Consider the following 144,179-nt stretch of genomic DNA (forward strand, 5'->3'; position numbering starts at 1 on the left):
TTTGCACTTGGAGTCCAGGGAACCATTTTTGTGTGTGCATTAGGTAATTCATAGTATTATTTTCATGGTGTACTGCCAACACAATATTTCTGTTCAGTGCTTTCTGTGAATCTGATGCACATTATTGAATTTTGGCAAATATATCATATTTCGTGGGGCATCTTACATCGACTTTATCTATTTGTGTGCATTCTTTCATTCACTTTATGCATCTTGATAGTTATTGTTTTTTTCAAATTAACATCAATCCTTGCTAAAGAATAAACAATCAATGAAAACAGTAATATTGCGCATCACAGATAACGAATTCCACAGGAATGATCAGTGCAGCACAAGTCCTAGCAAATATCTTGTTTCATTGTGTGGACTACAAATCCGGTTGTGGTTTCCGTCCACTGGTGCCTCGGCATTGCTATGCACTGCATAACTCAGATTTTGGAAAGGCCAATGCACACTACTCACTTGGTCTGTCCCTTAGGATTGGTAATGATTGTTCAGCCTTTGCATGTATGCATTTGTTTAGAATATGTATACAGTACACGACTAATTAAAAAGCAGTCTAGGGCTGTACATGAAGAGAAGGGAAAGTAAGGTAGGGCAGAGGAAGGGGGTGCAGTAGGGAACAGGGTTCCTCATAAATTGCATGTCCTCTTCAGTCACTTTAGTGTTATTTTTATACAGCAGGTCGCAGGAGAGAACGACCAACATCGAGTGTGTGCTTATGTTGTTCCATAGCATAGGTCACATCAAGATAATGGGCCTCAGTACTAGTTTGATCTTGTGGTAAAAAAGTGGTGGTATTTCCATTGCCGCCATTCTATTTAATGGTAACAGAATTGCCCTAGTTTTAACTGCACTGCTGAATTCCAAAATTGAAAGAAAAGTGGAGGATTTACCTCCTGCAAAAAGCTGGAGGGAATTCCTCCACCTTACCTCCAAAAACAGCAGAATTACTGCTTGTGGTAATTGTGCCAAAAATGGGGATTTACACCGCCCTACCACTTCTTGGAATCCCACAGTAAATCGCTGGGAGCTAGAGGCAGGAACAGTAACTGGGTTTGGCAATATTTCAGTGGTTAATCTGCCAAAATACTGGCAAACTTGTAATTAAGCTGAATGTGTTTTTCCTGGTTTTCGTCCTCCTGCACTTCATGGATTCCAAGTTGTACATGCCCAGGCGTGTCCTGTTCCATTGCTCTCCTGGGATGATGAACCTCTTGGGCAGGTTGGTCTTTGGTCATCTTTGCTGCAATGCACAGTAGGTCCCTTCCTGAGAGTGTAGTGGTCTCAAGGGCTACGTGGAGACAAGCTAGAAAAAGGTTTTCCCTCAAGTTTGGAAGCATTGGATTAGGATCACATGTCTGCACCTGATATGTCACATGGTCAAAGCCGAAGTCCCAGGCAGTGGTGTTTTCAAATGGCTAGTTCCCATCAAGAGGACATACCCATTTCAACTCATGCACTTGCCTCCAATTCATTATTTTGTAAAGGGATATGTTTATTGCAACCTCGGTTCACATTCTGCTGTGGAGGTACTGTGTGTTTCCCTCTGCAACCGAAAAGCATTTTCAACTTACATAGAGCCGTCAAGCCAAGTTAGTGGGCATGGAGAAATATGCCCACAAGGCATTGTTTTCTTAAATTAATTCTTGCAAACCAATTACTTCCAGGTCAGAAGGTGAAGAAAAGGACAAGCATGGCATGCACTGCAGGCAGCAGGCTACACGTTATACCATTTCCACTTCCTGTTTTTCTCTCGTGACTTGCCCTGGGAATGAAGCTTCCCTTCATCCATGTCACCGGAAAAATCTGTTTTGATTTTCTTTGGGAGCATGAACACAAATGGGATGCAAATGGGGTTATGTGTATTTTGTTTTCCACTATATTTACTTTAATAGTAATACACTTCTGCAAATTAGATTAATACATGTTTATTTTCAGCCAGATATATTTTATCTGGTGATAAACTTAGTAAAGGGAGTTGCCTCTCTGTCTAGACAGCTGTACTTCACGTACACACATGGGTCAAATGATGTTTTGGTGAGAAGTTTAACCTGCTAAATGAATGGTAGAGGCAGAACACTTCGCTATTGTAGTTGCCACAAACATATGATGTAACTTTGCAACTTTCCATAGTTGCCAGCTTGGGAACTTTGCACAAATATTCCATTGGGAGAAAAGCGTTGCACCCCCCTACTTTGTATCCCTTTGGGTTTGCACTGTGTTGTATAGAAATCACCCGCTAACATTCAAGCTTCTGAAAATCTGCATTCATCCATTTTCTGCCTCCCTGGTGTATACCAGATGCAGGGCTTTTCACCAGTTATGTTTATACTGGATTCACCAATCCCCCATATGCAGCTCGAAGACTCCACCACTGCTGAGTAGATACATACAGAACCCTCTAGGACGCTCGACCCAGTCAGTGAAATCGCTACTCATCTTCTGTATGTGTTTGCATCCCACCTTTAGGGACTGATAGGCTTTGTTAGGTCCTTCTGGCTCACTATCTCCTTTTAATGAGCACACAAGAAGTAACCACCAAGCTTTCCACTCTCTGCCCTGATGCCCCCAACCACTCAATTGTGTGGACACGCTAGTGAATAATTTAGTACTTCAGCAGGAACTTGAACAGCCAGATGCCTTCCTTTGCCTCCTATTACCCCAGCCCATTTTATTTAACCCAGTAGCCCTTCCCTTTTAAACCCCTGTTAACAGTAATTATCCTCTTTTGCTCCAGTGCCTGTTATTTATGGACTCTTTCTGACCCAATGTTTTCAGTTTATTCCATACGTTCTTCTGTATTTGTGTTTGCGGATATTGTCCAGCACCAAGGGAACCAACCAGTTGTCAGATAAAATATAATACTATAACTACCTGCCTTTGGAAAGGAGGCCAGTTTATTTTCAGGAAGGACAATTATAGCTGTTTCTGGGAAAATGGAGAGCAATCCAGGCTGTAAACTGGAACAGCTAAACATGGTTCAAGCTCCATTCATAATAACCAGTGCACACTCATACTCTGTCCTTTCCCAGTACCCGGGCCTCCTTTCCAAGTCTTTTCCTCTACTTTTCTGGTGTCTGTCAAGTGTCACAGTCTGAAAGAGATGTATTTTCCACATGGCCCTTCCCTGGCGTCCTTCTTCATCCGTGTGCTCTCCATGTCTGTTAAACTCCTCATAGACATGTGACCTTGTTCATAGATATTTGTCCTTCTATAGAAACAAAATATATATTCTTACTACAATATGCTGTATATTTTGTTTTGTACATCTTGGAGCATTCTCAAAATGGACTTCCCATTATCCTAAAATTGTCAAGATTCTCAGACTTAAAGAGTTGCCTGATTCACTTCTGGTTCTTCACATGATCTGATGACCCTTGGCACAAACCAGTCCTTTCCTGTGAGGCAGCTCTAATGGCACCTGTGCCACTTAGTACTCCACTGACCCCAATGCCATTGTCTATGACCCCTTCTGGGTGTCTGTCTCCCCTCCACTCCATCGTGCTGAAGGCCCTCTTTTCCTCGATATCTCAAACTATGCAACATTCATGTAAAGGGCCTCTCATATATAAATTCTGCTCCAGCTTGCAGTTACATTCGAATGCTTTAATTGAACACATATTTTGGAGGTTCACAGCAGGAAAACGCTCATTCTTTCAACAAATGTCAAAATGTCCGACCATTGTCTCAGGATACTCACTGCAATTAATTGCAGCCAATGCCACCACCTACTGCAGTGGGATGGATGCTTCTGTTGTGCCTGACTGCCAGAGCTGCAGCTTCCAAGGTTTCATGCATGCTGAAACATGCAGCAACATGTCGTGGTCTACGGAGCCAAGAAGCAGAAATGATAGAGACGCTTGAGAAGATTGTGCCAAGAAGACACAGTGCTCTACAATCCACTGATGAGTCTCATTCTCTTGCACTTCACTACCCTTTGTCCCCTTGTGTACTGAATCCTATTTCTCGCTGACATAGCCTCTGGATTACCCTTGGGTTAGTATTTCCTTGATTGTTCTCACATTCGGCCTGCTACATGGATTGATTTGGACTAGACGTCTGTTCTTATTGCTGTGCCATGCTATAGACGCTGCCCTGAAGACTTAGTGACTCTCTTTCCCTGTAATTGACATTCTGTCACTATAGTCTGCCCTCGTGCAATCCGGGATTTCACTGCATGTTTGGGTAATTTTTGCAGCCTTTTGCTGCCTGGCATGTGCTGGTGTTTGGTCCTTGAACGTGGCTTCCTAATTTGACTGGGCAGACCCTTAATCTGCTCTCATTCCAGGTAGGCAGCCATTCTCCTCTGCTTCCTTCTGTGATGTTCACTCCCTCTAGACTGAACCTACGATTCTCCCTCTATACCACTCCCACCCTCACTCTCCCCTATCTTGTTAGTCTGGGGTGATCTGCTGACCATGCTCTGTAGGGAACACACAGAAGCACTCTATTCCCTGCCACAAGTGGCATGTTGACATGTGGTGTCTCTTCCACCAACGAAACATGGTGTGAGAATCATAGCACTGGAGATTCTAAACAATGTGCATATGTATTTCCAAAATATATCATATATAAACAGATAAATGCAATCCCTGTTTACCATGTCATGTTGTCCCTAATTTCTTTTTTTGTAAATACTTTAGCCCAAGCAAGTATTTTTTGAGCAGTTTCCCAGAATGATTAGTTACTTTTTACAATTCAATGCTGAATGTGTCATTACTGTTTATTTTCTTGTGTCCATCACTGTTGACTTTCTTTCATGATGTAGGATGATAGCCTGATTCTCTTTTGCTTTGAAGTGGAAGGCGAAGATGACTACACGTGTGTATAGGCGCGTTATACATGCCATATCATATCATATCATATCATATCATATCATATCATATCATATCATATCATTACCTCTGACAGGCGAGGACCTTTCTGGATGCTAAATAAACAATTATATTAAATCCAGTTATAAGCTTCTTTGTGTTTTTTTATCGTGTCTAAACGCTGATGTACTGGCATTTTAATGTGTGCTTCTGTTAATTGTTAACCCAACTGTATTGAATTCATTCGCTGATGAGAAAAACACGCTTTGTGATCAAAGTCAAACGCTTTGACGCACTAACCTGTAGCATCCTTCGCTTGCAGAAACTGCAGCTAACCACAGCTCTGCCAGTGTCCCTCAATACTGACCCGCAGAACTCTTCGGGCACTTTTCAGAATATCTTTGGGATGTATTGAACGCAAAGACATGTGAACCTTCTTCGGTATGAAATGGCGACAGACGACGTTTTTTTATACTGCGGTCCAAGATGTAGCGGCTTATTCGCTGGTATGCGTTACAGGATTTCAAAACCTGGCGAAAACAGCCTCACATGGGAGCGCTTCCCCACCATAAGGAGACTTGAAAAAAAAATAATAATAAGAGGCCATTCTATTTACGCCACCCGTTGGAGTTTACACCCATTTAGCGTGGAACATTAATTTACCTCTACATACACGTTGTATCCAAAAAAAGACACTGTAAGCATATGCACAAGGGTGCCACAGACGTTTTCTACATTCTGAACAATGTTCTAGTCCTGATGAAGGCTGCTTCAGGGACGTCATTTGGGGGTCGCCAGGGGTCGCAACTGCGACCTCTGTGGTGTCCCTTGCGACCTCTGTGGTGTCCCTTGCGACCTCTACTAAAAAAAAAAAATACATTTTTTTTTTTTTTTTTTTTAATTTTTTTTTTTTAAGTTATGCAAGCTCCTGGGCTGTGGCTCTTTACTTCTGGGGTGGCTGGCTTTCTTGTTCAGGCCCCTTAAAAAAAAAGACTTGAGGCACTTGTTCTTATTTTTCTTCTAACACTTTCAGCACTGACCCTAAATAAGAAAGAATAGGAATACCAAATAATGTGTCTTTCTGGAATTCTATACAGTAATTGCTGGCCTCATTAAATGTTTATTTCAGGCACACTTCAGGGGGTGAGTCACTGATTTAGTCTGTTCTTAAACGCCTCACTAAGCCTAAGCCGTTCATCCTTCTGAGGTCGATAAATGAGTACCAACACAGGTTGGGTGATATTGGGTGTATATTTTTTCTATATAAAGCGCTTAATGATGTGTTATTATATAGCACTTACGCTTATCATTTGGTCATGGACGTCTGCTTGCATACACAGTTATTTGGTAATACGGGCCAATAAACACTGAACTTAATGATACATATGGCGATCCATTCTTGTATGAATGTACATCATATAGTGATATCATAACTATATTTTTCATAGTGTACAATGCTATGTGATGCCACTTCCTGTTTTGTCAACGGGTGAAATGTCGTGTTCCATCGCTACCCGCTATATCACTTTGGGGCGGGGTCTAATGACATCACTTCCTGTGATGTCATCAGAGGGTCAAGGGTCGGGTGATGTCACTTCCGCTACCCCTGGCATTTTGGTGAAATGACGTCCCTGGGCTGCTTCATACATGAGAGGACACCTGGGATGTGTGTACCTCGAATATCTAACCTAAGAATTCACCCCAACCGGAAATGAAAGTGCTAAAGGAGTTCAACCTAGTGATCGAAGATTCTCCCTTTGCCTTAAAAATATCTGATATAAATACAATGGTGGTGATTTATTGATTTTGTTGGTTTCCTCTAGGTTTCTACAATTAGACTAGTATGTGATCCATGTTATTTATACATTGGTACTAACCGTGATGCACAAGAGTCCTTGATGACATTGTAGTACTTTGCACTGTATGAGTACAGTGGGATTGTAACTTTTTTAACACAATTGTTTATGTTTTTTGTTGATCAAAAATAAGGAAATGTACATATGGGAAATGCAGGTTGTATTGCATAGTTTTGTATGAATGATGAATATAATTTTATATATTTTCTCTAGAAGTTAGAGTGTGAGGCAGTTGAACTTTGGATATATAATGGTCTCCATCACTATATCATGCATCAGAGTGATATGTCGGAACACATTTGAGGGTGGAGTTGCTACTTTTGTCTGAGACTATATTGTCTCTCCCCAGCATTATAACGGGCCCCTCAAAAACAGGGGTGACCCATTTTGAGATATATGGAATATCTTTGGGTACATAGTCTGTCAAATGGTAAGAATAAAATTAAAGAATTGCACAGCAGGAAGTGGTAGGGACGTGCTTGGGAAAATAGTGTGCTCGTCTCATGCGATTGGGTATTTCCTACAGCACTACATGCAGCACCTGCCTGATGCAAGTCACACTTTGAATTCGATCAGGCACCTACAGTATATTCTTGACTTCAACTTAATTTAGTGTAGGCATTGGCATATCAAAAATTGAAACATGCTGGAAATATATGTACATTATATATTACAGACACCAGGGGCCTCATTACGGCCATGGCACTCCCGTAATGAGGGTGCCGGTACGGGACGGCGTCTTAGCGGGTCCCGCGAGGGGACCAGGGAGATAATAATGGGGCCGTTGTTAACGGGCCCGTTATTAGCTCCCTCCCCATTCCCATTGAGCCTTATGGGGGCTCAACTGGGAATGGGGATGGATGTTTCCAATGAGAACCTACCAGGTCCTCCATGGTTGGAATAGCCCGGTAAGTCTTCATTGGAGGAACCCGGCACTGTAACCCGGTACGGAGGCAGCCATGCCCTTATTTAGGGCATGGCTACCTCCATACTCGTAATGAGACCCCAGGACTATTTAATAGTAAAGGAATGCCATGGATGTATTGTGTTGTATGCTGTTCGCTGTTTGTACCATAGTTTGAAGTTTACATTATATTAAGAAATCAAGCAAAGGTACATTTCAGGATGACCTATGCAAACGTACCTCAGCAATATCATGATATGCATATTTTCCTGGATACTATACTTGTCTCCAATTAAAAAACAAAATGCTGTGCGCGTCATGTGTGCAGCACACGGAGTTATTGCTTTCATTAATATATCAAATTAGATTAATGCTGCAGCTCATTCCTCACACGAGTCTCATATTTTGAACCAGTAATCAATGTAATGACAATATGTGTTAATTAACTATGTTAATCACAAGCTGTTTTCTATATAATCACTGATGCACCTGGGTACGCTTTTACCTACATTTACCTAATGGAGTCACATAATTGGCAAAATTAATATCACAGTTTTGGTGGTTGCAGTGTTTAGTGGGGGCCGGGGGCTATTTGGGCTTCATGACATTTGAAATTTTGAGTTTGCAATAGTGTAATGTAAATCCATGCTACGGGTTATTGTAATCTGTCACACAATATTAATACGAACATTACATCCCATTAAAATGATCAGAAAAGCACCTAAAAAATAAAATTGAAATATATGAATTCTTTTTGACACTGGTTTATTTTTTTTTTATAATGTGTTTATGGCCTTTCGCCACGTTCTTTACATAGGAAATAGGTTCTAGGGCACTGGGTGCATCTTCCCTGCCGAAACAAGGGGCACAACTGCCCTAGTTGATTATTAGCTTATTAGCAATTTATATTATGGCTGTAAAAAAATGGTGCCATGAAGTTGGACAAAGAAAGATCATGTGATTAACTTTATGGATAGTTAAATATCATCACAGCGCCAATTTCTTTCATTCCACAGGAGTTTTGTATATAATAATAATAATAATAATAATATTAATAACAATAATAATAATAATAATAATACTAATAAATACCTAACTTCAGTGTAACTGTTAGTTGGCCTACTCAAGCCCTACTCAAGCCCTACAATATGTCACACGAACATGTGAGTAATAATGGGGAGTTAGTTTAAACAAATCTCAAATCTGTTCAACCCATTAAAAGTTTACAGGGTTTTCCTGAGGTTCCTGTTAAGAGCTTCAACCTCGCATCTATATAATTACTGGCGAGAATAAACTTGAGATCCTTGATGGATGGAATATGAAGAGAGAGGAGCAGCACAGGCTTGTTAGAGAATAGGTGTGTCCGATATGTACATCAAATAATAGGAGCTAGTTAGAATTAGGTAATTCGTTTGGGGTAAAGGAGCATCACATTTATGGGTATGTGGCTGGGGATGCACATTTGGGTGAAGGAGCAGTACAACCCATATGCATTCTCTAAGAGAAGGTCAAAGAACTGAGAATCTGACGCATATTTACTAGGCATGGGAGAATGTCATAGCACTGACAATCCCATTTAATAAGCATAGGGGAAGGCCAAATCAATGAATAACCCATATGCATTCAGTAGGCAAAGGAGAGGGCCATATTACGTAAAACCCAACGTGCATTCACTGGGCAGAAGAGAAGGTCATAACAATGAGAAAGCCAACTACATTCATGTGATGGATCAGCACGAGGGAGTGTTGTGGGCACTTTAATTCTGACAATAGTGTTGAACTGCGTTGAAAAAGTAAACATTGACTTTTCCCGTCATCGTACATTTGTTTTTCTCTACCAACCTGCGGAGCAACTCTCCTAGTCCGTATAGCATGATCGCAAATTAGAGGTTCTGCTTTAATGTACTATGCTCAATTAACCGGAGGAGCCGCTCTGAGTCCTAGAACAGCACTCCTAAACGGGAGTTTGTGACTCAATTTATTTGGCTTACCCAACCAGTAAGGTCATTTTCCAAGTCCTGGTTCCATGCTCACAAGCTGCCCCCTCTGCCTTATTTTATTTTGCTCTGCCACCCAGTGGAGTCACTCATGCTATTCTAATGCTCTCCTCATACACAATTTTCCACTTACACAGTCATGTATAAGAGTGTACAGTGGTGCAGAAGCATGTGGTTCTCTGTGGCATCAACCACTAACTCATCAGCAAGTTTACACTGACTGAAAGAGGTCCCACAATGCATGATGGGTCTGCATTCCTCTTTGCTCTGTCTCACCTGTTCTGACCACATGACACCACATCCTGGTCTCTACCATCACAACTAGTAGAATGCTCTGCAACCAGTGGTAAATTGGCCCTGCTGGTCAATGGTGCACTTTTTCAGGCTGTGCTGTGCCAGACATGGGGAGGCGGGGAGACAGTTGGACTTTCCCAGATGAAGGGGGAGATGGGAGTCACTTGATAGAACATGGTTGGGGACAAGCTGGAGTGTCATGTTACAATCCGTTGCAGCCACTGTTACAGCTACCAGAGGCTGCAGAATTTGCTGCATCTGTGGATCATGGTGTGTGCTCCTTCAACCCATCGTTGCACCACAGACTACTGTGCTTTCACATCAAAGGGGAATCCAAGGCATTCTTACTTGGGTTAACCTGATTAACCGACTTCTGGCAGAGAGTGCATGTTATACTGCCTGGCTCCTGCCTGGCATAAACACCTTCAAGCAAGCTGGAAAAAGTCCCACACTGATGACCAGATGGGCAGTGATATTATGGGTGGGGATGTTTTCTAACCTGAATTCAAGGTCTTGAGGAAAGCCTGTGCCTGACATGCATGCCCTGTATGGACAGGCAATGCTGCAGTGGCCCAGCCTCTTCTTCCTGAGCCAACTGCTGGGGGACTATCTCTGATTCCAACACCTGGTGCTCGTCAGTCTCCTGCAACACCACCACCTCCTCTCCCCTCTGCCTTTCATCCTCTCCCACCATTATGGCTATGCCTCATTGCTGCTCACGGAATACCTATTCTTCCCCACTAATTCCTAATTCAAGGCACTAAAACAACTTCTGCAGGCACTACTCAAACGACTATGATGCTACCACAACTTCCTTGATATTGATAGCCACATCCTCCTAGTCCTCATGCTAAATCTCCTCTGTCTTATACTGTATCGCTTCATGATTCATCTCCCCATCCTCAACCTCCATCTATCAAAGATATAAAATATAGTAAGGTAGACAAACAGATGAATATGACATTCATAGCCACTGGCCCTCCCTCAACCCTATATCGCACAGGTGAGAAACGTTACCCACTAAGACAACCGTAATGCCCATATCCCAGACGGGTACAGCAAAATAGAAATACAGTGATCTAAACTAAAGATGGCGAAAATAAGCAACCTTACAGTGAGACCAGACATATGCATGCATTTGATACGAAGCAAATTTGCACTCACCATGATGAAGTAACAGTAGGTCAAATATGCACTTAGACACACAGAATATCGATTGCATCCATTTAGACATACATGGAGAACACTAACATAAACAACATATATAAGTTGAATGCAATAGAATTGATATCACTATATAGTTTACTAATAAAGAAACGCGACAGTAAAGAGCAGTCATCTTTTCCAAAATTGAAGCTGCAACACACATTTGAGTAAATGAAAGTCCTCAAGGTTTAACAAGAACCCAACATGCTGAATCCCTTGAAATACATATTTCTGCAGAGCCAGACAAATAGCTATGCAAACCAAGCCAACATTACTGAGATATAGGGAGGGTCTGAATGGCTCAGAGAGAACACAAGATAATAATTCCCTTGGCACATGTCATATATTCTTAGATTAATTAAAAGAACAAACAGTCTTTGAAGGCCAGGAGCACAATAATTCTAAGCTAAAAGACTTCATAGGAAATGGATCAAGCAAGTCTCTAATGGTAGTGGAAACTATGACATTCAAATTAAAATTAGGTTGAATCCCCAAAAATGAAGGGTGAATTAATTCCAATCGTGAGCTCATGACACCTGACTCAACTTGAAGAACAATGCCCACTCATAAGCAATAGACACAGACAGGGCACCTACCTCACTAATTGTGCATATTCTCAGACACATGGCGCCATGCAAGGTCAAAGGTCAACTACAGAGGAATTACTCTGGCTCATGACCTAGGACTAAGGCATGGTATATTTTTAATTGAAAGGAAGACTACTCCCCTACTCCCATTTGGCTAATGTTTTGACAACCTGTTGTCCAGTTGTCCAGGGTTGGTCAGTAGAATGCCAACCAATCAGGACCCTTAGTGTTAGGCCCCCAGTACATGTTGTGCCAACCAATTATTTACTTTAGAGATTACGGGGTTAATTCCTAGAATTTAGCACACAAGTGGCGCACGCGGCTGGCGCACAGTGTGCACGTGCGATTGTCTGCACCAGCCGCGTTCATTAAAATCCATTTCCGCGCATAGCGTATTCATGGATTTCAGCTACCAAAAGCAGCTGTGGCGCAGTGTGGCGCAGCGACCCTGTAGCAGCACCAGTAACGCCCCTCGCACAAGGAAAAGTCATCAAAATCCCCAATCCAGCGCAAAGGGCTGCGCTAACACTGGACCAGTATACAGGGCCGCCACACAGCACACGGCAAGCGGGGAACGTGTATTACTGGGGTTCGCAGGAATCTTCACACGCAATCTGAGCAGGGAACGTGTATTTCAGCAGTGCGCGTGAAGTTTCACACGCGATCGGAGCAGGATACGTGTATTTCGGGGGTGCACGGGAAGTTTCACACACAATAGGCCCTGTGCGAGTGGGGTACGTGTATTACTGGGGTTCACGGGAAGTTTCACACGCAATCGCTGCAGGGTACGTGTATTTCGGGGGTGCGGGTGAAGTTTCACATGCGATCGGAGCATGGTACGTGTATTTCGGGGGTGCGTGGGAAGTTTCACACATGATAGGCCCTGTGCGAGTGGGGTATGTGTATTACTGGGATTCGCAGAAAGTTTCACACGCGATCGGAGCAGGGTACGTGTATTTCGGGGGTGCGCATGAAGTTTCATAATCAATCGGAGCAGGGTATGTGTATTTCGGGGGTGCGCTGGAAGTTTCACACGCGATAGGCCCTGTGAGAGTGGGGTACGTGTATTTCGGGGTGCGTAGGAAGTTTCACACCCGATCGGAGCAGTGTATGTGTATTTCGGGGGTGCGCGGGAAGTTTTACACATGATTGGCCCTGTGCGAGTGGGGTACGTGTATTACTGGGGTTCGTGGGAATTATCACACGCGTAAGAGCCCTGTGCGAGTGGGGTACATGTATTACTGGGGTTCGTGGGAATTTTCACACGCGAAAGCGCCCGGTGAGAGTAGGGTACGTGTATAACTGAGGTTCACGGGAATTATCACATGCGAAAGGGCCCTGTGCGAGTGGGGTACATGTATTACTGGTGTTCGCAGGAAGTTTCACACGCGATTGGCCCTGTGCGAGTGGGGTACGTGTATTACTGGGGTTCGCGTGAACTTTCACACGCGATTCCGCTGTCAGAGCGGGTTTGTGTATCCAGTGGGTGCACGGGGGGTCCCACACGTGAATTGGCAGTGTGGGTCCTCCCAGGTGTGCCCTCCACCCCATCCACGGCCCTGCAGGCAACCCACAACACAGGGGACTACTCTGCACCCGTGGCCATGCCCCCAGCCAGCACACATGTCACCTTCCACTAGTGATCACCAACTCATGTCCCCCAGCACACCCACCCCCCAGCAGTCAGGGGCACCTGCCAGCAGGCCCCCACTCATGTCCCACTCATGTCCCCCTGCACCCCCACCACCCAGCAGTCAGGGGCACCTGCCAGCAGTCCCCCACTCATGTCACCCTGCACCCCTGGCCCCCAGCAGTCAGGGGCACCTGCCAGCAGGCCCCCACTCATGTCCCCCAGCAGCCGCACCCCCCAGCAGTCAGGGGCACCTGCCAGTAGGCCCCCACTCATGTCCCCCTGCAACCCCACCCCCCAGCAGTCAGGGGCACCTGCCAGCAGGCCCCCACTCATGTCCCACTCATGTCCCCCTGCACCCCCACCCACCAGCAGTCAGGGGCACCTGCCAGCAGGCCCCCACACATGTCCCCCTGCACCCCCACGCCCCAGCAGTCAGGGGCACCTGCCAGCAGTCCCCCACTCATGTCCCCCCTACACAAAATAAAGAAGCACAATCATGGCCCACTTCTACACCAAAAAACCACATCACACCACCCCATTCTTGAGACGCAATGATTTCCCAATCCACCCCACACTGACATGCCTATCCCAAGACACAAACCAAAAGTCAACAATGCACATCAACACCATGTCCATCACACAGATACAGTGGTTGGCATTGATTGTGTAAACCCACATTTTCACATGCATCAACCCAATGAGCAAATCCCAAACATGGAAATAAAATATGAAAATGTATTATGTACAAAAAGAAATAAATGAAATGAAATCACACAACAATACCAAACATGAAATGAAAAGCATGTGCAATAGATGAGTGAATGAAAATTATAACCAATCCAAAAAAATTTGAAAGGAAAACAGTCCAAACTCTCCCTCCACCAATGCAAATCCAAAGGAAATGTAAAAAAAGAAAATCCATTGCTTCATGTTCATAATGAAAAAAAAATCAAATTAATCCGTGATCAAACTATTCACAATCCATTGTCCAAATGAAAATTCCATGATTCCATGTGCAAAATCAAAAAAACATATCAAATCAATCCATTGTCCAACTATGTAAAGGGTCCATGAGCCCAACCAAACAAATGAAACCTACCTAAGAAACTACCTAAAAATAGAACTATATACAAATGTGTGTGGCATTGTCCATTGACCACAAATAAAAGGAAAATGAAAAGGAAACCTAACTCTAAAAACTATTTACAATGGCAGCGGGCTAGTCCGACGGCTCACTTCCCGATTTCCTGGGCCAGGGCATCATCGAACTCCTGCTCTTCCATGGCCCCGAGGGTTCGCAGGGACGATGACATGTGGACCTCCAGGTCCCTGCGAATTGCCTCGAGGCACTTGGCCCACCTCAGAGCCCTATGCATGGAGTTCTCCGCCCTGACCATTGTGAGCCGTGCCTCTTCTGCCCGCTGCCGCTCCGCATCTATAGCATGGCCTAACCGCTGCCACACGGGAGACACTTCCAGTCCTGGATCCTCCTGCCCTCTGGCCGATGCCTGCCCCTCCGATGTTGAAGGCCCCGAGCCATCATGGCATCCTCCTCCGGCTGGGATGCAGTTGTTGAGGTGCCCACCCCTACTGGACGTCCGACTCCCGACTGTGGCAGGGATGTGTCCTCCACCAGCCTGGCCGCAGGGTCAGAGGCAGCTCCACAGGGTATCCAGATGATACATGGGTGGGAAGATGGCATGGAGGACGACTGGCGCATAGGGGGTTCAGGTGAGGAGGTGGTCGCAAGAAGGTCCAGCACACAGATTTATCCAGCGCTGGTGACCCATCCCAGCAGGTCAACGCGGTCAAAGAGGCACCCGAGATGACGTGCAGTCTCTTCACAAAAAGACTGCACGTCAACTCGCATGCCCCGTTGACGCAACGCTATCCCGGCCAGGACAGGCTCAACACGGTCCCGGATAACAACGTCTGCAGGGAGAGGAAGGCCAGTTGTTGTGAGCTCATCCCCTCCCTGAAAACGGGTCTGGACGTAGGCATCCCTGCTGGTGCCAGATGATGCAGTGACAGGATCAGGGACAGGATTGCATACAGGCACCTTCGCGCCAGCCTGTGCTGCCTCCTGTCCCTGGTCCTGCACTGCACCGCTAGCACCAGTGGAATCCCCACCTCCAGACCCCGTATGTGTCCCTTCCACGGCCTCCTCCTCCACCAAACCCCCCAACAACCTGGATGACTCCATGCCATCTTCCTCCGTCGGACCCTGTGGGGTCTCAGCTGCCCCTTCTGCTGCCGAGGAGTCCACCTCCGACCTCCGCCTCTTGGACCTACCCTCGAAAGCTGTGGCCTGGGATGTGGCACCAGACTCCTCACTCCCCGACGAGATGACAATCTGGGAGGGGAGCCGGGCCTTGCGTCTCCGGCTGGTGGTGCGATCCCTGCCGCTGTGCTCCACAGCACCCTCTCCGCCCTCTTCATCAGTCGATGCTGCAGACAGGGAGAGATAAAACAAAGGCATCAGGGCACAGTACATTGGACTGATACACACATGACAGTTGTACATGAGTGGCATTGTCAAACTTCAGACATGGCATAACACTCCCCGACACACATGTCATATTAACTCACACACATGAGCATTTCCACAGCAATATTGCACCAGGCAGCACCATCCATACACATACAACAGCATGTACAGCCAAAGGTGAGCCTGACATCACATCAAACACTGGGAGTGCACTAGACATGCACACACGCCACCTCACTTACATGCATGTGTACATCTCCTCCAACTGTTGCAGTGATAGGATCGCCATACATGTCACATCTGACATTCAGCCTTCTACATATCAGTGTCACATGCATCCATGTTGCATCACAGTTGCACACTTGTCAAATACACATACATGCACATGTACACAGTGCAGATACATGCATTATGAACCACCATCCATGCCACAACCATGCCAATGTACATACACAGAAATTCAAACATGTGTGCTCCCACAGCTGCATTTGCCCAGCATGCTTACCAACACATACACCATTAATGTGTCTCACACCTGAGAGGACTCACATGTGGCAGCCTCACGCCCATGTTCATACACATCCCTACATGGCCCTACAAAACACATGTGCAACCTGCACACTACTGGCACACCACGACACGCACAGCATCCAATCACCATGTATGTACACTTACCGCTCGACTCCAGATGGGTCTGCCTCTCAAGGATCTGGACGTAGAGCGCTGGGCATATGCGTTCCAGGACCCTCATTTGGTGGTCCGACAGCCGGCCTGGCGCCCCTTGGCATCCACTGCCTTCGAGGGGCGCCAGGCCTTGTTGAGGGTTCTGGACCTGAAGTGCTCCCAGCGCTTCTTGACATGATGTAAGTCGCGGACTGCCACCCCCTCCACGTTGATGGCAGTCACGATGTCCATCCAGATCCTGGTCCGTCCTTCATAGTCAGCGCACAAACTTCCAAAGAGGGCATCATACTGCCCCAGGACTTGCTCAACCAGGACACCAACTTCCCTGGCACTGAAGTTGGTGGCCATCTGCCTCTCTGGCTGGGGGTTGTCAGTGGTGCCAGATGGTGTTGTGCCCGACATGGCAACCCCAGAGGCAGGAGTGGGTGGGCAACTGGGTCCTGGGGCTGGGCTGTGGAGCGATGGAATCCCACTCGGGAGTCTTCGGTTCCAGCAGGGGTGGTCACAGCAACTGCACCCCTGGCTGACGTGCAGGCAGCAAATGGCAGGGTGGGTGGGTAGCAGGCAGTCAGGCAGCACCAGATGGCAGGTGGGAGAGTGTCGGCGCTCTGGGGGGCAGTAATTCGGCCTTCTGGGCAGGAGCGTGGTCTTCCGTGTGTTGTTGCGTGGGCAGCTTGATACGGAGTGATTTGGCACGTGAAAGAATTGCACGTCAGCGTGTAATTGGAGGAAAGGCCCTTAGCGCGTAAGCACGTCAGCACATGTACGCGTTTTCCTTGGACCAAAGGCCCTTAGCGCGTAAGCGCTTCTCTGACGTTACGCGCTCGGGCGTTTCCCTCGTTACGTGGGCATAGTGGCTCAGCGTATGTGAAAATACTGCACGTCCGCATGTGAATGCGTGTAATCCGAGAAAAGGGCCTACGCGCGTAAGTGATGTGACGCGCGCAGGCGTTTCCCACAGCACGGGTTAAAGGTGAGAGGGGCCAGCAGTTCGCTGTACGTGCCTTTCGTGGAGACCGACGTGTGTAGCTGCTTCATGTTGTTTCGCGTGCCATCACATCTTCACAGCGATTGAGGACGTATCTCTTCTTTTGGCGGGGGAATTGGCTATGCGTGCTTTTCATTATCATGCTAGTCAGACGGTGATACGTACGCTATTTTTCCCACTGCGGGTGCCCCTGTGTATCTCACCCGTTTTCAAGGTCATAGTAGCCTGCTTGTCCCACGCGTATGCATTTTCCGTGTTACTGGGTGCCACCACGTACTAAGGGAGGTTGATTCCACGCACGTAGGCTGAAGGGTTGCTTGCACGGTTATACTGCAGTTTTGGGGTGCTTGAGGGTAGCATGACCCGTCACAACATCACCAGGGTCACATACAGCCTTGCAGGTGCAGGGGGGCTGTTAACATCTTGCATCCCACCCCCTTTGCCCCAATTGCCGAGGTCAATTGTGGTGTACACCTCCCATTGGCACTACTCCATCTGTGCCGGCACTACTCCATCTGTGCCATGGTTGGGAGGCCACCAAAGGTGAGGGGCGCCTCAGCTGGGCGTACTCCTCGTGGCGGGCATGGTTAGGGACGTGGGCGGGGTGACTAGGGAGTCGGGGGACTCCAGGGTGTCCAGGGTGGCCGCAGAGGGGGAAGAGGCAGGGGTGTGCCACTTGAGCACGATGTTGTGCCATGTGTCGGTGCAGTCATGCCACCACCCCCTGTGGTTCTGGGATATGCAGCTTCTGCATCTGGCACTGGTGCCCGTGTGACCCGGCAGTCCATTTCATCGACTGCCATGGGCCCAAGTGTAATGGTAGCTGCAGGTGCAGCTGTGGACACCACGGCCCAGGCTCAGGGTCTGCCAGCGCAGGCTGCGTTGGCAATTGAAGAGCCCTTGGAAGATTTCCAACAGGCCCAGAGGGAAACTGTAGGGGCATGCAGGGCTGCCCCAACCAAGACACGTGTCCTTGGGGCAGTAATGTCATCTGCTGCCCCGAACATCTGGGTGTTGGCAAGTGCAGGGGCAGATGCGGCCAACAACACCCCGGTTGTGAGTCTGCCAACCAGGACAGTTGCGGTCAATGACCCTGCCACAGCGGATGTTGATGCGCAGGGTCCATTAGAGGGCACCCAGCTGCCACTGACACAAGTCAGCCCTTTGGTCGTCCCTCCACCTGCCACTCCCTTGGCTCAATCTACCGGTCCCACTGGCCATACTGATCAGGGTGGCATCAGCCAGCCAGGGTCTGCGCCACAATCCAAGAGGAGGAAGGTTGCACCTGCAGCACAGGCTGGGACCCCACACACAGCCACGACCTCCTGCACGTCGAGGAAGAAGCCTTTCTGCAACCAGGAACTGGACTTCCTCGTGAACTACGTGCGGAAACACAGCCGTGACATGCTAGTGGGTGCTAATTGTCAGACTATGGCTGCCCATCGTGATACCCACTGGAAGCAAGTTGCGGAACATGTGAGTGCATTCGGCCATGAGGTGCGCACGGTGCAAGAGTGCAAAAAGCATTGGAATGATCTCAAACGCAGTGCTAAGGCTAAGCGTGCCTCAAATTACAACATGACTCTGGTGACTGGCGGTGGGCGTGCACCGGAGGAGGAAGACCTCACTCCGCATGAGTCACTCATTGCGGAGTTCATACCATCTGAATTGGTCGAAGGAGTGGGAGAGATGCCAGACTTTGATGCCCAGTCCAGTGAGTGTTGATGCTTGTTTGTCAAGGACGTGTGTGTTTTACTTGTGTGATGTGTTGTGCATGACTGCCACTACATGTCATGTGTTCATGGTTATGATGTGCGAGTAATGCAATGCTTCCCTGCTGCATGTCTACTCTGCTGGATGGTGGACATGTGGAGCAGACGGGGACTGTCCACATCACCACTTTTGCACCCTAGTCACATGCTGGTTACCAGTATGCCCCTCTGGTCCATGTTCCAGCTCACTGACACTTCTACATGTTGCGTGGGGTGAGCTTCCTCTCAGCCCAGGAACTATGCATAGCATGACTGACGTGCATGTGTCCTCTGCCTGCAAGGGGGTAGCCAATGTAGGCATGCTCCCTTGCCCCTCAACCCCCTGCTCTGCACCCCAATTCCATTTTAGCACTGGTCTGCTACAATATTGCCCTTGGTTACTTCCCTGGTCATGCCTCCTGTGTACATTCTAACATCCAGCAGCCAATCTGCCAGACATATCCATTGTGGTACATCCTTAGTACTTGATGCAGGGTGTCTCACTTGGACTGTGCAGGGGTCAGATGCCCCACAGGGACATGAGTGCCCATTCATGCTCCATGTGCATTTCACGCATGCCCATATGTGTCCATGACTGGATGATCACTGTTACACAAGTCCATGATGACCCAAATTGCATGGCATTTCATCTGCCTTCCCATGTCAACTGTGGCTCAGTACTGAGTTGCACACATGCCTAGGGTCTGACAATCAGTGTGGGTCACAGGCCTCAGCCTGTTTAATGGACAATGACTCTGTCCAACGGGTGTAGTGTCTTCTTCACACGTGGGTGGAATCCAGAAGTTTCAGCATGTGTCCTGCTTACTGTCCCATCATCATTTGCAGTGTTGTCACTTGACTCAGATGAATCTGTTGATGCTAGTCAACACTGTCTGTCAATACACAGGTCTATGGCCAGCCTTTTGATACCATGCTAGGCATTCCTGCTTTTGCACTTGGGTGGAGGGGTGCTTTGCTTTTAGATATGTTACCCATTGAATGCACATTGCATATAATGCCTGAAGATTACCTTGCACTGCCTTCACATTTTCTGACACACACCCTGAAGTCCTTGTACATGTAGGTAGTGAGTGTCATACATATTTGCTGCACTGCATAGACCCACTTCAATTCAAACTGCCACCTATCAACACCTCTGATCACAGAAGCAATTTCAAGTTGACCCAGCATGCATGCCGGGTTCTATTTTGTGTGTCACAAGTCTGCCTGATGTGTTTGGTGTCGGTGTGTGTGTGTGTTGTGTGCTTCTAACATGTGTAGTGACCTTTTTTCTCTCTATTTTTCAGATGATGACGCAATGGAGCCAGAGGATGGTGTTGTCATGCCAGGCACAGGGTTGTTATCACTACATCAACCCAGCACAAGTCGGGGTAGTGGGGTGGTAGGCCACGAAAACCCCCAAGTGCTACAGTCCATCTTGTCTCTGGCTGCCTATGAGTCCAGCCCTGAAGAACACTCTGACGACCATGTCGAGTTGGATGAGCATCAGGTCCATATGTCAGGGGTGAGTGATTCTGATGTGGACAATCCTCTGCCCGTGACACCTGCACTGAGGGGTCAGACAGTCTTGGAACCTCCGCCCGTGGTGGATCGGGATGCAGGGTCACCCTCCACACCAGTCACTGATGTGCCTGGGACATCACGTCGACAGGGGCATGTACTCGTGCAGCTGCGGGTGGTGCCAACACAACGAGGACACCCGGTCCTTGGGTCCCGCAGGGGTCAAGCCCAGCAACGTGGTCACCGCGCGCAACCACAGTATACTGAGTGGGAGTAAGACATGACTGCCAATTCTGAACGGCAGGGGGCAGCAATGGAGAACATCGCTGAGAACATGGAGCGAGTGGCCCAATCTGTGCTCCCCCTGCTAGGCAGGTGTTTCTCCAGCAGCAGGCAGCACGGTCCACGGCCCGCTCGCTCAGGCTGGGCATGGCGGCCTCAGACAGGGCACGCCAGGCTGAAATGTCATCTCTGCGTCAAGCAATTGCTGCTCACACATAGGCACACATGAAGGCAGTGAGGGAGGAGCATCCTTCCCTCAGATCCACTCTGGGTGTCCTTATGATGTCCCAGAGGGAGTGGGCAGAGAAGAGGTTTGCACAGCTTGAGCATACCATCTCGGCTGAGCTACATGCTTGCCGGGAGGTGCAGTGGTTGTCAAGGCAGGCCTTGTAGGAGGAAATGCGTGTTACACGTGCTACCTTGCAAGAGGAAGCACGTGTATCACGGGAGGTTCTGCATGCAGACCTACATGTCATCGCCACACAGAACCAGGCTCACCTGTCCGACAGACCTGCTGCCGACGAGGGGCAAGCTGCGGCTAGGCGTGGTCATGCTCCTGTGCCACGTCCTCCTTTCCAGGAAGAGCCAGACTTGGACGACAATCTATCTCCCACATACGTCGGGCTATTGAGCCCATGGAGGTTTTTTTTTTTCCTCAACATCATCGCATGTGGGTGTTGAGCAGCACCCTGTACCTCCCCCCTCCTGGGTGCCTCCCCCCCGGGTCATATGTGGCCATTTTTGATTTTTCTTTTAGTTTAGTTAGTTAAGTTTCTGTTTGATAGTTAGTTTAAATAGGTAAAGTAGGTTTTTCATAGTTAGTGTAATTAGTTAATACAGTTTAAAATTTCTAGTCTATTGTGCTTTCATGTGACGGTGTGGTGCTTTGTGGCTTTTGAAAGCATCCACTGTCTGTTCCAGCTGGGCCCTTCAAGCTTGTCTTGTGTATGTGTTTGCTGCTTGGGGTCCTTGACTCACATATGCCACTCCTGCTTCCCTTATCCATGGACTCACAAGGATGGTTCGGTGTAACAGCCTATTACACAAGGGCAATGAACTGTCATATCTGTGGCATGTCTGCTGCTGTGCAACTTGTGTTAACACCCCTAGTGGGGATGATTGGGGTGTAATTGTCCACTGTTCTTCTTTTGATAGATGGGGTGTTTAATGATTCATGTGTACATTCATTGCTATGCATTGTGTAGTATGTTTCTTATCTTTAATGAACATGGGCTTGTTGCAAATCATGCCGTAGATAGTGTGTTCCACACTGTTGCTGTGAAAGACGGACTGATGGTGTGATTTCTGATGTAAGTCTCTGACATGGTCCAGTTATGTAATGCCTGAAGAGACACACACAGATGAATATTGAGCATTAATCATGTGTTTCATGCACTTTCAGCAGAGGGATGAGCCTCAAGACCACCTTGCTAGCAGATGTGGGCCATTGGACGTCTGGAATCAGGACACGTTTGGTGCTGCCGACATGCGCATATGTGCACAAGCAGAGGCACAGGGATTGCGATTATACATCCGAAAATCGATGACATGTTTCATAGGACTCCAGGCAAGGTGAGCAGCACAGGGGGGGTCACAACACAGCAAACCTTCCACCTGGCCAGTTGAACATGCATGCTTAGTAGCAGCACTGACGGTGAACTTGGACAAATATTGGTGTAGAAGTGCAAAATACAGCTCAGATGTGTTAGTGGACTGATGGGTAGTTGATGTGAAAGTTGTCTGGGGAACCTGCAGGGGCAGTGGCACATACACTCCGGTCCACAATGGTCCATTGAGGCACTTGTATTAGCCACGAGGCGTTCAGAGACATGGAATGAAGCAGCTCACAGGGACAGACAGCAAGGGACAGACTCAGGTGCAGTGCATTTCATTTCCAACTAGATACATGCACTGGCTACTTTATTTTGGTCATGGTGGTACAGGACTTGTTCTGAAGTCAGACCTTGCTATACGCATCTGTCTGCTTACACAGGGAACATTGCATGTTGTGTGAATCGTGACACATTGGTGTTCCATTTGCCACGCACCCACCGGTGCCTGACTTACTGCATTGACTGTGTATGAACCATCAGAGGGGTAATGTTACATATGGGTATAAAGCATCCACACAAGTCTGTCTGTTTGTAGTGTATTTTGTTACTTTGAGGCATATTTGGGGGTGTGTTTGTGTGTTTTGGGCACGCACAGATTATTAACTGTGGCTCTCTTTGCAGCATTTAAATGCTCCTGTTACCGGACCTGAGAGTGCGCAGGCAGGAGGCCAGCACTCACCCCAGAGATAAGTTTCTCTTTGACTTACATTTGAGTAATTTGGTGCTATGTGCATGTGAACAAGTTTGATCTAATTTTGTATGTGTTAATGTGTGTACTACATTTTGGTGCATTCCCTACTTTCCCATGTCAATCCTACTCCCCTCTCCTGCCCCTCATTCCGGTTATCCAGTATGCCAATGCCTGTCCCGCCTGCATATCCCTGATCCTCCTTCCCCACCAGGGTCTCAGAGGCCTGTGTGAGTTAGACCTTGCAGGCACCCAGACCACGGTGGGGGTGGTTGTTTCGTGCCACTCCTGCGCCTGCACACGGGAGCTGTGACAGTAGACATCCATTCGTGGTGCATCATTCTATGTTATGTGCCACACATGGTTCAGATCCTGTTGTGACATTGTTTTACTGTGCTACCTTGGTTGTTAACATCATTGTGGTAGTATCTGGCCTTTGTGGTGTACTGCTACTTCAAGTCATCTACTGGAGGCTGTTCTGGTTTGTTTTACTGTCTGCAGGTTATTTGCCTGGCTTCTGTGTTGTCCTGCTTTGAGTTCTGTTGGATTTTGTGCTTTTGCAAATCTAGGTGGACTCTGAGGGTGCTGGCAACTTTTTACACACAAGGTGGGAGATGGTGACAAAGGGGAAGGGTGATCCTGTGGCCAGGTGGAATTCAAGGATGTCAGATGAATAACCCAGATGCAGTTGTTCAGTGGGTCGTGGTGATTTGTGAGGGAGGGGGGGATGTTTTTTTGTTGATAGTTGCCTTGCCCTGCAGAGTGATGGGCACCCTGAAATTGTAATTGTGCTTTCCTATTTACATGATGTATTCTGCTGATCAATGCCTGTTCACATGTGATGTGTAGAGGACACTGATGGTCACTTGATTTCACATGCATATGTTGAGTGCATGTCCCTACTGGCCCACCGTGTCCCTGCAGCACATGTTCTATGACCATTTGTGGACCCTGTACATGCCTATTTTTTTTTTTTTTATTGTAGTTTGTCGCTTAGATGTGATGCTCAGGGTGTGCATCACACACAATGGCTGTTCACTGTGCTGTGCGCTGAGCAGTGTGTTGCAGGAGGTGGACACGGCACACAGTAGCTGCAGTGTTGATTTTGCAATGCACATTGTGCATGTGGACAGGCATTCATTGTTATGTTTCAAATACAACTTTTGGAATGCATTTGGGTATGACTTATTTTGGGTGGGAGGTTGTTGGTCAGTCATTTCATCTGATTCCATGTCAGGCATCATTGTCTGATGCCCATTTACATTTTTCACATGGCAATGTGTACCTTTTTGGTACTGTGTTGGTGTATGGCTATTGCTTGCCAGGTCATGTTGTGGTTTGGGAGGGTTTGAGTGAGATACCAGTGATAGTCATGTCCTGTTTTGCAGGTCTGTGTGATTCCCACCTTGCATGTGTGCCTTTTGGTCACACAGGAGTGCTTGTGTTTAAGTAGCTAGGGATGCACACAATGTGGCAATTCCATGGCAACAATCTCAGGGTGGTAAGGTTGTGACAGTTGACTGTCTCTTTGTCATCATCGATTGTCACCTGGTATGTGCCAGGCCTGTGTGCACTTCGCAGGGTTGGGAGTTTAGGTGAAAAATCTGGCCACAAGCTGGGTCTGGGCTTCCTCACCACGTGCCCTATCCCCTCCCATGGGCAGCACCTGTGCCTGTGGTTGGGGATGTGGGGGCACCACCATGTCCACCGGTACGCCCTGCTGTGTTGCAACATTGTGCAGGACACATGCTGCCACAATGATCCTGCACACTACTGGGGGTGCATAGAGTAGCTGCCCGCCAGAGCGGTCAAGGGAGCAGAAGCGTGACTTGAGAACTCCGAATGTGCGCTCCACTATGGCCCTTGTTGCAATATGGGCCGCGTTGTATCTTACCTGGGGTGGTGTGGTGGAGTTCCGGATTGGCGTCATCATGTGATTGCTCAGAGGGTAGGCACGTTCCCCTGGAGAGGTGATAATGGTTGTGATTATTGGGGTTTGTGTATTTGTGTGTGTGTGTGTGTGACATGCATGCATGTGCACTGGCATTTGTACTCACCTAGGAGCCATGTGTTGCCATGCTGCCCAGCTTCCAGGGCCCGGCTCAGGGCAGACATTCTGTATATGAAACTGTCATGGGTGGAGCCAGGGTAGTTTGCATAGACAGAGGTGATGATTCCCTTTGCATCGCATGCCTCCTGTACATTGATGGAATGCCAGTGCTTGCGGTTTCGGTAGATGTGCTCAGTGGCCCTGGGTGGACGTAGGGCCACATGGGTGCAATCTATGGCACCGAGCACTTTGGGGAAGTGTGCCACCCTGTAAAAGTCCTGGACAACAGCCTGCCTTTCTGCAGGTGTTCTGGGCATGTATATGTGCCTGCGGACTGAGGGGCGCACTGTCATGATTGCCAATACCTGGTGTAGGCAGCATGACTGCGTGGCCTGTGAGACCCCCCCACTATGGCAGTAGTCCACTGAAAAGACCCAGTGGCCAAAAAATACAGGACATTGTGCACCTTCTCCAAGGGGCTCAATGCTTGGAAGCAGAGGGTGGGGGATGTTAGGTCATCTTCCCACTCCCTGACCAGGTCTAGGATGATATGGGGTGGAAACCTATACCTGCCATAGACCTGGTCGTCAGGCATCCCAAAAAGGCTTGTCCGTGGTGAAAAATTGTGTGCCCTGGCTATTCTCCTCCTCCTGCGGTGTCCCACGATCAGTGCTGCGACAAATGGGGCATTCATCGTAGCTGTAAATAAGTGTTTGTTGTTTGCGCTCACTTTTATGCTGTGCGCGAGGACGCTTCCGCCTGCCTTCGTGTGGCAGACGCGTTGACGCCTGTGCGTGTCTTTTGCCGTGCGTGGGTTTCCCGTATTCAAATCCATGAATACGGGTTGTTCGTGTGCGTGTGGGCGTTCCGTGTAGTTCCCTGCAATACTTCCCCAGTTACGCCTTCTTTTTCACGCATTATTCCCCATTCCGCGTGTTCCGCCCAGTGTTCCGCCCACTTTTGTTGTGTGCGCTGCACTATGCGCTTTGGCTGTGTGCGAAGTGCACGCCGTTGGATGACGTGTGTGCCCGCGTGCGCCATGCACGGATTTGGCACACAACCAGTGGGAAAGTAGCGCAGCGCCTTCCTTGAATCACACGCTTGCGCCACCTTGTGCCTGCTTGCGCTGGGATTTTTGGCGCACGTTTGTTCCATGAATCGGCCCCTACATGTATTTCTATTATCAATGTAGAGGTGGGATCAGGTGGAGCTATCAGATATGTCTAACCCAATCAAACGTTTAACACATATTGAGTCTATATGTAGTCAATTCACTTAACCTATCCCCTCATCCCATTGGTTTTGTAGTATGATGTCTTCATTATGACGTGCTTTTGGTTTGTACAATACTGTTTTGTATGAGAGCTATAAGAGCTGCAACCCTGTTGCTTGTATGCTGTCCATGCTTTATTTTGGATGTTAATAAAGCTGGGTTTTGCCTTTCACTTTGACTGTTTCCATCATTGAGTATGAGTTTCAACTGAGGTTTTCCAGGCCATCATTACAAATGATAGCAGAGGATGATTGGCTAGGAATAGTCGGATTGTCGAGGGTTCCCCATCGTGGCTCAAACAACTACGAGGTGCCCTGTGGAGAGCGGTTTTACAGGTGAAAAGAGAGAGGTCAGTAGGAGACCCCATTGGAGAAAATTCCTGCTCGATCCCCACAGGACTCCACATGAGGCACAGGACAACTGGCCGTTGGGAGCAACTCGATACCGAAGACCCTCAGTTGATGCACGGAAAGTAAGTATAGCATCCTCCTGGCAAAACAGGGGGATTTTTGTATATATTGGGGAATTGTGATGAAGTTAAATGATTGAAGAAGATAAGGTAGTCTCTGACAAGGTTATTGAAGACTTTGCAGTACACCTTGTATGTGGTAATAACAGATGAGACAGCTTTTGCCAGAGGCAAGAAAGACTGCTTAGTGAAGCTTGTTTACGGGGTAATAAATAATAAGAGAAGATTTGGGATGACAGCCGTAGTGCATTCATTTGTGTAATGATTGCTGGTGCCAGCCTTGTGTTATGAGATAGTTTAGACTTTGCGAAAAGTGCATTATTGAATATTGGTGTATATTGTGGAGAATGTGAAATTGTAGTTTGAACCCAAAGGTTGTGGTCCGGTGGCAGAGTGGTGAATTGGTGATGATCAGGGAGTAAACAGCGTCTGTGGTGTCATTTGGAAGTATTGTGTGACCCAAAAGATGTGGTCTCGTACAAAAACACAGGGAAAGTATTGTTGGGGAAGTGGGTGAGAGGTATTTGAAATTAACATTGGGTAAGAATATTGGTAAGGGAGACTGTAATGTAACATCATAGGGGACACTCCCCTTATTCATTTGTGTAAAGCATTACCCTGGTACAAGGACAACATCTTTAGGTACCACTCCGATTGTGTTTGGGACAGTTCAGACAAAATATGTATGCTTTGGCCTCATCATGGCACTCACTCGGGATCAATGCTGCAACACATGATGACATATTTACATGCCACATACATAGGGAAGAAATACCAGAATAGACTAGCAATTTTGGAATTGTGGAAAGTGTATGGAGAGGAGAAGGAAGAACCACCCGTAAAAGAATGGATGTTTAATCAGCATGATAAGGAGGACATATCGCTACGGCTCCTTCTCCTCCTCCTCCTCTTCTTGCTCCTCCTCCCCAGAGTAGCCATCAATCCCCCGAAGTGCAGGGATTATATCCACTTTGAGAATTAAAGGCAACAACAGGATACACTAACCCCATATGTGTGCCCCCAGCGTATAGCAGTGGAGATATTATAAATAGAGACAAAATAAGTAAATCAAAACCAGTGTCCCTCTGTGATGAATACAACAAATGTTGTGAGTTAAAGGCAAGAATGACAGAGGCTGAGGAGGAGGTTCGAAGACAGAGAGGTAGACAGGATGATAGGGAGGAGGCAGTGATTACATCTAATGAGTGGGTAGGAGAACAAGTAATGCTCAAATTAGATGGAAGGGGCATGGATCATCGTAAAGAAAGGGGAAAGGAAGTAAAAGAAAGGCAGGAGAAAGCAGATGAGAAAAAAGAACGAGAAAGATATGCGAGAGAGAGGGAAAGAAGATACAAAGAAGAAAAGGAAAGAGAAAAGAAACAAGAGGCAGTCAGAGAAAATGAGAGAAAAGAAAAAGAGAGAGAGTGAGAACGGAGAAGGAATGCAAAAAGGGAAGAAGAAAGACAGAAGGAGGAAGACAGGGATAGGGGAAGACAACAAGAAATAGAAATATGCAGAGAAAGACGGAGGAAAGAAGCTGATGAGATTATCAGGGGACGTGTGCTCCCAGGCAAAGAGAAGAACTAGAGACAGAACAGTGAGAAATAGATAGGAGTCTAGAAGGACACTGCAAGGAGATCGAGGAGGTCCCTAGACAGCATAGCCTTCCAGAATCAGTAGAAGTAGAGGCAATATGAAGGAGGATTAAAATAACAATCAGTCCTAAAAATTGTGCACTTCCAAGCAATATGTACGTAGAAAATATTTTAATTGCTTCAGATGCAAACATAAATTATATGATTTCATATGTCACATCTTAATCATATGTCTTTCATTAAAATTCAACAGAATTCAATTAATTGATTAGTCTCAAATTCAACATATACTTATTCAAGCTGACAGGTGTTTCGACCTAAATCGTTATCAAGTCAAAACTAATGTGCAATTTACTACAACTTAACACCATGTTTTCCCCAAATTAAAGGAACAATTGAAATAGCCAACACAGTGAGTTGGGGACAAGGAAAATAGAAACAAGAGAAAGAACAAAGACAAACAATCATATATATATATATATTCAGTCTATGGGGGAAAAAAAAGTTTTGGGACCCCCCTATAACTTTGCCCCCCCTGGACGAATCCTCACCAAACTTTGCAAAAAAAATCAGAGTGACCCAAATACTTGTTTTGCAAAGTTCGGTGAGGATTCGTCGAGAGAGAGCGAAGTTATAAGCCACCCAAAACGTGCTCTTCCTATGGAAACACCAACTTAACCATAACTACATGGCCACTACCGTGGCCATGTAATATATATATATATATATATATATATATATATATATATATATATATATATATATATATATATATATATATATATATATATATATATATCAGAAAAAAATCCCCGTACCAAGGTGCAGGAAAAGTGGATGGCACTCCGGGAAGAGGTTTGGATTTGAAGAGTCCTTTCCAAACCCAGAGTCAGGAAGTCAGGATGTTTGCAGGCACAAAATAGCTTTAATAATAATAATGTCCAGAGAGAGAAAAAGACACGAAAACAACGACGCGTTTCGCGGCAACAAACCGCTTGTTCACGTTACACGTTAGTGGCTGTGTAGTTATGGTTAAGTTGCTATTCCCATAGGAAGAGCACTTATTCGGCGAGATATAACTTTGCTCCCCCTGGACGAATCCTCACCAAACTTTGCAGAAAAAAGTATATGGGCCACTCTGAATTCTTTTGCAAATTCGGTGAGGTTTGGTCCAGGGGGAGCAAAGTTATAGGGGGGGTCCCAAATGTATTTTTTTCCAATAGAGTGAATGGGGAAAAAACTTTGCGCACGTCTACAGCCCAAACTGCTGGACGGATTTTCACCAAATTTCCGGCAGGAGCAACGGCTTGGTCCCGAAAGCGTGCTTTTGTAAATATGGTGAAAATCCGCCCTGTAGTTTTTTTTAAAACGACCAAAAAGTAGGTCTAAAAAAATGAAAGATATCTATGTCCGCTCCGCGGACACACTTCCCTGTTCGCTCCGTGGACAGGACACCGATTGGCCAATCGGCTTGCGTCATGTCCACGGACATGTGACGCGTTTGCCGATTTGATGGTGAAGAACGTGAAGTGCGTCAGATTGTTCCGATGCGCCCGCCATCTTGAATCCGTGTTTTGGTGTCCGCGGACATTGTGGCAAAAACATATTAAAAAACACAACATTGCACTTGTTAAGGTGAGGGTTGATGAGGATGGGATGAGATATGGATGCAAGAAGAAAAAAACAGGTGTTTTTTTTTTGTCACGAAAGTCACACGGTACATTTGGAAGTGTCCACAATATAATGTGCCTAAAGTACAGGCAAAATAGATTGCATTTTGGCTTTCAAGGGATGGAGATTTATAATCATGGAATTGTGGACTTGTAAATATAGATAGTTGCTTCTGTAGTCTGCAACTCCAACTTAATCTTGTGGTGTTACAGAGTAATACTACATTCCGGATGCCAGCAAATAAAGGACTAATGTGTCTGTGTTAAAATGTACTTAAAATAATAATGGAGTCAGACTGGCACCCCCTAGAGTCTGGCATATGAGGCAGCCACCTGCAGTGTGTGATGCAAAGAGCGGCCCTGCATGTGTATGAGAATAAGAGTTTTCATGGATGTGGTGAGCCAAGTTGTTGCCAAGTGAGAATGTATTTTGGATCTGAGTGAAGGTCACCAGCTTTGAATTTTTGGTTGCGAGCTAAGGAAGCCCACGCATGGGACACACAGTATAAGGTTCAATTTTTTTTTGACCTTGGGAGAAAGGGACCATTCCATAAGGAATGCAACGAGAGGAGGTTTATAATAATGAACATTAGATAAGGATATGCATTCCAAAAGTATGTAAGGAACATGTCAATTCAGTTTATGAAGAATCTTTGGTGCAAACGCAGAGAGCGTTACGGTCTGATTTACGCCAAGAGAATGGAAATGGTAAATATAATGTAAGTTTGATTTTTGACGATTGTATACCAGAACAAGCCTTAATTTATTATTATCTGAAGATTATTTTTGGGTTACATTCTATTCATCTGTTCTGTGTTGCTTATTGCAATGAAACGCAAGTACTATCTTTGTGTGTAGTTGTCTTTTTTACCTGGTTATGGGGAGTGCAGCATCGAGGTGCATGTAGACCACCAGGTTCAACGCTAATATTTCATTAAAATGTCATGTATGACCATATCGAATTGTGTATCAGTTTCCACATTGTTTTCTCTTTGTTGAGATTGTTTGATGTCTGTGCTAATCATTAGTTTAAACTCTATGCCGAATTAATAAGTCAATAGAGTTTGGGTATTGAGACACATTTTCTGTTATGTTTTCGAAACAGATATATTCTGCCTCTCTGCTATTGTCATAGATTCCAGATGCCAACTGAAGGCTTCTTCAATCAGCAACTGAACATAGCTGTCAACGGCTGGATCACAGTGACTCTTTTTTGGGACGATCGTCGAGGGCCCATATGTCCTTACGCTGTACTAGCGATTAGGAGTAACATAACATCCTTTACAGTGGTCTAGCCCCAAGTTGATGTAGAAGCCCTGGAATTCACTGTTCGACCCAAGCGGTTCTTTTACCGAAAAAGAACACCTTGTGTATGCAAAAAGAACAAAGTGTGCCTCACGATAAACATTTTGGATTGCGAGCGAAGAAACAAATTTGCAATTTGATTGAATATGGCAATAGTCAGATGTTCTCGGAGCTTTTATTGTGCAATAAACGTACTTTACAAATTGTATAGTGTTATTGTTTTCTTTTAAAGTACGGTTTAATATTCTAAATTGTGATGTGCTGTGTTGTTAGTCGATGTGTGTTTATTTTCGAGTTCTGCGTCACGTCACGTAAGTGGTTATGGGCGCGTTTGGCTACGCTGATGAGGAACATCACTGAGAAAGGTGTAGAATATCACCAGGTTTGGTGATGTGAGGTTCAGGGGCGGGGTATATGATTTAGTGACGTCAGGGCAGTTTATTTTAGGCAGATGCAGCAATGGATAAGAATAGCAAAAGATGGATGCTCCCTGCTGCCAGATTTCATATATTTTTAAAAGTGGAAAATTGAGATAAGTTGAATTGGAAATGTTTGCGATAGATCAACGTATGTACAAAAATACATGGCCGAACCCTCGGGACAATAATATTTTCTGAGCATTGCACTTGTGAAACTTATGAAATAATGTCTCGGGAGGTGAGGGGTGATGACGATGGGTGGGATATTTCTGACCTGATTTCGAATAAGTTTACAAGGTTTGGTGGGATTTTGTGCAGAGGGGGTAGCTTATATGACGATTGTATGTGCATTCATTTGACACTTTTGCAAAAATAAAACATGGGTGGATTTCCAGCAAACTTGCGTAAGGCGCATTGGCAAGGATCTACATGCATGGTTTTGCAAATGTGACAGTGTTTTCTTATTTGACAAAAAGAAAATAGCGGTACAACTTTAGTGACTGAGGGGTAGGCTGTGGCCATGGGCAGTGGCCAGAATGTCCAGTTCATGATATAAGGTCATGATCCGGACAATATGGCTAGTGGCCATGACCAGAAGGGACAAAACATAGGATAAAAGTGGTCATGTCCACCTGGGACTGGCTTTGTGGTAAAGTTATTCGAAATTAGGATCGATATGAAAGGGAAAAAAAATGGGCTTGTGGTAATATGGTCATAGGGTGTTGTTTTTGCCTTCTGCAGGCTGCCATGGAAAGGAAAGAGGGGCCCTGTATGGAACCCCCACCTTCCCTTTACATTGTGGCCATCTTGGAAAAGGATTTTCCTTCCTATACCGAGACCCCACAGGCATCCCGGTGTAGGACGAAAAATCCTCTTTTTTAGTACCACGGGTTCCCGCTTTGGGAACCTAGGCTGCTAATGGTCTTCATCTCCCATTTTAGGGGCTGGAATGGGGGGATAATGGTCCAGAGACCTTGTTATCCACCCTCGCTTTGCTTGGGCCGATAACTTGGGCTGCTGGGCCGGTATCCGTCATTCCAGTCCCTGGAAAGGAGGATGAATGCCCCAATATTGCCATTAGTATAACACAAAATGCAAATGGAAATGTTGGAAAATCTCATTGAGTCTATGTACTTTAAGGAGAAATATAAAGTAGATGGAGTCTATGGGCCTCATTACACGGTAGGCGGTAAGGGTTTACCGGTACCGGTATTTTACCGGTACCGGTAAACCCTTTCCACCTTACTACGAGGTCCCTTTGCGGGTTGGTACATTCACGCCTGCTTTTAGCAGGTGTTAAAAAATGAACCCGCAAAGGGACCGGGGTGCTAAGTACGGTACCGCAATTTGCGGTACCGTAATTAGCGCCTTCCCCATTCCCATTATACACTATGGGGCAAAAATGGGAATGGGGAAGGGCAATGGAGGAAGGAGGAATTACCGCCTTCCCAACCTTGGAATAGGGCGGTAATTCCCCTTTCCTCCAAGGCGGTACAGGTAAATTACCGGCATGAACCATGGCGCTAATAGCGCCATGGTTTACCGCCTACCGTGTAATGCGGCCCTGTATGATTTTTTTTGTTTTATTTTTTAACTGTGGAAGGTGGTCCCGAAAGGAACATTTCATTTGTTGTTTTTGGATGTATTTTATTTTTTGTACAGGAGAGCTAAGAACGAAAGGTGGGGAGGGAAATGAGGGAAGAGGCACCAAACACTAATATGGAGGGGCAGGTGGACAGGGGAAAATGTTGTGCGTGTGTTATTTCTAAGGTAGGGGGGAGTCTTTCTCATGCTCTTTGATTACAGCAGTGGTGGTGTCTCTTGGGGAGGAGGGATGGCTTTAGCTGATGCCATTTTAAGATAAATAGCAGTTTTGCTAAAAGTATGTATTGTGTACTAGATTGTTAATGGATGAGTAGGAATAGGTGTTGGAGCTGTGCAAGGGAAATTTTGAAGTTGGAAGTGGCTAGATCAATAGAAAATGTGTTCCAAACTGTACGCGAAGCACAGATCTTATCGTGAAGTGCGTACGGGATCTCGGAAACGTCATCATGCCACGCACCAGCATATGGTCATGTGGCACTCTCCGGAAGATCTGCAATGAAGTCAAACGTTCGTAGACATTATGGTTAAGTTGCACTAATAAAAACCATTGAAATTCAATGAAAAAACGTTGTTAAGGGGACTTTATGGTTAAGTTGCACTAATAAAAACCTATCAAAATCAGTGAAAAAACTTTGTTAAGGGGACGTTATGGTTAAGTTGCGCTACTAAAAACCTATGAAATTCAGTGAAAAAATGTTGTTAAAGGGATGTTATGGTTCCAAGTAAAACCGAAAAACCCCTGAAATTCGCCAGTTATGGTAAGCTAAGCAACCATAACTCGCGCCACCACCGTGCACTTCTAAGAATAACACCCATGACATCAAAGATGACATCACAGATATGATTAATGACACACATATATATATATTACATGGCCACAGTAGTGGCCATGTAGTTATGGTTAAGTTGCTGTTTCCATAGGAAGAGCACTTTTAGGGTGGCTTATAACTTTGCTCTCCCTGGACGGATCCTCACCAAACTTTGCAGTATTTGGGTCACTCTGAATTGTTTTGCAAAGTTTGGTGAGGATTCGTCCGGGGGGGCAAAGTTATAGGGGGGGTCCCAAAACTTTTTTTTTTTCCCATAGACTGAATGGGAAAAAAATTTTGTTTGCGCCTACAGCCCAAACCGCTGGACGGATTTCCACCAAATTTGGACCAGGAGCAGCGGCTTGGTCCGGAAAGCGTGCTTTTGCAAATTTGGTGAAAATCCATCCAGTAGTTTTTTTTTAAATGACCAAAAAATAGGTAAACAAAAATTAGTGATATCTGTGTTCGGTTCGTGGACACACTTCCCTGTTCGCTCCGCGGACAGTGTCCTGATTGGTCAATCGTCTTGCGTGAAGTTCGCGGACATGCAACGTGTTCACTGATTGGACGGCGTGGAGCGTGAATCGCGTCAGATTTTTCGGTAGCGCCCGCCATCTTGGATTCGCGGACGTCCGCGGACAGCGCGGTGAAACTTTGTTCAAAATGTGTATTTTGTAGAGTGTGTTGGTGTGTAGGAGTGTTTGGGGAGGGTGGGAGTGTATGGGATAGGATGAAAGTTGTGTTTTTTATGTGTTAGACGTTCTTTTTGTGTTCGATTTGTTTGTGGACATCACAGGTGTTCTGAAATATTCTAAATAAACTGACTAGGGGGTGTTCTAAGGACTCAATATGTGTCCGTTTTGTTCGCAAGCAAAGTGAAACTGTTCTAAGAACACTCGCGGTGTCCGGGGAGTGTTCGTAGGGGGTGTCCTGAGGACGCTGTCCGTATTGTTCTCTGTCAAGTTGAATGTGTTCTAAGAACACCCGCAGTGTCCTGAAATGTTCGCAAATAAACAAAATGGGGGTGTTCTGAAGACATTTTTGAGAACACTCCCGGTGTCCTGAAATGTTCGTAGGGGGTGTCCTGAGGACGCTGTCCGTATTGTTCTCTATCAAGTTGAATGTGTTCTAAGAACACCCGCGGTGTCCTGAAATGTTCGCAAATAAACAAAATGGGGGTGTTCTGAAGACGCATCTAAGAACACTCGCGGTGTCCGGGGAGTGTTCGTAGGGGGTGTCCTGAGGACGCTGTCCGTATTATTCTCTGTCAAGTTGAATGTGTCCTAAGAACACTCGCGGTGTCCTGAAATGTTCGCAAATAAACAAGATGGTGGTGTTCTGAAGACACTTCTAAGAACACTCCCGGTGTCCTGGAATGTTCGTAGGGGGTGTCCTGAGGACGGTGTCCGTATTGTTCTCTGTCAAGTTGAATGTGTTCTAAGAACACCCGTGGTGTCCTGAAATGTTCGCAAATAAACAAGATGGTGGTGTTCTGAAGACGCTTCTAAGAACACTCACGGTGTCCGGGGAGTGTTCGTAGGGGGTGTCCTGAGGACGCTGTCCGTATTGTTCTCTGTCAAGTTGAATGTGTCCTAAGAACACTCGCGGTGTCCTGAAATGTTCGCAAATAAACACGATGGAGGTGTTCTGAAGAAGCTTCTAAGAACACTCCCGGTGTCCTGGAATGTTCGTAGGGGGTGTCCTGAGGACGCTGTCCGTATTGTTCTCTGTCAAGTTGAATGTGTCCTAAGAACACTCGCGGTGTCCTGAAATGTTCGCAAATAAACAAGATGGTGGTGTTCTGAAGACGCTTCTAAGAACACGCCCGGTGTCCTGGAATGTTCGTAGGGGGTGTCCTGAAAACGGTGTCCGTATTGTTCGCCGGCAAGTTCAAAGTGTTCTAAGAACACTCACATTGTTCACGGACATTAAAAGTTTCCCATAGATCATAGTTGAAATGTTTGACTCTATGGATGTGATATGCTGCAGTGGTTGTTGCCAGGGCATAGAGTCTTAGGTGCATGGCCTTTTGGCCATGCACCCAAGACTCTATGCCCTGGAAACAACCACCGCAGCATATCACATTCATATTTGCTTATAACATTGGGTGAAAAACAAATGTATAAGGAACAAAGGTATTAGATACTATGGATGTGTGTTATGCTCACCTGACTCCCACGTAGGCGCTGGCCTGGTTCGCGCTGCTGTGACCTCTTCTAAGGTGATGCGCAGGGTTCGGAAGACGGACTGGACCGGGACCCCAAATCTGGCTTGTCTGGCTCGCAGAAGTATCCTTCTGTGGGCGAAAATAGGGGATTAACTGTCTGCGGGGTAATGCAATAAGCCTCCCACTTTCCCCTCTCACCCTCCTTGAAACCCTTCTGTGATTTCTCATAGCGTCTCACCTTAGGGTCTGGAAGGACGAGCTCTCCATCCTGCTTCTGATGCAGGGGCGCGTTGGTATCCAGTTACTTCACTGGATTTTCAGATTGGTGTGAACCAAACTTGCTTGGCTTCCAGGTAAGTTTTTTTGATAAGGGGTTCCCCTTGTGTCCATGCATTAATGTACTAATGCTAGTGTCTTTTTCCCCATAGGGGCCGGGGTACGGAATGCCGGGGAACAGGCACCGACCCGAGATGAGAGGTGAAATCCTTGTAGAATTCAGGTAAGTCTTTAATGAGCGTTTTTTGGTAATGTCTTTTCATTCGCTCATTAACGCTGATGTCTTTTTTTCCCCTTAGGGGCCGGGGTCCGGAAATGCCAGGATGCGGCGCGGACCCGAAATGAAGAGGGAATGAATCAACAGGTAAGTCTTAACATGGAGATTTAGCTTTCCTTATTCCCTTCTCTCTCTCACCTTTTGTTCTGGTCTTTTTCTCCCTAGGCGCTGGGGCGTGACTGCAAATCCGGATGATCGCTGCTGAACATGGAGGCGCCCTGTAAAGGTGAGTGGAATGCAGCGCTGCAGCGATCGACGCGATGAGCTTTTAAATTAAAGTCTTCCTTTTCAGGATTGTCGGCGAGATGTCTCCGGGATGCGGATTTAGCAGGTAAGGACTTTTCCTTCTTCTGTTCTCTCCTTCTCTTCCTTTGCAGGTGATCCAGGATGCTGGCAGGCGTGGCAGAAGTCAGGATGCAGGAGCAGACACGGTGAGCGTCCAGCTGCTAGATGCAGAACAACGCGAAGCACGTGTGGCTGTTCGGGTGGGGTTTAAATAGCCTTGGAAGAAGTGCCAGGTATGTATCCTTCCTCCAATTAGGTATGTATCCTTCCCAGACCACGCCCGGATGGTAAATTAGTCCCACAGGTAAAGTAGTTCCTTTCAGGCCTCAAGGAGGCCGGGATCCTGCAGCATGGTCTGCATCAGGTAAGTGCACCCAAGCATTCCCATAATGAGCCTGGCGCCTATGGCGCCAGGACTGATGTCTTTTATGAGCCTGGTGCCATAGGCGCCAGGACACTGTCCAAATGGCCCCTATATGGGGTTGCTGGGTCCTTCCTTGGAGACTGGATGTTCGCTTTCGGGGACGCCGGGCTTGAACCGGCTCCCCGGGAGCGGACATCATGACAGCACTCCCCCCCAAGGCCCCTCCCAAGGTTGTTCCCTCCAGGGGTTTTGGTTTGTCTGGGAAGAGTCGGTGGAATTTCCTGACTAATTGAGGTGCATGCAGATGGTCGCTGGGTTCCCACGACCTCTCGTGAGGTCCGTACCCCTTCCAATCAATTAGGTAGAACAGTTTTGACCTAAACATTTTTGAGTCTAAAATGTTCTTCACTTCGAATTTGGGCTCCCCATCTATTAGAATAGGTTCTGGAAGTTTGAGTAGTCGGGTTCCGGGTACCACTGGTTTCAGAAGTGACACATGAAAAACAGGGTGAATTCGCAAACTAGCTGGTAAATCAAGTTTAACAGCCACTGGGTTAATTATTGCCATAATAGAATAAGGTCCCAGTTATTTTGGGTTAAAAGTTTGAGGCCCTTTGAGTGGTAAATGTCTGGTAGCTAACCACACTTGATCCCCAATCTGATACTGAGGTGCTTCACTCCGATGTAGATCAGCATTCTCCTTGTATTTTCTCTTGGCTTGTTGTAAATGCGTAGTTGCCTCTTTGAAGGCTTGGGTAATTGTAGAATGCAGATGTTCTACTGCAGGCATTCCGAGGTTCTGAGGTGATTCAAGGTTTGAGGTTCAAGGGTGATGCCCAAACAAAGTATAAAAAGGACTGTGGCCAGTTCCAGAGTGTACCGAATTATTATATGCGTATTCGGCTATGCAAAGAATGTCTTTCCAGTTGCTTTCAGATTGCTGTAACATACACCGTAAGTACTGTTCAAGGGTCTGATTTGTCCTCTCGGTCTGACCATCGGTCTGAGGGTGGTGACTGGTCGATAATCTTACGTCGATCTGCGCCGTTTGACAACATTTGCGCCAGAAGTGGGAAATGAATTGGCTTCCCCGGTCAGAGATTAGTATAGATGGGAATCCATGTAGCCGAACAATATTTTCGAGGAATTCTTTGGCTAGGACAGAAGCTGAAGGTAAACCTTTCAAAGGAATAAAGTGGGCCATTTTGGAAAACAAATCCACAATTAACAGAATAGTATTGTACCCCGAACAAGGAGGCAGGTCCGTAATAAAATCCATTGACAGGGTGTGCCAGGGTGCTGGTGGTATGTCTAGAGGTTGAAGGAGACCGGCTGGTCTTTTCTTTTGACTTTTATTTTGGGCGCAAACACCACAGGACATCACAAAAGATTTAACATCTTTTCACCAAGAGGGCCACCAAAATTGTCGTTTCACCTTTTCCTCTGTCTTGGCAATACCGGGGTGTCCCTCTATTAATGTATCATGATAACCGGAAATAACTAGTTTGTGTAATTCCTTATGTGGCAGGAATAAGCGTCCTTGGAAATAAGGTAAACCATGATCTATGGTAAAGTCTGATCCCTTTTGTATCCATTTCTGTAAGGTTGTAGGGTCCAGGAGTTGTTTCACTCTGGCTTGAATGTCTTCAAGCGTCTGTAACGAAGTCATGCCTAGAATCCTCTGTTCGGGAATTATTGGTACTGGTTCTGAGTTTGTATCAGATTCTCCCATTCCAATTCGGGATAAGGCATCTGCTTTGCCATTCTTGCAGCCAGGTCGATAGGTAATCACGAAATCAAATTCAGCGAAAAACAAAGCCCATCGGAGCTGCCGTGATGACTGAGCCTTGTCGGTTTTCAAATACTGTAAATTCCGGTGATCAGTGATCACTGTGATGGTATGTCGAGCGCCAAGCAGATAATGCCGCCAGGCTTTAAAAGCAGACTTAATGGCTAACAGTTCTTTGTCCGTGATTGCATAATTAACCTCGGGTGCCGAGAATTTTCTGGACCAAAATGCTACGGGATGCAGTTGGTTGGTTTCGGGATCTCTTTGGGACAGGACAGCTCCCATGGCTAGGCTGGATGCATCAGTCTCGACAACTTAAGGGACATCTGGACGCGGGTGTTTCAATATAGGAGCGGAGGTAAACTTAGCTTTTAAATCCTGAAAGGCCTGCTCGGCTTCTTCAGACCATTCAAAACGTTTATTTTTCCTCAAGAGTGCAGTAATGGGTTGTACCACGCGTGAAAATTCCGGGATAAACCTGCGATAGAAATTGGCAAAGCCAAGCATGCTTTGAACCCCTTTTACAGAGCTAGGTGATGGCCATTTGAGGATGGCATCCACTTTTTTTGAGTCCATTCGGACTCCTTTGGGTGTCAGGATGAAACCTAGAAACTCGACTTCTGTGGTATGGAAAACACATTTCTCCAATTTAGCAAATAGTTTGTGTTGGCGCAGTTTTTCAAGTACTGCCCTGATGTGTTTTCTGTGATCAGATTCCGAAGAGGAGTACACCAGAATGTCATCGATATATACGACAACACAAACATCGATGAGTTCCCGAAGGACATCATTCATGAAGTATTGGAAGGCAGCCGGCGCGTTACACAATCCGAAAGGCATCACCTGGTACTCGAATAATCCGTATTTAGTACGGAAGGCAGTTTTCCATTTGTCGCCTTCTTTAACTCGTACCAGATGATAAGCCCCCCAGAGATCTAACTTGGTGTATATGTAAGCGTCCTTCACCTGGTCAAGGAGTTCAGGGATCAGAGGCAGAGGATAACGGTTTTTAACCGTTATCTGGTTCAATGCGCGGTAATCGATACAATTTTTAAGGTCTCCTTCTTTTTTGGGCACGAAGAACAAAGCCGAGGATGCCGGGGACTTTGACGGGCAAATAAAAGCAATAGCTAAGTATTGATCCAAATATTGTCTCAAATGCAGATTCTCAGGTTTGGTAAGGGCATAAATCCTGCTACAAGGGGGTTGTGCACCGGGCACCAGATCGATTTGGCAATCGTACGATCTGTGAGGAGGTAACGTGTTGGCCTGTTCCTTTTGGAAGACGTCCTGAAAGTCTTGGTATTCCAGAGGTAGTTGCTTGGAGGCAGAGGTTACAGATGCTAGATTAATCTTTAGGTTTTCTGGGTAGCAGGTTTGTGTACAATCCGGGAAGGTTATTCTCTTAGCTCGCCAATCAATTCGAGGATTATGTGTCTCTAACCAAGGGATTCCAAGAATAACCTGAAACTGTGGAGCATTGATTACATCAAACAAAACACCATCCCGATGGCCGTCGGGAACAATAAGAGTCACCTCAGTAGTGGAATGTGTTACCGGTCCAGAGGCAATTTCAGTTCCATCGACTGTGGTGATGACATCTTTGCTGGTTTTAGGACGGAGAGGGAGGTTAATCCTAGAGACCAATTCACAATCCACATAGTTCCAATAGCCCCACTATCGATGTATGCCTTTATTGCATGCAACCGCTTAGGCTGTTCTGGATCTACGAGAACCATTGGCACAATGAAATGCGAGGTCTGAGAGTTAGTTTTCAATCTCGGCAAGCGGACCCCTACACTTGTCGGGTGGAGTAATTTCCCGAAACAGAGTCTTCATGGTTTTTATCAGCGGCTCCTACCGCCTTTCGGGGCGGTTTTGCCGGGCAATCTCGTAGAAAGTGTCCAGAATTCCCACAATAAAGACATAATTTTAACTGCCGCCTCCTTTCACGTTCCTTTTGAGTTAAGGGTCCTTTAACCCCTCCAACTTGCATAGGCTCAGAGACATCAACTCCCTTGGGATTAGCATGGGTCTTGACCAACACCCGGGTCTCAAACTTGGACCAATCTGCTTTTCTGTTTTGAAGTCTGTGATCCAATTGGACCACTAATTCTATAAACTCTGTGCATTCTTGGGGCGGATTTACAACTTGGGCCAAGACATCTTTAAGTTCTCCGCAAAGGCCTCGATAAAACAGCATGCCTCTTTTATCCTCTGGCCATCCCGTTTCCACAATTAGTCTATTAAAGGTTGCAATATAGGATAGGAGGTCCTGATTGCCCTGTCGCAGGGATAGAAGTTCGTCATCCAGAGCCTGCCCCTGAGAGTGTTGAGCAAATAACCTTTCCAGCCTTGCTTGAAACCTTTGAAAATCACAGAGAATCGGGTCATCTTGAGTAACCAATGAAACTGACCAATCAGCAGCGCAGCCGCTGAGATATGACAATACAAAGGCAACCTTGGTCTGATCATTAGGGAAGGCCCCAGGTCTGCATAGGAAGTGCAAACGACACTGATTCATGAATACGGCGAATCGTTTGGGGTGCCCAGCAAAGCGTTCGGGTGGGGCCAGAGGCATGTTTCCAGGTAGATTAATCTGCACAGGGTTACTGGAAACCACAGGAGCGGGGTCCCCTCCGGAACCGGGTAGAGGAGTTTGCCCAGCTTGACCTTGCAAAAGCTGTCTGGCCAGGTCATCAGTTCTTTCCTTTGATATTATTAATTCCCTCCTGAGGGCATTAGTCTCTTGACGAGCGGCATGTACTTTGGCCCGTAATTCCCCCAGTAATTGGGCCAACTGATCAGTCTCAGAACTTTCCATAGCGCCTGGGTGGGAATTTGTAGGAAGGCTTCGCGTTCTGTTACGCTCACCTGACTCCCACAGAGGCGCTGGCCTGGTTTGCGCTGCTGTGACCTCTTCTAAGGTGATGCGCAGGGTTCGGAAGACGGACTGGACTGGGCCCCCAAATCTGGCTTGTCTGGCTCGTAGAAGTATCCTTCTGTAGGCGAAAATACGGGATTAACTGTCTGCGGGGTAATGCAATCAGCCTCCCACTTTCCCCTCTCACCCTCCTTGAAACCCTTCTGTGATTTCTCGTAGCGTCTCAACTTAGGGTCTGGAAGGATGAGCTCTCCATCCTGCTTCTGATGCAGGGGCGCGTTGGTATCCAGTTACTTCACTGGATTTTCGGATTGGTGAGAACCAAACTTGCTTGGCTTCCAGGTAAGTTTTTTTGATAAGAGGTTCCCCTTGTGTCCATGCATTTATGTACTAATGCTAGTGTCTTTTTCCCCATAGGGGCCGGGGTACGGAATGCCGGGGAACAGGCACCGACCCGAGATGAGAGGTGAAATCCTTGTAGAAATCAGGTAAGTCTTTAATGAGTGTTTTTTGGTAATGTCTTTTCATTCGCTCATTAACGCTGATGTCTTTTTTTCCCCTTAGGGGCCGGGGTCCGGAAATGCCAGGATGCGGCGCGGACCCGAAATGAAGAGGGAATGAATCAACAGGTAAGTCTTAACATGGAGATTTAGCTTTCCTCATTCCCTTCTCTCTCTCACCTTTTGTTCTGGTCTTTTTCTCCCTAGGCGCTGGGGCGTGACTGCGAATCCGGATGATCGCTGCTGAACATGGAGGCGCCCTGTAAAGGTGAGTGGAATGCAGCGCTGCAGCGATCGACGCGATGAGCTTTTAAATTAAAGTCTTCCTTTTCAGGATTGTCGGCGAGATGTCTCCGGGATGCGGATTTAGCAGGTAAGGACTTTTCCTTCTTCTGTTCTCTTCTTCTCTTCCTTTGCAGGTGATCCAGGATGCTGGCAGGCGTGGCAGAAGTCAGGATGCAGGAGCAGACACAGTGAGCGTCCAGCTGCTAGATGCAGAACAACGCGAAGCACGTGTGGCTGTTCGGGTGGGGTTTAAATAGCCTTGGAAGAAGTTCCAGGTATGTATCCTTCCTCCAATTAGGTATGCATCCTTCCCCGACCACGCCCGGATGGTAAATTAGTCCCACAGGTAAAGTAGTTCCTTTCAGGCCTCAAGAAGGCCGGGATCCTGAAGCATGGTCTGCATCAGGTAAGTGCACCCAAGCATTCCCATAATGAGCCTGGCGCCTATGGCGCCAGGACTGATGTCTTTTTTGAGCCTGGCACCATAGGCACCAGGACACTGTCCAAAGGGCCCCTATATGGGGTTGCTGGGTCCTTCCTTGGGGACTGGATGTTCGCTTTCGGGGACGCCGGGCTTGAACCGGCTGCCCGGGAGCGGGCATCATGACAATGTGATATGCTGCTATGGTTGTCCTTATTATTGTATACTTACTGTTTGGTCTAGTAATGGGGGTCCATGTTTTTCTTCTTCATTTCTGTGATAAAAGAAAATAGCATGTTAGTATTAATATTTTGTAATGACTTATTACATTGTATAAGCAATATACTTTTATTTTTTTTCGACCCTCATATTTAGTAGAGTACAAATCAGAGTACTGTGCAATTAGCTCTGTTTCTGTATTTGTTGCTAAAATCATTGGGTCTGTGGGAGAAAAAAAAATCCATGTTGGATTAAAAAAAAACCTTTTTCTGTTATGCTACAGTTTATTTGTTTGTTTGTTTTCAGTGTTCACTTGTTGTTTCTGGCTAATGCTTTATACTTTGCTTTGTTGTATTTTTTTTGGAGCAGTAACAGATTCTTCATTTGTTTTGATATTATAAAATTTTGGAGCAGTTAGATACCAATTGGAGTATTCTAACTGTCTATTTTTAATATATTTTAGTGGTTTTGATTTATCTATTTGGATATTATTAAATTTTGGGACAGTTAGATACCAATTGGCGTATTCTAACTGTGTATTTTTTGGCCTAATTTAGTGGTATTCATTTATCTGATTAGTTGTTGTAGAATCTTTGAGCTGTTAGATAGCTTTTGGAGTATTCTAACAGTTTATATTATTTTAACACAAATTTATAATTTTGGGACAGTTAGATACCAATTGGCGTATTCTAACTGTGTATTTTTTGGTCTAATTTAGTAGTATTCATTTATCTGATTAGTTGTTGTAGAATCTTTGAGCAGTTAGATAGCTTTTGGAGTATTCTAACAGTTTATATTTTTTTAACACAAATTTACTTAAAGGTTTAAATACAGTTTATTTATCAAATTTTGGTTTTAAGAACATCAAATAAGCGTTTGTAAGATTTGCTGGTAATCTCTGCTTTAGAGTAATGGTACTATGATTACATTCAAACCATCCACATTTCTTTTTTATATATGCAATGTAGTGCCCTGAATTGGTTGTGGCTCCTGCGTGGTAGATTATACCTATTGTTGTGAAGGTTTTCTTACCAAGTGATATTTGACCATGTGTGAATCCAGTCAGCTTGCAGTTGTTTTTGGTACCATCTGCATTGTAACGTAGAAGCATTAGTATTACGTATTTACTATGTGTTTGTATTACTAACGTGGAGCGATTATCTGAATTGTAGGTAGAGCATAATCTACCATGGTTTGCATTTTGTACAAGTTGCTGAAATGGAATGGATTCACAATTTGGTATTGATATATATATGAAGCGTTCATTGGGGATTTTTTCTTGTGTCATATTGTTGCAGAGAGTGCATGTTTGTTTCCACATGTATGAAATCTGAAAGATTTCATTTATAGGTATGTTTTTGTTTTCCAGTACTTGTAGTAAGTACATTAGAAATTCTTGTGGATCTTCCTGTGAGTTTATAGTGAATTTCACCATTCCAGCACAGTAGTCCAATTGTCGTCTTATTCCAAAAACACTATGGGGCCGATTCATGGAACAAACGTGCGCCGAAAATCTACGCGCAAGCCGGCGCAAGCAGGCGCAAGCAGGCGCAAGCGGAAAAAAAGAGGCGCACGCGCACGCGTGCGATTCATGGAAGTCCCTGCGCGTGTCTTCCTCGGGATGTGCGCCAAACCCGTGCATGGCGCACACATCACTGCAACATCGCGAAAGGCGTGCGCGACGCGCACAGTGAAAGCGCACAACCTCAGCGCACACACCAGAAAGTGGGCGGGACATGGGGCGTAACGCGCGGAATGGGGAACAACACGCTAAAATAAGGGCGTAACTGGGGATGTACTGCAGAGAAGCAGACGGAACGCCCACACGCACTCGAACCACACGTATTCATGGAATCGAATAGGGCAAAGCCACGCACAGCCAAAGACACGCACAAGCTGAAACACGGCCGCCACACGAAGGCAGGCGGTAGAGTCCCAGCGCATCAAAAAAGTGGCGCGCGGGAAGTTAAATACGCGATTGAGCGGGGTACGTGGATTTCAGGGGTGCGCGAGAAATTCTACACGCGATTGGCCTGGGTACGTGTATTACAGGGGTGCGCGAGAAAATCTACACGCGATTGGCCTGGGTACGTGGATTTCAGGGGTGCGCGAGAAAATCTACACGCGATTGGCCTGGGTACGTGGATTTCAGGGGTGCGCGAGAAAATCTACACGCGATTGGCCTGGGTACGTGTATTACAGGGATGCGCGAGAAAATCTACACGCGATTGGCCTGGGTACGTGGATTTCAGGGGTGCGCGAGAAATGCTACACGCGATTGGCCTGGGTACGTGGATTTCAGGGGTGCGCGAGAAAATCTACACGCGATTGGCCTGGGTACGTGTATTACAGGGGTGCGCGAGAAATCCTACACGCGATTGGGCCTGTGCGGGTGGGGCAGTGTATTACGTGGGTGTGCGGGAAGTTGAAGAGGTGAATTGCCAGTGTGGGTCCTCCCAGGTCTCCCCTCTACCCCCTCCACGACCTCTGCAGGCAGCCCACACCACAGGGGACTACCCTGCACCCCTGGTCATGTCCCGCAGGCAGCCCATCCACCATGGGCATGCCCCCCAGCCAAGCCACATGTCCCCTTGCACCCCCACCCCCCAGCACCGTGGGGCACCTGCCAGCAGGCCCCCAACCATGTCCCACTCATGTCCCCTTGCACCCCCACCCCCCAGTCACCAGGGGCAGCCTCCACCAGGCCCCCACCCATGTCTCCCACCAACCCCACCCCTCCAGTCACCAGGGGCAGCCTCCACAAGGCCCCCACTCATGTCCCCCTGCACCCCCACCCCCCAGCACTGTGGGGCACCTGCCAGCAGGCCCCCAACCATGTCCCCTTGCACCCCCACCCCCCAGCAGGCCCCCACTCATGTCCCCCTGCACCCCCACCCCCCAGCACTGTGGGGCACCTGCCAGCAGGCCCCCAACCATGTCCCACTCATGTCCCCTTGCACCCCCACCCCCCAGCACTGTGGGGCACCTGCCAGCAGGCCCCCAACCATGTCCCACTCATGTCCCCTTGCACCCCCACCCCCCAGCAGGCCACCACTCATGTCCCCTTGCACCCCCACCCCCCAGCACTGTGGGGCACCTGCCAGCAGGCCCCAAACCATGTCCCCTTGCACACCCACCCCCCAGCAGGCCCCCACTCATGTCCCCCTGCACCCCCACCCCCCAGCACTGTGGGGCACCTGCCAGCAGGCCCCCAACCATGTCCCACTCATGTCCCCTTGCACCCCCACCCCCCAGCAGGCCCCCACTCATGTCCCCTTGCACCCCCACCCCCAGCACTGTGGGGCACCTGCCAGCAGGCCCCCAACCATGTCCCACTCATGTCCCCTTGCACCCCCACCCCCCAGCACTGTGGGGCACCTGCCAGCAGGACCCCAACCATGTCCCCTTGCACCCCCACCCCCAGCAGGCCCCCACTCATGTCCCCCTGCACCCCCACCCCCCAGCACTGTGGGGCACCTGCCAGCATGCCCCCAACCATATCTCCCACCACCCCCACCCCTCCAGTCACCAGGGGCAGCCTCCACAAGGCCCCCACCCATGTCTCCCACCACCCCCACCCCCCAGTCACCAGGGGCAGCCTCCACAAGGCCCCCACCCATGTCTCACACCACCCCCACCCCTCCAGTCACCAGGGGCAGCCTCCACCAGGCCCCCACCCATGTCTCCCACCACCCCCACCCCTCCAGTCACCAGGGGCAGCCTCCACAAGGCCCCCACCCATGTCTCCCACCACCCCCACCACCCAGTCACCAGGGGCAGCCTCCACCAGGCCCCCAACCATGTCTCCCACCACCCCCACCCCTCCAGTCACCAGGGGCAGCCTCCACAAGGCCCCCACCCATGTCTCCCACCACCCCCACCACCCAGTCACCAGGGGCAGCCTCCACCAGGCCCCCAACCATGTCTCCCACCACCCCCATCCCTCCAGTCACCAGGGGCAGCCTCCACCAGGCCCCCAACCATGTCTCCCACCACCCCCACCCCCCAGCAGGCCCCCACTCATGTCCCCTTGCACCCCCACCCCCAGTCACCAGGGGCAGCCTCCACCAGGCCCCCACCCATGTCTCCCACCACCCCCACCCCTCCAGTCACCAGGGGCAGCCTCCACAAGGCCCCCACAAATGTCTCCCACCACCCCCACCCCCCAGTCACCAGGGGCAGCCTCCACAAGGCCCCCACCCATGTCTCCCACCACCCCCACCCCTCCAGTCACCAGGGGCAGCCTCCACCAGGCCCCCACCCATGTCTCCCACCACCCCCACCCCTCCAGTCACCAGGGGCAGCCTCCACAAGGCCCCCACCCATGTCTCCCACCACCCCCACCCCCCAGCAGGCCCCCACTCATGTCCCCTTGCACCCCCACCCCCAGTCACCAGGGGCAGCCTCCACCAGGCCCCCACCCATGTCTCCCACCACCCCCACCCCTCCAGTCACCAGGGGCAGCCTCCACAAGGCCCCCACCCATGTCTCCCACCACCCCCACCCCCCAGTCACCAGGGGCAGCCTCCACAAGGCCCCCACCCATGTCTCCCACCCCCCCACCCCCCAGCAGGCCCCCACTCATGTCCCCTTGCACCCCCACCCCCCAGCAGGCCCCCACTCATGTCCCCTTGCACCCCCACCCCCCAGCACTGTGGGGCACCTGCCAGCAGGCCCCCAACCATGTCCCCTTGCACCCCCACCCCCCAGCAGGCCCCCACTCATGTCCCTCTGCACCCCCACCCCCCAGCACTGTGGGGCACCTGCCAGCAGGCCCCCAACCATGTCCCTTTGCACCCCCACCCCCCAGCAGGCCCCCACTCATGTCCCTCTGCACCCCCACCCCCCAGCACTGTGGGGCACCTGCCAGCAGGCCCCCAACCATGTCCCACTCATGTCCCCTTGCACCCCCACCCCCCAGCAGGCCCCCACTCATGTCCCCCTGCACCCCCGCCCCCCAGCACTGTGGGGCACCTGCCAGCAGGCCCCCAACCATGTCCCCTTGCACCCCCACCCCCCAGCACTGTGGGGCACCTGTCAGCAGGCCCCCAACCATGTCCCACTCATGTCCCCTTGCACCCCCACCCCCCAGCAGGCCCCCACTCATGTCCCCTTGCACCCCCACCCCCCAGCACTGTGGGGCACCTGCCAGCAGGCCCCCAACCATGTCCCACTCATGTCCCCTTGCACCCCCACCCCCCAGCACTGTGGGGCACCTGCCAGCAGGCCCCCAACCATGTCCCCTTGCACCCCCACCCCCCAGCAGGCCCCCACTCATGTCCCCCTGCACCCCCACCCCCCAGCACTGTGGGGCACCTGCCAGCAGGCCCCCAACCATGTCCCACTCATGTCCCCTTGCACCCCCACCCCCCAGCACTGTGGGGCACCTGCCAGCAGGCCCCCAACCATGTCCCACTCATTTCCCCTTGCACCCCCACCCCCCAGCAGGCCCCCACTCATGTCCCCTTGCACCCCCACCCCCCAGCACTGTGGGGCACCTGCCAGCAGGCCCCCAACCATGTCCCACTCATGTCCCCTTGCACCCCCACCCCCCAGCACTGTGGGGCACCTGCCAGCAGGCCCCCAACCATGTCCCCTTGCACCCCCACCCCCCAGCAGGCCCCCACTCATGTCCCCCTGCACCCCCACCCCCCAGCACTGTGGGGCACCTGCTAGCATGCCCCCAACCATGACTCCCACCACCCCCACCCCTCCAGTCACCAGGGGCAGCCTCCACAAGGCCCCCACCCATGTCTCCCACCACCCCCACCACCCAGTCACCAGGGGCAGCCTCCACCAGGCCCCCAACCATGTCTCCCACCACCCCCACCCCTCCAGTCACCAGGGGCAGTCTCCACAAGGCCCCCACCCATGTCTCCCACCACCCCCACCCCCCAGTCATCAGGGGCAGCCTCCACAAGGCCCCCACCCATGTCTCACACCACCCCCCAGTCACCAGGGGCAGCCTCCACAAGGCCCCCACCCATGTCTCACACCACCCCCACCCCTCCAGTCACCAGGGGCAGCCTCCACCAGGCCCCCACCCATGTCTCCCACCACCCCCACCCCTCCAGTCACCAGGGGCAGCCTCCACCAGGCCCCCACCCATGTCTCCCACCACCCCCACCCTTCCATTCACCAGGGGCAGCCTCCACCAGGCCCCCACCCATGTCTCCCACCACCCCCACCCCTCCAGTCACCAGGGGCAGCCTCCACAAGGCCCCCACCCATGTCTCCCACCACCCCCACCACCCAGTCACCAGGGGCAGCATCCACAAGGCCCCCACCCATGTCTCACACCGCCCCCACCCCTCCAGTCACCAGGGGCAGCCTCCACCAGGCCCCCACCCATGTCTCCCACCAACCCCACCCCTCCAGTCACCAGGGGCGGCCTCCACCAGGCCCCCACCCATATCTCCCACCACCCCCACCCCTCCAGTCACCAGGGGCAGCCTCCACAAGGCCCCCACCCATGTCTCCCACCACCCCCACCACCCAGTCACCAGGGGCAGCCTCCACAAGGCCCCCACCCATGTCTCACACCACCCCCACCCCTCCAGTCACCAGGGGCAGCCTCCACCAGGCCCCCAACCATGTCTCCCACCACCCCCACCCCCCAGCAGGCCCCCACTCATGTCCCCGTGCACCCACACCCCCCAGCAGGCCCCCCCTCATGTCCCCTTGCACCCCCACCCCCCAGCAGGCCCCCACTCATGTCCCCCTGCACCCCCACCCCCCAGCACTGTGGGGCACCTGCCACCAGGCCCCCAACCATGTCTCCCACCACCCCCACCCCCCAGCAGGCCCCCACTCATGTCCCCTTGCACCCCCACCCCCCTGCAGGCCCCCACTCATGTCCCCCTGCCCCCAGGTCCTGACGAAACGCAATCATGGCAGTAATGGGCAGCATACCCAGCACAAACACCCAGCCAAGGATTGCATCCACCCACATAGTAGATGCAATTACATGATACAACCCCAATGGCAAGTATGTAAATGAACACATGTCCGTCACACACACATACACAATGGGTGCAAGTGAATGTCAAAACCCATATCATGACATGCATGAAACCAATGAGAAAATACCACAAATGTAAGTAATAAATATATGTATTAAAGATGAAAATGAAGTAAAGAAATAAAACACACAACAATGGGGATGACAAAACAAATGGTCCATGTCTGAGAACTAATAGAAAAAATCAAAAAACAAAGGAATCCAAAAACTAATGTAGTCCAAAGCAAAATAATGGGGGGAAAAAATAAGGAAAAACCATTGCCTCATGGTGAACACAAATATAAATCCAACAAATGTTTTCCAAACATCAAACTATGTACAAGAATAACCCAGGGTCCATGAGCCCAACACCATAAATGAAACCTACTACTACTAACTAATAAAAAATATATATACAGAAAAGTGGCCATTGTCCGAGCGGTCCAAAAAAAACTTTAAAAATAAAGGAAACCTAACACTAACTAAAGAACTATATACAATGGCAGCGGGCAAGTCCTGCGGCTCACTCTGTGATGTTGCCGGCCAGGGCATCATCGAACTCCATGTCGATGTCCCAGAGGCGGGACTCTGTCCTGGCCCCGAGGTCTCACAGGGACAACCCCGTGTCCACCTCAAACTCCCTGCGAGCTTCCTCGAGGCACTCAGCCCGCCTCAACGCCCGACGCATGGAGAACTCCGCCCTGACCATGGTGAGCTGCTCCTCTTCCGCCCGCTGCCGCTCCTCACCTATCCGCTGGACCAACTGCTCCCACACGGAAGACACTGCCATCCCAGGGTTCTCCTGCCCTCCGGCCGATGCCTGCCCCTCTGATCTTGATGGCCCCGAGCCATGATGCCTCCCACGTCGAGCCTGCTGCTGCCTCCGACGCCACTGCCTCTACCAGCACGACGGCATCCAGGCTGATGGAATCCACCGATGCCGTCGTGCACGTGCCCTGCCAGATGATGCCGGCACATCCTCCATCTGCAGGGGGACAGTTGCTGGTGTGTCCACCCCTGCTGGACCTTCGACTCCCGACTGTGGCAGGGATGGGGTCCCCACCGAGCTGGCTGCGTTGGTCGGGGCAGGTCCACAGGGGGCCCTGGTGGCATCTGGGCCGGAAGACGGCATGGAGCACGACTGGCGCATAGCCTCCACAGAGGAGGAGAGGGTCGCCAGAAGGCCACACACATGTAGGAAACCCCCGACCATGGCGGCTCCCAAATGGTTCTCTTCGTGATGATGTGCATGCTCCTCCCGGGAAGCATGCACCTCATCACGAATGCCAGCCGTGCGCAACGCGACACCAATCAGGACCCTCTCCACACGGCCAGGGGTCCCCTCGTCCGCAGGTAGAGGAATGTCAGAAGACATGGACATCTCCCCTACCTGCGGACGGGCCTGGGATGGGGCATCCCTGCTGGTGCATGGTGGTGCAGTCACAGTGTCAGGGACAGTGACATGCACAGGCACCTCCACGGCGACCTGTGCTGCCTCCTGCCCCTGGCCCTGGACTGCACCACTTGCACCAGCGGGGATGCCCCCACCAGGCCCCATGTGTGGCTCAGTAGCGGCCTCCTCCTCCTCTGTGGAAACCACCAACCTGGATGTCTCCACGCCGTCTTCCGCCGGTGCAAGCCCCTGTGGGGGCTCACCCACCCCTTCCGCTGCAGCCGTGGCGGCATCCCCGCCGCTCTGCTCCACAGCGCCTTCTCCGCCCTCTTCTTCACTTGCCACTGTGTAGAGGGAGACATAGAACACAAGCATCAGGGTACTGTACAATGGTCCCCTAGACAGGAAGCAACAGCAGATGAGTGGCACTGTCATACATCACTTCCATCATGTCCCTCCACAACACATGGGTCAGTGCAGGCAAAACACATACAGTAACAGGCACGGCGCATGCCATGGACATTGGCATACATGACCAAGGGACTCATGATTCATGCAATGTTGGTTTTAAACTCACATGCATCATGGGTCTTGCCATCACATGCACACACCTCACCGTAGTTCCATCCATCTGGCCTCGTACACCACAGACGCAGTGGATAGAAGGATGACTAGGCTGCATCAGTGAATCTGAACATTGTCACAGACATGTGTCATGCATCCATGGCAGTTACAAGTCACAGACACGCAGGTCAGACACACACACATGGACACCATACGTGTACATGGGACCAGCACCCATACCTCACCCCCACCCATGTCCAGGAACAGAGACTGCCATGCTTCCATGTGTCCATTCCGCACAGAGCCCCCCATGTTGCAATAGAACACATGCACCAACCATGTGGTTCACACATCACTGTACTCACATGCCTGACCATGATGTCCCTGCACACACACATACGTACATGGCCTATGTCACACATACAGGCAGGTATCAGACAACCAGCACACTGCAACATGCCCTGTCTCACACAGTAATGCTTGGCCACTTATCGGCCAACTCCAGATGGGTCTGCCTCCGAAGGATCTGGGCGTGGAGCGCTGGGTCTACGCGTTCCAGGACCCTCATCTGGATGTCACTCAGGCGTGCCCGGCCCCCCTCCGCGAGGCGCCAGGCCTTATTGAGGGTCCTGGACCTCAATTCCTCCCAGCGCTTCTTGATGTGCTTGATGTCGCGGGTTGCCACCCCCTCCGCGTTGATGGCAACCACTACATCGTCCCAGATCCTCTCCCGTCCTTCCTTGTTGGCGCGTGGTCTTCCGAAGAGGGCATCATAATGCCCCAGGACATGCTCCACCAGGACACCAACTTCCTTCTCACTGAAGCTGGTGGCCCTCTGCCTCTCTGGCTGGGGGTCGCCACTGGTCTCAGATGGTGCTTGCCCCGACATGGCGACCCCCGAGGCAGGCGTGGGTGGGCAACTGGGTCCTGGGGCTGGGCTGTGGAGCGATGGTATCCCAGTCGGGAGTCTACTGTTCCAGCAGGGGTGGACACAGCAACTGGACCCCTGCAGATGGCTGATGTGCAGGCACCAAATGGCAGGGCACGGTGGCAGCAGGCAGGCAGGCAGGCAGGCAGCAGCAGATGGCACGTGGGAGGCTGCTCGGGGCACTGGGGGGCAGTGATTCGGCCTTCTGGGCAGGAGCGTGGTCTTCCGTGTGTATTCGCGTGGCCAGCTTGATACGGAGTGATTTGGCACGTGAAAAATCTGCACGTCAGCGTGTAATTCGAGGAAAGGCCCTTAGCGCGTAAGCGCGTCTGCACGCATACGCATTTTCATTGGACCAAAGGCCCTCAGCGCGTGAGCGCGTCTGTGACGTGTCGTGCGAGGGTGTATCCCTCATTGCACGTGATGACAGAACACACGTGGATTTCAACCAATCGCGTGTGAAAGTTCACGGCACCCCGGAACACACGTACCCAGGCCAATCGCGTGTAGATTTTCTCGCGCACCCCTGAAATCCACGTACCCAGCCCAATCGCGTGTAGCATTTCTCGCGCACCCCTGTAATACACGTACCCAGGCCAATCGCGTGTAGATTTTCTCGCGCACCCCTGTAATACACGTACCCAGGCCAATCGCGTGTGGAAATACCCGCGCACCCGGAAACACACGTACCCAGGCCAATCGCGTGTACGCTCGCTCCCCTCCGATCACACGCGATGACACCCGAATACGGGAAACACGTGCACGGCAAAAGACGTGCACAGGCGTCAACGAGTCCGCCCACACGGAGCGCGGACAGCATAAAAGTGCGCGCAAACAACAAACGCGTATATACAGCGACGATGAATGCCCCATTTGTTGCTGCACTGATCGTGGGACACCGCAGGAGGAGGAGAATAGCCAGGGCACGCATTTTTGCACCACGGACAAGCCTTTTTGGGATGCCTGACGACCAGGTCTACGGCAGGTATAGGTTTCCACCCCATATCATCCTAGACCTGGTCAGGGAGTGGGAAGATGACCTCACATCCCCCACCCTTTGCTCCCAAGCATTGAGCCCCTTGGAGAAGCTGCTCAATGTCTTGCATTTTTTGGCCACTGGGTCGTTTCAGCGGACCACTGCCATAGTGGGGGGGGTCTCACAGGCCACGCAGTCACGCTGCCTACACCAGGTACTGGCAATCATGACAGCGCGCCCCTCAGTCCGCAGGCACATATACCTGCCCAGAACACCCGCAGAAAGGCAGGCCGTTGTCCTGGATTTTTTCAGGGTGGCACACTTCCCCAAAGTGCTCGGTGCCATAGATTGCACCCATGTGGCCCTACGTCCACCTAGGGCCACTGAGCACATCTACCAAAACCGCAAGCACTGGCATTCCATCAATGTACAGGTGGTATGCGATGCAAAGGGAATCATCACCTCTGTCTATGCAAACTACCCTGGCTCCACCCATGACAGTTTCATATACAGAATGTCCGCCCTGAGCCGGGCCCTGGAAGATGGGCAGCATGGCGACACATGGCTCCTAGGTGAGTACAAATGCCCTTGCACATGCATGCATGTCACACACACACAAACATCCCAACCCTAATAATCTCAATTATTATCGCCTCCCCAGGGGACAGTGCCTACCCTCTGAGCAACTACATGATGACGCCAATCCGGAACCCCACCACACCACCCCAGGTAAGATACAACGCCGCCCATATTGCAACCAGGGGCATAGTGGAGCGCACATTCGGAGTGCTCAAGTCACGTTTCCGCTCCCTTGACCGCTCTGGTGGGCAACTACTCTATGCACCACCAGTAGTGTGCAGGATCATTGTGGCAGCATGTGTCCTGCACAATGTTGCAACACGGCAGGGCGTCCCGGTGGACATGGTGGTGCCCCCACATCCCCAACCACAGGCACAGGCGCTGCCCATGGGAGGGGACAGGGCACGTGGCGAGGAAGCCCGGACCCAGCTTGTGGCCACATTTTTCACCTAAACTCCCACCCCTGCGGAGTGCACACAGGCCTGGCACATACCAGGTGACAATCGATGATGACAAAGTGACAGTCAACTGTCACAACCCTACCACCCTGAGATAGTTGCCATGGAAGTGCCACATCGTCTGCATCCCTAGCTACTTAAACACAAGCTATCCTGTGCAACCAAAATGCACACATATGACATGTGACATGACATGGGCCATACACAAGTATTCCAAGGCGCAATGAGGCAGGGGGGGGAATAAGGGAACACAGAGAACGGTACTGCTAGGCCAGGTGTCATTGAGATTGTGCAAGTGCAGGGGTAGGGGGAAGGGAAAAGGGGAAGGGTGGGGGGAGTCCAGTACAGGGGAAGTAGGCCAAAAGAATAATACATAGGTCGCCTGGTGGCAACTGCAAAGGTAAGTGCAGACAAGTGCTGGGAAGGGAGGGCTGTAGGGATAGAGAGACAGTACTGCAGTGCAGGGGTTGCCAGGGTGGCAGTGCAAGTGGACAGTGGCTGGGCCAGGGACCGAGGTTGGTGAGAGTGTCCCAGTAGCAGCTCCTGTGCAGTTCCAGTGAAGAATTCTGCAAGGGAGAGGCAGAGAGTAAGCAGAAGCAAAGAGGAAGGTCTTGAGGTGCTTCCAGAACTGGAGATGGTTCCCCTCAAGTTCAAGTCAGGCAGGAAGTCTGTTCCAGGGGGAGGGCCCTGCTGCGGAGAGAAACCTACCCCCAGCTAGTTGCTCTGAGAAGCGGATGACCTGGACATGCAAGGTGTGCATCACACACACCTGCAAAACAGGCCATGGCCATCACTGTCATGTCAGTCAAACCCTCCCAAACATCAACATGACATGGCAAGCAATACCCATACACTGACGCAGTAACAATAAGGTACACATTGCCATGTCCTAAATGTACAGTGGCATCGGACAATGATGCCTGACCCGGAATCAGATGAAATGACAGACCAACAAAATGTCCCACCCAAAATAAGTCGTTTCCAAATGCATTGCAACAGTCGTAGACGTAACATCACAATGAATGCCTGTATATATGCACATTATGCATTGCAAAATCAACACTGCAGCTCATGTGTGCAGTGTCCCACTCCTGCATCACACTGCTCAGCGCACAGCACAGTGAACAGCCATTGCGTGTGATGCACACCCTGAGCATCACATCTAAGTGACAGACTACATCAAACATCAAATTTGGCATGTACTGGAACCATAATCGGTCACAGAACATGTGCTGCCGGGACACAGTGGGCACCAGAAGGCAAACAGTGTACACGTGGATATGCAAGGGTGGGAGTACATGGAGTGCATCCGAGTGCAAGTGTGTGGTTCTGCAGGGACATGCACTCCACATATGCATGTGCACTCAAGTGACCATTAGTGTTCCCTACACATCACATGTGAACATCCACCATGTGTACACCCCAGCATGTCAAACCACAACTATCCCCTCACACCTGAAAGGAAAACACAACACATGAACAGGCATTGATCAGCAGAACACAACATGTACATAGGACAACAACATTACAATGTCAGAGTTCCCATCACACTGCAGGGCAATGCAACTATCAACAACAACCCCCCCCCTCCCACGCAAATGACCATGACCCACTGAACAACTGCACCTGGGTCATGGAGCCTCCAACCCTCATTTCCACCTGGCCACAGGATCACCTTTACCCTTCGTGTCCATCTCCCACCTTGTGTGTAAAAAGATGCCTGAACCCTCAGAATCCACACTCATTTCCAAAATCACAAAATCCAAGGCATGAAAACGAACCCAAACACCCTCCAGTAGATGACTTGACGTAGCAGTACCTCACAAACGCCAAGTACTACCACAATGATGCAACAACCAAGGTAGCACAGCAGAACAATGTCACGACAGGATGTGAGACATGTGTGGTACATGACATAGGATGATGCACCATGAATGCATGTGTACTGTCACAGGTCCCCTGTACAGGCGCAGGAGTCTCATGAAACAACCACCCACACCATGTCCCGGGTGCCTGCAAGGTCAAACTCACATAGGCCCCTGAGATCATGGTGGGGAATGAGGTTCAGGGATATGCAGTCGGGACAGGTGTAGACACACTGGATGACTGGAATGAGTGGCAGGTGAGGGGAGGAGGAATGACACATGAAACTAGGGAATGCACGAAAATGTACAACCTGCATGAACACATACACAATCCAAACAAACTTGGACATCATTGTCATGGCCTTCTGTAGTCCAGGCTCAGGAGTGGTACGAACCAACCACCCCCTCTAGGGTTTTGGCGCCTGCAAGTTCGGGGCTTACACAGGCATCCGCAACCCCAGTGGGGAAAGAGGGTCAGGGAACGTTGCTTGGATAGGCACGGGAAGCAGGAACAGCGGGTAGAGGGTACAGGTTTCAAAATTGCATAGGATCACGGGTGATTAGGGAAAAAAACATACCAAATAGGACCACACATACATCCATGCATCAGTACACTCCCCAGCAAGCCTATGCAGGGCAGTTTGTAAGGAAAACAACAAGACACTTAGCTCTGGTTTTGAGTGCTGGCCTCCTGCCTGCGCACTCTCAGGGCCGGTTACAGGAGCACTCCAATGCTGCAAAGAGAGACACAGTCAACAACCTGTATGTGCCAATTACACGAAAACACAACACAAAACATGCCCCATAGCAACAAACTACTCTACAAACAGACAATCAGTGCTCGATGCTTCGTACCCATATATAACATCACCCCTGTGACGGGTCATACACAGTCAATGCAGTAAGTCAGGCGCTGGTGGGTGCGTGGCAAATGGAACACCAATGTGTCACAATTCACACAACATGCAATGTTCCCTGGGTAAGCAGACAGACCCATATGGCAAGCCATGACTACAGAGCAAGTTGCGTACCACCATGACCAAAACAAAGTTGGCAGTGCATTTATCATGAAGTACGTGGAATAGACATGCACTGCACCCAAGTATGTCCCTTGCTGTATGTCCCTGTGAGCTGCCCCTTTCCATGTCTCGGAAGGCTACATGGTTGATACAAGTGCCTCAATGAACCTTGGTGTACCGCAGGGTATGTGCCACTGCCCCTGCATGTGTCCCAGACAACCCTACTATCAACAGCCATCAGTCCACAAACACATCTGAGCTGCATTGTGTGCTTCAACACCAATATTCGTCTAAGCTCACCCTCAGTGCTGTGACTAAGCCTGCATGTGCAACTCGCCTGGTGCAAGCTTTGCTGTGTCGTGGCCCCCCTGTGATGCTCACCTTGCCTGGAGTTCCTTGGAACATGTCAGCAGTTCTAGGATGTGGGTCTGCAATCACTGTGGCTCTGCTCGTGCACACATGTGCATGTGGGCACCAACAAACGGGTCAGGAATTCCGTCGTCCAATGGGCCATGTCTGCTGGCAAAGGTGCTCTGGTGCCTCATCCCCCTGCAGAAAGTGCATGAAACAAATGATTAATGCATCAAAGTGATCTGTGTGTGTCTCATCAGGCATCTCATTACTTGACCATGTCAGAGAGTCACATCACAAATCACACCATCAGTCCGTCTTTGACTTCCAAAGTGTGGAACACTATCTACAGCATGAATTGCAACAGGCACGTGTACAGGAAAGAAATGAGACATAATACACAATGCATAGCAATCAATGTCCACATTAATCATAACACACCCCATCTAGCAAAAGCTGAACAGTGGACAATTACACCTAAATCATCCCCACTAGGGGTGTCAACACAAGTCACAAAGCACCAGACATGCCACAGATATGACAGTCCAAAGCCCTTGTGTAAAATTCTGTAACACCGAACCATCCTTGCGAGCCCATGGATAAGGGAGGCAGGAGTGGCATATGTGAGTCAAGGAACCCAAGCAGCAAACACATACACAAGACAACCATGAAGGGCCCAGCTGGAACAGACAGTGGATGCCTTCAAAAACCACAAGGCACCGCACTGTCACATGAAAGCACAATAGACTACAAATTTTAAACTAACTCAACTATTAACTAATTACACTAACTATGGAAAACCTACATTACCTATTTAAACTAACTATCAAACAGAAACTTAACTAACTAAACTAAACGAAAAATCAAAAATGGCCACATACGACCCGGGGGGGAGGGGAGGCACCCAGGAGGGGGGAGGTACAGGGTGCTGCTCAACATTCACATGCGATGATGCTGAGCCAAAAAAAAATACCTCCATGGGCTCAACACCTGCACAGCACGACCTATGTGGGAGATAGATGGTCGTCAGAGTCTGGCTCATCCCGGAAAGGAGGATGTGGCACAGTAGCCTGGCCACGCCTAGCCGCAGCTTGCCCCTCGTCGGCAGCAAGTCTGCCGGACAGGTGAGCCTGGTTCTGTGTGGCGATGTTACATAGGTCTGCATCAGAACCTCACGTGATACACGTGCTTCCTCTTGCAAGGTAGCACGTGTAACACGGAGTTCCTCCTGCAAGGCCTGGCTGGACAACCGCTGCACCTCCCGGCAAGCCTGTAGCTCAGCCGAGATGGTGCGCTCAAGCTGTGCAAACCTCTCCTCTGCCTGCTGCCTCTGGGACATCATAAGGACACCCAGAGTGGATCTGAGGGAGGCATACTCCTCCCTCAGGGCATCCATGTGCGCCTCTGCGTGAGCAGCAATTGCTTGACGCAGAGACGACATTTCAGCCTGGCGTGCCCTGTCTGAGGCCGCCATGCCCAGCCTGAGCGAGCGGGCCGTGGACCGTGCCGCCTGCTGCTGGAGAAGCACCTGCCTAGCAGGGGGGAGCACAGATCGGGCCACACGCTCCATGCTGTCAGCGATGTTCTCCATTGCTGCCCCCTGCCGTTCGGAATTGGCAGTCATGTCTTGCTCCCACTCAGTATACAGCGGTTGCGCGCAGCGACCGCGTTGCCGGGCTTGACCCCTGCGGGACCCAAGGACCGGAGGTCCTCACTGTGTTGGCACCGCCTGCGGCTGCACGACTACATGCCCCCGTCGACGTGATGTCCCAGGCACATCAGTGATGGTGTGGAGGGTGACCCTGCGTCCCGATCCACCACGGGCGGAGGAACCAAGACTGTCTGATCCCTCAGTGCAGGTGTCGCAGACAGAGGAGTGTCCACATCAGAATCACTCACCCCTGACACATGGACTTGATGCTCATCCAACTCAACCTGGACGTCAGAGTCGTCATCAAGGCTGGACTCATAGGCAGCCAGAGACAGGATGGACTGCAGCACTTGGGGGTTTTCGTGGCCTACCACCCCACGACCCCCACTAGTGCCGGGTTGATGTGGTCTTACCAACCCTGTGTCTGGCATGACAACACCATCCTCTGCATCCATTGCGTCATCACCTGAAAAATAGAGAGGAAAAGGTCACTACACATGTCAGAAGCACACAACACACACACACACCAACAGCAAAGGCATCCGGCAGACATGTGACACACAACATATGACCTGGCATGCATGCTGGGTCTACTTTGAATAGCTACTGTGATCAGACCTGTTGAAAGGTGGCAGTTTGCATGGAAGTGGGTCTATGCAGTGCTGAAAATGTGTACGCCACTCACTACCTACATATACAAGCACTCCATGGTGTGTGCCAGGAAATGTGAAGGCAGTGCAATGTCAAATTCAGACATCACGTGCATTGTGTATTCAATGTGTACCATGTCTAGCAGCCAAGCACCCCTCCACCCCAGTACCAAAGCAGGGATGCCTAGCATGGTATCAAAAGGCTGCCCATACACCTGTGTATTGACAAGCAGTGTTGACTGGCATCAACAGCGTAATGTGATTCAAATTACAACACTGCAAATGATGCTGGGACAGTGGGCAGGACACATGATGGAAGATCCGGAGGCCAGCCACGTGTGAAGAAGACACGACAAGAGTTGGACAGAGTCATTGACCATTGAACAGGCTGAGGCCTGTGAGCCACACAGATTGTCAGAGCCTAAACATGTGTGCAACGCAGGACTGAGCCACAGTTGACATGGGGAGGCCGATAATATGGCAGGCAATGTATGTAACCAAGGACTCATATTACAGTGATCATCCAGTCAAGGACACATAGGGGCATGCGTGCAATGCACATGGAGCATGAATGGGCACTCATGTCCCTGCGGGACATCTGACCCATGCACAGTACAAGTGGGATACCCTGCATCGAGTACTAAGGCTGTACCACACGGCATATGTCTGGCAGTTTCTAAGCTGGAAGTTAGCATCTACACAGGACACATGAACAAGAAACTACACATTGGCAAGAATGTAGCAGACCAGTGCAAAGGTGGAACTGGGGTGCAGAGTGGCGGAGGAGGGGCAAGGGAGCATGCCCACATGGAGTCCCGCATGCAGGCAGAGGAGACATGCATGACGGTAGCATTGCATTACTTACACATCAGAACCATGTACACGTCACATGTAGCAGCAATCATGCACAACACATCCCACAAGTGAAACACACACGTCCTCAACAACTACGCATCAACACTCACTGGACTGGGCATCAAAATCCAGCATCTCTCCCACACCTTCGACCAATTCTGGTGGTATGAACTCCGCAACGAGAGCCTCATGCGGAGTGAGTTCTTCCTCCTCTGGTGCAGGCCCACCGCCAGTCACCAGAGTCAAGTTGTAATTTGAGGCACGCTTAGCCTTAGTGCTGCGCTTGATGTCATTCCAGCGCTTTTTGCACTCCTGCGCCGTGCGCACCTCATGGCCGAATGAACTGACATGTTCCACAACATGCTTCCAGTGGGTGTCACGTTGGGCAGCCGTAGTCTGACTATTGGCACCCACTAGCATGTCACGGCTGTGTCCCCGCACGTAGTCCACGAGGAAGTCCAGTTCCTGCTTACAGAAAGGCTTCTTCCTCGACGTGCAGGAGGTCGTGGCTGTGTGTGGGGTCCCAGCCTGTGCTGCAGGTGCAACCTTCCTCCTCTTGGACTGTGGCGCAGACCCTGGCTGGCTAATGCCGCCCTGACCAGTATGGCCAGTGGGTTCGGTGGATTGAGCCGAGGGAGTGGCAGGTGGAGGGATGAACAAAGGCCTGACTTGTGTCAGTGGCAGCTGGGTGCCCACTAATGGACCCTGCGCAGCAACATCAGCTGTGGCAGGGTCATTGACCGCAACGGTCCTGGTTGGCAGACTCACAACCGGGGTGCTGTTGGGTGCATCTGCCACTGCACTTGCCAACACCCGGCTGTTCGGGGCAGCAGATGACATGACTGCCCCAGGGACACGTGTCTTGGTCTGACAAGCCCGGTGTGCCCCTATGGTTTCCCCCCTGGCCTGTTGGAGATCTACCAAGGGCTCTTCAAGTGCCAACGCAGCCTGCGCTGGCAGACCCTGAGCCTGGGTGGCGGTGTCCACAGCTGCACCTGCAGCTACCGCTACCCTTGGGCCCGTGGCAGTCGATGTAACGGACTGCCAGGTCATACGGGTGCCAGTGCCAGATGCAGGAGCTGCATCCCCCGGAACCACAGGGGGTGGTGGCATGGCTGCACCAACACATTGCACAACATTGTGCTCAAGTGGCGCACCCCTGCCTCTTCCCCCTCTGTGGCTGCCCTGGACACCCTGGAGTCCCCCTACTTCCTGGTCACCACGGCCACGTCCCCGACCACGCCCGCCACGAGGAGTACGCCCAGCTGAGGCGCCCCTCACCTTTGGTGGCCTCCCAACCATGGCACAGATGTAATAGTGCTGGCACAGATGGAGTGGTGCCAATGGGAGGTGTACAGCACAATTGACCTGGGCAATTGGGGTGAAGGGGGTGGGAAGCAAGATGTTAACAGCCCCCCTGCACCTGCAAGGCTGTATGTGACCCCGGTGATGTGGTGACGGGTCACGCAACGCTCAGGCACCCCAAAACTGCAGTAAAACCGTGCACGCAACCCTGCAGCCTACGTGCGTGGATTTAACCTCCCGCAGTACGCGGTGGCACCCAGTAACACGAATAACGCGTACGCGTGGGACACGCAGGCTACGATGACATTGAAAATGCGTGCAACACACAGGGGCACCCGCAGTGGGTAAAGGAGCGTTTGCGACTCACCGTCTGACTAGCGCGATGCAGAAAAACACGCGTAGCCAATACCCCCGCCAAAAGAAGAGATACGTCCTTGAGAGCTGTGAAGTAGATGGCGCGCGAAACAACTGGAAGCAGCAACACACGTCGGTCTCCACGGAAGGCACGTACAGCGAACTGCTGGGCCCGCTCACCTTTAACCCGTGCTGAGGGAAACGCACGCGCGCGTCACGTCACATGCGGACATGCAGTTTTTCACGCGCGATTACGCGCATTACACGCGGACGTGCATTTTTTCACGCGCGATTACGCGCATTACACGCGGACGTGCAGTTTTCCACACGCGATTGGCCTGGGTACGTGTATTACAGGGGTGCGCGAGAAAATCTACATGCGATTGGGCTGGGTACGTGGATTTCAGGGGTGCGCGAGAAAATCTACACGCGATTGGCCTGGGTACGTGTGTTCCGGGGTGCCGTGAACTTTCACACGCGATTGGTTGAAATCCACGTGTGTTCTGTCATCACGTGCAATGAGGGATACACCCTCGCACGACACGTCACAGACACGCTCACGCACTGAGGGCCTTTGGTCCAATGAAAATGCGTATGCGTGCAGATGCGCTTACGCGCTAAGGGCCTTTCCTCGAATTACACGCTGACGTGCAGATTTTTCACGTGCCAAATCACTCCGTATCAAGCTGGCCACGCGAATACACACGGAAGACAACGCTCCTGCCCAGAAGGCCGAATCACTGCCCCCCAGTGCCCCGAGCAGCCTCCCACGTGCCATCTGCTGCTGCCTGCCTGCGTGCCTGCCTGCTGCCACCGTGCCCTGCCATTTGGTGCCTGCACATCAGCCATCTGCAGGGGTCCAGTTGCTGTGTCCACCCCTGCTGGAACAGTAGACTCCCAACTGGGATACCATCGCTCCACAGCCCAGCCCCAGGACCCAGTTGCCCACCCACGCCTGCCTCGGGGGTCGCCATGTCGGGGCAAGCACCATCTGAGACCAGTGGCGACCCCCAGCCAGAGAGGCAGAGGGCCACCAGCTTCAGTGAGAAGGAAGTTGGTGTCCTGGTGGAGCATGTCCTGGGGCATTATGATGCCCTCTTCGGAAGACCACGCGCCAACAAGGAAGGACGGGAGAGGATCTGGGACGATGTAGTGGTTGCCATCAACGCGGAGGGGGTGGCAACCCGCGACATCAAGCACATCAAGAAGCGCTGGGAGGACTTGAGGTCCAGGACCCACAATAAGGCCCGGCGCCTCGCGGATGCGGGCCGGGCACGCCTGAGTGACATCCAGATGAGGGTCCTGGAACGCGTAGACCCAGCGCTCCACGCCCAGATCCTTCGGAGGCAGACCCATCTGGAGTTGGCCGGTAAGTGGCCAAGCATTACTGTGTGAGACAGGGCATGTTGCAGTGTACTGGTTGTCTGATACCTGCCTGTATGTGTGACATCGGCCATGTACGTATGTGTGTGTGCAGGGACATCATGGTCAGGCATGTGAGTACAGTGATGTGTGAACCACATGGTTGGTGCATGTGTTCTATTGCAACATGGGGGGCTCTGTGCGGAATGGACACATGGAAGCATGGCCGTCTCTGTTCCTGGACATGGGTGGGGGTGAGGGATGGGTGCTGGTCCCATGTACAAGTATGGTGTCCATGTGTGTGTGTCTGACCTGCGTGTCTGTGACTTGTAACTGCCATGGATGCATGACACATGTCTGTGACAATGTTCAGATTCACTGATGCAGCCTAGTCATCCTTGTATCCACTGCGTCTGTGGTGTACGAGGCCAGATGGATGGAACTACGGTGAGGTGTGTGCATGTGATGGCAAGACCCATGATGCATGTGAGTTTAAAACCAACATTGCATGAATCATGAGTCCCTTGGTCATGTATGCCAATGTCCATGGCATGCGCCGTGCCTGTTACTGTATGTGTTTTGCCTGCACTGACCCATGTGTTGTGGAGGGACATGATGGAAGTGATGTATGACAGTGCCACTCATCTGCTGTTGCTTCCTGTCTAGGGGACCATTGTACAGTACCCTGATGCTTGTGTTCTATGTCTCCCTCTACACAGTGGCAAGTGAAGAAGAGGGCGGAGAAGGCGCTGTGGAGCAGAGCGGCGGGGATGCCGCCACGGCTGCAGCGGAAGGGGTGGGTGAGCCCCCACAGGGGCTTGCACCGGCGGAAGACGGCGTGGAGACATCCAGGTTGGTGGTTTCCACAGAGGGGGAGGAGGCCGCTACTGAGCCACACATGGGGCCTGGTGGGGGCATCCCCGCTGGTGCAAGTGGTGCAGTCCAGGGCCAGGGGCAGGAGGCAGCACAGGTCGCCGTGGAGGTGCCTGTGCATGTCACTGTCCCTGACACTGTGACTGCACCACCATGCACCAGCAGGGATGCCCCATCCCAGGCCCGTCCGCAGGTAGGGGAGATGTCCATGTCATCTGACACTCCTCTACCTGCGGACGAGGGGACCCCTGGCCGTGTGGAGAGGGTCTTGATTGGCGTCGCGTTGCGCACGGCTGGCATTCGTGATGAGGTGCATGCTTCCCGGGAGGAGCATGCACATCATCACGAAGAGCACCGTGCGTACGTGAGCCATTTGGGAGCCGCCATGGTCGGGGGTTTCCTACATGTGTGTGGCCTTCTGGCGACCCTCTCCTCCTCTGTGGAGGCTATGCGCCAGTCGTGCTCCATGCCGTCTTCCGGCCCAGATGCCACCAGGGCCCCCTGTGGACCTGCCCCGACCAACGCAGCCAGCTCGGTGGGGACCCCATCCCTGCCATAGTCGGGAGTCGAAGGTCCAGCAGGGGTGGACACACCAGCAACTGTCCCCCTGCAGATGGAGGATGTGCCGGCATCATCTGCCAGGGCACGTGCACAACGGCATCGGTGGATTCCATCAGCCTGGATGCCGTCGTGCTGGCAGAGGCAGTGGCGTCGGAGGCAGCAGCAGGCTCGACGTGGGAGGCATCATGGCTCGGGGCCATCAAGATCAGAGGGGCAGGCATCGGCCGGAGGGCAGGAGAACCCTGGGATGGCAGTGTCTTCCGTGTGGGAGCAGTTGGTCCAGCGGATAGGTGCGGAGCGGCAGCGGGCGGAAGAGGAGCGGCTCACCATGGTCAGGGCGGAGTTCTCCATGCGTCGGGCGTTGAGGCGGGCTGAGTGCCTAGAGGAAGCTCGCAGGGAGTTTGAGGTGGACACGGGGTTGTCCCTGCGAGACCTCGGGGCCAGGACAGAGTCCCGCCTCCGGGACATCAACATGGAGTTCGATGATGCCCTGGCCGGCAACATCACAGAGTGAGCCGTAGGACTTGCCCGCTGCCATTGTATATAGTTCTTTAGTTAGTGTTAGGTTTCCTTTATTTTTAAAGTTTTTTTTGGACCGCTCGGACAATGGCCACTTTTCTGTATATCTATTTTTTATTAGTTAGTAGTAGTAGGTTTCATTTATGGTGTTGGGCTCATGGACCCTGGGTTATTCTTGTACATAGTTTGATGTTTGGAAAACATTTGTTGGATTTATATTTGTGTTCACCATGAGGCAATGGTTTTTCCTTATTTTTTCCCCCCATTATTTTGCTTTGGACTACATTAGTTTTTGGATTCCTTTGTTTTTTGATTTTTTCTATTAGTTCTCGGACATGGACCATTTGTTTTGTCATCCCCATTGTTGTGTGTTTTATTTCTTTACTTCATTTTCATCTTTAATACATATATTTATTACTTACATTTGTGGTATTTTCTCATTGGTTTCATACATGTCATGATATGGGTTTTGACATTCACTTGCACCCATTGTGTATGTGTGTGTGACGGACATGTGTTCATTTACATACTTGCCATTGGGGTTGTATCATGTAATTGCATCTACTATGTTGGTGGATGCAATCCTTGGCTGGGTGTTTGTGCTGGGTATGCTGCCCATTACTGCCATGATTGCGTTTCGTCAGGACCTGGGGGCAGGGGGACATGAGTGGGGGCCTGCAGGGGGGTGGGGGTGCAAGGGGACATGAGTGGGGGCCTGCTGGGGGGTGGGGGTGGTGGGAGACATGGTTGGGGGCCTGGTGGCAGGTGCCCCACAGTGCTGGGGGGTGGGGGTGCAGGGGGACATGAGTGGGGGCCTGCTGGGGGGTGGGGGTGCAATTGGACATGAGTGGGGGCCTGCTGGGGGGAGTGGGTGCAAGGGGACATGAGTGGGGGCCTGCTGGGGGGTGGGGGTGGTTGGAGACATGGTTGGGGGCCTGGTGGAGGCTGCCCCTGGTGACTGGAGGGGTGGGGGTGGTGGGAGACATGGGTGGGGGCCTGGTGGAGGCTGCCCCTGGTGACTGGAGGGGTGGGGGTGGTGGGAGACATGGGTGGGGGCCTGGTGGAGGCTGCCCCTGGTGACTGGAGGGGTGGGGGTGGTGGGAGACATGGGTGGGGGCCTGGTGGAGGCTGCCCCTGGTGACTGGAGGGGTGGGGGTGGTGGGAGACATGGGTGGGGGCCTGGTGGAGGCTGCCCCTGGTGACTGGAGGGGTGGGGGTGGTGGGAGACATGGGTGGGGGCCTGGTGGAGGCTGCCCCTGGTGACTGGAGGGGTGGGGGTGGTGGGAGACATGGGTGGGGGCCTGGTGGAGGCTGCCCCTGGTGACTGGAGGGGTGGGGGTGGTGGGAGACATGGGTGGGGGCCTTGTGGAGGCTGCCCCTGGTGACTGGGTGGTGGGGGTGGTGGGAGACATGGGTGGGGGCCTTGTGGAGGCTGCCCCTGGTGACTGGAGGGGTGGGGGTGGTGGGAGACATGGGTGGGGGCCTGGTGGAGGCTGCCCCTGGTGACTGGAGGGGTGGGGGTGGTGGGAGACATGGGTGGGGGCCTGGTGGAGGCTGCCCCTGGTGACTGGAGGGGTGGGGGTGGTGGGAGACATGGGTGGGGGCCTGGTGGAGGCTGCCCCTGGTGACTGGAGGGGTGGGGGTGGTGGGAGACATGGGTGGGGGCCTGGTGGAGGCTGCCCCTGGTGACTGGGGGGTGGGGGTGGTGGGAGACATGGGTGGGGGCCTTGTGGAGGCTGCCCCTGGTGACTGGGGGGTGGAGGTGGTGGGAGACATGGGTGGGGGCCTTGTGGAGGCTGCCCCTGGTGACTGGAGGGGTGGGGGTGGTGGGAGACATGGTTGGGGGCATGCTGGCAGGTGCCCCACAGTGCTGGGGGTGGGGGTGCAGGGGGACATGAGTGGGGGCCTGCTGGGGGGTGGGGGTGCAAGGGGACATGGTTGGGGGCCTGCTGGCAGGTGCCCCACAGTGCTAGGGGGTGGGGGTGCAGGGGGACATGAGTGGGGGCCTGCTGGGGGGTGGGGGTGCAAGGGGACATGGTTGGGGGCCTGCTGGCAGGTGCCCCACTGTGCTGGGGGGTGGGGGTGCAAGGGGACATGAGTGGGACATGGTTGGGGGCCTGCTGGCAGGTGCCCCACAGTGCTGGGGGGTGGGGGTGCAAGGGGACATGAGTGGGGGCCTGCTGGGGGGTGGGGGTGCAAGGGGACATGAGTGGGGGCCTGCTGGGGGGTGGGGGTGGTGGGAGACATGGTTGGGGGCCTGGTGGAGGCTGCCCCTGGTGACTGGAGGGGTGGGGGTGGTGGGAGACATGGGTGGGGGCCTGGTGGAGGCTGCCCCTGGTGACTGGAGGGGTGGGGGTGGTGTGAGACATGGGTGGGGGCCTTGTGGAGGCTGCCCCTGGTGACTGGGTGGTGGGGGTGGTGTGAGAGGGTGGTGGGAGACATGGTTGGGGGCCTGGTGGAGGCTGCCCCTGGTGACTGGAGGGGTGGGGGTGGTGGGAGACATGGGTGGGGGCCTGGTGGAGGCTGCCCCTGGTGACTGGAGGGGTGGGGGTGGTGTGAGACATGAGTGGGGGCCTTGTGGAGGCTGCCCCTGGTGACTGGGTGGTGGGGGTGGTGTGAGACATGGGTGGGGGCCTTGTGGAGGCTGCCCCTGGTGACTGGGTGGTGGGGGTGGTGGGAGACATGGGTGGGGGCCTTGTGGAGGCTGCCCCTGGTGACTGGAGGGGTGGGGGTGGTGGGAGACATGGGTGGGGGCCTGGTGGAGGCTGCCCCTGGTGACTGGAGGGGTGGGGGTGGTGGGAGACATGGGTGGGGGCCTGGTGGAGGCTGCCCCTGGTGACTGGAGGGGGGGGGGTGGTGTGAGACATGGGTGGGGGCCTGGTGGAGGCTGCCCCTGGTGACTGGGTGGTGGGGGTGGTGTGAGACATGGGTGGGGGCCTTGTGGAGGCTGCCCCTGGTGACTGGAGGGGTGGGGGTGGTGTGAGACATGGGTGGGGGCCTTGTGGAGGCTGCCCCTGGTGACTGGAGGGGTGGGGGTGGTGGGAGACATGGGTGGGGGCCTGGTGGAGGCTGCCCCTGGTGACTGGAGGGGTGGGGGTGGTGGGAGACATGGGTGGGGGCCTGGTGGAGGCTGCCCCTGGTGACTGGAGGGGTGGGGTTGGTGGGAGACATGGGTGGGGGCCTGGTGGAGGCTGCCCCTGGTGACTGGAGGGGTGGGGGTGGTGTAAGACATGGGTGGGGGCCTTGTGGAGGCTGCCCCTGGTGACTGGGTGGTGGGGGTGGTGGGAGACATGGGTGGGGGCCTTGTGGAGGCTGCCCCTGGTGACTGGAGGGGTGGGGGTGGTGGGAGACATGGGTGGGGGCCTTGTGGAGGCTGCCCCTGGTGACTGGAGGGGTGGGGGTGGTGGGAGACATGGGTGGGGGCCTTGTGGAGGCTGCCCCTGGTGACTGGAGGGGTGGGGGTGGTGGGAGACATGGGTGGGGGCCTGGTGGAGGCTGCCCCTGGTGACTGGAGGGGTGGGGGTGGTGGGAGACATGGGTGGGGGCCTGGTGGAGGCTGCCCCTGGTCACTGGAGGGGTGGGGGTGGTGGGAGACATGGGTGGGGGCCTGGTGGAGGCTGCCCCTGGTGACTGGGGGGTGGGGGTGCAAGGGGACATGAGTGGGACATGGTTGGGGGCCTGCTGGCAGGTGCCCCACGGTGCTGGGGGGTGGGGGTGCAAGGGGACATGTGGCTTGGCTGGGGGGCATGCCCATGGTGGATGGGCTGCCTGTGGGACATAACCAGGGGTGCAGGGTAGTCCCCTGTGGTGTGGGCTGCCTGCAGAGGTCGTGGAGGGGGTAGAGGGGAGACCTGGGAGGACCCACACTGGCAATTCACCTCTTCAACTTCCCGCACACCCACGTAATACACTGCCCCACTCGCACAGGCCCAATCGCGTGTAGGATTTCTCGCGCACCCCTGTAATACACGTACCCAGGCCAATCGCGTATAGATTTTCTCGCGCACCCCTGAAATCCACGTACCCAGGCCAATCGCGTGTAGAATTTCTCGCGCACCCCTGAAATCCACGTACCCAGCCCAATCGCGTGTAGATTTTCTCGCGCACCCCTGAAATCCACGTACCCAGGCCAATCGCGTGTAGAATTTCTCGCGCACCCCTGAAATCCACGTACCCAGCCCAATCGCGTGTAGATTTTCTCGCGCACCCCTGAAATCCACGTACCCAGGCCAATCGCGTGTAGAATTTCTCGCGCACCCTGTAATACATGTACCCAGCCCAATCGCGTGTAGATTTTCTCGCGCACCCCTGTAATACACGTACCCAGGCCAATCGCGTGTAGAATTTCTCGCGCACCCCTGAAATCCACGTACCCAGGCCAATCGCGTGTAGATTTTCTCGTGCACCCCTGTACTACACATACCCAGGCCAATCGCGTGTAGATTTTCTCGCGCACCCCTGAAATCCACGTACCCAGGCCAATCGCGTGTAGATTTTCTCACGCACCCCTGTAATACACGTACCCAGGCCAATCGCGTGTAGAATTTCTCGCGCACCCCTGTAATCCACGTACCCAGGCCAATCGCGTGTAGAATTTCTCGCGCACCCCAGAAATCCACGTACCCAGGCCAATCGCGTGTAGATTTTCTCGCGCACCCCTGTAATACACGTACCCAGGCCTATCACGTGTGGGGACACCCGCACACCCCTGAAATACACGCTCCCCGCTCTGCGTTTGCTCCTGCCCTTTGCGCTGGATTGGGGATTTTGATGGCTTTTCCCTGCGCGAGGGGCGTTCTTGGGGGCGTAACTGACGCTGCTGCAGGGTCACTGCGCCACTCTGCGCCACGGCTGGTTGTGGATGTTGGAATCCATGAATACGCTGTGCGCCTGAATGTGTTTCGGCGCACGCGGCTGGCGCAGACTACCGCACGCGCACACTGTGCGCCAGCCGCGTGCGCCACTTGTGCGCTGAATTCTATGAATTACCCCCTATATGTGTTGTCAGGATTGTTTGCTGCATTTCTGTGAAGTACTAACATTTGCAAACACAATGGGTCTGTACTGTGTAAGTAAATGTTGTCAACAATTGGTGGTAATTGAAATAGAATATTTATTGCTACATTTGCATAGCAACTTACACCAACTATATTTGAGAATTTAAATGGTCCAGGTAGTCCTGTATATAACTGCTTTTTTTTTAGTTTGTCTTCCTTCTTTAAAGAAGTACCTGGTTTACTTTCTCTAATTGATTCTTTTTTGTTTGTGGTACTTGATGAAGTATTAGTTTCTTTTACTCTCTTTGGAGGATTCGCAGTGACGTCCTGTTCCATTTCTGTTTGATTTAGTTTTCTTTTACAACGTTTTAGTTTTTGTGGAACAGAATATGTGTTTAGATGGGGAGTGTATAGTGAGCGAAGTCTATTATATTCTAAAATGCAAGGAATATCAGCGCTTACTTTACTTGCATCAAAGTTGATTAGAAATAGACCATCAAGTGTACGTAAGCGTGATAGTGCTACGTAGCTCATGCCTTCTTTAAAGACTGTGTTACCAATATCTATCATTGCTTTGTCTAGGGTAAGACCTTGTGATTTATGAATGGTGACTGCATATGCAAGAGTTAGAGAAAATTGTTCTCTGCGTACATACATATCTTTGAAGAGAAGGAATCTAGCTGTTGAGCGTCCTATCCGTTTTACTTCTGAAAGTTTGTCAAAGAGTATAGTGACAAACTGAATTTTGTTGTCACGTGGGTATGTTTGAAAGCCAACAACTGTACCCAATGCTCCATTAACTAGTCCTTGGTCCACGTCAAGGTTACGTTTAAGCATTACTCTGCAATTTAAGGATAATTTTAACATCTTTTCTAAGCCTACTGTGTTTGAGATTGATTTTTCTAAATTATTTAGTCTTGTTGTGGCTTGGTCACACATGGGTAGTGTCATACCATGTACATCTAGTTTGTCTGTGGCGCTAATTTCCATTATTGGTTGCATTTCTTTACTTAACATTATTTCATTGACTTTGAGACAGCTTGCAAGAGTTGGCATTAAGGCCATACAATTGACATTTTTGTGGGCTAATTGTTCCATAACATCTGTAGCACATGCATTATCACCATAAAGTGCATTAATGTGCCGGGTTTTCAATGTTGCTTCTGCTTCTTTAGAAAGTATACCAACTCTCAAACTTTTTAAATGTTGGCATAAGTTAGATCTGCAGATTGGCGCATGTTTTCTGTTAATTCTCTGTATTGGAAATGTTGCCAAAGGTTGACATTTCCAATGCTGCCAACAGTTTTACGGCAGAGTTTGTGCCCTAATGTTTTAAAAATACGTTCACCTTTTACTGTTGTTAATTGAAGCAGATCTCCAAAAACAATAATGTTTGCCTGCAAAGACCTCTTCATAGTCTGTTTTGAGTACTTCTTGTAAACTGAGGTGAATCAAAGCTAACATCAGGTTGGAGACCATGCTCACTTCATCTATTAGTAGCATTTTCATTTGTTTCAATACTCTGCGTAATTCCATTGCAGCTTCTGCAGAAAGTTTGTAATAGTCTAATTTGTTCTGGTGTTCTACTGGTAATAGTAGTAATCGGTGTAATGTAACACCACCTATGTTGTAGGCAGCTAAACCTGTGGGGGCAGTGACAACAGATGACAGTTTGTTGTTTGTCAATTGTTGAAGGAACTTACTAATGATTTTGATTAGGAATGTTTTGCCAGAACCAGCTTCACCACTGACGTACAGTAGTATAGGTTTATAATTATGGGAGGAACATTCTTTATTTTCATGTTTTACACCAAGTGCAATTTTTTTTGTTACTTCTTGAAAAATGCTACTTTGCTCATTGTTTAGTTTTGATTGTAGTATAGTTACGTCTTCCTTATCTTCATACTGACACATGGTGTTTTCTACTTCTATCATAGCTAATTCTGCCTCATTTGTTGTTAGTGGTTCTCCCAGTGGTTCTTGGCTTCCTGTTACAGAAGGTTGACTACTGTCAGGAGTATCCTTATATAGTTGGGCTTGGAGTTCTTCTTCATGTTGCTGTTCATTGTGCAACATTGTTTTGTACTGTGTAAAGTTTACATCAGTTATAGTGCTTTCATTTGCTTTGAAAGCATGCTCATATGAGTCATAGTTATCTAGTAATTGTTCTTCTTTTCTCCATGGTTTGAAGAGTTGTAGCAGGGACATGTAATATACTTCTTTATGCTGAGGAGTCTTCAATGACAATTTGATATGATTAATTAAATTTGGTTTAGTGAGTTTAACTAAGCTGCCTTCACAGTCTGTCACTCTATATTTACCTTATTTTTCATCAGGTTTCATATTATTTTTGTATGTGTAGTTTTGGGCTATTTGGTATAGACACATGTTTTCCAAAGTATTACTTCTGTTTGGGTAGTATGTGTCCAATAAATTGTTTTTTTTTAAATGTCTTGGCTGTTGTGATCATGTTTGGCTATTGTTTCTATATCTTCTTATGATTTTAGAACTTTTTTTCTAGATTTAGCTGGACCAAGACTTAGCCATACTATATTTTCAGATTTACCATACAATGAAGTACCAGTTAAACGATCAGCTGCTTCATAAGATCCACATTCTCTATGGGTGAGCATTTTTATGCCCAAGCTGTATAATTTCTGAGATACTGTTTTATCTGATGACAGGTCATTCCAGAGGTCTTGGAGCTCTGTCTTTTCTGCTTTAGTTAAGTATGCTGTGACATATCGTGCAACTGCAGTAGAATTGTCTGCAATGTACTGCACATCTATGTTTGCATTCCATAAGTGGGCAATGATTCCATTATAACCATTGATATATTTTTCTTCTTCTTTTCTTTTTATGTAATATGTATTTTTAGGTGACTTACCTTTAACACTATGTCTAACTGAAGACATGAGGTTGTTTACTTGACCTCTATTTGTAACTGGTCTAGGGAAACCAAATCGGCATTTGGTGTAGTATTTGCCTTTGTTTTCGTATTTGCGACGACAATATTTTCCACATTTGTGTCTTTGAAATTGTAAAATTTGTGCACGAAGATCACTATTTGTGGCTTCTGATGGAATTTCACAAGTGACATATTTTTCAATAAACTGTAAAACAGTGGCATCACTGTCTTGACCAAATTTAGGAGCATCTTTAATCCATAAAAGCATGTGGATATGTGGTGCTCCTCTGGCTTGGTATTCTTTTCTCCAAAAGAAGTGTTTAACTTCTCCAAGGGGAGGAACAGTTTTATTACAAATAAAATGTAGCATAGCAATGAAACGATGGTGAAAATATCTTGAAACATTAACAGGATCCAAAGAACAAAGTTCTCCAGGTGTTAGAATATCTATGTTTGTTTTGTTTTTATTTGATATGCATAGGAAATCATGTAAATCTTCCCATGCATATTCTGCACAACTTAATGTAACAAACCAAGTGGGTGGGCCAAGGTTTCTGATCATACAACGTACATCTCCATGACATCGAAACCAGTACTCTTTAGTACCACGCATATTTGCTAATAGATTTGTAATATTTGATTGTAAAACCTCATCCTTTTGTTGCACTTTCTCTAATAATTGTGTAGCTGTCATATTTTGAAAGTGTGATCCTAATTTTAATATGTGTGCAACTCCGTAACATAAAGTTGCTAGTTCACTTTCAAAGAGTAGGTGGAATATGTATTCCACATTTTGTCTAAATCTGGGATCTTCAGAATACATCCGTAATGAGCGGTATTCTGAAGCTGATATTTGAATAGGTCTATCATCATACCTTCCTCCTTTGCCAGTAGGAAAGAGTAGAGGAAAAGCACGTGCTTCTATACTTTTTTCCTATATACTGATTGGCGATCCTTTTGTTTGACGCATTTGGTAAGTTTCCAGTACATCTTGTACAGTGTCATTACAGTGCAAAGGATGAATTGTATAATGGTCTAAAGTATTTGATATTGTAGCAGGATCTAGTAGCTCAAATTGACCAGCTTCTTGTGTTTCTTGAATTATTTCAGTTGTATCTTTCAAGTTTTCTTCAATATTAATTTCTTTGTAATATTCATTATTCTCTTTAAGATATTGGAAGGCTTGTCTAACTTTATATAAATCTACCAGCTATTGCCATATTTTTTTTGTCTTTTGTAGGTACTCCATTTACTAATATAATTAAAGATTGCTGCATTGGACGTTGCACTCCTAGAGTATGCACATTTTCTTTTAGATTTAATGGTAAATAAACTACTTTTCCACAAATGCCTTTTACCAATTCAGAGGGAGGTAATTTTGCTGTTTTTGGTTGAAGGCGTATTATTGCTTGAAATGGGTGTACTGTTTGAATTATGATGCTCTCATATAAATTAAGTTGTTGTAGAGGTTTTGGTACTGGGTATAATTCCAAATTATTTGTGATAGAACGTGAAGGAGTTTGGTTGTTGTCAAGTTTTGTAGTGCAATAACTGCAAAGTATTAAGGGCTCAGTTATTTCATATTTGTTTTCTGCTACAAGGTAGAGAGCTAATTCAAACCATTTAGAATCTTCATTGTCTTCTATTTTTTATGACAGGTCCACAGTTTTTGTGTTACTTTTATAAAAAATTCTACGGCAACATACACATACATGGTTTGGTACTTCAGCTGATGTACTTTTAAATTTTAGTATTTCTTTTTTGTATGTGTTTAGCAAAAGGTTGCCATGTGTAGAATTGTTGCTTAATTGGTTTAAAGGTATTTCATTATGTAAATGGCTTTCGCTTCCAAAATATTTTTTCTGGATATAGTGAATTTCTTCAAGTAGGTCTTTTGCTGTACCATGTAGAAGGATGTTATTTAACTTTGCTAGTGCTAAAGCAGGACTTTTAGCATAGTACAGTTTATTGACTAGATTTCTTATAGTTGAATGATGTGTTGATATCCTTTTGATATCATGGAAAGTGGTTTTACAAGTAGGTCCTGTAATGCAGGCCAATGAATGTCCTTGTAGTCCTGTGTACTTGCGCACTGGACAGGTATCTATATTTTGCAGTAATTTAATTTTGATTTTGTCTTTGCTTTTTACATATTTATTGAGGAATTGGCGTAAAGATTTGAAACATTGTTTGGGAATGTTGCACATTGACGTGCATGGCCATTTGTACACTAGACGTTCTGATTCAGTTGAATGGAGGGGCAATTCTAAGTTGTCAGGGCATATTTTTGTAAGAAGTACTTCTTGTTCCATTATGGTATTATTCACTTTTTCATAACCTCGACCACTGCTATGTATAGCAATTGTATTGGTTTGCTTTTGTTTGTACGCTTCTTCATTAAAATATGGTCTGTGCTTGTAGTGTGATTCCATTCACCTCCGCTGATACTTAAGAAGTTCTTTCTGTTGATATTTCGCTTATTGAGAAGTCTTTTTTGTAATTTAGTTATTAGTTTTGTTAGTGGTTTCATTTTGTTTAACAGTAAAATAAATACATTTCTTTTGAGAGGAATTGCACTGTCCATCAATGCTTCTAAGATTAATTTCGTATGATAGGTTTTAAGCTTTGAACCTGATTTCTCTCCTGTTTTTATAAGATTTTGAAGGACTTTGTGACGGTATATTTTGGCTAAAATACTTTTCTTGGTATGCTTACTTTGCACTATATTAAAATTTGAAGAAGTAGTTTTATCTGTACTGATAGCTGTCAATTCTGTTAATTGTTTTTTGGTTTGTTTTACATTTTGATAGAAGAAGCAAAGTTGTTGTACTTGAAACTTCTTGTGTTTCACTAAATGATTGTATTAGCTGTTTTGTTTCAACTTTTTTACAAATTCTGCTAGAGATGGATGCTTATGTTGGACACCTTTATTTTCATTTGCTCTACTTTTGCGTTGCTTTCTACGGACTTGACTTTTGGTAGGCATTCTTTAGGGTCTGTTGAAAAAAATAAAGAAGATATGGGTTGGGGTGTTCTGGAATGTATGTGTGCTGTGTGCATGAGTGTTTGAGTAAGATGATAAAGATGTATGTAATGGTGTGTGATTGAGCATTGGGAACTAAAGCTAGTAGGGATAGGTTTTCTTGAATTTATGTGTTACTAAACTGGGGTTCAGATGACAAAAAAAAAGTGAGCTAGTGGTGTGGAAAAGTACAAATAGTAAATCTAATGTATACAATTAAAACAGTTGTTTGTTCTATAATATGAAAATTGTAGTGGTTCAGTTGGGTAATATGTGTGTCCAAAAATAGAAATTTGTGGGCCATTCTGGCTGTAAATCGCTGTTTAAGACATGTAAATTTTTGGACAAAATGGTACAAAATCTCTATTTTTAGAAACCGAAATAGCTCGTATTAATGTTACAGTATATTTGATTAATAATACAAATATTATGGTGATATTTGACTTACCTTTTTTTAAAATTAACAGGTAACTTCTTAGTTTTTCTTTCTTCTTCGAAATCGGCTGCTTCTTTCAGGAAACTGGTCTTCACTGCAATTGTAAAAGCTTCAAATTAGTAACTTTGTTTGTATATAGCACTGTTTTTAATTTAGATATTGATTTTTTAATTGAAATCTTCAGTGCCTTCTGTAAAACCATTAAACTAATTTATTTACATAAGATACATTGCATCAGTTCAGTACATATGATATGTTCTTAATGAACAAATTGTATTGAATGACTAACTGTAGCAAAACAAAATATCTTTACTATGTCTTGTGAAATTTATAATATATTAGTGAATACCACTATTTCTGTAAGTAAACTGTTCTAGGTAATAGCGCCTCAATGTCATGTCTAATTTAAAGTAATTACGTAAATAAATAAATAAAAACAAAAAATATGAAATTGTATAAGTATTTTTATAAAGGTTTAAACATAGATTGTGTTTGCATGCAATTTTGTTTGAATATATGTAGTCTATATATTTCATTTAAAAAATGTTAGTTTAACATGATTTGAGTGTGTGTGTATAAAGAAAGTAAAAAGTATAAAGGTGTATAAGTGATAGTTGATTTTAGGAAAATGAAAAAAGTACAGTAAATTCATTTTACAGATTTTACAAGGTAAAAGTCTGTTTGAAAATGTGTTCATCTACTATACAGAAAATATGCATACCTGAAGTTTGTGTTCATGCATATGGATATGCATGGAGCTGCAAGTAGAAATCTTGAAGACTTGTACAGTATTTCTGGTAGATGCTGCTTGCCAATATGACACTTGTACTCAGAGAGATTCAGAGTACATTTGCAGTGCTGATCTATGATGATGCAGTTAGATGTAGAGGTCTTGAATGTGATTGGTGCATGGTCATGTGATTTTTGAGGTACATCCAATGAGGGAATGGCAGAGAGAGTGTAGTGGAAATGGTTGAAGGGCTGTTCATGTTACGATATGTCCGCGGACATGGCGGTAGTTCGCGGACATCGGGAGTTACATCCGGGGATTTTTGGGTTCAGAAGTCATGCAAATGAGAATAAGCACTGAAAGGGATTGGTCAGGAAAGTTTGGTGGGTGTGTTGTGCCAGGAGAGATTTTCTCAGATACTCTTTTTGCTGAGAGAACAAAAGATAGCTATGGCTGTGTGTTTCAGAAAACAGATTGTTTGGATTTTAGGAGATTCGTGGATACATTGGTTGAAGGTGCATGCAGAAAGCTGTGGAGTAGCTGTAGATCTTGGATTCCCACATGTGGAAGTACACTGGCATGGAGTACGTGGAATGAATTGGTTGGACTTGCTACCTCTCTGTGCTACTTTGGAGACAGAGCAACATCCAGACATAATTGTAATTCATTGTGGAGGGAACAGTTTAGGACATGTGACTGGAATTGTTTTGCAATGTGCTATGAAAGAAGGACTTAGGAAGGTTATGGACATGTTTCCTAATTCTCAAGTGATATTTTCACGGATTGCGCAGAGACAAATGTGGCTTCGTTCTTCTTCATTTGGTCCACAAATGGAAAAAGCAAGGCGCAATGTTAATAAGGCTGTTTGTGCCTTTCTAAGAGATTTTGGCATGTCTTCTTTTCACAATGAAAATATTATGTTTTGTAGTACATACATTTTTCGCAGAGATGGAGTCCATCTTACTTATGCTGGCAATCAGATTTTTCTGAGAAATGTACAAAATGCATTGCGACCTTTTTTGGAATTAAAACAACGATTTTGAAGTAGATGTTAAGCATTTACAATTTTTGACTTACAAACACCACCCAAAGGCTCTTTTCAGAGCCACCACTTCTTTCCAGAGAAAATGACAATGTTTGTGATGGAGTAGCAACCCAATTTTTTTAATGTTCGCGAACTGTCCGCGGACTTCTAAAAAATACAAAGAGCCCTGCTTCATTTATTTTCACTTCTATTTTTTAACTGGGAAAGGCGGCTCTGAAAAGAGCCTTATTTTTTTTGATTTTTGTAATTTTGTATTTTTTGGGGTTTTTCAGACACGACACACTAGGAGAGGAGGGTAAAGGAGGGTAAAGGGGGGACACCAACCACAGGGTTAAGAAAGGGCGAGCTGAGAGAGGAAGATGTAGAGTGGGTTTTATTTGGGTAGTGAGCAGGTCTTCTCGTTCTCTGAGATGATAGTCTCAAAAGCACTCTGAAGTCGCTCCCCCCTGCAGAGTACTGTGTCACAGTACATACATACAACTGTGACCCTCGAAAGGTAAGGGTCATCAGCATTCTGTATGGCCTGTGAGGCAGCTTGAGAAAGACGCTGTCCCACAGAGGTGGTCCTTGTGGTGACAGGATCAGAAACAGAGGATGAAGTAGAGGAAATCAACCTGCTACGTTCTTCGCAAGGTACAACCCTGCGAATAGCCCCAGAGTGAAATGACCTCAGGTGTCGCTTCATAGTAGTGGTCCCAAAGCTGTACTTACCGTGCTTCCCGCGACTGAGTATCATTTTGCACTCATTGCAGGTAACACGGTTCGCACGAGCATTAGGACCCTTCCCATGAATGGTAAATAACCGCCACACCCAAGACTCACGCCTAGTGCGGGTAGTAGGGATTTCCTCTACCTCATTTTCATCATCCTCTTCTTCCTCCTCCGCATCCTCACTCCTGTTCCCCTCTTCAGGCCCTTGGGGAGGTGATGGTGGTTGAGGGGGTGGGGGTTGTGCTGAAGCAGGTGCAGCACCAAGTGGCAGCTCAGCAGCCAAGGATGCCATCTCGATGATGGTATAGTCTGCAGGTGGCAGCAAAAATCACTGTGTTCTGAAGAATAGCCAGAAACACAATGGGAATAAGCTCTTGGGTGTGGTCTTTTATAGGGGTGCTTGTGCGTGGTCCGCGGACATGCGCACAGTCCGCGGACAGATCGAACACAAAAAAAGGATCGGAAAGTTTCAAAAGGTATATAGAAACTCAAGATTGCTATGTGGGACTTGTTAAATGTTGAAAAATATTATGGATTAACTGAAAATGTACTTTTAAATTGTTCGGGGACACGAACAGTGTCCGCATTTCAGGACACACAATAAGCGTGGGCGCGGTCATATGATCCGTTTGCGAACTAGTCCACGAAGGAAGCGCCTGTCCGCAGGACACCAAGTGCACGGAGATTGGTTAGCGCATGCGCATTGATGTCCTACAGACACTGTTCGGGTTCTGAAGTAATTAAAAGTGCGTCACACGTGAAACGAACATTTCAGGACACCGCGTGTGTTCTTAGAACAGTTTAAACTTGGTAGCGAACAGTAAGGACAGATATAGTGTTCTTCAGGACACATGTAATTTAGTTTATGTACGAACATTTCAGGACACCAATTGTGTTCTTAGAACAGTTTCAATTGGGTAGCGAACACTACGAACAGGTGTAGTGTTCTTCAGGACACCTCAATTTTCGTTTACGTACGAAAATTTCAGGACACCAATAGCGTTCTTAGAACAGTTTGAACTTGCTAGCGATCAGTACCGGACAGGTATAGTGTTCTTTAGGACACTTTAATTTTTGTTTGTTTACGAACAATTCAGAAAACCGCGTTTGTTCTTAGTACAATTTCATGTTGCTAGCGAACACTACGAACAGTTGTACTGTTGTTCAGGACACATCATTTTCGTTTATTTACGAACATTTCAGGACACCAATTGTGTTCTTAGGACAGTTTTAAGTTGATAGCGAACATTACGGACAGATATAGTGTTCTTTACAACACTTTAATTTTTGTTTCTTTACGAACATTTCAGGACACCACGTGTGTTCTTAGAACAGTTTCAACTTGCTAGCGAACAGTACGAACAGGTGTGGTGTTCTTCAGGACACCTCCATTTTCGTTTATGTACGAACATTTCAGAACACTCGCACTGTCCGCGGACACTTTTATTGTTTAAAAAAAAAAAAAACGGAAACTATTCACAATACAATATAAAAATTAAACTTTATTTAACATATATTAATAATTTATGACAGAGAAGGTGAGGCAGAAACAGAAACAAAAACAGGAGAATTTGGGGTTTCAACATGATTGGTATTAGGTGAAGAAGGCATGGAAATCTCATCAAAACGTTTTGGATTATGGAGAGGGTTTGGGGATAATTGACTGGGATATGGTGAGGAGGGACAAGTACATGTGGGGCAATGGTACGAGGTTTTTGGTTTGAAATGATTTTCTACAAAAGTTTTTAAATTATTAAATTATTAAAATTAGCCAACAATACATCCATTTTTTCTTCTATATTGTGAAGACTGTTATCCACTGCTAAGCAACCATAACTCGCGCCACCACCGTGCACTGCTAAGACTAACACCCAGGACATCAAAGATGACATCATCAAATTTTGCTGTTTTTGGTTGAAGGCATATTATTGCTTGAAATGGGTGTACTGTTTGAATTATGATGCTCTCATATAAATTAAGTTGTTGTAGAGGTTTTGGTACTGGGTATAATTCCAAATTATTTGTGATAGAACGTGAAGGAGTTTGGTTGTTGTCAAGTTTTGTAGTGCAATAACTGCAAAGTATTAAGGGCTCAGTTATTTCATATTTGTTTTCTGCTACAAGGTAGAGAGCTAATTCAAACCATTTAGAATCTTCATTGTCTTCTATTTTTTATGACAGGTCCACAGTTTTTGTGTTACTTTTATAAAAAATTCTACGGCAACATACACATACATGGTTTGGTACTTCAGCTGATGTACTTTTAAATTTTAGTATTTCTTTTTTGTATGTGTTTAGCAAAAGGTTGCCATGTGTAGAATTGTTGCTTAATTGGTTTAAAGGTATTTCATTATGTAAATGGCTTTCGCTTCCAAAATATTTTTTCTGGATATAGTGAATTTCTTCAAGTAGGTCTTTTGCTGTACCATGTAGAAGGATGTTATTTAACTTTGCTAGTGCTAAAGCAGGACTTTTAGCATAGTACAGTTTATAGACTAGATTTCTTATAGTTGAATGATGTGTTGATATCCTTTTGATATCATGGAAAGTGTTTTTACAAGTAGGTCCTGTAATGCAGGCCAATGAATGTCCTTGTAGTCCTGTGTACTTGCGCACTGGACAGGTATCTATATTTTGCAGTAATTTAATTTTGATTTTGTCTTTGCTTTTTACATATTTATTGAGGAATTGGCGTAAAGATTTGAAACATTGTTTGGGAATGTTGCACATTGACGTGCATGGCCATTTGTACACTAGACATTCTGATTCAGTTGAATGGAGGGGCAATTCTAAGTTGTCAGGGCATATTTTTGTAAGAAGTACTTCTTGTTCCATTATGGTATTATTCACTTTTTCATAACCTCGACCACTGCTATGTATAGCAATTGTATTGGTTTGCTTTTGTTTGTACGCTTCTTCATTAAAATATGGTTCTGTGCTTGTAGTGTGATTCCATTCACCTCCGCTGATACTTAAGAAGTTCTTTCTGTTGATATTTCGCTTATTGAGAAGTCTTTTTTGTAATTTAGTTATTAGTTTTGTTAGTGGTTTCATTTTGTTTAACAGTAAAATAAATACATTTCTTTTGAGAGGAATTGCACTGTCCATCAATGCTTCTAAGATTAATTTCGTATGATAGGTCTTAAGCTTTGAACCTGATTTCTCTCCTGTTTTTATAAGATTTTGAAGGACTTTGTGACGGTATATTTTGGCTAAAATACTTTTCTTGGTATGCTTACTTTGCACTATATTAAAATTTGAAGAAGTAGTTTTATCTGTACTGATAGCTGTCAATTCTGTTAATTGTTTTTTGGTTTGTTTTACATTTTGATAGAAGAAGCAAAGTTGTTGTACTTGAAACTTCTTGTGTTTCACTAAATGATTGTATTAGCTGTTTTGTTTCAACTTTTTTACAAATTCTGCTAGAGATGGATGCTTATGTTGGACACCTTTATTTTCATTTGCTCTATTTTTGCGTTGCTTTCTACGGACTTGACTTTTGGTAGGCATTCTTTAGGGTCTGTTGAAAAAAATAAAGAAGATATGGGTTGGGGTGTTCTGGAATGTATGTGTGCTGTGTGCATGAGTGTTTGTGTAAGATGATAAAGATGTATGTAATGGTGTGTGATTGAGCATTGGGAACTAAAGCTAGTAGGGATAGGTTTTCTTGAATTTATGTGTTACTAAACTGGGGTTCAGATGACAAAAAAAAAAGTAAGCTAGTGGTGTGGAAAAGTACAAATAGTAAATCTAATGTATACAATTAAAACAGTTGTTTGTTCTATAATACGAAAATTGTAGTGGTTCAGTTGGGTAATTTGTGTGTCCAAAAATAGAAATTTGTGGGCCATTCTGGCTGTAAATCGCTGTTTAAGACATGTAAATTTTTGGACAAAATGGTACAAAATCTCTATTTTTAGAAACCGAAATAGCTCGTATTAATGTTACAGTATATTTGATTAATAATACAAATATTATGGTGATATTTGACTTACCTTTTTTTAAAATTAACAGGTAACTTCTTAGTTTTTCTTTCTTCTTCGAAATCGGCTGCTTCTTTCAGGAAACTGGTCTTCACTGCAATTGTAAAAGCTTCAAATTAGTAACTTTGTTTGTATATAGCACTGTTTTTAATTTAGATATTGATTTTTTAATTGAAATCTTCAGTGCCTTCTGTAAAACCATTAAACTAATTTATTTACATAAGATACATTGCATCAGTTCAGTACATATGATATGTTCTTAATGAACAAATTGTATTGAATGACTAACTGTAGCAAAAAAAAATATCTTTACTATGTCTTGTGAAATTTATAAAGTGAATACCACTATTTCTGTAAGTAAACTGTTCTAGGTAATAGCGCCTCAATGTCATGTCTAATTTAAAGTAATTACGTAAATAAATAAATAAAAACAAAAGATATGAAATTGTATAAGTATTTTTATAAAGGTTTAAACATAGATTGTGTTTGCATGCAATTTTGTTGTAATATATGTAGTCTATATATTTCATTTAAAAAATGTTAGTTTAACATGATTTGAGTGTGTGTGTATAAAGAAAGTAAAAAGTATAAAGGTGTATAAGTGATAGTTGATTTTAGGAAAATGAAAAAAGTACAGTAAATTCATTTTACAGATTTTACAAGGTAAAAGTCTGTTTGAAAATGTGTTCATCTACTACACAGAAAATATGCATACCTGAAGTTTGTGTTCATGCATATGGATATGCATGGAGCTGCAAGTAGAAATCTTGAAGACTTGTACAGTATTTCTGGTAGATGCTGCTTGCCAATATGACACTTGTACTCAGAGAGATTCAGAGTACATTTGCAGTGCTGATCTATGATGATGCAGTTAGATGTAGAGGTCTTGAATGTGATTGGTGCATGGTCATGTGATTTTTGAGGTACATCCAATGAGGGAATGGCAGAGAGAGTGTAGTGGAAATGGTTGAAGGGCTGTTCATGTTACGATATGTCCGCGGACATGGCGGTAGTTCGCGGACATCGGGAGTTACATCCGGGGATTTTTGGGTTCAGAAGTCATGCAAATGAGAATAAGCACTGAAAGGGATTGGTCAGGAAAGTTTGGTGGGTGTGTTGTGCCAGGAGAGATTTTCTCAGATACTCTTTTTGCTGAGAGAACAAAAGATAGCTATGGCTGTGTGTTTCAGAAAACAGATTGTTTGGATTTTAGGAGATTCGTGGATACATTGGTTGAAGGTGCATGCAGAAAGCTGTGGAGTAGCTGTAGATCTTGGATTCCCACATGTGGAAGTACACTGGCATGGAGTACGTGGAATGAATTGGTTGGACTTGCTACCTCTCTGTGCTACTTTGGAGACAGAGCAACATCCAGACATAATTGTAATTCATTGTGGAGGGAACAGTTTAGGACATGTGACTGGAATTGTTTTGCAATGTGCTATGAAAGAAGGACTTAGGAAGGTTATGGACATGTTTCCTAATTCTCAAGTGATATTTTCACGGATTGCGCAGAGACAAATGTGGCTTCGTTCTTCTTCATTTGGTCCACAAATGGAAAAAGCAAGGCGCAATGTTAATAAGGCTGTTTGTGCCTTTCTAAGAGATTTTGGCATGTCTTGTTTTCACAATGAAAATATTATGTTTTGTAGTACATACATTTTTCGCAGAGATGGAGTCCATCTTACTTATGCTGGCAATCAGATTTTTCTGAGAAATGTACAAAATGCATTGCGACCTTTTTTGGAATTAAAACAACGATTTTGAAGTAGATGTTAAGCATTTACAATTTTTGACTTACAAACACCACCCAAAGGCTCTTTTCAGAGCCACCACTTCTTTCCAGAGAAAATTACAATGTTTGTGATGGAGTAGCAACCCAATTTTTTTAATGTTCGCGAACTGTCCGCGGACTTCTAAAAAATACAAAGAGCCCTGCTTCATTTATTTTCACTTCTATTTTTTAACTGGGAAAGGCGGCTCTGAAAAGAGCCTTATTTTTTTTGATTTTTGTAATTTTGTATTTTTTGGGGTTTTTCAGACACGACACACTAGGAGAGGAGGGTAAAGGAGGGTAAAGGGGGGATACCAACCACAGGGTTAAGAAAGGGCGAGCTGAGAGAGGAAGATGTAGAGTGGGTTTTATTTGGGTAGTGAGCAGGTCTTCTCGTTCTCTGAGACGATAGTCTCAAAAGCACTCTGAAGTCGCTCCCCCCTGCAGAGTACTGTGTCACAGTACATACATACAACTGTGACCCTCGAAAGGTAAAGGTCATCAGCATTCTGTATGGCCTGTGAGGCAGCTTGAGAAAGACGCTGTCCCACAGAGGTGGTCCTTGTGGTGACAGGATCAGAAACAGAGGATGAAGTAGAGGAAATCAACCTGCTACGTTCTTCGCAAGGTACAACCCTGCGAATAGCCCCAGAGTGAAATGACCTCAGGTGTCGCTTCATAGTAGTGGTCCCAAAGCTGTACTTACCGTGCTTCCCGCGACTGAGTATCATTTTGCACTCATTGCAGGTAACACGGTTCGCACGAGCATTAGGACCCTTCCCATGAATGGTAAATAACCGCCACACCCAAGACTCACGCCTAGTGCGGGTAGTAGGGATTTCCTCTACCTCATTTTCATCATCCTCTTCTTCCTCCTCCGCATCCTCACTCCTGTTCCCCTCTTCAGGCCCTTGGGGAGGTGATGGTGGTTGAGGGGGTGGGGGTTGTGCTGAAGCAGGTGCAGCACCAAGTGGCAGCTCAGCAGCCAAGGATGCCATCTCGATGATGGTGTAGTCTGCAGGTGGCAGCAAAAATCACTGTGTTCTGAAGAATAGCCAGAAACACAATGGGAATAAGCTCTTGGGTGTGGTCTTTTATAGGGGTGCTTGTGCGTGGTCCGCGGACATGCGCACAGTCCGCGGACAGATCGAACACAAAAAAAAGGATCGGAAAGTTTCAAAAGGTATATAGAAACTCAAGATTGCTATGTGAGACTTGTTAAATGTTGAAAAATATTATGGATTAACTGAAAATGTACTTTTAAATTGTTCGGGGACACGAACAGTGTCCGCATTTCAGGACACACGATAAGCGTGGGCGTGGTCATATGATCCGTTTGCGAACTAGTCCGCGAAGGAAGCGCCTGTCCACAGGACACCAAGTGCACGGAGATTGGTTAGCGCATGCGCATTGATGTCCTACAGACACTGTTCGGGTTCTGAAGTAATTAAAAGTGCGTCACACGTGAAACGAACATTTCAGGACACCGCGTGTGTTCTTAGAACAGTTTAAACTTGGTAGCGAACAGTAAGGACAGATATAGTGTTCTTCAGGACACATGTAATTTAGTTTATGTACGAACATTTCAGGACACCAATTGTGTTCTTAGAACAGTTTCAATTGGGTAGCGAACACTACGAACAGGTGTAGTGTTCTTCAGGACACCTCAATTTTCGTTTACGTACGAAAATTTCAGGACACCAATAGCGTTCTTAGAACAGTTTGAACTTGCTAGCGATCAGTACCGGACAGGTATAGTGTTCTTTAGGACACTTTAATTTTTGTTTGTTTACGAACAATTCAGAAAACCGCGTGTGTTCTTAGTACAATTTCATGTTGCTAGCGAAGACTACGAACAGTTGTACTGTTGTTCAGGACACATCATTTTTGTTTATTTACGAACATTTCAGGACAGCAATTGTGTTCTTAGGACAGTTTTAAGTTGATAGCGAACATTACGGACAGATATAGTGTTCTTTAGAACACTTTAATTTTTGTTTCTTTACGAACATTTCAGGACACCACGTGTGTTCTTAGAACAGTTTCAACTTGCTAGCGAACAGTACGAACAGGTGTGGTGTTCTTCAGGACACCTCCATTTTCGTTTATGTACGAACATTTCAGAACACTCGCACTGTCCGCGGACACTTTTATTGTTTAAAAAAAAAAAAACGGAAACTATTCACAATACAATATAAAAATTAAACTTTATTTAACATATATTAATAATTTATGACAGAGAAGGTGAGGCAGAAACAGAAACAAAAACAGGAGAATTTGGGGTTTCAACATGATTGGTATTAGGTGAAGAAGGCATGGAAATCTCATCAAAACGTTTTTGGATTATGGAGAGGGTTTGGGGATAATTGACTGGGATATGGTGAGGAGGGACAAGTACATGTGGGGCAACGGTACGAGGTTTTTGGTTTGAAATGATTTTCTACAAAAGTTTTTAAATTATTAAAATTAGCCAACAATACATCCATTTTTTCTTCTATATTGTGAAGACTGTTATCCACTGCTAAGCAACCATAACTCGCGCCACCACCGTGCACTGCTAAGACTAACACCCAGGACATCAAAGATGACATCACAAATGTCATTGATGACATCACTGATGACATCACATGTCTGGCTCACTATTTTTTCTTTTGCTGACATATCTAGGCCACATGGTTTTCTTCAGTAACAGTCAGAAACTAATAATTTTATTTTATTTGTAGACATATCCTTCTAGTGGGTTCTTACAGTAATTCCCTTAGAGTACAGTCACATCATATGAAACATATACATATGGGAAAACACAAGCTTGAAAGACAGCAATCCTTTTTCTGCATAAAGATAATCACTAGACTTATGAGCACTTTCTGATAGTTCTGTTGTTTTTTTATGGCTGTACTTTCCCTGTATATGGTCATATTTATATACATTGTACTCACATTACTTTCCTTAGGGTCCAATCACATCAAGTGATACATATACATAGGGTAAATAGCAGCTTTGAAACAGAGCAATCATTTATTTGCATGAAACTAATCAGTTAAGTTATGAATTGTTTCTGCTACTACTTGTGCTTTTTTGCTAACTTCACTTTCCCTGTATATACCCATATTGGTATGTGTTCTTGTGTCTTTGTGTTTTGTCTATAGTAATGCAATTATGTAATACATGGGTTTTATTAGCTACTTATTAAATATTTCACAGTACACAAAAATCTATTAAGAAAACGATTATCATTTCATTATTCAACATATTAACATTACGAATATCATACCTTCATCTTGTATGCTGCACACAATGTTATGTTTCTGTATGAGTAGCTTAGTATACTAGATAGAACCCCATAATAGGATGCTATTTATATCAATGCATCGTTCTATGTACTTATTAGGGTATATTTCTTGCAATGATTCTTGACACTTTTTTCGCAACATAATAAGAATCCCTTCTACACATATTTCATGAGAAGTACATACACATGTGATGTCATCAGTGATGTCATCAATGACATTTGTGATGTCATCTTTGATGTCCTGGGTGTTAGTCTTAGCAGTGCACGGTGGTGGCGCGAGTTATGGTTGCTTAGCTTACCATAACTGGCAAATTTCAAGGGTTTTTCGGTTTTACTCGGAACCATAACGTCCCTTTAACAAAGTTTTTTCACTGAATTTCATAGGTTTTTGGTAGCGCAACTTAACCATAACGTCCCTTTAACCAAGTTCTTTTCACTGAATATATATATATATATATACAATTATTCCTAATAGGCTTCATACATTATAAATCATTGTGCATAAACATACAGACCACCTAATGAACTAATCCTTATTGCTGTAGTTCAACATAGAACTCTTCACCTCCAAGAGATGGTTGAATCAACCGCACACCATTAATCTAAAGTGCCTTCTCATATAACACATTAGCAACCATTGTGCTATGAAACCTTAAAATATTCACCAAGACGAGTGTGATGTCAATCAGTTTGAAAACAACATTAGTGCCCTTCACCATTATATTAGGGCAGTTCACACTCACTGATATATAACTCCTTGTGATCAGTGTGACTAGATGCTGGCTAGGTTAGCTCTAGTTAAATCTGAAAACACCAGATGAATGGATAGTTAGATGACCATTGATTTCATCCTCTAATATTAAGTTTATTACTATAGTTAATGCAATTGTTCTAGGTATGACAGAATGTGGTGGTGCCTTGGAACGTGAACATATTGCCACAGGCACCAACACCCCGCATATGAGGTGTGACAGTAGTGGGAGATAATCCTTTCACCGGCACAGCACTGGATTCATACCCACAATAGGACACTCGACAGAGAGACTTGGTGTGTTCTATCCTATCAGGTACACTGAACCGACAAGAGGAACCGGGGTTTGGAGTGACCATAGGTTATAAAACATGCTCCTTCCTAGAAGACACAGAGGCAACTCGGGCTTGTGTTAAAGAGACAAAATACCCAATGTCAGGCATTGCCATGAATGCACAAGGTTTTACTGTGTCAACAAGTACGATTCATTTTACTGACAACTTACCTTTCACTGTAGGAGAAGATGATATTTCTATGCCACTAGTATATTCCCGCATGACACCAGTTGACATATCATGAAGGGATTTGCTGAGAAAACTGAACATGACAATATCCTTCACTGACCAGGAAATAATATATCCCACTCCAGGAATTCATTATATGAGTGTACAATATTTTATAATAGAATTTTGTTGCCAGAGAGTGCAAAGGGGTATGCCACTGGAACTGGAAATATTACTTTATAGGATAAACATAGTATTAGCATGGCTTCTGAGAATACAGAGCAGACTATTATGGCCACCTATAGAATTTTGTTCAACCCCAAAATACCAATGAAGGAGGAGGAAGAGCAATAGAACTAGATTATGCAATTATGATTAAGATTATGCAATAGAACTAGAAGTAGCAAAAGTGAGGGAAGACCAAATAATTCCACATGGATTTGACAAGGAAGGGATAAACTGGAGAACAGTGATAGTTCTTGATGAAGGATCTAGGCTGACTGAGTTAACAGATGAAGACTTGCTTAAAGACGATGGGCCTCATTACGAGAAGTGCGCTAAAAATGGGGTCATTACCGGCATGGAGGAAATAGCGGGTCCGTGCTCGTTTGATGCCAGTAATAGCAGCTGATTACGAGTGCGCGAGCATGCGCGAACCCCCATGCCGGTAATGGCCATACAGCCATGCCGCTAAAGGCCCTCCAACTCCCTCATAGCGCCATCACGGGACCCGCCGATACCTCCTCCGCCTAGGAGGCACCCCTTAATACCGACCCGGTAATAACATCATGCTAATACTGGGCTTGTAATACCGGACCCAGAAGTAATGTCATCGCGTCGGAATGGGAAATGCGCCGGCAGCCATCTTTTAAAACAAAGTCCATTGCAATCCTCCCAAACCACCAGTGTTGCAGAGGAGAGACCAGGGCCTCCTAAATCAACATGTCCAAGGCAACCAGAAAATCAAACCCCCGCCTGTGCAAGATGCGTTTTTCCGATGAGGAACTCAACATGTTGGCGGACACCATCGCTGCCCATGCTGAGGACATAAACACCCATAACTTCAAAAGGGAGGCGCAGCAGAGGAAAAAGGAGATTTGAGAGGAGGTAGCCCGCAAGTATCTGCAGTCGGCACCACCCCAGGGACAGTCAAAGACTGCAAGAAAAGGTGGGATGAACTCCGCCTTAGGGTACGCAACATCCTGGCCAGCAATCGGAGGGTGGTCATGGCCACAGGCGGGGGTGCCCACTCCCCGACAAAACTAATGCACTGGGAAGAGACATGTAGTACTTTCATCCAGATGGAGTCTATCGAGGGCTTCGGGGAGATGGAGACGGGTGCCGCAACATCTGGAGATGGAGGTGAGGGACTGTGCAGACCCCAGTAGGGGAAACCATGACATAGCACAAGTGATCTGGAATAGAGTCTAGGCAAGGCAATGCATGTCCCAACACACACACATCAACATATCCATGTCTAGATGGAGGCCCAAACCCTGCCACACTGAAATGCATGCTGAGTGCTAATCCCATTACCAACAGACAGCCAATACACATTGCCATGTCATACATCACACAAAGCCCAATACAACGGCATGCCACCTGCCATGCAGCATTCCTGAATTGAGACGTCACAGCAAATGCCAATATGTCCCCCTTCAAACTACCCTGTGTGACACACCTGTAAGATATGAATGCATGATAAATGAAAATATCCACAGCACCATATAATGCATCTTGCATGTAACACCATCACTGATCACTGATGCCCTGCATCTCTTCTACCCCCCCAGGCACCGATGGAGAAGATGCTAGTGAAGAACCACCCACAAGGGCATCCACGCCCTGGGCCAAAACAACTGCCACAGGTGAAACCACCTCCGGGGCAGCCTCGCAGCCCACACCAAAACCCAGGGCGAGTGCCCAGGCCGTGCCCGCACATGAGGACCCCAAAACTACACCTGAGACCGGAACCACAGAGCTGGCAACACCAGCGGAAGGAGAGGCCAGTGGCACACATTCTGCAGAGACACGTTCCGTGGTCGAAGCAGCAGCCACAGCCCCAATGAGCGACATTGAAAGTGGAGCGGAGGAGTATTTGGACGAGGAAGGCCTAATCCATGTGGCATGTCCACACTCCCCAAGCCCCCTGTCAACTCCCAAACCCACCAGCACCATTGCGGATCCTGCACTCTTTTTTTTTTTTTTATTTTGATTTAGTTGAATAATTCAACTTTCAAAAAAAAAACAGAAAAAGCAGAATGAAAACAGCAGATAACAACAGACTAGAATCAGCAAATATGGAAGTATACATGCATGTAATTGTACATCGATTCTTCTATAAAATTGCAATTTTAGCAGCATAAACATTTCGAATCAATTAATAAACAAATCTAGCTCATTGCTTATTAAATAGCTCGACATTACTTAGTTAAAGCAGGTAGAATTGCATCAAGAAATTGCACTAATGATTTAATTGTAGAAAATTTCATATCAGCACATACTGCTTCCCAAATTTGTATATCATCTTTTTGGCTATAAAAATTCATTAAATTTGTAAAAAGTTTGGACCGTTGATCATGCAAGCCACTACAAAAAATGATCAAATGCTGTAGTGTCTCCTTTTCATCAGTTATTCCACAATAGCGACAATAGTCCATATTATTTGGAATCAGATGCCGCCTCGCAAGGACTTCCCTAGTTGGGAACAGGTTCAACCTAAACCGTAGATATTTGTTCCTTATGTCAGTGAAAGGGCATTTCAACAAATAGGGCGCAGAATAGCCCAAAAGTTTATGACCAAAGATACGTCTATCAAAGTCTCTATATTTCAGGCATGCTGTTTGATTAAGAATCCATGACCATTGATAAAATGTTTTCTTTGCCCGTACAGGATTTTCAAGTAAAAGAGGGATTGATATATTAGCTACAAGCAAAGCATCAATTACATAGTTACGCCAAGTGCGTGGATAAAAGTGAGTAGAAGAAATCAAGTAACGTGCTACAGTACTTAATATATTGTTCATTCCTAGGCCCAATAGACATTTGCGGAAAAAAACACACATCCGCCATTTGACTCTAGAAGCCATTGAATTCAAGCCAAGTTCGAATCTTAGTATGGGCATAGGAACACAATTTGGTAGACGTAAGACACTCTTCCAAAACATAGCTTCAAACTTATTCCATGTTCTATCACTAAGACAAAGCTTGGATTCTGCAGCATATAATAATATAGGTATAACTTTTTGTTCATAAAAGAGCAAAAGGTGTTTTAAAGTGAATTTGCCATACTTAAAGTTCAAGATTCTTGCTTGAGAAGTCAAGTTAGCTAGTTTAGACTGTAAGTTGGATAAATAAAGATTGTCATTTAATGTATTTTGCACCGTAAGACCCAAATATTTGTATTCTGAGACAGTTTTCAAGGGTTCATTGCCAATAGACCAAGAAAAGTAAATGGATTTTCTGTTAACATGAGGGTTACACATCAAAATCTGAGACTTATCAAAGTTTATAATTAAATGATTATCCTCAGCATAAGTTGACAGTGCAGTTAAAAGGTTTTGTAATCCTTTTGGGGTCTGCGATATTAGGACCAAGTCATCAGCATATAATAACCATCCTATGCGCTGACCCTCAGAAGGCACCTCAGAAAAGAGCTTACCCAAATCAAGAATAAATAAATTAAACAAAAAAGAGGCCAGTATACAGCCTTGTTTGAGGCCCGTGTATGTGCAGAAGGAAGCTGACAGAAGCCCATCTAAGTTTAACCTTACACGCATGGAGGTGTTAGAATGTAGCTGTACAATAAGGGTTAATAATGAGGGAGGGCAACCTAAAAGATACAATTTCTGAAACATAAGTCTCCTATTTATAGAATCAAAAGCTGACCTGAAATCTATGAAAGCAAAGTATAAAAAATGCTTCCGTACTGCATATTGAGATTTTAACATGTTAATGGTCATGATGTTAGGCAAAGTACCAACTCCTGATATAAAGCCAGATTGAAAAGGATCTGCCACATATTGGTCGACCACACACGCAGATCTCTTAAAATTAGACGACAGAAAATTTTTCCCGGCACGTCTAGCAAGGATATTGGGCGATAACTAGCCGGGTTAGATCGATCCCCTTTTTTATAAATAGGAACGATAATGGACTTTTTCCACGATGCCGAAATGCATTGAGTCTTGTGTATGTGCACAAAAATGGAGTACAATATTTTGGCCCAAATTATAGGAAATTGCTTCAGGTGCATGTTTGACAAACCATCAGGCCCAGGGGCCCGTGAAGAGTTAGCTTTATTGATAAAGAATAAAAGGTCTTCTTCATCAAAATTAAGCTCAAAAGCAGATTGTTGAAAAGGCTCAAGGCTGTCTGCTATGATGGTCCGAGAAGCGTACAAATTAGAGTAATATTGTACCCAGGATCCTTCACTCACCCCATTCGTCTGTATAGCAGCCTGCTGACCTGCAGTCGCCTGGTTTATAATTTCCCATGATGCTTTCGAATTTTTGCTAGCCAGTATTTTTAGCATCTTACTACCATCTTGTTGATATAGTTTAGCCCGCTTGCCTCTTAACCAGTTCCTATACCTGGTTTTAATCGAAATAAGCATTTTCTTTCGATTATCATCATTAAGTTTACAAGCCGCCCTTTTTTCTGCTCGAACTAGAGCTTTCATAGTTTTAATTTCGTGATCGAAAGTGTGAAAATGAGGTGGTTGTCTTTGTGTATGCATGATAGCAGCGGGTTGAAACAATTGCATTAACTCGTAATATATAACTGTAGGGTTGTGATCCAACATACACTGATGTTCAAGTTGAGCCTCGTAGTAATGTCTAAATGCTTCCAAAGAGGCTTCAGTCCAGTGTAATCTGTTCCCAGCTGTGTTCACATTTATGGAACCTCTTAATCATTGTGGCATTTCATGACTCATGGAAGTCTTAGAAGTCCAAGACATATTAAGAATATTATGGTCACTTGCTTCTGCATCTATAACCTAAAATGATTTAACCCTGTCTAACATACGGCTATCTACATAGATGTAGTCGATGGTTCCTTTACTAAAGGCACGTTGCCATGTTGCTCTTGCAGGTATGTCAGGAGCAATTGAACCATTTAACATAAACAGTCCTCTGTCCTCAACTAAGTTCAGCCATTTATTCAACCGACTCAACTCTGTACTACGAGGCATACCAAGACAATGGAGATTAAAGTCTCCGGCAATGACAATAGAATCTACTTTGTCATCTACGATAGTAAGATCAAGTGCGTTAGTTATGATGGCCAAAAATGTATCATCTGTGATGCTCAAGGCATTCCAATATACATTGATAAGTGCACAATGCATGTCGGGACCAATGAGCCTTGACATTTGAATGAAGGCGTTAGGGAAAAACCATGGTTCAACTTTAAGAGTGGAACTTTGTTTAACGGCCATTAGAAGACCAGAGGTAGGCCTTCCATATTTCCCCTTCACAGCGGGTACAAGCAAGATGTCATAGTTATCCCAGGATGGCAGATGCATGAGCCAAGATTCCTGTAGCAGTATGACATCATGCTTCGACAGGTCGTAAAGTCGGTTATTCATCAGATGTCGATGCCCCCTGGAATTCCAGCTGATCAAGGAAAAGGTAACCTCATTGTTTGCCTGATGCTAACGCTGAGTTTGCTTTTGATTACAGGCACACTTAACAGGACTACAACTCAGATTACGGTTTACAAATTGATGTGTGAGATGCTGAGTGTTTTGTTCTGAAGTAAGTTCTGATGGACTAGAATGTACCGAAACCATAAAGCCCAATTCAAGCAGTTTTACTCGAACTGCCCAGATGGTATTAACTACAATGCGAGAATTTATCCACAATATTTCTGAAGACCGTTGAGAGTGGTCAGGGAATTCCACTTGTTCAATATCAATAGAGCCAATATCATCCAGCTCTGAGAGCTCACTGAATATGGCTAAAATAGATGCGCGATTCAAGAGGTACTGAGTGGCCGGTAAGGGACAGCACTTGAAAGATAACGAATGGACAGCAGGTCTCTTAGGGCGCAAATTCCCTTGTGTCAGTTCAGAATTATTTTTAGCTTCCATAGATGTTTTATTTCTTAAAGTCACAAATTTAGAATCTTTTCCAACTACAGAGGTATCAGTGTTAAGAATTTTAACTAATGTAGTTTTAATCAGAGATTCAATATTCAGACAAGACAAATTTTCTTCTTGTGTTTTATTCTCGTGAGGAGCTGTCCTAGTGTTATCAATCACTTGCTGTCCTGGCCCTTGATTTTTGCAAAAATTCAGAGATCGAGAGTTTCCAGAGCTGGAATTAACATTTAGACTCAATGTTTTGACATCAGGAATAATAGGTTCGCAGTTTGGTAATACCAACTTCTTTAAGACCGGCTGGGAAGCCATATAGTCATCAACAGCTTGTCTAATTTCTCATCGCTGAGCCATTAGATTTGGTTCATGTATGGATTGTTTGGGTTGTAAGCATGACGGTTTTTTTTTCAGGTTATTTACAGGTAAATCTTGTTCTACTTCCAGCGCTACATCAACCAAAGCATTCAAAGGACTATATGACTGAACAGTTTTATTTTTCACCAAAGCTTCTCTAGTTGACTTTGTCTGGGACATTGTTAGATATTTTTTTGTTATTGCCTTAGAAGCCATTTGAGAATTTGATGCGGGCAATGTAATATTTTTAACAAATGCTTTAATTTGTGACGATCGTTTAGGGACAGATTTGATATTTTTTGATTTCTTTTGTAGATCATCCTTAGATTTCCCTTGCTTTAAGGATACGGTCTCTGTCCCCATATTGCCAAACAAAGCATAGTTTGGTTTTTTCTCCTGAATGGTAGAGTCAGGCAAATGCTCCTTAGGGCTAGCCGTTAAATCCACAATGGGCTTGCTTATGTAGGGTAGGGTAAGATAGAGTATGTTTGACGAGGCTCGTCAGACCATACAGTAGTTTGAGAGCTGACAGATTTTTTCTGCAGAAGTGGACAAGATGGAAAGTGTGGATCGTTTAACTTGTTTACTATGTCAAGATGACCAGAAAGCAACTGATTTAGTTGCTCTGAGTGTACATCAGCCTTGGAAGCCAAAGATTCAAATAGCTTTGCAAGAGACAGAATAGCTGTGTTCATAGATGACAAGGCAATAGTGACCATGTTATTTTGTGTATTTGCTGCTTCCGTTATAGAATGATGATCGGGGGCAATTTTACGCGGAGTGGGAGCAATGAATGATATTTTCTCAGCAGAGTAAGAATCACTAATATTTGTGAACATAACTGGTGATTTAGAGAGGTTGTCCGAAAGAGTGTGGACAGTAAAACAAGAAGCGTTTATATCCAAATCTATTACTGCCAAGTCGGTAGAAAGTGGACTTTTGGCACCATTTACAACAGGTAAGGGCAGGACAGAATTGTTTGCAGACACTATTGTCTTTGCAGTCAGTACATTGTTTAAAAATATACTATCTGTCAATGAAACATTTTCCTTAGCAAATGTGACAGTGGGGGTGCCTTGCGTTTCACCATTAGTTTGGACTCTTGGTGTTCCTGGCGAACCTTGCAACCCACACGTCTCAGCGACAGAAGTGATCGTGCCATGGATGTACGTTGTGGCAGGTTTTATAACTGAACCAATCAATTCATCAGATGTAGTCATCTGACCCTTTGCTTTAGAATGTAAGTTATCCATATCACAAAGAAAAGGGCGAATATCCACTTGCGATGAAGGATCGGTTTTGGATTTTACGGAACGCTTAGGTGTAATTGCACAAGGAGTAGAGCTCAGACGACATTTCTTGGTTAAACAAGACGAAGAATTGAAATAAGATCGCTCCACGTTGGTAACATGACTTTTAGTAATTGCAGGCATTCCTGATTTTAAAGAAGTGATGCCCCTCTTCATGTTATGATATGATGATTGCTTTGTCGAGTGGCAAATGTGAGTTACATTAACTTGTCATCAAATATGAATGTAGGTGCCCTATATTTGAAAAGTACCTCCACGTATTGATGATCCTGTGCGCAGCTCGCCAAACAGCCGCACAACAGCCAGTGGGCTTTACTCCACCGGGCTTCACGCCACAAGGGTGGTAGCCTCGGTCTTTTCTGGCCAGTTGCGGTCACGTGGTCCAGTCTCCGCCTCCTCCAGGAAGTGCAGCAGCAGCACCGACAAGAGCGTGATTATGCTCGCAGTGTCGGGCACATCAGGTAAGTGTAAGAAGCTCAGAAGCAGTCCCCACACAGTTCGCAATGGAAAACCGCGCACGGGCGGCAGCCTCGGTCTTTTCTGGCCAGTTGCGGTCACGTGATGTGTCACGTGGTCCAATCTCTGCCTCCTCCAGGAAGCGCAGCAGCAGCAGCACCGACAAGAGCGTGATTATGCTCGCAGTGTCGGGCACATCAGGTAAGTGTAAGAAGCTCAGAAGCAGTCCCCACACAGTTCGCAATGGAAAACCGCGCACGGGCGGCAGCCTCGGTCTTTTCTGGCCAGTTGCGGTCAAGTGATGTGTCACGTGGTCCAGTCTCCGCCTCCTCCAGGAAGCGCAGCAGCAGCAGCAGCACCGACAAGAGCCTGATTATGCTCGCAGTGTCGGGCACATCAGGTAAGTGTAAGAAGCTCAGAAGCAGTCCCCACACAGTTAGCAATGGAAAACCGCGCACGGGCGGCAGCCTCGGTCTTTTCTGGCCAGTTGCGGTCACGTGATGTGTCATGTGGTCCAGTCTCCGCCTCCTCCAGGAAGCGCAGCAGCAGCAGCACCGACAAGAGCGTGATTATGCTCGCAGTGTCGGGCACATCAGGTAAGTGTAAGAAGCTCAGAAGCAGTCCCCACACAGTTCGCAATGGAAAAACCTGCACTCCACAGTTCAGACCTCAGCACCACCCCCGAGGCCAGCCCTGCAAATGCACGCCTGGTCGCAGCACCCTCAACCACTGCTGCTCCCACTGACCTTGAGGCATGGCTAGCAAGGGTGGAGGCAAGACAGGCCTCCATGCTGGAACTTGTTTGACAGTATGTGGCGGAGGGAGAGGACACAATGAGGGAGATAGTGCAGGCCATCGCAGGGAACACTGCTGCCATAAATGCTTCTGCGGTGATGGTGCGTGACAGTCTGGGGTCCATCACGCAGGTCTTGACCTCAATACTGTAGCACATGCAGCAGCAACAACCCGCGCCAGCCGTGCCAATCACTACTGCATCCACCCCATGCACCACACTGCATCTTCCACACCCGCTTCCTCTGCACCCTTGCACCCTCCAGCCCTGTACGTCTGACAAGGCGGAGTGTGAGGCAGTCAGAAATGCTGTCCCCGGACACCAAGAAAGCACGGAAATAGTGTCAGACAACAATGGGCGTGGGGGGGATGGTGTCTGTGGTGTATAGGGGTATAAGGGGGTGTTCATTGGGGGGTATGGGGAGTTCAGTGGGGGCATGGGGAGTTCATTGGGGTTATGGGGAGTTAATTGGGGGGTATGGGGAGTTTTGGTGTTTTGAGGGGTGAGGGGGGTAGCACTTTTCTATAGCTTACATTAATACACCCAGTGTGTAAAAAATCATTTAATGCCTGGACATTGTTCATTTCATGTGTATCCATTTTATTCATGTCAGTGCACAGTGCCCAACTCCCCACATACCCGGTATACATGTCCACATAGACCCAGTGCTCAGTGTAGCACTGACACATAACCATCAACGTCCCTGTGGTTCAGAAGTATTCATCAATCAGTGATTGGCATACAGCATGGCCATCTTGTGCATCACGTACTGGCAGGGGTGCTGCTTCTCCTCTGTCTTCATCTCATCATCCACACCCGGTACATGCATGTCAATGTCAGGTGGCAGTGGTACATTTCTCCGGATGCACATGCAGCATGACACAGGCCATGGTGATCTTTGCCACCTTCTCAGGCCTATAAAGGAGTGCTCCACCATACCTGCTTAGACAGCGGAATTGCACCTTCAACAGGCCAAAGGTCTGCTCAATCATGACACGGGTACGGGTATGAACCTGATTGTGCTCCTCTTCATGGCTGTTACGCGGGTTCCACACAGGGGTAAGTAGCCACGGCTTCAAGGGATATCCTCCATCACCTGCATGCAAATATAAAGAGGTCTGTGTGAGTCACTCTGAGCTGCCACCTTCAGGATTCACAGCCATGGCCACAGCAATTTGCTGTTGACATGCACATGTCCCTGTACGTATGCACACATATTATTTAGATGCATTGTATAATGCAATATGGTGTGCTAGTCTAGATGGCGTTGAACGGATAATGCAGGGTGATTACTTGCATGCTGAAGTGGATGTACTGTGGATGCAGGATGATGTCTTGCCTCCCATGATTGCTGTGTATACTACTCTGTCCATGATCACACTAGCCACATTGGCACAGTTGCAATCATGTTTGGTGATGCTTTGCTTGACATACCCATGGTGCCATGTTGTCATTGATATACGGCATTGGTCCAATGTGTGGCAGTGATGTGTCATGTTTGGGTTGGGAGGTTCAGGTCAGGAGTGTATAGCTGTCTGTGCATTCACCACTAACTGCCCATTCCCACCCTGGTGGAGTATGCATCCCCCACCTCACAACCCCGATGCACTGCCATGGGCCAGTCATGCAACTCACCAAGCAGCCAGGCACGTCGTCCAGCATGTCACTCCATGTGACGGGGTATCGTGGAGTTACGCAGCACCATGGCATCATGTATAGATCTGGGATATCGGGCGCAACAATGTGTGATGATCTTGCTGGAGTCACATACCATCTGCACATTGATGGAGTGGTATTGCTTGCGATTGTGGTACACCGCCTCTAGGGCATGGGGGACTACCAATTCAACATGGGTGCAGTTGAGGGCACCAATGCAATTGGGCATGCCTGCCATTGCATGGATGCCTACTTTGGTGTCAGCAATCTCCTGGACAGTCCGTGGTAGGGATATCTGGGTGCTAGCGTGCTTCAGGAGGGCATCCAGCACTTGGGTCAGCATGCGTGAAAAGAGTGGTTGTGAAATGCCATGCAGCTGTCCCACTGTGTGCTGGTAGGTGCCTGTGGCCAGGAAGTGGACCACAGACACCACCTTTAGTAGTGGGGGGATGGCAGTGTGTATTTCAATGAGGCTGATGATGTCATCATGTATCATGTCCACAATGGTGGTGATGGTGTCCCGGTCCAACCGGGACAGGGTGTGGATTTGCTCAGGGGTTAGATTGAATGGACTGGGTCTGATGCGAGGGACTGGTGGCTGCCTACGAGGTACTACTGGCTGCACTGGTGGTAATTGCTGGGCCTGTCTCACCCTCCTTCTCCTCCTGCGTCTCCCCTGTGCTGCCTGTGGCTGTGGTTGTTGTTGTAGTTGGTGTTGTTATTGTAGTTGTAGCAGTATAGGCATGTGCTCAAGCCCCATGATTGCAACAGCGAGTGGTATCATTTTGGTGTGGGAAGGGGTGTGGTGTGTGGGTGTACTCCTTTTATACTGGGACAGCCTCCATTGACTCCACCTGTGGTGATTGTGTGCATCTGTGGCAGTTGCCTTGACTGCAGGTTGATGTTTACGGGTGGTCCGCGATGCCTGTATGGCCGTCATCGTGCAGGCCCTTATTACCGCCTTCGGGATGCCTTTAATTGCATGCCAGCGTGAGTTGTAATGTTCTCCTATTACTGGCATCCCAGTATTTACTCCGCAAAGGGGTGCGTGTACATGTGCAAGCCGGTATGAAGGGGCACGGTATGGGCGGTGGCGGTATTGGAAGGTTGTCGGGGCATAATGTCCCGGACCCGTTAACGATGCCGGTAATACCATTCCGCCTTCCTATTTTCATTACCTCCATTTTCGTAATGAGGCCCGAAGACTCAAATGATGAAGTGATGTGTCATATAAGTCTTACGATTCAGCTAAAAATTGAAAACAGAGAAATACCCCAGAGAATGTTAATAGTAAAAACGACACTGACTTTCCTTCAGGAAGATTTGGCACAGGTACCAATTACATTGTGGGCCAACAACCCATATCATTTTGGTTTACTGAAAGGAGAGGGGGCTGTCACAATTAAATTAAAGCAAGGAGTCATTTTACAAAGGGTGTGACCGTACCCAATGTCAAAAGGAGCAGATTAAGGCATTTATGACACTACTGCTGCCCTGACGAGACAATGGATATTGGTGTCATCTGAGTCCCAATGTAGCACAGCTGTGTATCCAGTGAAAAAAGCTACAAGGGGCCATGGAGATTCATTCAGGATTTTTGCCCCTGAATTATATTGTTGAGGCCGAGTTCCCATTGGTCAAAAAACCTCCCATGATCTTGTGGAATATCCTGTCCAAAGCCTAATATTTTGCAGTGGTTGATTTAAAGAGTGATTTCTTTTCTATCTCACACCATGAAGAGTCCAAGCTTTAACCTTGTTTACCTATCGCAAGATCACACTGAAACCTACCTGTATACCTCAGGGGTCCTGAAAGTCACCCTCTATCTTCAACCTAGGGCTCTAGATGTATTTGGGAACGTACAGACTGACGGCAAAGTTTTACAATCGTAGAATTCTTGCTGTTAGATCGTACAAAGATAGGCTTATAAAGACTAATTGATGTGTTTGCAGTCTTCATTAAAGAACTAAAATTAAAAATCAATCTCACAAAAACAGTTATCAATTTGGGTCAAAATAACAAAGCAAACCCAAATCCAGTATGGGTGGTTGAAGGGACCAAGATAAGGCTTCAGAAAGCTTTTAAATATCTAGGGTATTCCTTTGCTATCAGTATGACACTACATTTTTCAAACAAATGTCTGGAATCCAAAGTAAAAGTGGCGGGCAATCAGTTGAAGGCACTTGAAATGAAATTTGGGAAATTCACTATGTCAGGATGCAGAGACTTTTACCTGCTTAACGTTATCCCAAGGCTAACCTATGGTTTAGAATTTTACCCGGTAAAAATTATTTCGTATTTAAAAAGACTGGAAGCACTTATGTGGAAAAAAGTATTGTACTTCATACCAAAATGCATTCCAGTAGAAATGATAAGGTACGAATTCGGCCTGGGTTCGCTTGAAAGTATAGTGGAATGTAAAAGAGTTATGTTGTATAGAAAATGTATTCTGGCAGGGTCGAATTCACTGTACAACATATTAAGGGAAGGTGATGCTGTGAAATATATGACTGACTTACAATCTGATGTAGAAAAAACGTTGGTAAAGATTGGAGCTTCAAAGCAGTGTCTATTAGAGAAACCAGCTAAAATTAAAATATTGATAAAGGCATTTGATTGGGCAGCTAATAACGCTGCAATCATGAATTCGAAACTATATAATCAAGTTGTCTCTGTGTGGAAGTGGTTTCCTATACTTGAATCTTATCTGACAAAATATCCGTCAATGAAATTTAGTAATAGTGTGATGCGATTCAGGTTTAATGTTTTAAATACTAAGGAAATTAGACATATCAGAAAATTAAACATTGAGAATAAGAAATCATGCAGATTCTGTGCACAGCCTGAAATGGTGGAAACATTGGTACATTTGTTATTAGTTTGCCCCATGTTGTTAAGCGAAAGATGTGTTTTTTTTCTGAATTTGTGTACGATACTGCAAACGTTTCCAGGGAGTGCTTGTGGTTTGAAATGATGCATGGTACCAATATTGCTTTGAAGTGTAAAGTGGTGGATTTTTTAATGATTGTCTGTAAGATATACTAAATTAGGCCCATTTCTGACCAATTGACTACTGCAATATATTATGTTGTTCGAGACTACCGAATTGTTTTTTTTGCAAAGTATGTTCTGAAGGAAATGTTCAAGGATGTAATTAGAAGTGTAAATGTGATGAAATGATTTTATCTTGTTTGTTTTAAGATTTTTTATTGATGTAATCTTTTGTAAAGTTTTAAATAAACCAAATACAAATAAAAAACAATAAAAAACAATACATAGATGACATTTAAGTGTGCAGCGAAATGGAGGAACAATGCAGGAACCACTCAGTACAGCTGATGACAGTGATAGCGGAGAAAGGTTCCAAGGTTGACAAAGAGAAGATGCAATAGTGTCAGAAAGAAGTCCTATACATAGGCCAGCTGATATCACAGGAAGGAAGAACAGTAACTCCTGAAACAGCAGAAGCAATTATGAAGACACCCAGGCCAAATGGAGTTAAAGGATTACAGCTATTCCTAGGACTTTGTAATTATTGCAGCGGATGGGTCTTCAATGACATAACATATGTGAGAACACAGTTTTGTCGAATGGGACGGGTTTCAAGAAGCCAGTTGGTCTGACTTTGCTTTCCAAATCGTCTCTGGTGCACTGTGTTGTGCTAAAAAACACATGCTCAACCACTTTGGTTTTTGCATGTGCTTGCTGCCATCCAGATGAAGGTTTGGTTAATTTTAATGGGTTTTCTCTGTGTTGGCAGGTGCAGGTTTTGTCTAAAAACAAGGAAGAGATTTCTTCAGTGGATTTCTCTCTGGAGGTTATTCACCTATAGCAGAAAGGACCCCTAGGTGCTTAGTCTAGAGATCCTTTTTCAGAACGATGTGGACCTGTGCGGATAGCACTGTGCACTAGATCTAGCCGTTCTACAGCCGCCCGGTTTCTGTGGAACAAGGTGGATGAGCCACATTCATCAGGGCTAGGCAAGGCATCAAGGTATATGCCCGCGAACATCTCTGGTGGTCCAACGAGCCGCGCGCAAGAGGTTTCTTCGCGCGGCTCGTAGGACCACCAGAGATGTTCTCTCCAGGTTCCGGGCCGTCTCACCCCGTGGAGAGCATCCATACCACACGGAGAGGGGAGAGGTACAGAAGTTAAGCAGACACCGCTGCAGCAACTAAATAACAGCGGGCATATACCTTGATGCATTGCCTAGCCCTGATGAATGTGGCTCATCCACCTTGTTCCGCACAGGTCCACATCGTTCTGAAAAAGGATCTCTACACTAAGCACCTAGGGGTCTTTTCTGTTTTAGGTGAATAACCACCAGAGAGAAATCCAATGAAGAAATCTCTTCCTTGTTTTTAGACAAAAGCTGCACCTGCCAACACAGAGAGAACCCATTAAAATTAACTAAAACTTCATCTGGATGGCAGCAAGCACATGCAAAAACCAAAGTGGTTGAGCATGTGTTTTTTAGCACAACACAGTGCACCAGAGACGATTTGGAAAGCAAACTCAGACCAACTGGCTTCTTGAAACCCGTCCCCTTTGACAAAACTGTGTTTTCTTTAGTGTGACAATGATTCTGGGCAGCACACAGTTGGAATTCCCACAAATAGTCCCTTTGTTTTGTTTAGAACATATATGAGGCCACATTTAAAAGCACTTAAATAAGTGCAGAAAGAAAACATAGACATCGCCTGGACAGGCAAAATGATAGATGTTTTGACAAATTGAAATTAGCCATAAGCACAGCACCCATATAAGGAATCCCTGTTTAAAATGCAGAATTATTTTTATTCTCCCATTAAACCGGGGTAATAATGGCAATGGTCCTCACACAAAAACTACCATGGGACAAAAACCATTAACATTTTACACTGGGATCTTAGATCTAGGGATGAGAGGATATTATCCACTTGAACAAGAATTGATGACAGCAGCCTTTGTGATTGAGCAATCTGCTAGCATAACCATGGGATGTGCACTGACATTACATGTGGAGCATGCCCCATTTGGGATCTTTGAAAAACCTAAAAGTGGATTGACCATACAGGGATCCTCTGGGTATGAAGTTATTTTATCCAACCTATTGAACAACATTGTCAGGTGTCGAACGATGCATCCATCTTTACTCATAGCAGAGCAAGTGTAGGAGGGAGATTACATAGACAACTGTACTAAATAAACTGAATAATATGATGAGATATCAGAGGTTAAAGAAAATGCCCTAGGAGGGGGGACAATCCTCTTCATTGATGTGTACTCATCGATAAAGCAGCAGAATGATTTTTGGCGCTTGAAATGCATGAATATGAAGTGGAAATCATGCATTATGAATCCGCCAAAATGTGACGTCAACAGTACACACATGAGTGTCACGTTTGAAAAGGTAGGGCTTCTTACGCGTAGACGGCACACCATTCTAGCGTGCACCATTATTGGATAGGCTCATAAACGCACTATAGCTCCCATTGGCCATCACTGTGGTGAAGTGCGCAGCACACCCCAAAGGCGGAGATTTGATTTCTCATGGTAACAAGGCTGCTGACCTTGAAGCCAAAAGAGCAGCATATTTTCCTGTAATATCTGAATTTGAGACAGCACTGAATAAACACACACGTGTACAAAATATGGTAATAAAAGAAGGGTTTAATACATTTCCCATAGTGCAGATTACAGAATGCAGGGAAGAGCCCCACCAGAAGAGCAGGAATTATGGAAACAAAGGGGGGATGCTCATTGTCCCCCACAGATGCAATGTGATGGCAGGGCAGCTATGAGAAACCAGTTATCCCTTTAGGGCTGCTTAAAGTAGCATTGAAACAACTGCATTACTCAATAAACACATCTAGAGAATGGTTTACAGCATTGATGCGGATGACTGGCTTGTCCCCAACCTGACTGAGCATGTTGCAGATTTTGTTATACTTTGTAAGATTTGTGAACAGTTCACTGCTGGACACACTTTGCGTACAGTGCTAGGAGCAATACCCTGTCCTACTGCACGATTTCACCATTTGCATAGACTATGTAGACATGATCCAATTTGTAACAGCTACAGGTAGATGTTAGTAGTTGTATGACCTTTACCATGATTGATTGAAGCAGGTCCATGCACACATCCTAATGCCACATGTGTTCTGAAATTCCTCGCACGTGAGGTCTTTCCAAGGTGGGGAGTGTGTGAAGTACTCCCATCCGATAATGGACAGCATTTGGTAAATGAAGTGTTTCAACATATCACAATTCTTTTTGGTATTAGGCATACATTTTCATCTGCTTATCACCTCCAAGCAAACAAAATGTATTAATCCCTCAATGGCCTCCTAAAGGAGAGCATTACCAAACTAAAAGTGACACTGAAAAAAGGCTGACTTCATTGCCTTCCTTTAGCATTATTTGCTCTAGGCAATCAGCCGGGCTCAGACCATCGCCTGACTCCACATGAGCTGGTGATGGGACACTGCATGAGAACACCCCTTGCTCCTCCCACTCAAGCTCTCAATGACACAGAAAGTGCATCTATTTTATTGGTAACTGACTTGCATGATTATTTGATAGCTATGATGGTGTGTGTTAAATGTATGTCTCCACAGCTTCGAACATGGCAGAGAGGATCAAAGAAGATTGATGAAGATACTGAACAAGTTGATCCTGCAATGTTGCTAAAACCTCTAGTGGTATTCCCAGGTGACAAGATCCACTGCAAAGGTTTCTGTAGCAGGTGGCACACGTCACACTTTAACAGACCCTTTGTGGGGGAAGAGGTTTCTCTGACAGCACTGAGGCTCCAGGGAAGGAGAGCCTGGATCGATCTCGGTGTTGTCAAACTCTACAAAGGAAAGACACCCCTGCCAGACCCACCCAGAGTGTGAAGGTGAAGCAGAAAGAAGAAGAGTTCAGACAAGGTCTATGGCAAGGGCTAATCACCAACAAGAAGAATGAAAAGACACTGATTCCTCTCAAGACACACAAGGACCGAGCAAAATGTTCTATAGGGATACCTGTGCGAAATAGAAAGTGAAATATAAATATAACCCATGCTTTTGCTAACAATTCTATTTGTAATGGCTTTATCTTATTTAGTGAACAATTATCCTTCTCTAGGAGCGTGCAATATTAGCCGTGTAGTGTTATTGTTAAATATAAAAATGTAATTTATTTTAGAAGTCATTTTTCTTGCTGTATTATCCCAATTTGTCCTGAAAACACTGACCGTTTAAAGAAATGGAAAAGAATGTTCTGGGGGAGAACAGTGGGACTTTTCAATTTTGTTAGATATTGCCTTTTTGTCACATATACATTATAATACTAGCTGTTTGCAAAAAGTAGACATGTTCTCAATAATTCTAATAGAAATATTGTTTACATTCTGCAGCCTTTATTTTATTATTTTAATGGCACGGAGAGAGTTGGTCCTTTATATTGTGGCAGACCAATATATAGCAATGCAACTCCCCTCACGGTGGTAAATGAAATGATTACCCATGAATTTTCTGTAGTAACCAAGCAGATGACGAGTCTTAAGACAAAGTGTGACAGATGATTTTGAGCACGTGAACACATATATGAGCAAATCTGCTTCAGTAACTAATAATTTGTGGTATCAACATAGGAGCCAAGTGGGGAGAGAGACGTCTGATGAGAGCTGTTATGTGTGCTCTGTTATCCCCTATACCATGAGCGCTTCCAGAGTGTTTATAGTAACAGAAGGACCCACGCACACAGCACATTTCCTAACTCACCTCACACTTTGTTTGACTAGAGGGCAATTTCAGGGTCAAACTGCTTCACTAGTATGGGTGAATAAAGCTAAATTCACACAAGAAGTTAACTACATACAAGAGATGAATGTGATGATAAAGTCTGAGACACTGCCCAAGTTGATACAATGTATACCATCCAGGACAAATGGAGTAGGGATTAGAATAGAAGAAAATAAAATGCTGCAGTGCAAAGATGAGAAAGGGAAAGAAATACCTGGATCTTGGGAAAGAGGCCAGTTACAAATAAAACCCAAGGTAGGAGGTAGGGATCTTCGCTCCTCCACATGCCCTACTTTCATGCAGCCTAGGTATAAATTGGTAAATTTCAGGGGTACCACCTTCATTGTCCAAGCTCCTTGCTATAGAATCTTCTTCCAGAACAGATACGCCTGATTGAAAGCCTGGCTCTTTTTAAAAAATAACTAAAAACATTTATTTTCAACCAGAATCCTGACTGAATTTTAGTACCCTTATCCTCTTGGTTCCCCCTTGTCGACCCCTGAGACCTCTACTTGTTTGTTGTCTGTCTTTGTTTCTTGTGCGCTCTGAGGACCACGGGTGTGTGGCACTTTATAAAAATTGAAAAAATAAAATACATAAAATAAAAAATAAAATTAAAGGGACTGTACTCACACCAGAGGGATGGACAGAATGATTGGTGGTGCGCAAGGCACTAGCACTCTTGGAGCAATGGGAAGAGGTTGTGCATATTGCTCAAAATCATTAAGCTACTAACATGGGTCGGTAAGTAATGAGATATGAAGAGGACATATGCTACCCTTGAACAATGCCACCCTATGCTTCTGAAGCAATGGTGCAGTCAAGGTTGGAAAGAACCTTTGGCGCATGCAACCACATTTTTGATGAACCAGGCATGAAAGCAGAAGCAGCAGTATTAAAGGACCACTATTGTGATTATAGTACCAAAGCTTATATGCAATTGCCCCCAAACTGGGGAAACCTATGTTCCATACTACTAATAAATACACCAGCTCTAATAGTACCCCAGAGTCAAGGACAAATTGGTGACTTGCCTCGAATGGATGCACATCTAAGAACCAAAAGGTTGCTCAAGCGCAGTAAAAGAGAACATTATTCCTCAGCCAAACCAAAAGAGGCCTTTCATGACAAACCAGATGAGCATAAGCTGTTCGGTAGGATGGCAAAGTTCTTTACGTCTTTCTTTGCTCCCAGTTTACAGGCATCAATGAATGCAAAATGGTTACAAATAACAAGCTGGGAGTTGCTATAAACAAGACATTCAACTGTGAAAGTGTTTAATACAATAAAGGAGTAAATGAGTGCCATAAGAAACATGATGAGTCCACGATTTGATAACAGCTACGGAGGGTGGCGTGTGTGCCAAAATTGGGCCTTCTCGCTGCACATACCTACCTTCCCAGGATGGGGAAAATTGAACCCTTACAGAGGCCATAACCACTTTAATGGAACTGCACACAAAAATGATTGGAGGAGGTGGATGAACTTGAAAATGAAGATTGGTTCAGCTATCTGTCGTGATATGATATGATGTGGCATTTATAATGCACCTGTACACAAGTGTTTCTAGACATGACAAGACAAGGAGGGGGACACGAGGGAGGAAAAAATAATGATAATAATGGCCTTGTGTCATTCAGATCCTGCAGGTGCATCGAAGAGGGAAGGGGAGAAGTGCCAGGGGGAGTAGAAGGGGGAAGTGCAGTTAACTCACAAGTGCAGCCAGTGGGTGGTTCATAAGTGCAGAGAGAAAGGACTGTAGGGTTGCAGATACAGACCCTTAAGTGCTGGGGAGCCCGGAGTGGTGTGATGGCAACTGGACATGCAGGAGCCTGGGCCCAAGTTCAGACGGTAACGAGGTGACCAGTGTGCAGAGCAGTCAGGTGCATCAGCAGAGGAGAGGAAGAGACAAAGTGGATGCGAAAAGGAAGGTCTTGAGTTGCTTCCGGAACCAGAGTTGGTTGTGCTCAGGTTTGAGGGAGGGTGTTCCAGAGTGAGGCTGCAGCCGAGGAGATAGATCAGCCTCCAACTTTCTACTTGGAGAAGCATCAGACCCTCAGAGAGTTGGAGGTGGATGAGCGGAGAGCTTGAGAAGGAAGATGTTTTGGAAGAGAAAGTTGGAGGTAGTGTGGTCCAAGGCCCCAGAAAGCCTTGTGGATGATGCAGAGGGTCTTGAAATTGATCCTTGCAGCAACAGGGAGCCAGTGAAGAGATATCAGAACTGGAGAGATATGATCCCTGGACTTGAGGCCAAGGACAAGTCTTGCAGTCCTGTTCTGGATAAGCTGTAAAGGTTGAAGAGTAGAGGCAGGAAGATTTAGAAAGAGGCTGTTGCAATAGTCCAGCCTAGAGAGCACCAGAACTCTGAAGACAGTGAGCTTCTCGAGAAAAGTGAGAAATGGAAGAATACCTCTGAGGAGGTGCAGTTGATAGTTTGACTTCTTTGAGATGTCAGAGATGTGAGGCGAGAAGGAGAGGGTGGAGTCAAAGATGACACCAAGAATCTTAGCCTCACAGGAAGGAGCCGGAAGAGGGTCCAAAGTGGGTGGCCAGAGAGAGACAAAGGAAAGGAGGGAGTGGGTGTCCCAATGAGGAGGATCTCAGTCTTACTAGCATAAAGGCATAGATCATTGGTGGCACACCATTCCCAAATTGCGGCCAGACAGTCTGGTAGGAGAGAAGAAGCAGAGGTGGCTGAGGGGAGCGGGAAAGAGAGCTGAGTCTCATCTGCATAACATAGAACAATGGAGCAGAAACTAGCAATGCAGTTGGCAAGAGGAGGCAGGTAGCAGATGAGGATGAGATGTTAGACCCCTGGGGAACACCACAAGCAGAGAGAGAGCTAGATGAGAGGAAAGATCCCAGTTCGACCTGAGAGGGTCAGTTGGTGAAAAAGGAGGTCAACCAGGCCAGGGCCTGATCAGTAATTCCAAGTTTGTTCTTATGGATGCCCACCTTGTTGGCTGATGCATTCAAAATATTAATAGCCATATAAGTCTTCTTACTACCGGCCTTCTGTGTTTTAAGGTTAACAATAAACAGTTGCAAAAAGGCTGCCAAAGGAGCAGTTGGCATGGAAATAGTGATGCATCTGAATACCCAGATTCATGAACATACACAAACTGATGATCTACCTAATGTTCTGGTAAGGAAAAGCCCTATTACCCCTCCAGGTTCAAAGTGTACTTATCCCCAAGCTCCTCATCTATGACCAGGAGTGTGGATGAACCCATAAGATGTGCCAGCAACCTGAGGGGGATGACCAAAATATGTACCCCAAAATACCGTATGTGAGGGAGGACATGAACGAGGGAGTGATCAAGGACTCAATCAGAGAGCAGAATGTTGAGAGACAGATGAATGAATAATACATAGCTACTACCCCTCCCCCAAACATATATCACACAGGTGAGAACGTTATAAACTAATACAGACTTACCACCCATATCCCAGACATGTACATCAGAATAGAAACCTAGTGATATAAACTAAAGATGGTGAGAATAAGCAAGCTTACAGTGAAACTACACATAAGTATGCATTAGACACAAAGCAAATATGCACTCACCATTAAGGAGGACCACTAGGTCAAATATACACTTATACACGAAGGATATCGATTGCATCCATTCAGACATGAAGAACACTAACATAAGCAACGTATATAAGCTGAATACAACAGAAACAATATGACTATATAGTTTACTAACATAGAAAAGCAACAGTACTGAGCAGTCATCTTTTCCAAATTGGTAGCCACAGCATGCATTTGAGTAAATGAAAGGCCTCAAGGTTTCGCAAGAACCCAAAAATCTAAATCCACTGAAATGCATATTTGTGCAGAGCCAGACAAACAGCTATGGACACCAAGCCAAGGTTACCCAGAAAAAAGGGAGGGTCTGGACAGCTCATGGAGAATACGAGTTAATGACACCCAAGGCACATAGTATATATTCTTAGATTAATTAAAATAACAAAAAGTCTTTGAAAGCCATGTGAAGAACAATTATTAACTAAAAGTCTTCATAGGAAATGGATCAAGCATGTTCCAAGTGGTAGTGTAACCCATGGCATTCACATTCAAATTAGATAAAATCCCCATAAATGCAGGATGAAATCATTCCAAACGTGGTCTCATCACACGTGATTAAACTTGAAGAACAACATCCATTCATTAGCAATAGTGTATACCTGATGCATGTAAGCTTCGTACTGTTGAGATGGCATACATTAATCAACTTCCATGGGAAATTATGTTTCTGTAATTATCATGAGAGATTTGCCACGATGTGATGCACAACGTCATTGCGGACATTGTTGAAGAGACATACACTGTTTCCTGTCACCTTCATCACTACTAAAGCACTGTATTGGGTCACCCACATGACTTCAAAAGTGAGTGCTGCAAATGTCAGCTAGAATGATGATAGTGTGGAAAGTTTAGGAACAATGTAATGCTGAAGTTTTCATGCACTGCTGTACTTTAGGAACAATGAACGTAGAACTACAGCATAACTACAGCGCAAAACGTCATATTGCAGGGGTAAGCATTGCAGACCACTTAAAAAATCTAAAAAAGGTATATTTTATACTTGTTAGATTGTCTACACCATGGAACCTACCCACATGCCAATTACAGTTTTTTTAGCATATTGGGAAGTATGCTTACCATTTTGAACAGACACACACACACACACACACATATCCAAGCATTGCAGACTGCAAAAATGAGAAAAAAGTATACGTTATACTTTTTACATTGTCTACACCATAGAACCCACCGACATACCAAATCTCTGGTTTGTAGCATGTTGGGAAGTAAGATGAACATTTCGAACAGGCACACACACACAGATATCCAAGCATTGGAGATCACTTAAAAAAAATAATAATAGACAAATGTATATTTTATACTTTTTACATTGTCTACACCATGTAACCTACCCACATGCAAAATTTCAGGTTTGTAGTATGTTGGGAAGTATGCTGAAAATACACATATCCACACATTTCCCTTTTATACATACAGAGATAGCTTCACAGTAGATCTGTTGACCCAGAAGATACAAAAGATACAATCATGGTTTGTATTGGTAGATCTAGCTAGAGAACTAGATGTATCCATGTCATGGTACCTTACGGTGCTTGCCATACCTCAGCCCTTGAAATGGAAACATCACATATCTAAAAAGTACAGAAAATCACACATGTAATAATAAAACCACCTCAAATTAGATCTACAACATTTGCAAGAGAATAAGGAGAGATAAAATAACCATAAAAATATATGTAGCAATGTATGGATAGAAATCCAATTGGACGAGTGACTGAAAATCATCTTTATGAAACTTAATATTACTATAATTGCAGAGATAAAGTACCAGATACTAAAAGCTTAAAGGTCTGGATAAAACATGTGTTAAACCCAGAGGAAGTACCCTGAAAAATCTTGAAGACCCCTGGGTATAGATGTCTGGATTGCGAAGAGGACCCCTATATTCCAGATTAAGTAAGCATGTCATGGTATTTCTATACCTGAGGCAATCAGCAACAACAATAGTGGGAAACAACCAATGCTTCCTCAGCTTGTGTGGCCAGGTGCAGTGTGAAGTAAAATGCATGGTACCCACCTCTCAATTGCATACTGGCCTTAATCACGAGGTATTCACATCAGATCCCACCTTTGCTATTATGCTGCATTATCTAGCAGAGGCAGCCTATTAACTCTAATCTGGAGAAATAATTTTCTATGGAGAAGCTTGAGAATTAACTCCATTCCCAGTTCACAACCATTTAGATATCTTGTCACAGAACACATATTTTTCCTACCATCCCCGGCTATTCACCTTTGCCATGAGATACTGTACTTTTTCATTTGGGCCAAATCCTTCTCAGGAATTGAAACCCCAAAGATATGTACCATCTGTTACCTGAGAGACCAATATTACCCCATATGCATTAAATGCTTCTTTACAAGATGTAACTCACATATTTAATATAATTAATAGATCACTGGTATGGATTACCTCATTTTGGCGTTAGCCTCTTTTGGAAGGCCTTCCTTTGACTACCACAGAAAACTGAAGATGTGTCCTGCACACTGCAGCATGGCTCATCAAAGGAGTCAGTAGTCTGGTTGGGGAGGGAGTAGAGGGAATGGTCAGATAGGAATTATTTGGAGTTGCTGGTAGGGAATGACTAAAGGAGAAAGGTCAGATCATGGAAGAAGCAGTTGGAAGGACCAGGGGAGTCGATAGAGCACTAGAACAGTGAGAGGAGTAGGATGTAGGAGTTAAATATTGCCATATTTAAAAAAAAGAAGAGTCGATATCAGACTGAGGTAGAGGGACAGTATTGAGGACCTTATTGATAAGGAACCCCACAATACCACCCTTCCCAACGAGGCAAGGATAGCGAGAGAAGGTATCAGAGTCAGTTTGGAGAGCTGCTAGTGTAGCAGAGTCATTAGGGGAGATTTAGGTTTCTGTAATAGCAAAACGTGAAAGTTGAGGGTAATAAGAGTTGAAGTGGTCAATTATGTAGTAATACTTGTTTTTAGATGGATTGTACATTCAAGATGCCAAGTGAAATAGTGATAGGAGGTGGGGGAGAGGAGCAGGTGTTGTGCGGTAGGCAGAGGATAGATGAGGTTGGAGATCCTGGGAGAAAAAGAGCATCTTATTTGATGCGTGTGGGTGCAGGGGGAAGCAAGAAGATGGGGAGGCTGATGACTGATGCAGAAGTTACATCAAATTGAGGCTGAAGGCTATGAGAGAAGAGAAGGAGAAGAGTGAATAGAAGGTGGAATGGAATTAAATCAAGATACATGATGGAAGTTTGTAGAAATAGAAAAGGAAAGACAATTAAGAAGGGGTGCAGCCCAAGGGAGGGGGAAGGTAGGTGGATGAACGGAAAGGGCTAGGGGTGGATGCTGGCAGAGAAGAAGCAGGTATAATTACGGAGTTGGGCAAGAATGGGGCTATAGGTAACCAAATGAAAGTTCATAGACCTAAAGCAGCAACTTTCCTTGTTCCTGTGACGTACCAGAAGCTCCACAGTGAATAGATGAAAAGATCCCTATGTATCTAAGAAGAAATCAGTAAAAAAGTGAGGTTTTTGAAGTCCTCCTTGGGTAGGGGTTCTGGCCCTAGGCCTTACCGTCCCCAACAGTCCCAAATAGGGAGATGATTTTTGCTGCTTATGGCCCTTGGCTTCAGATGCCTGGGTGGGACACCCAGGGGAGACTGAATATGTGAGGCAGTTTGGCATATGTCCCTGTGAGAGCCAGCCAGGCACAATTTCCCTGATGGCGTTCACACTTGCACCTAGAGTCCTGCGTGTTGTATGCCAACAGAGTCTCGTTTTGTAGACAGGACCCTTAGATGCTGTACAAGATCCTCAAATACCCATAAACGCATCAAAGAGAGAATAATTAAGCAACCCACTCACAGCAATCTAAACATCCCTCAAATCTGACATCAAACATCAGAACAAAACAAGTCCACAACCAACTTATACACGTCACCACCAAATGATGCACCTTAGCACACTGGAAAATGAGCCCCCCGACCCCATCCCCTGGAAAGAAAGTTCTCTAAGTGCTCTACATAGAACACCTAGAAATAGACTTTCATACAGGGCTCAGAGTACTTTAGTTGTGCACTAACCAAAAAATAAGAAAAGCTATAATGCATTTTCCCCTCTCTCTAAAGTAACCTGTTTGGATGGCTATCACTTCTACCAGGAACTTAAAGCAAACTTAAATGCACTTTATTTATGTGGGAGTGTAACAATGACCTGACTGAACTGTTAGAGAAAAGAATGCAAAGGATGGGCTAAATGTATAAGTAATTGGAACCTGTACAGGATGAATGGGAATGTCTGGGGAGATTCCTCAATTCAGGCAACTTGGTTCGGGCCACATTCTAGTTCCATAATTGATTCTGTGTATGCTCCTTATTCATGGTTGGATAGCATTGTATCTCTTGTAGCTTCACAGAGTAGAAGATGTGATCATTTGATTCTATTATTAAAATTGAATCTGGAGTTGGAGAACTTGTGGTTTCACATGTCTGGGTGTAACAATCTATTTGTTAACAATTCTTGCACTAGACTAAAACAAGGTCCAGCTGGGATGATATGGTGAAATGGTCTATTTATACTCCAACAGCCTTTTTCGCCACTATATCTGCGTGGATTGAAGAGGTAGTCCCAAATATGCTGTGGAAACAAACGCCTTTTTCTAGTTCATGATCATTGCTGTGATTCCCATATTAGAGACTGTAAGAGGGAGTTGCATTTCTAATTAAGGAGAATACTGGGAGTTTGATCACTGAAGCATCACACTCAGTTTAATGAGGGTAGGAGATTAAAACCAAAATATTAAAAGTGGCTGAAGACATACACAATTTAGAGGTTCTTAAACCCTACCCAAAATGTGATAAATTAACTGGTTAAGTTTGATGCTAGAGGTATTTGGTGGCACCTGGCTGGTGCAGAGAAGATGCAAATATACACTCAAACATATTGCATTTTGGAGCCAATCAAGGGGTATTTTACTCTAAATTATTTTCAAATAAAGGAATGCACTTTGGAATATTGGAGGGGTTTCTTGGTCTATTTGGAAGTTACATTTTGATTTTGATGATTTGATGGTGATTCTGAGCAAATTGAAAAACGCAGCACGTGTGGCCCTGATGAGCTTTCAAATAGGATATTAAAATCCAATGTAAGGTTGTGGGTGGATATTCTTTTGAGGTTTTTCATTTTCACCAAGGTTGTGTGAAATTTAGTAATTCTGGATTCCTGGTCTTATTCGATCGTGGTGTCAATTTACAAAAAAGCGGTTTATGAATTTTCCTAGTAACTATAGACTGATATCTTTAGAAGATATTTAATGTCAAATGTTGGGAAGTTATGTATTGAAAGATTTGACTCAATGGATGGAAAGTTCCCAAAGACTCAGTATTTATCAGATGGGTTTTAGAAAGGGAATGTGTACTTCCTTGAATGGATTCATTTTTCATTATTTCAATCAAAAGTAAAATTGGATCATTTGAAACCTCTTTATCTGGCAAGTCTGGACACGTTTTCAACATTTGACAGGGTTGATAGATACCGATTATGGTCCAAATTGAAAAAGTGGGCTTTACCAGATGGTTTACTGAATATGCTTTTTTTCTGTTTTATTCTAAGAATAAACTCAGGGTGAGATTGAATTCCGAAGGTCTATTGTCACACAATATTTTAGTTGACTCTGGCCTTAGGCAGGGAGGGGTTCTGGCACCAGGGGACCACTCCGGTGGTGATATTGCGCGGTACAAATATTCTTTAACATTAACATTAACATTAACTCTTTGTAATTTATATGTATCAAATCTTACACAGGCCTTTGAAAATGGATCTTGTTTCCCTCCAAAAATTGGGTCGTTGGAATTAGGTTGGTTGGCATATGCAGATAATCTTATTTTTCTTGATGCAACACCTAATGGGTTTAAAAGAACCTAGGTCTTTATTGAGAGTCATAACACAGAAAATAATCTGCTGATCACCCCATTGAAATAGTATATTGTTGTTTATAATAAGAAGGCTAAGGACAAAACATGTGTATGGCATATTAACGGGAACAAGATTGAGGTTGTTGATAACAATATATATTTGGGGATGATATTTTTAGAGGGATCGGTTACACCCTTGAAAGAGTTTATGATGGTGTGTGTAGACGTTTTGGTCAAAGCTGGCATTGATCCTGATGGGGAACCGTTAGGAATAAATACATTGTTCAAAGAATGAGATCATATAGAACATTTGAGTAGCTTGAATAATCCGAAGTCTAAAGGCAGTATTTAAATACTGACAATGGTGGCTGAACTGGGTCTGTACCTAAACCATGTGTTATCAAGGCTCCCTCACAGAACTTCAGGACATGGATGTTACATTATAGACTAAATTGTCTTCACAACTTAGAGGTAGCGGGCCATGTTTAGGCATACGGCACAGCAACATAATTTGAAGGCTGTGTAATTTTTGAAGATACTGAGACCTTACAACACCTAGTTTTAAAATGTGTGACCTTGCTATCTAGACGTATGTTCTATTTTAGTCATTTTATCCATTCGTCCTCAGCTGCATTTTGGGAGATCCTGTGGCGATGCTTGATGTGTACAAAATACTTGTCTCTCTTTTGCTCTTATTGGATTTTTAAAAGAAATCTTTGAATTACTGGATGGTTTACCTGCAGAAACTTAATTGCCATTAGGTATCACAATCCTGGAGTATCACAAAACTCCTTCCTAGCCACGGAAGCCAAATACTGTTGACCCCTCCCACCTTGGTTGGCACTTGCTCCTGATTTTGCTGTATACAAGCACCACGAGGCAGACAATGGGGAGAAGATGGTGAGGGAGAGGTTGTGGATAGGTAGGGGGTGTTAGGGTCGCCGGAAAGATGTTTAGAAATCTTGTATTGGGATAGGAATGGGAAACATAGGATAAAACTTAACATATGCAACATACACTGATGCAGCCAATACCTCTAAGAACCCTTTTGCCTAGCGAGTGTCCTTCTTGATTAGGATCTAGTCTCCTACTCCTGTATTCCAATTCACCCTCCAACCAGCAACACACATAAGCACATTGAGCGTTATTGATGGCCATAGATAACTGCAGTGACATACACATAATGCACCTGACACGGAGTGGTAATCTCCTGGAAGTGCACGACACCCTCCTGCTGTGTCAGCCGGCAAAGGCTAATTTATACCTTGAACATAAATGACTTGTGACTGACATGTAATGTAATATAGAAGCAAGGAGCCACAAACAGACATAGCATTTCCCTGCTTTTTTCTAAACAATGTTTGCCCCGACACTCAATTGTACTGAGCACTCTCATTCCATGAGTCGCAACGGCTCAGCAGTCCTCCGTGGCACGTAATCACTCCCTTGTCAATGCGCGAGGAAAAACGTTTTCATAAATGATAAACGGTGGGGCCGCACTTAGAAATAATCATATGCACCCCAAAACTCATTCATATTCAAGGTACACTTAACTGAGGCCTGGGAAGGACTCGCCGTCACCTCCCCAGGCAATGTATTCTCCCGCATTGACGGACACACCTCCGTGTTGAGCCGTGTCTCAGGAGGACAGAGCGCTACTGGAAACATTCTCTTCACCGCCCGGCCGGTGTGCCCATGAACTCACAACATGTAATGCTCCGTTCCCTAGTGAGGGACTGAACGCTTCAGGAAAAACTTCCGACCTCACCGCCCGGCCCGGGTCCTCTCAGCCTCCGACATCTCATATGAAACGATTCCCTCCTGCACATCAACAATCACCAACAAGCAGCACGGGCCGGGGAGTGGCTTAGTTAGCATAATGAGCCCACACACCTGCTCTCCTCCAACTGACAAAAGCTCATGGGAACTGTAGTTTCTGTCCCGTTTTGCATGAAGAAACTCTCCTGAGCTGCTTAACAGCATGTACAGCACCCTTTTTCCATACATTAGGTTTGGGGGATTGATTTAACTTTGATTCAGCTGTGGTAGTAGGACTGTAATCGATGTTGATGACCAGAATGCTACTTTTTCTAAGCGCTATACAAGTATGTGTCTGTGTGTTTTAAAATATTAATTAGTCACACTAAAAAACGGACTGAATTTTATCATGTCATGGATAGAAAATCCATTAATTCCATTCCATTTACAAACAACTACCCATTTGTGTTAGAATGAGATGCACAGTTTTAAGCACCTGAAAAAATAGGCAGGCATCGAAACAGCCCTTCTCAATCCTTATCTCAACATAGTATCAAACTCCTAAAGCAGCAGGTCCCTCTTTTTATTTTAGTGACTACCTTTGATAGAAAATAAAACTCAGTAAACATGTCAACCCTCTCGGAAACCTATTAGCTATAAATTGAATCGAAATCAAGGGTGCGTTGGTTCTATGTGATCTAATCGAAAACATTTCATAGTATTTTCTTTTTTTTTTACTGGTCGATTTTGCCGCAAATATATGCAGGGGTAGACCCCTGCAGCCTCTCCCACTTTGCCCTTCATTCATTATTAGCCTAAACCCACCTGACATATATTTGGGACAAAATCCAGTACAAAAACTATGTCTATGAAATCTCCTGTGACAACAACTCCCTATCCATGTCTGTTAGTGAAATGTTACTTTCATGTGCACTAAGCATAATGTGTCTTTTAAAAGACAAATTGCAAATTCAGGCCATGGCAGTCAAGGCCTTCATGGCTAGGGAGTGGGGGTTAAAAAGTGCATGCACTCACCTGGGTCAGGACCAACCCTGTTGTGAATATTTAATTCAGGCAACATTGTTTGCATGCCAAAGAACTCTAATAAATAAATTGCCATTAAGCATTGTCATGTCCTCATGGACGCTCCAAACATGCAAATACTGAATTCTGCTGCATTGGAGGATTGTCATTTCAGCATTTTGGCATCAGGTTCTGTAATATTACAATCTAACAGTCTAAGAGTCTGTCTTCACGCGTTCATATAAAAGATGACATGATAACATATGCTTCTAGAAGATGTAATAGTCACTGTGCATTTCCAGCTACAACTTGGTCTCACACCATTTTACATCAAGTTACCAGATCTAAGCTCTGCTTCCCAACACCTGCTGGGTGCTCACCAGCTGGAATGCCGCCATTTCTAATAGGAATGTATATATCTCCAAGGAACCTCACTTTGAAACTCTCTCCTACTCCACCTGCACATCAATCATGATTGGCTGATGTTCTAAAGGGCAACAAATACCTGCTTCTTCTACTCCACGAGAAATCCAAGTTGGGGAGAATCCCTCTTCCACTGCGCCTAGGCATCAAATGTGATTGACAGATGTTCAGAAGGGAAATGAAGACCTGCTTCTTCCACTCCATGGGAAATCCAAGTTTGAAGATTATCTCTACCCGTCTGCATATTAAACATGATTGACTGGTTTTCAGATGGGCAATTCAAACCTGCTTCCTTCACTCCACAAGAAATCCAGGTTAGGCAGAATCTCTCTTCTACTGCGCCTATACATCAAACATGATTGACTGATATTCACAAGGGAAATTAAGACCTGCTTCTTCCACTCCACTGTAAAAGTATATTTTGTATGAATACTGCCTGACAGTAAACATTGGCCTAAGCACATTCGCATTGCACTATAAATCGCATTGAATGAACCTGAAACAGGCTGAATACGCCGACATTTTGAGTTATCTGCCATTTTGATTGCCTCTTGCTTTCTGTCCCATGTTAGAATTTGTGTTTTCGGCTCCAGCAGAGCAAAATGAACTTTGTACTGTTTCCATGATGTCCACGTAGCTAAGCATGTTGAAGCTGCTAGAGTAGATTGTTTGTCCTACACTGAAGGAACCTTGGAGCTAAATAAAAGCCGTTCTAATCAGTAATTTAGATACCATCTGTACCAACAGTGTCTTTCCTATTCAAACAGCAAAGTAGAATGATGAATAGCTGAACATGTGCTTTTGCAGAAATCTTTGTTTTCGCTCCTTGAAAGTAAGCTGACTTTAAACTCAAGAACAAATGGTAGACAAATATAAGCGAGTAAAATATGGAATGTTACCTTTGTGTCTTATGTTTGAAAACATGTGAAATGTTTAAGAGAAAACAACAAACAATGTAAAGATTTTTAAACATGAATTAGTTATGCGGAAAGGCTATGAACCCTAGATAAATGTACTACATGAAGAGGGGCTGGACGATGTGGCTGGGATTGTGGAAAACCTGTATAAATGCTTGTATTTCCACTCTCTCATATCACCGTGTCTGCTAGCACACACTGCGGGGTGTTGAGAGCCAGACAGCTGTTTGTTAATAAATGTACATGGTACCTTTGGACTTGTGAATGGCGTATTTCTATTATGTGGTATTAAGCCTTGATATCTTTTAATCTTTCACCACGAGAAATCCGAGCTGGGCAGAATCTCTTTTCTACTGCGTTTGCACATCAAACACAATTGACAGTTCAGAAGGGCAATGAAGACATTCACTCCACAAGAAATCCAGGTTAGGCATAATCTCTCTTCTCCTGCGACTACGCATCAAAAATGATTGACTGATGTTCAGAAGGGAAATGAAGACATGCTTCTTCCGCTCCACTAGAAATCCAAATTGGGTAGAGTCTCACTTCTGACTTTAATGACATGTTTCTCTCTCCCCAGTTTTGTACTACCCACCTGCCAGCTTTCCTTTTAGCAACGAGTGCCATCCTACCATATGACATCTTTAAACAAGAACAAATTGACAAATACATACCACACACAAGAAGCCAAAAATTAATGTTTATTGTTAAAAACAATATAGAAATAACGTTTCAGAAAATGTTAATTTGGTGTTTACAGCTTCCATTATTTAATAATATATTTCTGAAATGTCTTTTTCTCCTACCATGAAATTAGAGAAGTGGAGTATGCAGATCATATATCATTGTTCTTATGTCACAGAAGGGGAATGTGGGATGTCCCATGGTTCCCTTGGATCTTTTGAAGGGGCAAGCAGGTAACATCCACTTGCATCACATTGCCTCAATAGTCAATGCAAATCCCTGTCAGTGTGATATGATATGGCAATTATAACGCACCTATACACAAATGTTTCAAGCTGCGATGGCTTGGGAGCTCCAAGACTGTCCATTTGACAGGACTTTCGCTTCGGAAGTGGCCAGCGCGCCACTCGTCATTAGGCCTTCGACAGTGGCGAAGACGTGGCGCTTTAAAACTAACAGGCATTTGGCTTCTGTACTCTTGGGGAGCCACATTTGAAGGAGTGTCGAAGAAGGTGGGAGGAATGGAGAGGAGTAGCTGGAAGGAAAAGGACACCTGGTATTGTTTATTGAAAGGGTATAGCAAACAAAGCAAGCTAATGGACGACGGCAGGAGCCAGGCAATGTTTGGAATTTAGGCTGTTTTGAGGAAAATATTGGAAAGAAGTCCTTTCATGCAATATTTTCCTATACCCCTGTCTCCATCCCCTGCAATGCTAGCCCACGGAGTTGATGTGTGCAGGACACTCACAACAGTACACTGTAGCTGGACAACTATCAGCGAGGGCCATTTCACCTCTGGCTCCCAAGTGACATCTTAGACAAATCACACATTGACCTTGTTGTCTATCAGTTGCCACGTACACCCCTTGGTGTGGTATATCTACTGTGGATACATACACATTTAGGAATAGCCCCTCTTGTTCTGCAATGCACAGGTCAAGCCACTGCAATGGGCTTCAAACACTGGGGCTGAGGATGTCCAGAGGGCCCAAAGCTTTGTTGAAATCGATCAGGTTAACTGTTTTTTTTTTTAATGAAAACTATAAGCAGTTGTAGAATGTGTTGGGTTCTGCCAACATTATTTTTATTTGAGGGGGGCTATGCAGAAAAGTGTTGACACCACTGCTGTAAGGTAATGAGAGGGTCAAGTGTCATGTGTCCCAGCATAATCTTCAGGGTATTATGATCCCTCGCTCCATGTTCCCTCATTTGAATACTCTTTCTTAATTTCCCTTCAATTGCGAGATAGGGATCCCACTTAAAACCTTGTGAAATAAAGGAATGCTCCGGGGTCTCGGACTATTTCTCCATAAAATACATGCCTTCCTTACTCGACTCTCTCTTTAAAAAGACAAATCAACGCTACTGCATCCACCACTGCATACACCTGCAAGCTCATCAATGCCTGCAGACCATTTCTGACATCTGAAAACTGCATTGCCCTAGCCAGAGCCCTCGTACTAACCAAGCTAGACCATTGCAATGCCCTTTATTTAGGCACTGACCAACACAATCTTAGAAAACTGCAAATATATCAAAATAATGCGCTCAGAGCAGCAAATAACTTCCTGAGAAAGCTCCACACCTCAGAGCTGAGACATAGTAGTGTTCGATGGCTTTCTATCAACCAAAGAATCACATTTAAGACCCTCTCACTGACTTACAAATGTCTGCATAGCCTAGCACCCTTGTACCTTTGTGTCAAATTCAATCAGTACACAGCGGGCCGACTGACCAGATCATCCCATTCTAACTGCCTAGGTTCAAGCTCCAAAAAGCAGGTGTAAGAAGCTTCCCGGTACTGGGGGCCAAAACCTCAAATGCCTTACCCCCTAGTATCAGACTGGAACCTTCCTGCCCCAAATTCCGAAAGTCTGTCAAAACCTGGCTGCCTGCATTATGTTTATATCATGTAAATACACACCTTTTTAACTGTAGATGTTATTATGCAAATGCCAAAATATGTACACATATTGTCTATGCAACTATGTAAATATGTAACCTTAAGAAATGTGCCCAGATGCCTGAGGGCTAAACGCGCTATATAAATACAATACAATACATAGGGGAGAAGAGAACCATACACTGATTAAATAAGTAAACCCCTATGGGAAAGAAAGTAATAAATCCGTGGACACACGTGCTGCTGTATTGTATGTTTTACTTCTCTTGAAAAGCAATATAAACGTCTCGGCTCATATGAACACATCAACGCCCTTGCTTATCTTACTTGTTATATTGGCAGTTTCTAACCTCTAGATACCACGCAGCTGTGCAATCTTCTCCTATCTGGCACGGGAAGCCAATTTTCGGTGTCTTTCATGTGAGAGCCATCTCTATTTTCGTTCAGCTAATATCGGATTTGTGGACGTCTCTCCCACTGGCTGAGCCACAGTAATTGAGAGCAAAAATGCAAAAAAAAGCAAGGCTTCTAGGGTTTACATCAAAATGCAACGTTGTCTCGCGCCGTGATTCCTTTTGCAACCACAACACAATCTCAGTTTCTGGCTAAAGGAGCAGGGCTGACATGGAGGAAGTTGTGGGTTGCAAAGCATGGCCTCTGGGGCATGACGGTACTGACATGCAGGCATGGCTTGATCAATCCAAGGCCGTGTAAATTAGCAACTCGCATAAACATAGCCCTGTATTTGTTGGTGTGTTTCGCTTTTCCCACAGGAGGACGAGTCTGGCAGAATGTCTGTGTAGCGCAAGACACGAGCCGAAGGTTGAATCCCAACCTCTCTGACACACATAAAAGGCCTACATGCGCAGGCCTGGGCTTTTATGTTTATAAGCACATCGCTCTTCCCATTATGCATGCACCTAGAGGACATTGAAATACCACATGAAAGCTGCTCGAAAGCATAGACATACATATTAAAATGTTATTAGCATTTAAAGGGGAACATACACATCATTGCATTTCATTACCAAGCCGTGAGGCTTTGCTGCCCGAAAATGCCTGGTAGTCTTTATTTGTGGCAAATGTGTGTAACAGATGACACCCGGCTCAATGCTTCAACCATTCCAGAATGTTCCATAAACAACAGATGAAGACAATGTGAAAAGAAATATGCAAATGAAGCACTTTGATGCTAGTGTTATGCCTTCATTACTAAAACCGTGCATCAATGCATTTTATGAAAAAGCGTGCTTTAAAAAAAAAATAAATCTTCACCTGCTCTCGTCCAAACGTAATAATTGATTTGGGGTTGGGGGGCGGGGGGCTTCTGTAAACTGTAGATTGGACTTAACTCTCCCCCTGTATTCAAGCCCCCTTCGTGCCTGATGTTTAACCTCCAGAGATCCTAAAGTATGGTGTTGTGGCTTCTTTGTGGCTTGTAAAAAGGAGGCCCCGTGTGCCTTGGAGGGCGATCCCTGCTCTGGGCGAGCAATGCACAGTTCAAGCCACTGCACTGCAATGGTCTTCAAACGCTGGGGCTCAGGATGTCCAGAGGCGAGGGGGGCACAACGCTTTGTTAAAATCGATCAGGATAACTGTTTTTTTTTTTTTAAGAAACTATAAGAAGTTCTATCATTTCGTGGAGTCCTCCAACATTATTTTTATTTCAGGGGGGATATGCAGAAATGTGTTGGTTGACTGGCCTGGTCTTCAGGTGTTTGAATTCTATTGCCCTGTCCTTCTCAGTTACTTCTACTGCCTCCTGTCATTCATCGGGTGTCACCGTTTCACAGCACAGGAATGCTTCTCCATCTTAAATCCATAAAGTCATGCCGGGTGAGATATAATAAGTGAACCGTGTGTGTGAGGAATCCTTGCCTGAGAATCTGAATATGAATCATATAATTGCTAGTATCCAGATCATGGTTTGTTACATGTGATGGAATAAATTGAGTGTGTGTCACATGGGTAGGCAGGGTGAAGTTGTACAGGCCAAGCTTGACTTGTTAGGGCATGCCTCCCAAGGGCGAAGGGATTTAATCTAACTGACTGAATATATCGTGTTTGATTCGCATTAAGTAAAACTCTATAGAAACTCTAAAAAGCTGTGTTTGGGGACCACTATCGGGAACAGGAATACTCTGGTGCTCCCTCATGTTCGAAGATCTGGTGCCCAATTAACAAAGAAGTTAACAGACTTTGACCTTGACTTAAATCGGCATAGGGCCATTTATTTAATAAAATAAACTACTTTGAGTAGCTGTGACTATTACTAAATCAGGGAGAAGTAAGGTATCACTGGTGGATGGTTAATAATTCAAGTCATTGTGCTAATGAATAGGGAAACATAATTCTAGTGACAAAAGAGGACTGTCAACTGTGAATGATTTCAAAGCTTACATTTCTCCATGGTTTATACTGCCTTCATTTGTAAACATTGAATTTGTTAGCTTTCTCAGGTAGTCTCTTGTTAAATGCAGTCAGCAATGTTTACTCATGATTAGCATCTCATTGCTATGCAAGTAGAAGCATAAGTTTCGAATACTTAGTGGCTAAACCATCATGATGCCTATCAAATACATTAAATGGAATGGGTACAAATTCACTTCCCAACCAGGCGTGACCATCTGCCACACACGTGAGATACAAAGATTCCCAATACATCTTTATGTTGTGTTGTCAGGGATCTGCTCGTATGCCCACAAGAATGTTACACTGTAAGGTAAAGCAACCCTAAAATGATTAACCCATTTTTAAGCATTTCATCGCCAGACAGTTCACATTTTTCAAGACAGAGATATGGTTAAAGACCATTCATCTGGAGACTGGTATGAGAGAAGTCTTATTGATGACTATCTCAGTTCATCATAGGTGCCACACTCCCTTTTTGATGAAGCAGATTTGCATATGCAGTCACTGACCAGGAACAATATTTTCAAATGGGTAGATCTAGGAATTTACAAAAAAACATGGAAAGTGAATGCACCCAGAAGCATACCACCTAAATCAGATCACAACAAAGGGTGACATTTCTTAGCTGGATCAGTTAGGTTTGTCGGGAGACAGATTAATGCATTATCCATAGCTTCTGCCCCTCTTCTGCACCAATACTGCAAAGAGGAGAGCCGGTACTCACTGACACAGTCATTCCGTCCTTAACCCCCACTGGTGCAGCAGAGTTTGGAGACAATGTAAGAGGAGAAGGTAAAAACATTCAAACTACAGTTGTAACAGTAAAGTGCACGCCTTAGACACGAAGAAAACATGCACTCCACATGAATAAAACATACAATAGGTAATATATGCAACATGAACGGCACCCAAATATAGCTCGCTAAACACAGAAGCAAGAGTGTAATTGGGCAGCCATCATCTTAAAAATTGAAACCACAGCATGTCTTTGAATGAGCACCGGCCTCAAGACCTCGAGGAAACTCAAAAGGCTGAATCCAGAGAAATACATATGGTGCAGAGCTCAGACAGTGGCTGACAGCTAGTGTCAAGGTTAGAGTGGAGGATCGGCCTGAGGGAACAAAGGCAAGAGACAGCCCAAGACGCAAGCAGAATACTCCCATATTAATTAAGGTTTTATAAGAGCACAACCAGCCTTTGTTAGCCAGGTGCAGTACAACAGTAAGCCAGAACACTCCATGAAGAATAACTCAAGAGTGTCCCTGGTGGCAACAGAAAACACAACGCACACATTCATATTAGCTAAAACCTTAATACATAGGAAGTACACCTCTTCAAATCATGGTCCCATCCCCTGTGACCCATAATGGGAGAACACTGGCTATTCATTAGAAACAAACATACATAGGAAAATGGCAATACTTCCTACATGCACACGTAGACATGAGCCACCGCACAAGGCCAACTCTAAAGGGATGTATCTATCTCATGGCCTGAGAATGAGGGATGGTAACTTTTAATTGAAGGAAGGAAGGCCTCTCTTTCCCTACTTCGTATCTGGCTCATATCTTGGGGACCAGTCAAGTGTCCAAGGTTGGTTAGCAATGGGCCAACCTATCAAAATCCTTAGTGTCATGCCGACCATCAAGTAGTAAGCCAACGAACCACTTGATGGAAAATATGAAGTTTTTACCTTTATCACTATAGGGTTGGTTCCAGGTTAAGACATCAGATACTTGTAAGCTAATGAAACATTTAACCCATACAGTATCTATATGTAGCCAAACCCACTAACCTATTCCCAGTCCCCATCAGTTTTGTATGCTGATATCATGTTATGACATCATTGATGGCACATTTATTGCACTTAAGCAATTTGTTTTGTTGAGCATGTCAAGAGCGGGGAGATTTCAATGCTTGTATGCTGTCCTGGCTTTATCTTGATGTGAATAAAGCTGGATTTTGCTATATACTTTGTCTACTCCATCATTGGGTCTGGTTTGGACTGATTCTGATTCCTCTGGGTCTATTTTGGATTTTGGGACCACCTTAACAGGTTCGTCCTCAAAAAAGACAAAAATATGCCTGAAAACTGTGCATAGTAGTGCATAGCTGCTACGCTACTATGGTTTGAAGCCGACATCTGTTTGAGAGCCTGCATAGTGGGTCCCAGGGTTCCTGAGACCCCCCTCTCCCTCCAAAGTTAATGACGAGGTGAAAAGCCAGAAATGCTCGCCGCCACTCATCTTATTTTGGACGAATCCCGTGTGCACCAATGATTGACAAGTACACTGAAATGTACCCTCTCAGTCAGCCATACAGACCGAATCCTGTACACATCTTCACCGGTATAGCAGAAGAAACAGAGATCGTGGACGAACATACACTTATGGACAGTCTTGTCTAAGCACCAAGAAGCAATGATGCTGACATTATTAGGTCACACCACAAAATAGCAGTGTTAGACATGAAGCAAATGTACAGTTGCGCACTGCATCACACAAACACACACTCATATGCATGAAGAAAATGAGCGGACAGTTCTATAGCTAGAGGACAGATACATATACATACTGTCATTGATTTTATTATTTTTACACTAGCCAGATGCAGTAACGCAGAACCGCAAGACACAAGAGGTCCTGAGCAAGCTTGCTGATGCTTAAAGCCAACAGTCGCGTTGAACATACAGGGATATATATGGAACCTGATTGGACCATGTATAGCTAACCCATAGAGAACATAGGATAACATGGACAATGTAAAAACCGCATTATAAGGTTTAGGAAAATTACAGCAGGCCTGAAGATTCTGAACATGAGAGAATCTGAGGTGACTCAGGCTGCACATGGAGCAAAACATGCAGGAAAAGCCCACAACCAAGGTCAACGATACAAGGACACATTCCAATCTCCAGATGACAAAGGGATCAGCTGCAGAGAAACTGAATAAATCCTCATAAATGGGGTCTGCAGAGCTCAAATTTGTGATGTCTAAACATGAGATGCAGCCAGATGAGATAATGGGCAGTCATCCACGGTGAGAAAGAGGAACTGATCCCAGCAAAACAGATGCAGACAGCAACAAGTGTTGCAAATGTAAGGAACGTTTCTCAGAGGCAAAGGTGGTACACACACATTACAATACAGACACATAATTGTTCACATCACCTTGAAGAGGTGCACAGCAAGCTCAGAACTTGATCAAGCCCCAGACCTGGGGTGATCAGCTCTAACCAATCATAGCTTAGGATCCCAGGGGTGGATGGCAAGGGGCAATAACTGATGGTAAACCTACTACTCTGCAACAATGTAATACATACTTTCTTGGGGTTGGACCAGGCCAGCCACCTGACATGCGAGGACCAATAATGTAACATCTGCTTCTGTGCTTCTGTTTCCCTGTGCTCCATCTCATTCTCTCTCGTGCAACCTACTAGGTCTCCTAGTCAGTTAGCCAGAACTGTGTGGTACTCTCTCACACCTTGACTTAAACCTCTGCCTTCCTATGACTCTCTCCTGATTTCAAAAACCGGACTTCCCATTGCACACACCTATATAGGTGCTTCCTCTAGAGAGGTTTTCACTGATATCCTTTTCTCTGTCTCCTCTCCTGATTGCTGGGCTACCCATCTCATCTCCACTCTCTCTGCTTCCACACACTCTTCCATTAACACCTGCACCATCTGGTTCAGGGCCCAAAACCCAACCACCTATTCTTTGACCTCATCCTGCCTTCTCTCATTAACTTCCTTCACTCGCTTGCATCTCCCCTTTCTACCATCTTCCCCTCCTCTGAATGGTGTACCCCACCTCAGAAAACCTTCAAAAGCACTGCCCACGCCACCTGGTGACGCTTAATGCCTGTTCCGCCAACAAACACTCCTCTGACATCTGTCTCCTTCTTGAAAACATTGATCTCAACATTGTCGCGCTTACTGAGACTTGGTTCAATGCCAGCTCAGTCACTGACTTTGACTCCCTCCTCCCTCTTGAATACAAGATCCTCTCCAATCCTCGACCTCACTGCACTGGCGGGGGGTTGCGTTAATTTTCACTGAGTGGGTGCCTGCCTCCATCTTACTTAGTCAGACCTATTTCTCTTTCGAAAGCATGGTCTGCAAGTTGGCCACTCTCCCACCTCCACCCTGACCATTGCTACCATCTACCATCCTCCAGGTACCGTCTCCCCATTCCTCTCTGAATGGGCTGGTTTATGCTCTTCTTTACTTGCTTCCACTTCTAAACCTCTCCTTGTGGGTGACTTCAACATTCAATTGGACTCCGCTGGCTCCTCGACCATTTGATTCACTGATCTCTGCTTCTCATTTTCCCTCTCTATTCTCCCTTCTGGGCCAACCTGCACAGCTGGACACAATCTGGATGCCCTCATACCCTCAGACCTCTCTCCCCCCCATTAGTCACCCCTCTATCCTGGTCCAACCACTCTCTCCTCTCCTCTCACCTGGGTCACATTGGCCCCCTTACCACCTCCCAAAAAGTCGCACCAACCTTGTTCACTGACACCCGCCCAATGAGCGGCTGCCTTCGCCTCCACCTACCTAAACCCTCACCCTCCCACCCCTGACTCTACCTCTGACTCTGCCCTCAGCAACGTACACCTGTCCATCAACAACACCCTTGATATTCTTGCCCCAGTCATGAGGATTCATCTGAAACCTTCCTCAAAGTGTAACCCTTGGTCGTAACACTTGGTACGACTCTGAACTTGCAGCCCTGAAGCGAAATTTCAGGGCTGCAGAACGGAAGTGGCTAACCTCAGGCTCATCTTCTGACAAACTGGCCTGGTGCCTGGTCCAAAGGAAATACAGACTCACTATCTGAAAACAGCCCACATTCAGATATGGGTCCCCGGTGCATTCAATATCTTGGCTGAACTTTTCAAAATTTGCAGGGAACTAGTCAACCCCTTCGCAGTCTCCTCCTTTTTTTCTCCTTCACAGACCTTCTGCACTGCATTGGCCTCACACTTTGCCACCAAAACACAGGACATTCTGACCCCACTTTCTACACTCCCCCACATCCCATCCCACACCCCTCCCCAGCCTTTCCACACACCCCTCCGTCCTCCTGTCCTTCTTTCTCACCTGTCACTCCCGAGGAAGTTAGCAAAGTTGTCTGCTCCATGAAGATATCTTCTAAACAGGTTATCATTTTCCACGGGATCTTTCCCCACCCCCCTAAAGCACTCCCTTGTGCACCCATACCTGAAAAAACCTTCCTCTGACCCAACTTGCCCTGCCAGCTATCACCCTATATCTATCATGCCCTTCCTTGGGAAGCTTATCGAGAAGCTGGCCTTTCCCCAACTTGACTCTCACATTGAACTTGTTGGTGGCCTCCATGACCATCAATCTGGATTCCTAGCATCCAGAGGCACGGAAACTGCTCTTCTGAACCCCTGTGAAGAACTGCTTACCTCTCTTGACTCCAACTCCCAAGTGGTTCTTATCCTTCTTGATCTCTCCTTTGCATTTGACTCAGTTAACCATTCCATCCTCATACAAAGGCTGCACGATACACTTGGTATCTCGGAGCGGGCACTGGACTGGCTATCCCGTTTCTTCACTAACTGCTCTTCCCAAGTCATCTTGGGCCCATTCTCTTCTTCTTCTTCTATCTCCACCTATAACGTCCCCCAGGGTTCTATTCTCTCCCCCTAGCTCTTTAACATTTACCTTGCTCTCCTTGCATGCATCATCTCCTCCTTCTCTTCCAACATTGAGTATTACACAGAAGACACAGATCTCTTCTTCAGACTCCCTACTGACTCTCTTGCACCATCCATCATCCCTGACTGCCTTTCTGCCATACAGTCCTGGTGCAGCTCTAATGACCTCTGCCTCAACACCTGTAAAACTGAGATCCTTCCCATTGGGAACCCTGCTCCCTCTTTCTTCTCTTCACTCTGGCCTTCCTCCTTGGGTTCTCCCCCTGCTCGTTCAATTGAAGCCAGCAACTTTGGAGTCATCTTTGACTCCTCTCTCTCCTTCTTCCCTCATGCTCAGGATATTGGCAAGAAGTCCAACTAACAGCTCCTCCTTCTCAAAGGAATTTTACCTTTTCTCACCTTCCTGCAGAGGCTCAATGTGACCCAAGCCCTAGTTCTCTCTAGAAACGACTACTGTAATAGCCTTCTCCTGAATCTTCCTTCCTCCCCTCTGCAACCCTTTCAGCTTATCCAGAATAGAGAAGCAAGATTTTTCTCCTTGGTCTTAAGCCAAGGGGCCGCATCTCTCCTGATCTAAAAAGTCTTCACTGGTTCCTGGTTGCTGCCATGATTAAATTCAAATCCCTCTGCATCATCCACAAGGCTGTCTGGGCCCGGGGACCACACTATCTTCAACTCTAACTCACTAAATGCTCTCCCAGTAGACATCTTCTCTCCTCTGGCGCCATCTCTTTGTGTGTAAAGTGTTTTGCTAAAAAAAGGGCAGGGGGTCTCTCGCTTTCCTCTGTGGGCTCCCTCCTTTGGCATAGCCTGACCCTGCACCTTGTGCAGGGCCATCTCAAATTCTGGAACCTTCTGAAGACTTTCCTCTTTTTCTCCTCCTTCCCATCTTCTCTCCTCTGCTAATCCCACAGTTGCTGAATCAGTGTCCTTGGCCCTTATTCATCTTCGGGCCTTGACCTCCCGCACCAATTACTCCCAGCTCCTGTTTATACACAGCACTTTGGATCTGCAAACCCTTCACTATGGAGACTTGCGCTTCCACCTCCCGCGGCTCTGGCCATGTAGCACTCAACATTTGTAGCACTTTCTCCATGGCTCCCCCACGAGCTTGGACTCCCCAGCACTTACCCCCTCTTCCATCTTTCTTTCTGCACTTGTACATTCTGAATACACACAAGGCATAGTAGGTTTGTTCTGCTTGCTCTTGCTCTTTATATTGTGTTGTAATGTACACTCCTTCCCTCCCCTGTGGGCGCTTTGAAACAGCATATTCTTATTGTATAAGCGCCTAACAAGCAAACAACCAATAAATAAATAAATAAATATAGGGGACCATATAGGTTATAGAATGCTCGATACGCAATCCCTTGTGCTGAAAGGTTTTTGGAGGAAGGGCCCAGGACATGAAGTAATATCAAACTGGGGAGCACACATTGTAATTGTGAGACATGCCAGAATCTTCCTGTGTTCTTGTTCTGATCCCTGTTGGTTTTATTTGCAATAAACCGCAGTTTGTATTTGCCGTTGACTGAGTCCTCCATTTGTTATGGGAGTTGTTGGGCCCTTGAAGTCAGCGGACCCCAGCATTGCTCTGGCATACCTGGGAGTCCCCCCCAACAAGTTGGTAGCAGAGGATGGTTAGCTGCGCTAGCCCAGCACAAAGCCGCTCCTATGTCGCAGAACCTGAGAGGTTCCAGGACCCTTAGATATTTCAGGAAAGATGGAGAACGCGTATCTGTCGAAAGAGTGTCAGAAGCCAGCTAGGAGAATATCCTGCCTGAAGTCAGCAAGGAGTCCAGGCAGACCAGGAGTGGAACGTGGCAGCTTTGGGGGGCGCAGAAGCCGAGCAGTGCCAGCAGACCACCGAGTGTAAGTATTGACCCAGTCAAATGGCAACTGTGGGTGTGGGTATCTGGTATTGCATGGTACTGTCAAGTATTGTGAAAGTAGTGTTTAGCATCGTTAACTTTAGTAGGGACAGGAGCGGAGGTGGATGTCAGTATATGTGGTTAGGGCGCATTCGAGTTTAGAGGTAAACAGTTCTGGTGAACAACCTAGACTATTAACTCAAAAGCACAGACAACAGATGTATGTATATAGTGGTTTCCTGTAGGTTGGGCGTTGTAGCTTGGGTCATAGATGACGGTATCGCGATACGGTTTAGCAAGGGAGCAGACCGATATTGCGGAATGTGATTCGACTGGTTAAGTCTCAGGACAAGGCCTATTATATGCTAAGCCTCACAGCAGCCACAGATCGAACACAAGATAATAGTGGTATACTATGCCTGGGGCAGGAAGACAGCTGTGGATCCCGTGTTTTTATTGTTTGTATTTTGTGGTAACAGTCTATAACAGTGTATGTGCGGTATTTGAATTTTCATTACACCCTTGTTTAGCAAATGGGTGACGTCACCCGTAGGTTTGTGCATAGGACTTGGAGAGCATGAGGCAGTGAGGAGCTAGCATGGGAAAACTTGAGATTGGCAGATGAAGTGAACAAGTGATGGTGCACGGTAAGGCGCATGCTCAAGATGGTGTGCCTGAGGAGGCAGCGAGTTTGTAATGGGGCGATGTGTGAAGCACACCTGACCGGTTGTGGAGCCAGAGAGGCTTGTAGCAAATTGATAACATTGTGATTATATTGTGCTCCTCCCTTAACAGTGGACTGTCGAAAACCTCAATTTGAGGTCTGGTAAATGCAAGAGCTATGTATCAAGGGGAGTACTGGGGTTATGCTCCACTACAGCACCTGTGTAAGGCACTCCCACCCTATAAGGATAAAATATGCAAGTATAGCATAGAAAGGTAAAAAATAACAGAGGGGAAATTAATGAAACCATGGCCACCTTGAGGAAGTATCTCCAAAGATGTGCAGCAATCACTACTGACTCACATTCATGGTATATATGGGGGAAGAAGCTAGCAAACCACATGGCTATATTTGAGCTCTGGCGGATGTTTCAAGAGGTCGCAGGGGACACAGTGAGGCGTAAGTGCATGCAGAGCCAGCAGGAGGTGGAGGGGCTCATGGTACCACCGTCCGTATCCCCACACATCCCTCTGCGTATGTTCTCTGATGACACAGACGATGAGCAGGGGATGTACCCATTACGAGAATTAAGAGCAGCAGAGGGGTATTCAAATCTGACATATAAACCACCACCCTACACGAGAGAAGAGGGGCAAAAAGGTACAGGGCAACCAACCACTGAGAGAGGAGCGAGCTGTGAGGTGCAGAAGGGCACGAAGGAGGGGCTAGGGAGCATTTCAACAAATGAGTGGATAGGGGACAGATTCTTCTGAAGTTGGAAGGGAAGATGGATTGGGTGACAGAAGGGGCAGCTAAGGCATTGGAAGGTCTGAAGGAAAGCAGGGAGGCTTCAGATTGGGCTGAGATAATGGAGGAAATGGACAGAAAGGAGAAGGAAAGAGAAGAGAGGTTGGAAAGAGAGGACAGGGAGAGGAGAAGAGAAGAAGAGAAAGAGAGGAGAAGAGCGGAAAAGAAGGAGGAGGTGAAGTTAGAAATAGAATAGAGGCTAGAAAGGAATCTCAGAGACAGAAACAGAAACAGTGGGACAGGAGGATAAGAGAAGTAGAAGAGATCAAGAGACAAAGGGAAGTAGCAGAGCAGGCAAACGCAAGTTGATTGAAAGGGAACAAAGAAAGTTGCAGGTGGACAGATTGGCATGGGAACGCACATGCAAGGAGGAGAACGAGCCAGCAATAAGGGCTGTAAAGACGCAATGGACAGTGGGTTGGGGAAATGACAGAGCTGGAGGGGGCGGACAAGCAGAACCATACAGCAGTACCACACAGAGTAGGAGCACCAAAGGACAGGACAGAATAGGCCTAGGAGCCTGGTTGGAGGAAGCAAGTACAACTTGCGGGCTCTCGATATTAGCTTAAAACCCAACACAGACACAACAACTCGAAGGCTGAGCTTCGTGGATGACTTTTAGAGTAACATGGGCTCAGAATCCGACAATGAGGGGCAGAACAGTGGGGGGGGGTGGGGAGCTACATAGGCCCCTATCCACGGGGATGGGTGCAGACAAGCGGGTGACATGGGAGAGAGGGACCAGTATAGGGGGGACAGGAGGGAGCACGGACGAGAGGTTGATGGATGACTTATGTAACTTCCATGATGTAGCACCATATGTAGAGAGGCTTAGAGACCTCCCAGGACAAAGGAAGGGGTAAACAGCTATAGTGTGCTCAAGAGAAAGCTTAAGAGGCAAACATGATGACAGTGTCCGAATATGATACCAGAACCGACAGACGTATACACTGGCAATGGAGACGCAGACAGACAGGGTAGGCTGACTAGAAGCGCACATGGGGAGGTAGGGTTTACACAGATGCCCTTATTGGAAAAGGCAGGGGGGCAACCTCAGTAAATACCATGGAAGCATATCAACAAAGAAAACATGCAGTGTCGGCTACCATCATTATCAGCAGGGGCTGGGAAGTGAATATACAAAATGGAAAGGATGATGGTGGGCCAGAGATTAGCAGTGGGGGACTTGAAAGGACTGTTGGTAGCAATCCTCGGGGAAGCTGCCGATGACATATGGAAGAGGGCAGGGTTTCCCAGAGTGACAACACAGAATACCGCGAATGATGGTTCACAGTTTGCGAATTGAAGGGCTGCCGTATGGCAAGCCTTAAGGAAACAATACCCAGACACTCAATACACCCCGTCCCGTCTGTTGAGATCTCAATCTGCGCTTCTTGTTGCAGTTCCCTGCTATCGACTGTCGCACAAGGGAGGTTGTGCCTTTTCTGTGGTTGCTGCAAGAGCTTGGAACGATCTTCCTATTGCTCTTTGTGCTGCTGAAGATCACCTCACCTTCTGCAGGCTGCTGAAAAGCACTCTCTTTTAGGTAGGTTTTCTGACGTCGTTATGTTACTTTTTCTCCCTGCCGTTCGCCAGTGCCAAGATGCCTCCGGGTGTACGTTTGCTTTACTAAGTTTCCTTAACATAACATAACAAACCATAACAGACCCAACAGACCTCATGGTTATTTTGGCTCAAAATGGAGATAGATGAAGACCCCTTCCATTACATTCAGTCTATTAAAGAGCTTTGGTGCCTTGAAATTCATGAACCGTGGGAAAAAACAGTAGCAGTATTCGACCACAGTTTATGCCATAGGTTACCAGAACCCATCGGAAACAGTTAAGGAAGTTGGTAGGCATGGAAGTAAAATCTTGGCTGGAAATACAGCTTACAATTGTTCATCATTGTAGGCTATTGCAAGAGAACCTAAAAAAGAAAGCTAGTGCAGAAAAAATGATCAAAGTATGCCATGAAAGGGACGGTGCTAACTAGCGCGAGCACACAGTGTACGCAGCAGCAGTACACACAGTCGCCCTTGGGGGGAGGATTCGTGAGGCAGGGGAGTGAAGAGAGGGGCCCTTGTCCCAACCAAAATGGCTGATCAAATTACAAAATGACAGATCAATCTGTTCTTAATCAGAACTCCTTTCCTGTTCACATTTTAGCCTAGATTTTTGATATCTATGATAAAAGTATACTATAGAACATTCCCTTCGCTGCAGAAGGCATTCTGGCCCTAGAAATGTATGTTGCCCTACAATGTGCTTGTTTGGCCTTTTAAGCTCTACAATTCTGATTTTTGCAATACTGGAATTATTGATCAACCCGAAAAACTATCTATATTCAGTTTGAGAGGGGTGAGGTCTACCTCCTATACATTCCGTTTGAGGGGTTGGGGTCTACCGCCTATACAGGCACATGCTGCAAGGGTTCAGAGGAAGAGGGGGGCCATTGAGAGGATGCAGGTATCGGCCACAGATACATCACAACCAAGGGGGATTCCCAGGGGGTTTCGGGGATATGGGCCGCAGGTACAGCAGTGCCAAGGGGATTATGCAGGGGTTTCCAAGGGTAAGGGAGGGAGCCACCACAGTGTTGGAACGTGCATGCAGATAGGACACATTTTGAAAGCTTGTAGAAGCAGAGGGATGTAGCACAACTAGGGAGCACAGTACCAGTAGACATATCAGGGGATCTAGGATGATTATTACACACACGACCAACAACAGCAAGGACAGATACAGAGCATGCACCCATACAGCCGATACAAGCACCCATACCATAGATGGAAGCACCTCTACCACAGTATTTATAAGCACCACCGATTTGGGGAGGCACACATCAGTCGCCACAGTTACAAGACTGCATGCAGGAAAACGATGGCAGAGTGTCACACATGGACTCCATTGTGACAGTCCCCATCACAAAACTGGGAGGGGTCACCATGGTAGGGAACAACCCCTTTACATGGAATGGGATGTCCTTATGCCGTCAATAGGACAGCCCACAGATGGACTTGATGTGTTTCATCCATCCCATCGATCACACCCAATCCTGTTCAGGAACCTTGCATAGGGGTAGGGATAGGTGAAAAACCTCTTCCTTTCTGGTAGACAGAGGGGCGACTGGTTCCTGCATTTGAGAAGAAGCATTTAGATTGTCAGACGATGCCATGAATACTCAAGGATTCTCCGGGGCTCGGGAAGTGGTTCCTTTCACAGACAATATTGCTCTTTTAATAGGGGAAAATTACTTATCTCTGCCATTACTTTACTCCTGACAGACACCTGTAAATATATTGGGACAAGACATTATGAGCAGACTAAACATGACAATCTCATTCACAGACAAGGGGCTTCATTACGAGTTTGGAGGTAAGTAACTGTTGTTACCAGCATGGAGCAAATACTGTGTCTGTACAGTAAAGAGCCCGCTAATAGAGGGCTATTACGAGTTCGCGGACATGTGCTTTGCGCCATGCCAATAACAACATTAATGGCATGACGCTAAAGTCAAAAGAATTGACCTTAGCGGCATCATTGAAAGCGCTGAGAGTACTACAGGCATCATTGGATACGGCATTAGTGGGCACCGCTAAATAAGCGGAACCCGAAGTAGCGTCCTCGCACAGGAACGGGAAAGAGCACAGCGGCCATATTTAAAAATACAATCCATTGCCATCCCCAGCACCCAGGACCTTGTGTATATTGCTGTGTACCTACATCAACCCACAACAGCTATATAATGCCCAAGGCAGTGGAAAAAAGGTGCCTCCCGCCAGCGCAAGGAGCGCTTTAATGAAGACGCGCTCACCATGCTGGCTGAGACCCTGGCTGAGAATGCCGATGTTGTATTTGCTCTCAGCCTCAAGAGGGAGGCAGTCATCAAAAAGAAAGAAAGCTGAGCTCTAGTTGCACAAAGAGTCAGCACCCTAGGCAACACCCGCCACACAACTAAGGATGTCCAGAAGAGGTGGGATGACCTGCGCCTCCGAGTCAGGAATATCCTGGCCACAAACAGGAGCCAGGCCATGGCAAATGGTGGAGGAGCAAGCTCACCGATAAAGCTGAGCCGGTGATAGGAGATATGTGCCAGCAAGATCGGCATAGAGGCCATCGAAGGCGTGGGTAACATGGAGTGTGGCGCCACCTCATCGTTGGAAGGAGGTGAGTGTCCTAAGAAAAAACTGTAATGCAAAGTCTGATGATAGTCCACCAATTTGTCTGTCTAAAGAGGCAAGCCATGCCCCAATACACACACATTCCTAACCTAGTTGTCGTCTGGAGCACAGACACATGCAGATGCCTGCAGCAAGGCAATGCCATAACTGACACACACCACACTAAGATGTCAATGCCATAAGTCACACTGCACGCAGGCCACAACACACATGCATGTCACATAGCATAGGTCCGCCCAAACATGAGTGAACCCGATGGATGCTTGCATTACCCACCCATATAGCAAGTAACATGACCATCCAAACTCCAGTGCCCATTCCTCTCTATTGTATAGATGATCAATGATACACATGTATGCATGATGCTTGTCAAACCATCAATCATGCCGTCCCTCTCTTCGACACCCACAGGCTCAGATCCTGACAGCGAGGCCCGGGACTCACCCCCACAGCCGACTACACCCCGGAAGAGGGCCAGGGATGAAGGCAACAGGCCTTCCACTTCCAAAGCCCCACACAAGCCACGACAGCACCGAAGAACAAACCACCCCAGGATGCCACGGCACTCGTGCAGTCAAGGCCCATCACCACTGTACCCACAACTCCTGTGACACCTGCTCATGAGACAATTGAAGGGGCACCCTCTGCAGAGAACAGCTCTGTCAGGGAGGTGGCAGCTACAGCACCCCTGATTGATGACGACCTACAGGGACAGGCGTGTGTGCCCTTCGAGGACAACTTCTCCGACCAACCGGCTACACCAAGTCCGGCACCATCCCCCCAGCTCACATCTGTCGACTCCAACCTTGGCACCACCACGGAGCAGTCTGGGGGTGAGTACATCCAAGGGAGCCTGAGTCCCATGGAGGACCCAAATGCATTTGAGCAGGACGCACAAGCACCCTCCACCACCACTGGTGTACCGGCGGGGGTGCAGCAGGCAGGGCGTGCGGGGGAGTTGTGGGTGAGGGGGAGGGAGGTGAGGGTGTGTGGGGGAGTTGTGGGAGGAGGGGGAGGGGGTGAGGGTGCGTGGGGTGGCGGGTTTCAGTACTTTAATATTTTTTGGACAGTTAAATACACCCGTTGTGTGAAAACATTCCTTATTGCATATGTGTCATTTATTGATATACAGTGCATATTGTACATGTACTCCCACACCCAGTGCCCTCTGTCTGACGTTCATGTCAGCCTCTGCACGTGTGTCAGAAATATTGTACAATCACGGACTGATGCACAGCACGTCCCTCCTGTGCATAGGCACCGCGATGATGTGCACCCACATCTTCGTCATCCCTTTCATCATCACTAGGTGGTTGCAGTCCAATGTCAGGGGCCAGCGGCACATTCCGTCATATACACATGCTGTGCAGCATGACATATGCCATGATGATCTTGGCCACCTTCTCATGGCTGTAGTGGAGTGCCCCGCCCGACAGGCTAAGGCAGGGAAACCGTGTCTTCAACAGGCCAAAGGTCTGCTCGATGACCACATGGGTACGGGTATGGGAACGACTGTAGTCCTCCTCGTGCCGGTTCTGTGGGTTTCGGACAGGGGTGAGGAGCCACGGCTTCAAGGGATAGCCACTATCACCTGCATGAGAGGCAATAAAAGGTATATTTCAGTCGAATCATGATGGACAGCAGTACTAGTCACACATGCCTGCAGATAATTGTTGGTCACATGCACATGTCTCTGGTTGCATGCACACAATTTTAATGTCCTCAATGTTTTCTATGCCATGGACTTATGGTGTGGGTTGCATCTCCAAGATGATACACGGTGTACACTGCCTTGATGTTGCTCATGCATTGTGGATGCATACTGCTGTGTTTGGGTGAAATTAGTGATGTGTTGTGTTCTGTATGATTTACTAACTGGCAGCGTTGGCAGTTGGCTCTGCAATATTAGACATTCAGCGCATATTATTACGATCGTGACATGCTGCACTTCTGTGGTGGTGGTGGTGGCCCTGTAACAAGCTCTGGATTCCCTTGGATATTTTGTTCAGTGCACTCCCATGGATGCATGTCCTGTGTAGTGATTTGCTGAAGACATATTTACATAGTGATGATTTGCAGCATGTTGCTGGATTATGTTACGGAGGGTGAGATACGATGATGGGTGGTGGACGTGTTGTGGGATGTGGGGTGTTTTTAAGTTTGCCCTGTTCTGATAGATGTCCAGCTGATTTCATTGCTATGGGATTTGGTTGTCATGTTCATTTAGGGATGCTTTTGGGCAGTGTTTTGTGAGATGCACATTGTGCTGTCACCACAACAATAACACCATGGTGGTGTGCAACTTACCAAGCAGCCAGACACGTCGTCCTGCATGTCGCTCCATGTAGCATGGTAGCGTGGAGTTCCGCAGGATCATTGAGTCATGAGTTGATCCGGGATATCGGGCACAACAATGTGTGATGATCTTGCTGGCGTCACATACCATCTGCACATTGATGGAGGGGTATTGCTTGCGGTTGTGGTACACCACCTCCATGGCATGCGGGACCACCAAATCCA

Source organism: Ambystoma mexicanum, chromosome 2q, assembly GCF_040938575.1.
Source record: "Ambystoma mexicanum isolate Mex_15411 chromosome 2q, UKY_AmexF1_1, whole genome shotgun sequence".
In the NCBI taxonomy this organism is placed as follows: domain Eukaryota; kingdom Metazoa; phylum Chordata; class Amphibia; order Caudata; family Ambystomatidae; genus Ambystoma; species Ambystoma mexicanum.